At 46.0% G+C, this 132,559-nt stretch overlaps 2 protein-coding genes and 1 pseudogene across 3 annotated transcripts; 1 reads left to right on the forward strand and 2 right to left on the reverse strand.

Moving 5' to 3' along the window:
* Positions 1 to 8,979: 8,979 nt before the first annotated feature.
* On the reverse strand, positions 8,980 to 12,555 carry LOC311234019 (ATP-dependent RNA helicase DHX8-like; annotated as a pseudogene). The gene has a single exon. The product of its transcript is annotated as an ATP-dependent RNA helicase DHX8-like (transcript).
* Positions 12,556 to 61,018: 48,463 nt separating this feature from the next.
* Positions 61,019 to 71,985, reverse strand: mrps6 (mitochondrial ribosomal protein S6). Its single transcript, XM_084321577.1, has 3 exons — positions 71,814 to 71,985; positions 71,113 to 71,425; positions 61,019 to 61,142 (listed from the first exon to the last, which is right to left on the reverse strand). Coding segments are annotated over exons 1-3 (348 nt in total). The 5' UTR covers positions 71,847 to 71,985; the 3' UTR covers positions 61,019 to 61,140.
* Positions 71,986 to 73,957: 1,972 nt separating this feature from the next.
* nolc1 (nucleolar and coiled-body phosphoprotein 1) lies at positions 73,958 to 104,876 on the forward strand. Its single transcript, XM_084321597.1, has 13 exons — positions 73,958 to 74,078; positions 74,506 to 74,561; positions 75,242 to 75,396; positions 76,811 to 76,915; positions 78,923 to 79,038; positions 79,245 to 79,383; positions 81,342 to 81,494; positions 83,784 to 83,837; positions 87,241 to 87,591; positions 88,598 to 90,448; positions 98,553 to 98,668; positions 101,771 to 101,854; positions 103,731 to 104,876. The coding sequence occupies exons 1-13, from the start codon at positions 73,968 to 73,970 to the stop codon at positions 103,890 to 103,892; spliced, it is 3,453 nt and encodes a 1,150-aa protein (XP_084177723.1). The 5' UTR covers positions 73,958 to 73,967; the 3' UTR covers positions 103,893 to 104,876.
* Positions 104,877 to 132,559: the final 27,683 nt, after the last annotated feature.

A 132,559-nucleotide genomic window follows, 5' to 3' on the forward strand; every position in this document is an offset into this window, starting at 1 on the left:
CGCGCACTCTAGCAATTACAAACGGATTTCCCTTCTCAACCATACATCGTTAGTATAATAATAGCCCTGTTTATGTTTGTTTTCGCTTGTGTTCTTGTATATAGTGTAATATAGTTATATCGCCACATCAACCCAGTCCATCCCCATTGTTTCCCCAATCTCCTTCCACGGATTCATCGTCATAATGCTATCCTTGTAGTCTTTAGACCCGCTATTATATAAATGTTTGTACTTTCGGACCTCCTCTGCAATACGTTCCTGCATTTGATTCATTTTAAACAAACAATTAAACAAGTGTAATGAAACAATACACTAGCTATCGAGCTCCTGTCAGAAAGTTTTCTTTTGGTCTCGAGCTCCTGTCAGAAAGTTTTCTTTTGGTCTCGAGCCAGGAAAACACTAGAAGTGACAGACAGCCCCGCCCCCATTCACTACCAACCAATCACTGCTACGCAATACCAACGCAACGGGTCTTTAGATTAGATTATGGAGACAGGTACGCAACGTCCTCGCAACACAGTCTACAAGACTGTCTGCAACAAGCGCGCTGAAATCGCGCCGATGTTGTGTTGAAGTTGCTTTGAATTTGCTGTAGCATGTAGAGGCCTTAAGTCATACATAGCACAAGTCCCCTCCGGTACTTGAGGTAACAGCAGTCTCATCTTTTCACCTGCGCAGCTCGATCTCTCAGTGGCGAGGAGTAACGAGTGGGAGGCTCACGCTGCCCCCGACACTTCCTGATTCTACTGCGCAGGCGCACCAACCGACCTGTAGGAGTCGCTGTCCACAACGCCCGATCCCCACCCTTCAGTTTCCCTCCCCGTAATACGGCCAATGTGTATTACTGCGGACGACCAGCTAAACTGAAAACAATGTGGAGAGCTGGATTCGAACACGCGAACCCAGCGTCTCCACATTGGTGGCGAGTGCCTTGCCCACTACACACACACACACATAAACACACAGCCATGTCGCACCCCGCAGTGAGGGTTTGTAAACAGCAGGGGGGCTGTCATTGTTGAGCTCTGACATCTCAATGACTACAAACAGACACCAGGGGTGAGCGCAGATATTTCCAGGGCAGGGGTAAAAAAAATACCTAAGGGCACCTATTATTACTATAGGAGAGGGGAGTTCTAGACCTCATCTTGTGCAGCCTATAGGAGAGGGGAGTTCTAGACCTCATCTTGTGCAGCCTATAGGAGAGGGGGGTTCTAGACCTCATCTTGTGCAGCCAATAGGAGAGGGGAGTTCTAGACCTCATAGTTGTGCAGCCTATAGGAGAGGGGAGTTCTAGACCTCATCTTGTGCAGCCAATAGGAGAGGGGAGTTCTAGACCTCATAGTTGTGCAGCCTATAGGAGAGGGGAGTTCTAGACCTCATCTTGTGCAGCCTATAGGAGAGGGGAGTTCTAGACCTCATCTTGTGCAGCCTATAGGAGAGGGGGGTTCTAGACCTCATCTTGTGCAGCCAATAGGAGAGGGGAGTTCTAGACCTCATAGTTGTGCAGCCTATAGGAGAGGGGAGTTCTAGACCTCATCTTGTGCAGCCAATAGGAGAGGGGAGTTCTAGACCTCATTTTGTGCAGCCTATAGGAGAGGGGAGTTCTAGACCTCATCTTGTGCAGCCTATAGGAGAGGGGAGTTCTAGACCTCATCTTGTGCAGCCAATAGGAGAGGGGAGTTCTAGACCTCATAGTTGTGCAGCCTATAGGAGAGGGGAGTTCTAGACCTCATAGTTGTGCAGCCTATAGGAGAGGGGAGTTCTAGACCTCATAGTTGTGCAGCCTATAGGAGAGGGGAGTTCTAGACCTCATAGTTGTGCAGCCTATAGGAGAGGGGAGTTCTAGACCTCATAGCTGTGCAGCCTATAGGAGAGGGGAGTTCTAGACCTCATAGTTGTGCAGCCTATAGGAGAGGGGAGTTCTAGACCTCATCTTGTGCAGCCTATAGGAGAGGGGAGTTCTAGACCTCATCTTGTGCAGCCTATAGGAGAGGGGGGTTCTAGACCTCATCTTGTGCAGCCAATAGGAGAGGGGAGTTCTAGACCTCATAGTTGTGCAGCCTATAGGAGAGGGGAGTTCTAGACCTCATCTTGTGCAGCCAATAGGAGAGGGGAGTTCTAGACCTCATAGTTGTGCAGCCTATAGGAGAGGGGAGTTCTAGACCTCATCTTGTGCAGCCTATAGGAGAGGGGAGTTCTAGACCTCATCTTGTGCAGCCTATAGGAGAGGGGGGTTCTAGACCTCATCTTGTGCAGCCAATAGGAGAGGGGAGTTCTAGACCTCATAGTTGTGCAGCCTATAGGAGAGGGGAGTTCTAGACCTCATCTTGTGCAGCCAATAGGAGAGGGGAGTTCTAGACCTCATAGTTGTGCAGCCTATAGGAGAGGGGAGTTCTAGACCTCATCTTGTGCAGCCAATAGGAGAGGGGAGTTCTAGACCTCATTTTGTGCAGCCTATAGGAGAGGGGAGTTCTAGACCTCATCTTGTGCAGCCTATAGGAGAGGGGAGTTCTAGACCTCATCTTGTGCAGCCAATAGGAGAGGGGAGTTCTAGACCTCATAGTTGTGCAGCCTATAGGAGAGGGGAGTTCTAGACCTCATAGTTGTGCAGCCTATAGGAGAGGGGAGTTCTAGACCTCATAGTTGTGCAGCCTATAGGAGAGGGGAGTTCTAGACCTCATAGTTGTGCAGCCTATAGGAGAGGGGAGTTCTAGACCTCATACAGGCCTTTCAGAACCGTGCCGGAGCTGGTTCCCGAACCTAATCTCGAACCGGCCGGCGCGTTCACACCTGGATTAATTGGTTCGGAACGTGAAAAATTGGTGCTCAGCTGGAACAGAATTTGTTTGTTTTGTCCTTGCCCCTGACATCCCGTGACATCATCAGTGGGCGTGTCATATTCTAGGCTGTGAAGATGAGCGTAAACGGGGAAAAGTAGAGGTTCAGCATTGCACTCAATCGATCCATTCAACGGGAAGCAATTCGCGACTGATCTCAAAATGAGATTAGATTCACATGTATTGTTATGATACAGCACAAGTACAATACACCATCCAACCGGAGTGGATAAAGAATTGCTCCAGAAATTAATATGCGTGGAGGAAGGCTTTGTGAGGATTGGTCCATTGCCGAACGCACACTTCTAGGTTAAGTACCAATTACCATCACGCACCTGATGTGTGTTCTAATCAGCGCTCCAGAGGCTTCATATACTGGGACCTCCTTTCAATCGATGTCGGGTCGTTTTGAGTACTACTGTTTTGAATACTTCTGCTTCTGCCTGTTTCCCCCCGTTGCTGTGCCTCGTCTACTTTCCCTCCAGGACATCTGTGGATTACCGCTGGTGAATACCTTGTTCCCCCGTTTGGAGCTGCGCCTCGTTTACCCGCTTTACGCGTTTGCGCTTTGGTGAGTTGGAACCAAACCCTTTTTGGATTATTCTGTTTTGTGTGTTGTAAGAACACTGAAGAGTATAATTTTTGCTTTACTGCGAGCGACCCTACACCAGGGGGCACTGCGGGCGACCCTACACCAGGGGGCACTACACTGCGGGCGACCCTACACCAGGGGGCACTGCACTGCGAGCGACCCTACACCAGGGGGCACTGCACTGCGGGCGACCCTACGTGTGAGGGGACTGTGTGTATGTGTAACTAGGAGGGATATGAGGACTGTGTGTACAGTATGTGTAACTAGGAGGGATATGAGGACTGTGTGTACAGTATGTGTAACTAGATGGGATATGAGGACTGTGTGTACAGTATGTGTAACTAGGAGGGATATGAGGACTGTGTGTACAGTATGTGTAACTAGGAGGGATATGAGGACTGTGTATGTGTAACTAGGAGGGATATGAGGACTGTGTGTACAGTATGTGTAACTAGATGGGATATGAGGACTGTGTATGTGTAACTAGGAGGGATATGAGGACTGTGTGTACAGTATGTGTAACTAGGAGGGATATGAGGACTGTGTGTACAGTATGTGTAACTAGGAGGGATATGAGGACTGTGTGTACAGTATGTGTAACTAGATGGGATATGAGGACTGTGTGTACAGTATGTGTAACTAGATGGGATATGAGGACTGTGTGTACAGTATGTGTAACTAGATGGGATATGAGGACTGTGTGTACAGTATGTGTAACTAGGAGGGATATGAGGACTGTGTGTATGTGTAACTAGATGGGATATGAGGACTGTGTGTACAGTATGTGTAACTAGATGGGATATGAGGACTGTGTGTACAGTATGTGTAACTAGGAGGGATATGAGGACTGTGTGTATGTGTAACTAGGAGGGATATGAGGACTGTGTGTACATGTAGCACTTGTGTCACTAACAGTAACAGCTGTTTGCCACGGGCACAGTTCTAGGTTCGAATGAGGAGAGGAGTAATATGCACAATTAAAAGAATAGTAGACCAGAGACAGAGTTATAACAATAACCGGTGTTTTAATTAAAAGCGTGCTAGCTAAACAGTAATAATACATACAGACGTAAAGTACAAGTAATGCTTTGAAGTATCCCTTTTAGGTTCTTTCAGTAACCTCTCCTTTCGGGAGGGTTAGGTCGATATCAAGTCCTAGGTTGATTGGATCAACACATTGGGGTTGGTTCAGATGTCTCTGAGGTTATCATCAGTAACTCTATATCAGTTTATCATTTCAATAGGTAAACGTTTAAACATATTAATTTAAACCTTTAAGTGTTCAGGGAATGCAAATACCTTATTAGTGAATTTACCCTTTAAACCATCTTTCTTTACAGGAGAACCATCAGTGATTCAGCTATAATCAATATGTCATCCATGAAAGTACTATTATGACACCACAAACATTCCAGAATGTTCTATGATCCATGAAAGGTCTATTATGAGATCACCACAAACGGTCTAGAAGGTTCTATGTTCTAGAATGTTCTATTATGACATCATACTGTGATTAAGTATCTTACTGGGTGATTTTACCTTTTAATTCTCCCTTCTTATAGGAGAATATCCGTACCCATATAATATTGTAAAATATTGAAGAATTGGACTTTTCATAAATCTCTGGAGGACATTTCCCCTGTTATGGATACAACTTCACAGAAAACATTACAATGCAATGAAGCCTCACAATCAGTGAGCCCTGAACTGTAGGTTGGTTGGTTTGTTTGTTAATTGAGCGTTTGCTCAATTACTTCAACTTGGTCAAGCTGAAATGAATTAGTCATCCACCACACACTCTACAACTGACCACTCTTCCGAGCAACTGAAGCTCTTTTCCCATCCGTATTAAAATGACAAATCTAATATATAATTTGTTCATGAGATTTTATCTCACAGACAAGGACAATGAGTGCAGATTTAATTTGTGAGATTAATAGCGAGTTTCGGAAGGGCTGCTCTTTGACAAAAATTAAATAAATACAATAATGAAACCAAACAACATTTGGAGCACAAAGGGGAAAGTGTCTTTGTTTTTCAGCCAGCGGGCCCAAACTACTCAAGTTCAAGTTCAAGTTTCAAGTTTCTTTAATAGTTGTCATACAGAAGTACAGAATACTTTTATACAAAATGCTTCTTACTGTTACGCTCCAGAGACTGTGCAAGACAAGATAAGTATGAAATAAAATAACATGGTATAGCATGTAAATTAGAAGTAAAAAGAATTAGGTCACAGTGTTCAGTATAGACATATGTACAATGTTCGATGCAGAATAGACGTAACTGAGTTACCATATAATATACAATATACTATGCAGTGTACTAATATACAATACTATATAGTGCAAAGCAGAAATGGGATGAGGTACAATTTAGGTACAATTTACAGTAGGTGTACGAGTTGTAGTGCAAATCCTTTATCAATAAATATAAAGTGTGTTTGTGTGATCTAAAGTGTGGAGAGTGGGTGCTGCAGTGTGTTGTTTGTTTAAGTGAGTGTGTGCGTGTGGGTGTGTGTGCTGTGTGCATTTGATGGTTGTTGCACAGTGTTTATTGTTCGTTGAGCAGCCTGATGGCCTGGGGATAGAAGCTTCTTCTGAGTCTTTCTGTGCTCGCCTTAAGACTCCGGTATCGCTTGCCTCACCGCAGCAGTTCAAAGAGGCAGTTGTTCGGGTGGCTGGAGTCCTTGATGATTCTCTTAGCCTTCCCCCTGCACCGCTTGTTGTAAATGTTCTGGAGGGTGGGAAGCCCCCCTCCAATTGTGCGTTCGGCTGAACGTGTCACTCTTTGTAGTCTGCTACGGTCTTGTGCAGTGCTGTTCCCAAACCAGGAGGTGATGTTGCCAGTCAGGATGCTCTCTATTGTACATGAGTAGAAGTTCCTAAGGATCTTCTGACTGACTTGGAACTTCCTTAGGCTCCTGAGGAAGTAGAGGCGTTGTCGTGCCTTCTTCACAACACTGTCAATGTGTGTGGTCCATGTCAAGTCCTCGGATATGTGGGCTCCGAGGTACTTGAAACTGTTCACTCTCTCAACCGGTGCCCCGTCGATGCTGAGGGGGCTGTAGTCCTTGACCCCCGACCTCCTGAAGTCCACAATCATCTCTTTTGTTTTGCTGACGTTCAGGGAGAGGCAGTTCTCCTGACACCACTGTGACAGATTCTCTACCTCTTCCAGGTAGGCCCTCTCGTCGTTGGCAGAGATCAGGCCCACCACTACTGTGTCATCAGCAAATTTGATGATTGTGTTGTTGTTCCGCTGTGCCACGCAGTCATGTGTGTACAGGGAGTAGAGGAGGGGGCTCAGAACACAGCCCTGGGGGGCCCCTATGTTGAGCGTGATGGATGAGGAGGTGCAGTTGCCTGCCCTTACCACCTGGGGTCTGCCCGTCAGGAAGTCCAAGACCCACTGGCAGAGGTCCCTGAGCTTGGCTATGAGTTTGGAGGGGACTATGGTATTGAATGCTGAGCTGTAGTCGATGAACAGCATTCTCATATAGTTCCCCTGCCTCTTGTCCAGGTGTGATGCTGCTGTGTGCAGCACATGGGCTATGGCGTCCTCCGTGGACCTGTTGGGGCGATATGCAAATTGCAGGGGGTCCAGGTTGATGGGGAGGGAGGAACAGATGTAGCCCTTCACTAGCTTCTCAAAGCACTTCATGGCTATGGAGGTGAGGGCTACAGGGCGGTAGTCGTTGAGGCAAGCGGGCGTAGATTTTTTGGGTACAGGGATGATGGTGGACTTCTTCAGACAGGTGGGGATGACAGCCTGTTCTAAGGACAGGTTAAAGATGTCAGTGAATACCGGGGCCAGTTGGTCGGCACAGACTTTTAGGACGCGGCCGGGGATGCCGTCCGGTCCTGCTGCCTTCCTGATATTCACTTTTTTAAAGGTCCGCCTCACCTCATGCTCTGTTACCCTGAACACTGAGTCTCCATCAGCAGACCCCCCCCCCCCCCCATTGCCGTGGTTTGTAGGCTGGTGTTGTTATTCACAGCCTCAAACCTCGCATAGAAGGTATTGAGATCATTTGCTAAGGAGATGTCACTGTTCAGTTTGAGGGAGGTGCCTTTGTAATCTGTCATTGTTCTGAGGCCCTGCCACATACCTCTAGAGTCAGCCTCTTCAAACTGAAGTTCAACTTTATCCCTGTAACGCCGTTTTGCCTCTATTACTGCTCTCCTGACGTTGTATCTTGCCGTCTTGTGTTCTTCCATGTTGCCTGTCACCAGCCCGGTGTTGTAGGCTGAGGTGTGCACTTTCAGAGCCTCACGGACGGATTTATCTACCCAGGGCTTTTGATTTGGGTAGATTCTAATTGTGGTAGAGGGGATTGTTTCTTCTACCAGAGTACAGACAAAGTCAAGCACCGTTTCAGTGTATTCGTTAATATTGGCTGTGTTATCACGGAATACACTCCAGTCTGTGCATTCAAGCGCAGCTTGGAGTGTCTCCTCTGACGTCACAGTCCAACGCTTAACCTCTCGCGATACTACCGGCGTTCGCTTGAGACTTTGTTTATACTTTGGCAAAAGAAAGATGGCAGCGTGATCGGACTTACCGAATGGACTAAGAGCCTGTGACTTGTACCCATTCTTAAATTGCGAGTGTACATGGTCTAATATGTTCTCGCCTCTGGTGGGACAGGTCACATGCTGATAGAAATTCGGCAACACCTTTTTAAGACGCGCGCTGTTGAAATCGCCCAGAACCAAAATGGCAGCGTCAACGTTAGCTATCTGTAGTTTGTTTACCTCGTCGTGTAACTTTGAAAGTGCGGCCCCAGTGCTCGCGTGTGGTGGGCTGTACACTCCGATCATGATGATGGACGTTAACTCCCTCGGGAGAAAGAAAGGTCGGCATTTGATGGTGATATACTCCAGGTCTGGGGAGCAGTGGTTAGACAATTCCTTTGCGTTGCCTGTATCGCACCACTCCTTGTTTACCATGAAAGCAATGCCGCCTCCTTTCGTCTTTTGTGACTCTTCTGCCGTCCGGTCCTTGCGGAGAACGAAGAAGTGGTCTGCCGGTTCTATTGCATGATTCGGGACGTCTGGAGACAGCCAAGTTTCTGTGAAACAGAGGACGTTGCAGTCCCGAATGTCCCTCTGGAATTGGATCCGTGCTCTGATGTCGTCCAGTTTATTTCCTATCGATTGCACATTGGCCAACAATATGCTGGGCAATGTGGTTCTGTGTCGTTTGGACCTCAATCTATTTCGGACCCCAGCTCGTCTTCCTCGCCGTCGCGCCTTCTCCTTGCCTCGGCCACAACAAAGGATTTCGGCGGGCCACTGCTGTTGTTCAGCAATCCGATCCAGAGAGCAATCCAATCTGTAAGTTTTCCTTAATCCAATGTCGATGATTGACTGACGGTCATACACATATAATGCACCAACAGTTGGTGCAAATAAAACTCTTAAAACTATAAAAATTAACAAAAGTAAGCACAGTCTCGACGGAGCGATCAGAAAGGCAGCCGGTCGGAGCAGCGCCATCCTCTTACTGTACAGCATGTCCATATAAAGGTAACTTCAAGAGCTCTCTTCAACGCCTTCTGAAAGCGCGAGAGATCCTCCATGCATTGGGCTCCTCGTAGCGGTTGTAGAGAGGTTCCAGTTTCTGTTGTTTCTTCTGCCGACTGAGGTGCGTGGGGTCCGCCACTCTGTAGAAGGCCGGTGCGAGCTCCACCAGCCAGCGGGGGTCAATGGTGGTCACCCCTCGCATGTACTCCTTAGTGGTCAGGACCAGTTCCTGGTACACAAGCCATTCTGGCTGGCGGTTGAAGAGGGTGCTGGAGGGGTGGAGGTACACTACCTGCTGGTCGATCAGGGTGCGGTAGCCTTCCTGGGGATGTTTCCTGGCGGCATTCCTAAAGTAGCCGCTACAGACGGCTTTCTGTACCCTCACCGTAGATTTCCCACACGACACCACGTCCAACTTGTGTCTGTCCATGATGCTCATCATCTGTTTTCGGATGTCCTGAGCTCCCTTGAGGGAGCGAGTCTGGATGAAGTTCTCAAAACACCAGGGGTTGGCAAACTTGTTGTTCTTCCAGGAATTATAGACGGCCAGCAGGGTCAGGTGGTCTCCCTCCAGCTGGAAGAACTTGGCTTTCTTCTGGTCGGCCTGCGCCTGTTTGTCCTTGGGTCTATAGAAGATGTTCTGCACAGACAGCATGGAGACGATGGTGAGCATCTCTTCACTACATCTCAGGTGGACGGACATGATCAACATCTTACACAACATGGGCTCCAGAGGGAACTCAGCCATCCTTCGCCCCAGGCGTGTGAGCAGGCCTTCATTGTCCAGAGCTCCCAGAGTGTACAACTGCTCCATGGCTATAATCAGGGTCTCCATGGGGGGTGAATCCATGAAGTCAAATGCTAGAAGGTCATTAATCCCCATGGCCTTGAGAGACAGCACAGTGCTGGCCAAGTTAGTCCTCTGGATCTCAGGAACGTTGGTGGTCAGCATCTCATCTCTGTAGGCCCTCTCAGTGTAGAGCCTGTAACACTTCCCAGGACCTGTTCTACCAGCTCTGCCTGACCTCTGTTTGGCTTGGGCCTGTGATATCGGGGTCACCACCAGCTGGTCGATGCCGGTCTTGGAGTTGTATACTATCTGCTTGACAAAGCCAGGGTCCACCACATAATAGATCCCATCAATAGTCAGTGAGGTTTCAGCGATATTGGTGGCGATGATAACCTTTCTGCTGCCTGGGGGGGCAGGGTCAAAGATCCTCGTCTGCATCTCACTGGGCAGGGCAGCGTAGACGGGCAGGATGATCAGTTCAGGCACGTCGGGCCCCAGAGACTTCATCCGCTCATACAGGATCTCGCAGGCTGTGTCGATCTCCTCCTGACCGGTCAGAAACACCAGGACGTCACCTGGAGGCTCAGTCAGGTGGATCTGCATGACGGTGGTGAGACTGGCATCCAGGTAATCCGTCTCGGGTTCCTTGCAGTAGAGAACCTCCACTGGGAAGGTTCTCCCTGGGATTGTGAAGATGGGGGCCTCAAAGAAATACTGAGAGAACTTGACGGCATCCAGCGTGGCAGAAGACACGATCAGCTTCAACTCCTTGCGTTTCAGTATTGTCTTTTTGAGCAGGCCAAACAGCACGTCGGTGTGGATGGTTCTCTCGTGGGCCTCGTCCAGCATGATGATGGTGTACTGGCTCATGTCCGGATCCAGGAGACATTCCCTCTGCAGCATGCCATGCGTCATGTACTTGATGACTGTCTCGATGCTCGTGCAGTCCTCAAAGCGGATGGTGTAGCCCACCTCTTGGCCCAGACAGCAACCATACTCCTCAGAGACCCTCGTGGCTACAGACTTGGCAGCCATACGACGGGGCTGAGTGCAGCCGATCTTCCCCCGGGCGGTGTAGCCTGCCTCAGCCAGGTACTGGGTGATCTGGGTGGTCTTCCCGGAGCCGGTCTCTCCCACTACAATCAGAATCTGGTTGTTATGGACAGCCTGAATGAGCTGCTCCTTGAGCTTGTAGATGGGCAGGCTCTCTCTCTGCTCCAGGATAGAGAGCACGGTCTTCTTGCCGTAAGAGACCGTGTTTCCCCCAAAGGCATATCGTTTCCACTCTGGGAGATTTTCAGGCATCGCTCCGATGCCTCTCATGTTGGCAGCAATCTGCCTCCCTTCATAGTCAGGCATGGGGTCGATCCAATGCTTGTTGAGACCCGTAGGGATGGAGTCCATCTCTTCTGCGCGCAGCGCCTGCTTCAGCTCTCGTCTCTCCTTGGACAGAGCACTCTGCATCATGGCTGCCTGGGAGAGGGAGCCATCTGGATTCTTGACAATTTTGACCGGGCTCATGTTCATGGTATATTTGGTCTGTCCTCTCAGGACCGGTGGCTCTTCCTCGACCAGATCAACCTCCAGGTCTTGATCCTCTTCGTCGTCTATGTTTGGCATGATGCCCGTCTCCTCGTCGAATTCAGGGAACTCTTCTTTTGGTAGGACATTGGCTGCAACCATCTGTTTGATCTCCCACTTCTCCAGGTCCATTATCTTGGCGAGCCTCTTGCGCTCCGTGGGGTTCTCCTCCAGCTCCAGCAGGGCAGGGTCGACGGGACGGTCCGGGTTCCTCATGGCATCGTCCCCGATCCCGAGGTCCAGGTTCCTCCTCTGGTTAGGGTTCAGGTCCTCCCCGGTCTCCTGCTCCACATCCTTCATGCTGAGGCTGGCTTTGGTTCCGGTAAACGACAGCACTTTGACCTTTACTTTCTGGCCTTTGCTGACGACGTCCGCTACGTTAGCGATTCGCCCCTCTTTGCGCAGCTCTGAGATGTGCACCAGTCCTTCCCAGCGTTTCCTCAGTCCCTCCAGCTGCACGAAGCAGCCAAACTGCCTCATGCTGCTGATCTTGCCGTCGGTCCACGAGTCTGTCTCTGTGTTTGTCCGCCACCTCCGAGTCTTTGTCTTCGTCTCTGCGGGGGCTGGGCGAGCGGTCGCTCCAGCGGGATGCGTGCTTCCTTCTGCGCTTGTGGTTCCTGTCGCCGTCGCCGATTGCGAGCGGGACTGAGATCGCCGGCGTCCGCCATCCCTGTCTCGGTCTCGACTTCTATTGTCTTGTCGATCCTGGTCTGGCCTGCTGGGATCAGAGCTCGTTCCACTGACACTGGGCATGAGCATCTCCAGCTCCTTCATAGCAGCTGCTGCCACCATCTCATCGTCTTTATCGTCTTTATCCAGACGGGGAGGTGAGATCCTCCATACAGAAGCTCCATCAGTCTGACATAAAGCTGTATATATCTCTTGTATCTTCTCTTTCAGCTTCTCCTTTTCACTCTTTGGCTTCACTGGCACATCTTTACTCGTTGATGGTGATGGGCGCATTGTTTGAATAAATCTGAGCAGATTACCGGTAAGAGTATCTGTGAAATCTGCTCAATTTTTAAGCAGAATGGCTTTGAATCTCTCAAATGTTGGATGTTGTTCAGCTAGGTTGATGATAAATTCAGCCAGATCTTTCTCGCTTATTCCCAAATGATTTTCCAGTTCAGTGCACACCTTTGACACTAAAGACAGATATTCGAGGCGTTTGATTTCTTCTAAATCTGCCATTCTTCTTGTTTATTATTTCTGACCTGACCAGCAAGTTTTTTTCTTCTCTTCCTCCCTTCTTATAGGAGAATATCCGTACACAGGGTGATGGGTGGTCTGGACTGCTCTGGGATGCTGGTTGAGAATTGCCGGTTTCAGTCTGTTGTTTGGTCCATTCAGTCAGGTCAGTGCTGGTTGTTCGGATGCCGAGGAGAAGAGCGAGATGGCTTTGGAATCGCCTGTTCCGGAACGTTCTATTATGACATCATACGATGACATCACAAAGGTTCCAGAACCTTCTATCATGACATCATAAGGTTGTTCTAGAATGTTTTACGTTCTAGAAAGTTCTATTATGACATCACCACAAACATTACAGAATGTTCTATGTTCCAGAAAGATGTCCTATTATCACATCAAACTGTGACATCACAAATGTTCTTACATAATAGCATTACCTATTTATGTCCCTATGACTAAATAGTTATGAATCTGAACCCTGGGTTACATCCTCCCCTTCTATCCTAATGCACGTCCCCCTGCATATTATCCCAGGACTACATTATCACAATCCTATGGGGTTCTGGGGAGTCGGAGTCATCTAAAGAGTCTGCGATTACTGAAGTGACTGGATTATCGTTACTAGTGGGTTTCCTAGTCGGTGATAAGTCAGGATTTTTGGAGGTTCTCTATGTCTTGTCGACCTTCTTGGCTGTTCATCTATGACCTCTCTTTCGTTTTCTTTTTCCACCTCGTCATGGACATTCTCCTGTCCATCTGGTTCGGTTTCCAGTTTACATTTACATTTACATTTAGTCATTTAGCTGACGCTTTTATCCAAAGCGACTTACAAGTTCTGTGCGACAAGACAGCAAGAAGGGTATAACTCTATCAGCTGAGTAACAATGTTCATCAAAGTGTTGCGTGTTACAGTGTAGGTTAGTTTATTATGACAAGTGCATGACATTAAGGTTAGTTTTTTTTTTTTTTTTTTTTTTTTTTTTTATCATTTCAGATAATGGTTGAAGAAGTGAGTCTTTAGTCGACGGCGAAAGATTGGACAGGATTCGGCTGTCCTAACTGGGATGGGTAGTTCATTCCACCATTGTGGGGCAAGGACTGAGAATAGGCGGCTTCTCTTTGATGACCCTCCGGGAGCTTGGATAGGAGTAGATCTGAGGCGGCCAGAAGATGCAGAGCGTAGGGGTCTTGAGGGTGTGTAGTTAGAGACCATTGACCGGAGGTAGGCGGGAGCGGTTCCCTTTGCCGCACGGTATGCTAGGTCGAGGGCCTTGAAGCGGATACGTGCAGCAATGGGGAGCCAGTGCAGGTCCCTAAGAAGTGGGGTGACATGGGCCGACTTCGGTAGGTTTGAGATCAGGCGGGCCGCTGCATTTTGAATGAGTTGAAGAGGCTTGGTGGCAGTGGCCGGGAGGCCAGCTAGCAGTGCGTTGCAGTAGTCGAGGCGGGAGATGACTGTTGATTGGACGAGGAGTTGGGTGGCTTCTTTTGTCAGGAAGGGGCGTATCCTTCTGACGTTGCTCAGGAGGAATCTGCAGGTTCTGGTTGTCGCTGCGATGTGAGCAGAGAAGTTCAACTGGTCGTCGAGGACAACACCAAGGTTCTTGGCGGTCGGCGACGCGGTCACAGCTGCATTCTCGACTGTGATGGAGAGGTCGTCAGGGGGGAGGATTTGGCCGGCAGGTGGAGCAATTCTGTTTTGCTTAGGTTCAGTTTGAGGTGGTTGGTCGTCATCCAGGCGGAGATGTCGGACAGACAGGCCGAGATCCGCTCAGAGACGTGGATATCTGAGGGAGGGAAGGAGAGGAAGAGTTGAGTATCATCGGCATAACAATGATATGAGAAGCCATGAGACGTGATAATGTTACCCAGTGATTTAGTGTAGAGGGAGAAGAGAAGGGGTCCTAGGACCGAGCCCTGGGGGACACCCGTCCGGAGGGGGCGGGTGGCCGACAGAGTCCCTCTCCATGACACTTGGTAGGAGCGGTCATTGAGGTATGATGTCAGCCATGTCAGCGCAGATCCAGCCACTCCCATTCCTGCGAGGGCCGCGAGGAGGATCTGATGGTTGACTGTGTCGAAGGCTGCAGATAGATCTAGGAGAATCAGGACAGAGGAGAGGCCTTTCGCTTTTGCTAAGTGAAGTGCCTCTGTGACCGCAATGAGGGCCGTTTCTGTGGAGTGGCCAGTCCGGAAGCCAGACTGATTGGGGTCTAGGAGGTCATTCTGTAAGAGATAAGCAGTAAGTTGGTTGGATACAGCACGTTCAAGTGTTTTAGAAAGGAAGGAGAGAAGAGAGACAGGGCGATAGTTGGCTATGACGGTGGGGTTCTGGGTTGGTTTTTTTATGAGGGGCGTGACTCTGGCTTGTTTTAGGGAGGTGGGGACCACCCCCGAGTTGAGTGAGGAGTTGATGGTTGCAGTTAGGAATGGGAGGATGTCCGGTGCTATGGTCTGGAGGAGTGGGGAGGGTAGCTGGTCCAGCTGGCATGTAGTCGGTTCATTCATGTTAGTATTGTTCTCCTCTGAACTCATAACTGGTAAGGTCTTGTCAGGTAGGTTGTCCTCTTCCTTTTTTTTTTTTTGGTCTTTTCCCCCCTTTTTTTTCCTCTGATTTTCTCCCATCCCAATGTTAGTCGTTATACCAATTCCCAATCCCCTTCCTGGTCGCTGCGCACTTACCCCCCACAGTCAGTCTGGGAGAGTGGAGGCTATCACGAGCTTCCTCCGACACACGTCCAGCCAATCAACCGCTTCTTTTCACCTGGCAGCGCGGATTCTCACTGAGAGGGCGTAGCGTGTGGAAGGATCACACTATCCCACTCAGGTCCTATCCGCGCTTAGCAGGCGCCCCGACCGAACTGTAGGAGTCGCTGTTTACAACGACCCGGACCCACCCCGCCAGCTTCTCCCACCCTCTAATACTGCCAATTGTATTAGTGTGAACGGCCAGCCAAGCTGGTGACAACCCCGGAGCTGTGAGACAGGCGAATCCAGCCGCTCCGGGGTTGGTGACGAACGCAATCTCCATTACGCCACCTGACCGCAGGTTGTCCTCTTCCTGATCCATGTCAGGTAAGTAATTTTCCCGATCCGTTGTATCTGGGTCAGGTAAACTTCCTTCAGTAGGTCTCACTGCGGATGGGATAGTCTTGTTCAGTGTCGTCGGGTCATCAGTTGTCCCTGGAGCTCCCTCAGGAAGAATGACTGCGTCTGAGGGGTCTTGCTCGACAGTGGACACTGGAAAGGGTTGTGTTTCCACCACTAGACCTCCATGGTCATAGTGATAAGGGAGATCAAGATAGTCATCATCTGGGTCTTCTCCCTCTGATTCATTCGAGCTTTCTTCTCTTGGGCTCTGTCGAGTTCTTGGTCGCTTAGGTTTGTCTTTTACAGTAGGTCCATCTTCCACAGGGGTAGTAGGAAGGAAGCCGCAAGGTAGCAGTAGGTCGCGTTCGTAGTGGACCATCTCTGGTTTCAGGTCTCACTACATAGACTGGGACATTTCAAGTGTGTTTTACTACAATATAGATATCTGCTTCCCACCGGTCTGCTACCTTGTGCTTTCCTCTGATGCGGACGTTCCTGACGAGAACCCTGTCACCTTCCTGCAGGGTAGACTCAACAACTCGTTTGTCGAATCTTGCTTTGTTGCGGTCCGCCGTCTTCTGTGCATTTTCTGTAGCTACTCTGTAACTTGCTTCAAGGTGGGATCTCAGACTGCGGACGTACTGCGAGTGTGAGCCTGGCTGGTAGTTGACAGGTAAGTTGAAGGCTATGTCCACAGGCAATCTTGGCTGTCGCCCGAACATCAGTTCATACGGGGTGAATCCAGTAGTGTCGTTCTTAGTACAGTTGTAGGCGTGTACTAGAGGTTTGACGTAGTCTCGCCAATGGCTCTTCTTCTGATTCTCCAGGGTGCCCAGCATATTAAGCAGGGTCCTGTTGAAGCGTTCTACTAGGTTTCCCCTTGGATGGTACGGGGTAGTTCGTATCTTTTTGATGCCGGCTAGCTCACACAGCTCTCTAATTGTGCGGGATTGGAAATCCGCACCTTGGTCGCTGTGGAGCTTCTCCGGGATACCATAGTGGACAATGAAGTTGTCCCACAGGCATTTAGCGACTGTCCGCGCTTTTTGATTTGCGGTAGGGATCGCTACTGCGTATTTCGTAAAGTGGTCCGTAATGACCAAGATGTCTTTTGTGTTACTGGAGTCTGGTTCCAGACTGAGAAAGTCCATACACAGCAACTCAAGTGGTCGTGTGGCTGTGATGTTCACCAACGGGGCAGCTCTCTCTTGTGGAACCTTACGCCGTACACATCGGTTGCAGGTCCTGATCTTTGTCTCTACTTCAGCTGACATTTTGGGCCAATAGAATCGCTTTCGGACGAGGTCTAGGGTTCGGTCCACGCCCATGTGGCCCATGTCATCGTGAAGGCTCTTTAAGACCATAGGTCTCAGGTCTTCAGGCAGCACAAGTTGATGGTGGGTCTGTGCGCCTTCTTGTCTCTTCCTGTACAGGACTCCGTCCAATACTTCTAACCGATTCCACTCTCTTAGTAGAAGGTAAAGTTCAGGGATTTCCTTTCTGAGTGTCGGTGGCGATTTATCCCCTGACTCCACAAGCTGTAGTATGTGACGGATACAGGTGTCGGCTCTTTGCTTTTCTCTCATTTTGGCTGGAGTTATCAGCGGAACGACGGGTAGGCCACCCAGCTGGTCTTCTCCTTGGAAGCTGTCTGGGATTGCACTTGGGTGGAGGGCAAGTGATACCACCGATGCAAGGCTTGATGGTGTCTCCTTAGAGCCGGTGTCGATCACTTCGCGAACTAAGTGTCTGTCGCAGATGGCTCTAATGATGTCTTCACTCATGTTTGTGTGCTCTGGTTCAGGGAGGTGTCTTTTCGCAAACTGTTGTATTCTTTCCATCTCTTTTCTCGATATTGGGTCATCAGCTGGTCTGCTGTGTGGCCGTCTGGACAGCCCATCAGCATCTTGATTCTGTTTTCCAGCTCTGTATTGCAGCTGGAAATCGAAGGTTGATAGATCGGATAACCATCTGTAGCTTGCAGCATCAAGCTTAGCAGTGGTAAGGACATATGTCAGTGGGTTGCTATCAGTGACAGCGAGACATGGTCTTCCGTAGAGGTAATCCTGGAACTTCTCAGTTACCGACCATTTTAAGGCGAGGAACTGTATGAACCCTGGGTTACATACAGTATGTGTAACTAGATGGGATATGAGGACTGTGTATATGTGTAACTAGGAGGGATATGAGGACTGTGTGTACGTGTAACTAGGAGGGATATGAGGACTGTGTGTATGTGTAACTAGGAGGGATATGAGGACTGTGTGTGTGTGTGTGTAACTAGGAGGGATATGAGGACTGTGTGTGTGTGTAACTAGATGGGATATGAGGACTGTGTGTGTGTGTGTGTAACTAGGAGGGATATGAGGACTGTGTGTATGTGTAACTAGGAGGGATATGAGGACTGTGTGTGTGTGTGTAACTAGAAGGGATATGAGGACTGTGTGTACAGTATGTGTAACTAGGAGGGATATGAGGACTGTGTGTGTGTGTAACTAGGAGGGATATGAGGACTGTGTGTACAGTATGTGTAACTAGATGGGATATGAGGACTGTGTGTACAGTATGTGTAACTAGATGGGATATGAGGACTGTGTGTACAGTATGTGTAACTAGATGGGATATGAGGACTGTGTGTACAGTATGTGTAACTAGGAGGGATATGAGGACTGTGTGTACAGTATGTGTAACTAGGAGGGATATGAGGACTGTGTGTGTGTGTAACTAGGAGGGATATGATGACTGTGTGTATGTGTAACTAGGAGGGATATGAGGACTGTGTGTATAATGTGTAATTACAGTAGGCGAGATATGCGAAAAGGCACATTTTAATCCACAATATAAATGTTCTTCTTCTTCTTCTTCTTCTTCTTCTTCTTCTTCTTCTTCTTCTTCTTCTTCTTCTTCTTCTTCTTCTTCTTCTTCTTCTTCTTCTTCTTCTTCTTCTTCTTCTTCTTCTTCTTCTTCTTCTTCTTCTTCTTCTTCTTCTTCTTCTTCTTCTTCTTCTGCTGTGATGAGTCACCACAGTAAGGGCCACACCCATCACACCAACAATGATATTAAAACGATTATATTTCAGTCAAACAATGGCCAGATGATCTGTCCTGTGCTGAATAGAGTGTGTGTGTGTGTGTGTGTGTGTGTGTGTGTGTGTGTGTGTGTGTGTGTGTGTGTGTGTGTGTGTGTGTGTGTGTGTGTGTGTGTGTGTGCGGGCGTGCATGCGTGCGTGCGCGTGTGTGTGTGTGTGTGTATGTGTGTCCTCAGCCTCACCTTAGATTCCCACAGACCCCCCCTAAAAAATGTGGGACTGTGCTTCTAACCACCAACAAAGAACAAATAATAAATAAATAAATGTATTGGGGGGGGGGGGGGGGGGCACTGTAGTACAGATACGCTATATCGCTGATATCAGGAGACAACCTCATATCTCATATTATTTTTTTTTTTTATTGATCTTTTTCCCCCTCCATTTTCCTCCGATTTTCTCCCATCCCAATGTTAGTCGTATGCCAATTCCCAGTCCCTTCCTGGTCGCTGCGCACTTACCCCCCACAGTCAGATCATCTGGGAGAGTGGAGGCTACCACGTGCTTCCTCCGACACACGTCCAGCCAATCACCGCTTCTTTTCACCTGGCAGCGCGGATTCTCATCGAGAGGGCGTAGCATGTGGGAGGACCACACTATCCCCCTCAAGTCCTATCCGCGCTTAGCAGGCGCCCCGACCGAACTGTAGGAGTCGCTGTTTACAACGACCCGGACCCACCCCGCCAGCTTCTCCCACCCTCTAATACAGCCAATTGTATTAGTGCAGACGGCCAGCCAAGCTGGTGACAACCCCGGAGCTGTGAGCTGGATTCGAACAGGCGAATCCAGCTCACAGCTCCGGGGTTGGTGACGAACGCAATCTCCGCTCGGCCACCTAACCGCCCCTCATATCTCATATTCTGGTAATTTCCATGTTTTTTTTTACCTGAAAGTCAAGATAGACCGCGCTCTCAATATTTGACACTGGGTGCTGCAATCCCGAAGATTTAAGTAGAAGAAAGCAGGAAGCCGGACCAGCACTCTCGGGTTCAACAAGTTTTAATGGCAGCCGAGTACATATGTAGCTGGTTTAAGGCCACTCTCTTTAATGTCGGTCATGTATGTGAAGTCAAGACAGGCCGTGATCCATTCAGTATTTATTTCACCTGTTGGGACATCCAAACAGGCACATATTAACATTGGCCAGCAGATGGCGTCAACAGCTCACATATGCTGCAATGGGGAAATATCAAGTCACATTTCAGACCAAGCGGCCTACACACCCAGCCATTACTACTAACTCAGCCACATGTGTCCTTACAACAGTTCGCCACTACAGCTAAATTACATTACACCAAGTGCAGAATTGCTCATTATTACATAGATACCATTATATATACCCCGGTTCATTGCCCGGCAACTTATTTACAATATGTAAACCATCAGTACGTTCTTTTAAACCAGAAATATATTTACAGGTGATGAACGACCATCTTACCCCTTCAAGCACCCAGACAATCTGGCGTGAAGGGGGAAGTGCAAGGGGAGATACGTCACTTCGGCAGGAAGTGACGATTTCAAAATAAAAGACTTTGAGAACAAAAGATAATAAAACAAATTAAAATAAAACGTGAGGGAGGGATTCTTTGTGGAATACATAACAGTATATTTTATATATACCTGCTACACATACATGTTTCGGAACAGGTGTTCCTTCGTCAGTGTAGCCATTAACCACTAACCATTAACACTGACGAAGGAACACCTGTTCCGAAGCATGCATGTACTCGGCTGTCATTAAAACTTGTTGAACCTCAGAGTGCTGGTCCGGCTTCCTGCTTTCTTCTACATGTTTTTTTTTACCTGAATTAAAAGTTTCACATGGTTCTCTTGGAACCTCCGACTCAAGAAACCCATTGGAAACTCAACGTGGAACTTTCGACAATACATGAATGTCAGGAGCTTGTGGAGAAACGAGCAGCGATATTATTATGTATAACTGCATAAATGTTTACCATACATTCACAGTGGGATCCAAATATGTGAGAGATTGTAACACAAAAGACCAGAGCGCACACCACACCACACCACACCACGCCACACCACACCACGCCACACCACACCACACCACGCCACACCACGCCACGCCACACCACGCCACACCACGCCACACCAAACGAGACAAGTCAGTCACCCTTTGGGTCAATCGTTGACAATAATCTTACCCCATGCTTGTATAGTATATAGAATATAGGTATCCGTATCATTTGTCCGTTTGTCTGTATGTTTCTCATGCGTAATATCTCAAGACACCACTGAGAAATGTGCACGGATCTTATCATTATAAAATATTATTATAATTAAGCGGTCATGGAGTTATGGAATTTGTTTCTGCCAATGCAGATGGTTAAATGAAAAATGTTGAGACAACTTGTGTAATTTTTTTTCTCCACTTTTTTTCTCCTATTTTTCTGTATTTTCCTCCCATCCCAATTGAGTCGTTATGCCTATTCCCCCCTCCCCTGAAGTCTATCACATGCGTCCTCCGATACATAGGAGACAGCCAGCAGCCTCTTTTCACCTGACAGCGAGGACTCTCATTGGGTGAGGTGTAACGTGTGGGAGGTCACACTACCTTCACCATTTCCCTCCCTCGCTGTGCAGGCGCCCTGACTGACCTGTAGGAGTCGCTGTTTACATTGACCAGATTACAACCCACCGGCTTCCCTCCCGCTGACACCGCCACTTGTGTCAGTATGACGGCCGGCCAAGCCGGAGGCACCGCTGACAGCCGGATTCGATACCAGTGTCTCTGCGGTGGTAGACAGACGCTTAGTCCGCTGTGCTACCCGGCCGCACCACTTGTGTAATTTTTTACAGTGTGGGCCACGCCCTACTTTCAAGTTCATTAGTTAATGGTGGCCATATTGTTTTTCTGATCATGTCCATTCATTAAACTGGTGCTGATAAGTAAAAAAAAAAATAACTAACATTTTGCCGGAACCCAGTGTCAAAACGCATCATCCCTCCAAGTTTCACCAGCGGGGTCTGAGATATGGTGTAGTAACAGTATAAACATCACATACTGATCTGGGACCACCTCCCCAACCCCAACCCGCTGGGGCAGCGGAGTAACATTCTGACCCCAAGTCAGCCTAATGCACCCCAGGTCACACGCATGCACCTCTGTACCATATTCCTTGGAGCTCGAGGGGGGCGGGCTGCTGCAGCCCAGCAGCCAATCAGCCGTGTTTAGAATTGTCATGTTCTCTCCTATAGGGGGTGGAGGGGAGGGGGGGGGGGGAAGGGGCGTGGTTATGACTTAATGACAACCAATCCAAATTTCAAGCAGAGACAGCCAGGAGGCGTGTTGCTTTTTAACAGCGGAGCAGTGCAAGAATGTGACAATTTGACCATGTGACCGCGGCAACGCGGGAGAGCGGCAGTGCGGAAATAGGCTGTCTATTGCCATTCTCTAAGACAAACGCTAACCTTAACCAGCTCCTTAACAGCGCCTAAACTTAACCGTTCTAACCTTAACCAACTCCGAAACAATGCCTAACCTTAACCTTAACCTTAACCATGCCTAACCTTAACCTTAACCATAGAAAGAATATTGCCATTCTCTAAGACAAACTCTAACCTTAACCAGCTCCTTAACAGCGCCTAAACTTAACCGTTCTAACCTTAACCAACTCCGAAACAATGCCTAACCTTAACCTTAACCTTAACCTTAACCATGCCTAACCTTAACCGGCGAAAGAATACACGTTAAAAAAAAAATCACGTTAAAAAAAAAAATTTGATGGGATTCAAACTTGTCAACAACGGACCGCAGGACCGCAGGACCGCTGCGCTGCCAGGTGAGCTGAGCGCCGAATGAAAATCATGGCGGATTAGGGCGGTTACATAATGCCGCAAGCTCTGCCGCTCCGCTCCGTAGTTTGTTTTGGCTGCATGTGTAGTCCCAACCCCACCTGCTAAAACCATTAACTATGAGCTCATCAAAAATGATTTAAAATGCTTTAATATGGCTCAAGTCCACTCTGACCACTGGTATTTTGTGTGTGTGTGTGTGTGTGTGTGTGTGTGTGTGTGTGTGTGTGTGTGTGTGTGTGTGTGTGTGTGTGTGTGTGTGTGTGTGTGTGTGTCGAGAATCGGCTATTAGGTAACACTGTCGTCGTGCCTGTTAGCTTAGGTTGTCACGCGCACCAAGCTAACCGTGAAAGGAGGACGCTTCAACCCAAGGCTTCTACTGGACGCTTCCAGCAGACCAGCAGACCACCTACTGACTACCCGCATCATCCCTGCCGGGGTGAACCAGGTGACGGTCTACAGAGAGAGACCCCTTTTATCGCCGGAGAAGCACCGACTTCATGATACATGCGTGCTAAAGCCAGCCACGGCTAGACTGTTTAACGTGAACTTGACATTGTTAGTAAGCGCTGTGGCGACGAACTTTGCTAGGCACGCGCGTGTTCATTAAAGGGACAACCCGTGCTTTCTCCTGGTCTCTGGAATACAGCCTTTTATTTGCTCAGGCTCTCAAGGGAGTGAAAGGGCCATTGTGTTTGCGGCCACAACGTCCCCAAGCTACGACCGGGCGCTCCAACTGGGTTTTCTTTATTCTTTTCTTTCTTCTTTTCTTTTGGTAGTAACTTTAATGTGCCGGCTTAGTACAGGTGTGGGCGCACGCAGGTTGTATGTACAACCCCAAGTGTACATGTGGTATATGTTCCAGGTTACCCGCGGGGTTGAACCGTGGTTTGTACTAGCTGTTTGTGGTATATGTTCCAGGGTACCCGCGGGGTTGAACCGTGGTTTGTACTAGCTGTTTGTGGTATATGTTCCAGGGTACCCGCGGGGTTGAACCGTGGTTTGTACTAGCTGTTTGTGGTATATGTTCCAGGGTACCCACGGGGTTGAACCAGGGTTGGTATTAGTATTCTCCATTGTGCTAACGCAGCACCTCCTTAAAGGGGACGTGCCCCATTTAATTAACATTGAGTAGAATTGTAATAACGTGTTTCTGTGACTGCTCAATTCCCATTTTTCAGTAAAACAAGAGTGATAATTGGATTCGCTGTATGCGTGTGGTTTCATGGTGTTGTACTGTCTAACTTCTTTTAATACCCTGTATTTCACCCAGCAGGGTAGGTGTTAAGTTCAGAGAAAGGTGTGGTACTGCTTTGGGGAGAATTACACCAACCACTACTTCCAGCGGGTGTGAGGGGGTGTGGAGTGTGCTAGGGGAGCGTGGGTGATTAGGGGTTACTGAGTATTGCCCTTAAGAGGCGGGAAGGACCAGTACACCAGTCCTAGGTCAGTAAATCCTAAGGCCCTATAGGTCACCTTTTCTAACCTTAAGCCTAGTACCTCAACACTGCAGTCGGGGGCCCGGCTGGACTTAGCTCTGCCGGGTGCCTACTATCCGGGGCCAGTAGCATAGCACCCTCACCAAGTAGGGATAATCCACCCTTCTACACGTTCTACATGTTTCAATATAAAAAAATAAATTAAAAAAAGATCCCGTCCTCAGAGACATTCTGGAGACAGAGAAGAACTTTAGTATTATCCCCGAATGATGTTTTAACCACCGAGTGTCTCTGATCAGATAGAAGTCTCGTTTATACTGAAACTCAAACAAAACAAAAACACACATCAATATGGCCACAAGGTGGCGCCAAAAGACTGAACAAGCTCCAGTTTGGTGTCACCAGTGAACCTCTGCACTGCATCAGAGACACGCCTGCCGCTCTGTAGAAACTACACCTACTGAGAAACACAAGAGTTCTCATATACTACATAGAAAATGATAAAAAAAAATAAGAATAGGGCCAGGGGGGGGGGGGGGGGGGGGGGTTCTAACTGGAGGGTCTTGATGTATCTAACCGCAGTACCCCCCCCCCCCCAACACGTGGGGTCAAACGGTGCGTCTCAACTCTGACCTCTGACCTCGATGGCGTCGATATCGCTCAGCCGTGGGGGAAAAAGGGCACATTTATGAACTCTTTCCGTAAAATCACAAGACAATCGCCTCCTCTGTCCTAAAACAAATAAGATACATCCTTGTTCATAATGAGATAGTTACTGCTTAAAGGGACATTTCACTTTAGTAGAACCTCAAGTCGTCTTCTGTGAACAGCACCGTTCCTGGAGGTGTGGAGGTAAGACCGAGGAAACTAGTGAAACTAAAGTGAAATATCTCTTTAAGGTAAGTAATACCTTACTTAATCTCTTTAAGGTAAGTAATACCTTACTTAATCTCTTAAGGTAATACCTGCCAGGCGGTAGAGCCAGAGGAAGGGAAGTGAAGTGGGATCGGTCCCGAACACACATATATACACACACACACACACACACATATAGACACACAGACACACACACACACACACACACACACACACACACACACACACCTCACTGTCATGACTATATCACAGAGAGAGACACCTCTGAGGGGCAGATGTTTATATCAGGGTGTTTGGCTTCACCAGCCCGTCCTATACCGAAGTATGGGTAGAGTTTCTCAGTGAAGGTGTGTTTATGAGTGCAGATGTGAGTCATGTCTTCAGGGTCGTAGAAGGACAGCTTCCCCCCGTTATAGTCCAGCTGTAGTCTGACCCTCTGGGGGCTCCTCTTCACTTTGAGGATCTGACCCAGACCATTAGTGTACTTACCACTCTGATAACGTAGAGCCCAGATACCATGTTGTGGTGTTGTATGGAGCTCATCACTCTTGTTGTCAAATGACTCTTTAGCTACACCTATAGCCCAGTTAGGATGGTCTCCCACCTCCACCTCCCAGCTGTGTTTCCCTGAGCTGAAGCTCTCAGAACCCAGAACAATGAGATACTTAATGCTCCTCTCTGGGTTGTCAGGGAGCTGCTGCCATGTGGCTGGGTGTCTCACACTGGGTCAGATCATCAGATATAGAGAACCAGGGATGTGCAGTGTTTGGGTCCAGAGTGACCGGAGTGAACTTGACCCTCTCCTTCATCTTCTCCCAGACAGAGAAGGTCAGGTTGCCCAGGTGTTTGGCCTCGTCTATCAGCGCTCCTGAGACCAGCTGTGGACGAGGCAGGTTGCACTGAGCTCTGGAAGAACATTCAAGAGTCAGTCCTGCTGTGGGCTTAGCTTCAGAGAAGAGAGAGAGAGAGAGAGAGAGAGAGAGAGAGAGAGAGAGAGAGAGAGAGAGAGAGAGAGAGAGAGAGAGAGCAAAAGAGAGAGAGAGCAAAAGAGAGAGAGAGACAGACAGAGAGAGAGTGAGAGAGAGAGAGAGAGAGTGAGAGAGAGAGAGAGAGAGAGAGAGAGAGAGAGATCAAACGAGAGAATGAGAGAGAGAGAGGGGGAGAGAGACAGACAGAGAGAGCAAAAGAGAGAGAGAGACAGACAGAGCGAGAGTGAGAGAAAGAGAGAGAGAGCAAACGAGAGAATGAGAGAGAGAGAGACAGAGAGAGAGCAAAAGAGAGAGAGAGACAGACAGGAGACAGTGAGAGAGAGAGAGAGAGAGAGAGAGAGAGAGAGAGAGAGAGAGAGAGAGAGAGAGAGAGAGAGAGAGAGAGAGAGAGAGAGAGAGAGAGAGAGAGAGAGAGAGAGAGAGAGAGAGAGAGAGAGAGAGAGAGAGAGAGAGAGAGGTGCAGCTCCGACTTCAGAGCGGAAGCGCACGGATTTACATTGGAACAGCTGTAAATGCCTACTATTATTTATTATTTATATACATATAGAACTGCTCCACATGGATTTTAATATATCATGTGTGGTATATTTTTAATCAATATCTAAGGTTATTTACAGTACAATGAGGTTGTTATCTGGAAGGAGGAAAGAAGGTCATCAATGATTCAAATGGTCTTTCTCCACTGAGTGGAGAAAATAACTGTTTAGGCCAGGCCAAGAGGAACTATGGTTCAAACTCATTATTTATTTGCCTCTGGGCTCAGAGTGAATTAGAAGGTTGCTTTTCACATACAAGGATTATTCAGAGTACATTAACACATGTTTGTACAAAGGATTAATAAGGTTTGCACATCAAACCCCAACATGTACATACAACAGTCATGTTAACATCAATGAAAATAGAGAATCTACTGAGCATTTTACACATGAGTAAACCTGGTTTTTAAGATAGGCATCTTTACATGTTACTCTAACCAACCATGGGTCCATGATTTACTCACATGAAAAGCAGCAAACAGCATTCTCTGGTGGGAGCGGTTGGAGGCGCAGTACCCCCCTGTCGGGTTTCTGGCCTCCTGAATTAACACTGTGTTCGCTCTTAAATACTATAATTTCCACCAATCCTAGCACATTCTAATAATACGTTTGGTCCAATTAGGTTTATCTTCTGGGTGGCGGTCCGCCCCCCCCTGTCTTCCTGTGTGGGGGCTGGCCCCCGCCTCGATCTCCTTGTCGGTGTCTTCCTTCAGTAAACAGAGGAGGGTGCTTTTGGCCCCCTCCTTTGCTGTGGTCTTTTCTTCACAGAGACATGTCCCAATAAACATTTACAAGATGTATCTCCTGTGTATATGAATTTATACACTTCTAATATTATCACAGTTTTACTCTTGGCTTACATTTTGATATCAAACAGTGAGAAAGAATAACTTGATACGTGTATTTTACCAGACTAAACCTTTGTAATTGAGACTTATTTTCTATATATGGTTGGCAACAAGAGTGGAAGTAGCATTATTACTTAAATAACCAGTTTGACGTTTCTAAATGATATTCAAATATTCTTTGCTCTAATACCTCAGATAGATTACTATGATCTTGTTTTATCATTCTGTAAGCACATTCTTCCTGTTCGCCAGTCTAGGCTGGTCTCTGCTGAAATCTGCTAACATTAAGGTGTGACCTTTAGTCTTTGTTCTCCACTGATTACATCTGTTAGAGTGGGGGGTTTGACTGTTCCTTCTGTGGCTGTGACTTTCCAGTTCCTTTTGTTTCTAGTGGTTGACCACATTTGCTTGAGTGGGGGTTGAGAATGGCTGTCTAAATATAGTTTTCAACACCAGCGGGGGTTTCATGTGGACTCAAACAGTTTCTGTCACGCTAGTATTGCATATGGTTTCTCTAATTATAGATATATGGATTATGAAATACAGTCAATGTTACCACACATGCTTTAAGTACTGTAGTTTTAATGTAGTTGGTGTTTTTTTTATATAGTGGTCTTTTTACTGTAGTGTTAACTATGTTTATAGTGGTGAGTGTCTATGTATTGTGACTGTATGTTTGTCTTTCAACCACTGCACAAATGAAGTTCCGAAAGGAAAATAAAGTAATTTGAAGTTGAAGTTGAAGTCAGTCCCTGTTTGAAGATAAAAATAAATAAAAATAAGAGTGTGATCAGTGTGATGTGTACTCCTGAAAAAGTATAGTATGGTTTATTTGTATTTGGTCTGAAAGGGTTGACATCTCTCTGTCCAGCCCCTCAATCTTCTCCTTCATCGTCTGGCTCTTCTGCTCCTCTTCCTCCTTCAGTGCAGCTACACTGGCCTCCTTTTCCTTGTGGAGAAACTGGAGAAGCTTCTTAAACTCCTCCTCAATCTGCTTCTCTGTGTGCCGGGCCTGGACCTGGAGATTATAAGATAAGATGAGATAAGATATTCCTTTATTGATCCCCTTGGGGAAATTCAGGCATCATAGCAGCATGGGGGATGGGAGGGGGCAAGGGCATAATTTTGTTTTCAATGGTGGAGGGGACGCCTGAATACTTTCCACAACAAATTCGTGTTTCCACGTCTCTGATTGGCCATGCGCGTTTCTGGTCATGTGACATGTGCGGCAATCGTGGGACCGCATGTTTTTGGATGGTTAAGCTTAGGCGCTCTTTCGAAGTTGGTTAAGGTTAGAGTTTGTCTTAGAGCATGGCGATAGAACGCCTGCCCTGATTCCAAACTCTAACCTTTTTTTTTATCCACTTTTTCTCCCATTTTCTATATTTTCTCCCATCCCAATTTCGTATCATCCAATTCAACCCTCCCCTGTCACGAACGCTGTTTCTTGCCTCCCACAAGCCGGCTGCAATGTGGACTAAGTCATACATAGCACAAGTCCCCTCCGGTACTTGAGGTAACAGCAGTCGCATCTTTTCACCTGCGCAGCTCGATCTCTCAGTGGCGAGGAGGCTCACGCTGCCCCCGACACTTCCTGATTCTACTGCGCAGGCGCACCAACCGACCTGTAGGAGTCACTGTCCACAACGCCCGATCCCCACCCATCAGTTTCCCTCCCCGTAATACGGCCAATGTGTATTAGTACGGACGACCAGCTAAACTGAAAGCAAATGTGGAGCGCTGGGCTCGAACAGGCAAGCCCAGCATCTCCAGATTTCGTGGCGAGCGCCTTGCCCACTACGCCACGTAGCCGCCCACCCAAACTCTAACCTTAACCAACTTCGAAAGAGTCGCCTAAGCTTAACCAGTGATAAACTAGGCGTTAGGTAGTTTGCAGGCTGTTAGACCCGGAAATAGGCGCAGAACTTGCCGTCCCACGATTGGCGCACATGTCACATGACCAGAAACGCGCGTGGCCAATCAGAGTGCAAAACTCGAACGCGGAAACACAAATTTGTTGTGGAAAGCATAGACACGGAGGGGACACATTTGTGGGGCATGGTCAGTGGCTGTAAGGTCGCAGGGGGTGGGGGAGGGGGGTGGGGTGAAGGCCCCGCCCCCCCCCCCCCCTTTGTAGATAAAAAAAAAATCAGTTGTGCAAGTCAATTTTGGTGAGTTGTTTCTATAAACAATTCACTTATGACAAGTCATAACGCTGCGCGAGTCTCGGAACGTGAGAGAGAGAGAGAGAGAGAGATAGAGAGAGAGAGAGAGAGAGAGAGAGAGAGAGAGAGAGAGAGAGAGAGAGAGAGAGAGAGAGAGAGAGAGAGAGAGAGAGAGAGAGAGAGAGAGAGAGAGAGAAGAGAGAGAGATCGTGCTATTTATTATCTACAATGTATAAAACAACAGCCTAGAAGCTTTTAAATACAACGAGGTCATAGACAGATATTTCACAGAGACCAAGCAATGCTGTTGCATTTCATGGCAATCACACAGACCATCGTTCAGTTTCACACCAAACTTTCAGGGGAGGGGTGCTATGTATTTGAGCACACCTGACGACATGGCTGTTGTTGTTATGCAAAGACAGCTGTGCTCGGTACTTAGCGTGTGCACACAGACATGCGACTTGTCCCTCGCCGGGTGCTCACCTTGTCTTTGCAAGGTGAGAGAGATGGAACAAGCAGCCGTTTTCCGTGTGGTCCAAGTGCCGCGTCGCGTCTCCGTTTATTATCGTGTAACACAATAAAAAAGTGCAGGGGCCAATAACTGCCTTCTGAAAACATGCAGGGGACATGTCCCCTGTGTCACCCCCCCCCCCCATAACTACGCCCCTGGGGGGGTACAGGTAGTAAAAACAACACAAGCAGTGTAAACAAATAAGTTTAAGGAAATAAGTCAATATAATTTACTATCTAACTAACTATACAGTATTCACAGTGTCATATAAGGTGCAGTATGCATAAGGTAGTGTTATAATTTACTATCTAACTAAATGAAATATACAGTAGGGGGGTTAAAAATCATGTCTCTCCCACAAATGTACAATAGGTCACTTATTTTTACTGTGTGCAGGTTGAGTGCAGCTACAACCTTACAGTAAATCATTTATCATTAATACAGCATATTTGTACCTTTACGTGTTCTGCTGTGTGGACGCATGTTTGTTTGATTTCTTTAAAGGCCTGTAGCTTGTTGCGTAAGGTCTTCAGTGGAGCCTGGAGTTGCTTCTGCAATGGAATTCATTCATTCATTAATTCATTCATTCATGATGTATTTCACTTGAAAGATGCAAGTCTCCCCCTGAGGACTCTGTGCTGCAGCACCGGTTTAAACACACGGACTGGAGTACGTTTTCCACCCAGGCCACCCTGGACTCCCACCATGGGCGGAGTTTATGGGGGTTCAGGGGGTGCATTGCACCCCCTGGTGGCCGGGGGTGAAATTGCCTTTTTTTTTTTTTTTTTTTTTTAATCAAGATTATTTTTATTTTAATAAAATTATAATAATTGTGAGAAACAAATCTGAATTCTATTATGTTTTGTTTTACAATACATTCATTTTATAGTAGTAATCATGTCACATTATAAGGCGAACCTTCTGTAGTGTGGCAGTGAAAGGGTTAACGGCAACGCGAGGCCAGCAGCAGCAGCAGCAGCGCGATACAAAGCCACTTATTCTGAGATGATAATTAATGTATCTGGATAACCAATGCACGAATTTTGTCGAGGCAGGTAGCGTTATTTCGGGAAAATTGATATCTATAGCCTGGTATATTTTTCGTCCACGAAAAATGGAGGCTGTAATAATTATTATTGCTCGAGAGTCTCTATGAATAATAATAATTAGAGCCTAAGTCAGTTAAAAATGATCCCCCGTAGTGCTGTGTGTGTGAGTGTGTGTGTGTGCTGCTGTACTACCTAAATAAAATAAAAAATTAGGGGTTAGGGCATTGTAAAAACGCTAAAATAATAAAATAAAGGTCAAAAAAAAACACGCCGCGCCCGCTGCGCGTGCGCGCGGGTATAGTTCGCCAAGCAGTCGCACCCCCTGGCGTCAAGTTCAAACTCCGCCTATGACTCCCACGCTGACATTGACTCCCACGCTGACATTGACTCCCACACTGACATGGACTCCCACACTGACATGGACTCCCACGCTGACATTGACTCCCACACTGACATGGACTCCCACACTGACATGGACTCCCACACTGACATGGACTCCCACACTGACATGGACTCCCACACTGACATGGACTCCCACACTGACATGGACTCCCACACTGACATTGACTTCCACACTGACATGGACTCCCACGCTGACATTGAATCCCACACTGACATTGACTCCCACACTGACATTGACTCCCACACCTCCTACGTTGTGGACAAAAATAAATCAACTCCAACATCAGTGTCTGAATCTAATCCCATCTAATTGTTCTGATTGTCTAATATTTCTGTATTCATTAACAATATGACAACCATGTTTACTCTGTGTATTTATTGAGTATAATTAAAGATTGAATAAATTAATATAATAATGATTTTGCCATACCTTGTGATCCTCCGAAGCTTCCTCTATGGGGCAGCAGTTGTGCATCTTGTGTTTTCTGGAGGACTGACACACCACACAGATGGGCTGGAGGTCATCCAGACAGAAGAGCTTGAGTTTCTCACCGTGCAGACTGCAGAGCACCTCAGGACCTGCTGGAGCTCCCTGGCTTCTCTCCCTGAAGGCCTCACACAGGTTCTTCAAAGCCAAGTTACGAGGAGGATCTAACATTGAAGAGACTTTCCTACAAAGTGGACAGTTCTTGTCTTCTCTGTCTCTCCAGTATTGTTGCAGACAGGCTTTACAGAAGCTGTGGCTACACAACAAGACGACAGGATCTGTGTAGATCTCATGGCACACAGGACAAGACAGATCCTCTTCACAATGAGACGAAGCCATTTTGTCTCTCAGTAACACTCCCTCCTCTGGAAAGCTCCCTGAAGTTTACTTTAACTTTTGTTATAAACTTACTTAGATTCAGGCAGCAGCTGGTTGAAGTCACTGTTTGATCACTAGTCGTTCCTGTGTTTGTCTAAAGCTAGTCTTACTCCTTCAGTACGAGCTGTGGGTTTTATCTGGAGCAGGCGGGTGTCGGTCGATGAGGAGTGTAGAAACACTGATGTTTATCACCTGTATATCAAAGGTTATAATCCTAGTTATGTCATTACTGGCAAAGCGTCTTGCTTCGCCTATTGGACTATGATCGCGCCTGTGGGCGTTCGTTGAAAGAACTTTTCATGCACCTACCATTCACCTAGCCACGCCCACCTCTCTAGTATATAACCAGGTGAAGTGACCTCACTTCTCTAGTATATAACCAGGTGAAGTTACCTCACCTCTCTAGCATATAACCAGGTGAAGTGACCTCACTTCTCTAGTATATAACCAGGTGAAGTTACCTCACCTCTCTAGTATATAACCAGGTGAAGTGACCTCACCTCTCTAGCAGGGGAGGAAACTAACTTTTTGGCTTACCAGCCAACTGGCGAGTATCTGATTTTTTTTACCAGCCAAACAGATTTTTTACCAGACAAAAAAAATCGCTAATTGTGATAATTACTTCTTTGTATGTCAAGCCGTGTCAATGTTGTGTATGCATCTGGGTAGGCACACTGTGCCTTTAAGACAGCACGGTGGTCTTACGACAGTGCTGTGAAGTACCGTCAAGTGTTGTGGTAACGTCAGTTGGGTTGGTGTGCTGTTGTGCACAGTGCACTGGTTGAGCTAGCCCCTTTCGTGACTGCGATGTGCAAGCCAGGGGCTTTTGAGCATGAAATAAAATGTCTAACCTTACGTCGTAGTCCGGTGCTTTTTTGGAAACATTATAGTCATAACAGATACACCTAGCTGGCTGCTTTGAGCACACGGGGCTAACGTTAGCTACAGTAGCAAGCAGCTATAGCTAAAACGCTAACTAGAAGCTAACCACTGTATACAGTTCCAGTAGACTAACATTACACCTCTGTGATTTAAATGTGTCCTTAGTAACTTATACTCAAGGGTTGTACTAGGGTTGGATGCAGTTCCCCGTTGATCAGTCTGTCTGTTTTCCATCTTCTGCTGTGTTTAACGTTATCTGTTTGCGAGTGCTCCTGATGGCTAGCCTAGTACCGCGGGACTTTTATTATTATATGTCCGCGGGTTGGCCAGTACTGCGCAAACGTTTATTAAACATTATATGTCCGCGGGTGGTCTTGTGCAGTGCTCTCGTGGCACTGTCAACTAAAGCGAACACTCAGAAGACGCGCACCGTTTGCCAGTGCAGTGATTGCAGAATGTTTTATTTTTTTGTATACTCGCCAGCAGGGGAGGAAACTAACTTTTTGGCTTACCAGCCAACTGGCGGGTATCTGATTTTTTTTACCAGCCAAACGTAAAAAATACCAGCATTTGGCCAGTAAAGTGGCCTAATTTCCTCCCCTGCTCTCTAGTATATAACCAGGTGTAGTGACCTCACCTCTCTAGTATATAACCAGGTGTAGTGGCCACGCCCACCTCTCTGAGCAGGGCAGGAGAAGCCCCTCTGAGCAGGAGAAGAGAAGACCCTCTGAGCAGGGCAGGAGAAGCCCCTCTGAGCAGGGCAGAAGAAGACCCTCTGAGCAGGGCAGGAGAAGCCCCTCTGAGCAGGGCAGGAGAAGCCCCTCTGAGCAGGGCAGAAGAAGCCCCTCTGAGCAGGGCAGGAGAAGCCCCTCTGAGCAGGGCAGGAGAAGCCCCTCTGAGCAGGGCAGGAGAAGCCCCTCTGAGCAGGGCAGAAGAAGACCCTCTGAGCAGGGCAGGAGAAGACCCTCTGAGCAGGGCAGGATAAGACCCTCTGAGCAGGGCAGGAGAAGCCCCTCTGAGCAGGGCAGAAGAAGCCCCTCTGAGCAGGGCAGGAGAAGACCCTCTGAGCAGGGCAGAAGAAGCCCCTCTGAGCAGGGCAGAAGAAGCCCCTCTGAGCAGGGCAGAAGAAGCCCCTCTGAGCAGGGCAGAAGAAGACCCTCTGAGCAGGGCAGGAGAAGCCCCTCTGAGCAGGGCAGAAGAAGACCCTCTGAGCAGGGCAGAAGAAGCCACCACTCCACGAGTAGAGTGCGCTCTGATCCCTGTGGGGGGGGGGGACCTGTCCAGCCAAGGTATAACAAAGAAAGGGCGATGCCCTCACACAACAAATGTGACAGCCGTTGTTTTGACAGCGCTTTACCCTCGTTAGGGCCACCGTGACAAACCAACAATTGACTGGTAGCCATGAGGTCCTGTGAGCGCCTAAGAAAAATCTAAAGGCGCACAACAAGGACACAACAGGTGAAGGCTCTTGTGCACCTCAACAGCGTGAGGGGGAGGGTGGAAAGCCCTGCGCACTAGTGGTCTGCAAGGGCCTTGAAATAAAGCCAGAGCCCTGCCCGAGCCCTTGAACTTCAGGCCCTGCCCGAAAATAAGCCCGACTGTAAATAATATTTTAAGCCCTAGCCCGCGTGAAAACCCGAAAAAAATTATTATTATTATTATTATTATTATTATTATTATTATTATTATTATTATTATTATTATTATTATTATTATTAAAATATAATTTTTTTTGTATTTGTTTTAAATATTCGAAACACGGTTTTATATAAACGTAATAAATAAACAAAACTAAGAAGCATTTACATAGCCTGTTTCGCAATGCCGTCTCTCCCAGTGCTCGCTTATATAGACTGACTCACACTGTCACACATCAGCCTCGTAAAACGTATTGAAGGCTATAGAATCTTCTTTGACACACGCACACACACACACACACACACGACACACAATAGCCTACTCAGTCAAACAAACAAACAGAAAACAGAAATCAGATTTCGAGCAGAGCAACGTAATGAAAATCACAACAAAACAAGTAGCAGTCGCGACCCAGCAAATAATAACATCACTCACCAGACGTCAGCAACGCGTTGAACACCGTTAACAAAACCGGCTACATACATCCCAAGAACAAATTAAAACGTTCGCCAACTGGCTATATTCCAACACAACCAATCGAGTTGAACTTGTCCCCTGAGTTCTCTCTGCACGCTGCAGTAATTACATCCAAATGTTTCTCTGGCGCAAAAGAGAAAGCGAATCTTAAAACGAAGGTTATCATATAATCCTAGTTATATGAAAAAAAAAAAAAAAAAAAAACGCAATAAAAAAATTTAAAAAATTTAAAACGGCGGTGCCCGGGCCCGGCCGAGCCCGAATTATTTATTAAAAAAAAAGCCCTACCCAGCCCGGGCCCCGTCGGGCCTGGGCAAGGTTGCAGTGCACTACTGCGCACCATATCCCTGGAGCGATAAGAGCGCTTTACAACGGCTGCATTGGGTCTCAGAGTAGCACTGCTATTATTCCCTGAATAGACAGGCACTCTGGTTGAACCCAAAGAGCGCTTTAACCTCTTAACCTGCGCCCCCAAATTTGGCCATTTTAGTTTTTGTTTTTGAGGACTGCATACTTTTTTTGCAAACCAAAATACTATAATAATACTATACTTTATACTTATAATAAAATACTATAATCATCATTTGCTGCATCGTTTGGTAAACAGGAAATGTCTCTCTTTCCACATTTACCTGAACCCCTCAGTTTGAGAAGTCCTAGGTTAGCTGTGTGTGTGTGTGTGTGTGTGTGTGTGTGTGTGTGTGTGTGTGTGTGTGTGTGTGTGTGTGTGTGTGTGTGTGTGTGTGTGTGTGTGTGCGTGTGTGTGTGCATGTGTGTGTTTGAGAGGGAGATGATTTCCTGAGAGCAGTTAAACATTTACGGTCACAGAGAGTATTTGCCCAAGAGATATGTTTCAGTCCATGTCCAAGGCCCACTTCACATTCATCCTTCTTTTGCTGTATTTAGAAGTATGATCTCCGACCACTGTGTGTCGACATGATTAAAATGTTAAAGGTGCTATGCACTGCTATTCCTAGCACTATTTGGGCAACTGTACACAATTCCTGTTAGTCTATTGAAGACATTTGTAATTTTTTTTTCAAAAAAATTCATTGTTTTATATTTCTAATCAAGTACTCGAAACCATCATTTTTCAGCCTCAGGAAATCAGGCTGTTATGGCCTGGCTCCGCACATAAGCACTTTGAGTGACAGTCAGACCACAGTCTGCACTGGTAGAGGGAGGGAGGGAGGGGGGGAAGAGAGAGAGAGTTCAGTTCAGTTCAGAGTTTTTATTTGCCACATGGAATAATACAATCATAGTTTCTTCATTAAAAAATCATAAATAGTCATTCCATGGACAAAAGGAGCAGGAAGAAGAATAAATCTTATAGTTATATAGTTACCTGCCCCTTATTCCTAAACTAACATGTATTTTCTTAATGGTCGGCGTATAACCTTATTTACACAAATAATCATTTATACCATGAGAGAGAGAGAGAGAGAGAGAGAGAGAGAGAGAGAGAGAGAGAGAGAGAGAGAGAGAGAGAGAGAGAGAGAGAGAAGCCCCTCCCTCTCTCTTCCTTTTTTTCTTTCTATCACTCTCCCGTTCGGAGGTGTGTTGTGTCGCGCGGACCTCCGTGCGGCAGGTCCCCCCCCCCCCCCAAGTGCCCCCTCTCTCTCCCTCCTTCCCTCTCTCTTCCTTTTTTTCTTTCTATCACTCTCCCGTTTGGAGGTGTGTTGTGTCGCGCGGACCTCCGTGCGGCAGGTCCCCCCCCCCCCCAAGTGCCCCCTCTCTCTCCCTCCCTCCCTCTCTCTTCCTTTTTTTCTTTCTATCACTCTCCCGTTCGGAGGTGTGTTGTGTCGCGCGGACCTCCGTGCGGCAGGTCCCCCCCCCCCCCCAAGTGCCCCCTCTCTCTCCCTCCCTCCCTCTCTCTTCCTTTTTTTCTTTCTATCACTCTCCCGTTCGGAGGTGTGTTGTGTCGCGCGGACCTCCGTGCGGCAGGTCCCCCCCCCCCCCCCCCCCAAGTGCCCCCTCTCTCTCCCTCCCTCCTTCTCTCCTTTCTCTCCCACTCGGCTCTCGCTGATGAGACGAGGCACCGCAGCACTCGCTGTCTAGTCTAGGTAGAATGGGGGCGGGCATTAGCTCCAACCACAGAGCCAATCGCATCACTGTCTCTATCCACAGCGCCCAGTGACGTGCTCAGGGACTTCAAATCAAAATGACCCGATTTAATAGAGGCACAGAGGGGCTGGGCTGAAACGGAGAAATTCGCCAATATGGTATTTAGACCCTAAAACACATTGATACGAACTCCTATTACTATAATACAATGCTAGAGACTGAAAAATGACATTTATAATGCATGGGACCTTTAAATCATGATTTTTTATTGTTTATTCTTATTCATTGTGCCTATATGTATGAAATTGCTGATAAACTGTTTTGCTTTGTAAACTCATTGTCACTGTTGTCACAAACGGGTCAATTGTGACAAAAAGGGAGTCCACACGTGAAAGCAACAATATAATTGATTTAAACCTATATATAACAAACAATAATTTGCATAAACAATGAATATGTATGTATAAGAATCAGTGATGAATGCAGTGTGTGGATGAGTGAAAAGTGAAGTGTGGTGTGGTGTAAGTAGGATTATAGTTCCATGGGTGATGGAGAACCTGTTCAGAGGAGATGGAGAAGCAGACAGAGAAGGTTAACCAGGGACACATCTATACAGGCAGCTCTCACGGCCCAGGTGAGTCTAATTGGGCCGACGAGCCGCCACTCTACCTTGCTCCTAGAGAGGCAGCAGACTGACCAATAAGCAGGCAGAGTGGGGGCCGTCACCAGGGGCGTTTTTAGGGTTAGAAAACATTGGGGGCTTCAGCCGGGTTTTTTTTTTTATTTATTTTTTTTTTCACACAGAAATACGCAATTTTAGAGTAATTAGAGACGAATACTAAAGAACTAGATTCGAGTTTTTTAAAGTGAGGTCCAGGTCCATGAGAGGGATATGGGCAGTCCCCATAGAAAATTCAAAGTTAACAGGACCAAATCATCAGGTTCTAATTTATTTATTTAACCTTTATTTAGCCAGATAAAACATTGATATGGTCCAAGAGGCCCCAACGAGGGTACAAATATACATACACACATACACACATACATACATACATACATACATACATATACACCAATAACAAAATAAAAACACAGTTAAGAATCATACACATAAGCAAATAAACAAACAAACATTATGCACAGCCTATGTACAAAAGAAATAAACAGTTAATCTCTAGTCTTTACAGTTTTCTTCGATTGCATATGTTACAGGTACCAGGATATGGCACCTGATAGCAGATATATGTTTAACCTATGAAACAGGTTGTAGTTAATCATTTGACAAAGGAAGGTGCAGACACGATGTTACTGACTCTGGGTCCTCCCGGTTGTCTTTCAACAACGTTTATTTATTCCACAGAATAATCAATCAATCATTGTATCATCATTGTATCATCATTGTATCATCATTGTATAATCATCCAGTTCAATTAGTTACATTACTTTAATACATTCAATTATAATCCCATACTTGTTATTAATTCAAAAGCATATTCATCATTGCAACACACATTCTACCCTTTTAGGATACCCTGGTTCACTTCAATAGCATTTTCCTTTTAAATGTAGTTATCCAGTATTATATACTGTACATTGTGATTACTTATGTCTTTATACATATTTGGCGTCTTAAATATAAGCACGTGAGAAGAGAAACATTATCCTGTTAACCTCTGTCTAGACATGTCTAGGCATGTTGGAAGGGACCATCGTATGTCTTTTAACCAACACTGTCATTCTCATTGTCTGTCAAACAATTCCTTAAATCACCAATAAGTGTTACCTTTATCATCAGTCACTTATCATCAGTCATATCCACTATTCTCTAGTATACAGAAATACCTCCACACCTCAGTGTTACCCCTAGTTGTGTTCCGGTCTCAAGTTCTATTGAAACTCAAATGTGCAATGCAAGTGCATTTATATATATATATGTATCGGGCCGTTCTCAACCCTACTAGGAATTTGCTAAACCGTGACCATGGTATAACTCAAGGGAATAGATTTATATTTACATTTAACGGAGGGCGCAATAGAGAGAGAGAGAGAGAGAGAGAGAGAGAGAGAGAGAGAGAGAGAGAGAGAGAGAGAGAGAGAAGAGAGAGAGAGAGAGAGAGAGACACGCTCCGGTGTTTAGCCATCTCCCAGGTAGTGTAAGCTAAAGTAATTTCCCTCTAACCATCTTGTACACAATATACACATTTACTACACAGCAATTCAACCCAAAACAGTATGTATTTCAAAACATAAACCTTTATAATCCCCTTGGAGATACTTAACTTCGACACGTTAGTGCTTAAATGGACAATTGTGTTCCAACACTATTTAAATGTACCAACGAAACGTGGCGCCATCAATAGACGGTCTGCTTCTCAACCACGTTACTTGTCGTCTTAAACTTCTTAAACTTGACTCAAACATCGACAATAGTTACTTAATTTGAACCCTCGACATTGCATGTATCCTTGTTAACCTTTATGTGTGTTTTGTAGTATATTACCCACCTATGAAACAGGTTGTAGTTAATCATTTGACAAAGGAAGGTGCAGACACGATGTTACTGACTCTGGGTCCTCCCGGTTGTGAGGCTGAGATCGCCTCGTGCGTCCCTAAGCACACAGTACGGGTCCCTGGAAGGCGAAGCCACTAAACACCAGTCCTATACCGCCACCTATTGACCAGATTATGTTAATGTCTCCCATTACATATAAATGACTGTTCTACCTTGTTTCTGATGGAGGTAATCCTGTACCAATATGTTCACACTGTTTTGACACATAATCTAAAGATATTAACATGATACCACTTCTAGTGGGCATCACACACTCCCTGACCTTAAAAAAATGGCTCCTGACATTTCCGAAAATCACTAAATACACCCATCCAATATCACCCTCAGGCGTGAACCCCTAACAAACTCCCCATGGGTGGACCGTGGGTGACGGCTGGACGGTAAGCATACTGGCCATGTCGTGGAAGGCTGTAAAAAATTGGATGCAACCATGGCATTACGAAGGGTATCAATTGATGTGGTAGTGGACTGTGGTGTGGTGCGGGCACCATCGGTGGCCACTGTACTACTGAATTCACGGTCACCTTGTTCTGCACTGACGGTTCACCTAGCATATCATACGTGAGACATTGTTTAGGCCTTCTGTCACGGGCAGACCTCCTAACCTCTGACTGGACTTGTTCTACCGGCGAGAGTGGAGGGGTTCGGAGATTGAGCTGGGCTACGGGGGAGTGAGCTTGGGGTTGGGGTCGGGCTATTGGAGAGTGAGCTTGGGAGTGGGGTTGGGGTATTGGAGAGTTAGCTTGGGAGTGGGGTTGGGGTATTGGAGAGTGAGCTTGGGGATGGGATTGGGGTATTGGAGAGTGAGCTCGGGGGGTCTCCCTTTCTTCTTCTTCCCCTGATTCACTAACATCTCCCTCCGGTCTGGCCAAGACAGGCAAATTTCCATCCGTGTTTCCTCCCCTGTCGTCTTCACTCTCAGGGCACAGGCCTGGCATGACTTCAGGTCGTCGTTCACGGTGTCCAAGTGATCTTTCCTCTGTCCTTTCAACAGGTATCCTTAGCCAGTATCCTCTGTCACTGTCATCATCCGAATCACTGTCATTGCTGTCCCTTGTCTCTACTTGTCTTTGTGTGTCTGACATTCTTCCTTGTTTTGGTCTGTCATTCGTTTTCTTCGCAGGGACAGTTCTGGCTGGTGGTGGAGTCATTTCCACGGGCAAATCATTTACCAGCAGTAAGAGATTTCGGTGTAGTGTTCTGGTCTTTTTCTGGTCTCCATGTTCAGGGCAGACAATGTATACTGGACTCTCAGCGAGCTGGCTTTTGACCACGTAGATCGCCTTCTCCCAGTACGATCTCAACTTGCCTGGTCCTCCACGCTGACTGAGGTTTCTCACCAGAACTCTGTCTCCTGACTGCAGTACTACTCCTTTTGTTTTCTTGTCATAAGTTACTTTTCCTCTTGCACTGGACTTTTTGCTATGTTCACAAGCAATCCGATAGGCTTCAGACATCTTCTCAGCCCATTGCTCCGCGTATCCTCTGGGTGAGTACGGTTCCTCTTTCTTCGTTAACCCAAACAACAGGTCAACGGGGAGGTGTGGATGACGACCGTAGAGGAGGAAAAAGGGTGAGTAACCCGTTGATTCATGTTTGGTACAGTTGTACGCGTGTAACACATGCGGGAGGTGGTCCTTCCACCGCAATTTCTCATTTTCAGTCAATGTCCTCAACATCTGTAGTATGGTCCGATTGAGCCGCTCCGCTGGGTTGCTCTGTGGATGGTAGGGTGATGTTCTAAAGTGGCCGACCCCAGACAGCCGTTGCAGTGCTTGGAACAGTTTATTCTCAAATTCTCGACCCTGGTCGTGATGTAATTTCGAGGGATAACCGAATTTGGGTATAAAGTCATTAAAGATACGCTCTGCAGCTGTTTTCCCACTCTTGTTCTTGGTGGGGTATGCCTGGGCGAACCTAGTGAAATGGTTGATCACCACTAGGATATATTCATACCCTCCACGACTGGTTTCCAGATGTAGATAGTCGATACACACAAGTTCTAATGGGAAGTTGGAGGTAATGCTGCCCATGGGAGCTCGGACATGGGTGACCGGCTTCTTAGACTTGATACAAGGACATCTTCGGGTCACATATTCTTCAATCTCTCTGGACATGAAAGGCCAGTAGAATCTTTCTCTTGCGAGGTGGATCACTCTTTCTGTTCCAACATGACCCATCTCATTATGTAGATGTTTCAGGGCAAGTGTTCTATACTTTACAGGGAGGACCAACTGTTGGTATTGATTGGTCTTTCTGTAAAGGAGATCATTTTCAATATGTAATCTGCTCCATTCATGAAGTAGCTTTCGGGTTGCTGCGCTTACGGTTCTTCGTACGTCGTCTGACAATTTCGTGTTCGACTCTTTCAACTCCCTGATCGTGTTGATGGCTTGGTCCTCTTTTTGGGCCTTCACCAGTTCATCGTGACTGATTGTTTGTAGGTGTGGGTGAGACTGCTGGTTTGAGTCTGGGGACGCGATGTTGAGCGCCGCAACCCATGCCACGTCTTTCCTTTCAGCTGCTTGGCTTCCTTCCCACGTTGCTCGTACTGCTTCATTAGAGAGCTCTTCTGTGCAGGTCCTTTCATATCTCTCCATATCCAGGGGAAGGCGGGAAAGAGTGTCTGCATCTATGTTGGACTTTCCGGGTCTGTATTTGATGTCAAACCGGAAGTCTGCCAGTTCTCCAACCCACCGATGACCGACTGCATTGAGCTTGGCAGTACTCATTACATAGGTCAACGGGTTGTTGTCGGTGTAGATAGTAAAGTGTGGGGCATAATACAGGTAGTCACGGAATTTCACACACACAGCCCATTTCAATGCAAGGAACTCCAGTTTCCCACTGTGCATATGGTAATTTCGTTCGGCTGGTGACAATGTTCTTGACCCGTACCCGATGACTCTCAGTTTTCCATCTTGATGTTGATACAGAACAGCTCCCAGGCCTTGGTCGGAGGCATCCGTGTGCAACCTGAAGGGTAGGTTGAAATCAGGATATGCCAAGACAGGGGGGTTTGTGAGAAGGTCAATCAGTTGTTCAAGTGCCCTCTGCTGTTCCGTGGTCCACTCTATGGGCTCTCTGGAGGGCAACTGGGGGCGTTTGATGTTCTTACTCCGCGCTGGGGCTGGGGTCTTTCCTGGCTTGATTTGGAGTAGCTCGTAGATGGGTCTGGCAATTCGGGAAAAATCCTGAATGTATGAACGGAAATATCCCAGGAATCCTGTTATTTTCCTCACTTCGCCGACAGTTCTGGGTGTCTTACTTGACAGGGCTTTCACGGCTTCAATGTCTCGTGGGTCTATCTTGACCCCTTCTGCTGACACAAGGCGACCCGCGTATCTGACTTCTTGCTTGAAGAGGTCACACTTCTCAGGTCTCAATTTCACTCCGTGACGTTGAAGGGCTTGGAGAACCTTGCGGAGGGTCTCTACATGTTCTTCAAATGTCTTTGCGTAACAGAGTACATCGTCAAGATACGGGATACAGCATTCATCCCTGAGGGGACCTAGCATCTCCTTCATGCTCCGTTGGAACGTTGCAGGGGCATTCGAGAGTCCAAATGGGATGCGCACCCACTCGTAAAGACCCCATGGAGTGATGGAGGCGGTGAAGGGTCGTGAACCCTCGGCGACGAAGCCCTGGTGGTAGGCTTTCCCTTGGTCTAGGATACTAAACCAGGTATAGCCTCCAAGCGTGTCAGTCAGGTCTTGTATTCTAGGTAGTGGATGACGATCGGGCACAGTCTTTTTGTTCAGGAGGCGGTAGTCGATGCATAGCCGTAGGCTGCCGTCCTTCTTTCTGACGCAGACTACTGGGGCAGAATATGGAGACTTTGACTTGACTATCCAACCTTTCATTAACAGTTCCTGTATGTACTCTTTTACTTCTTTAAACAGTGGCTTTGGTACTGATGAGTACGTCTTCTGGACCGAGACAGTATCATGGAGAGCGATTGTCATCTGCAGGCTCGGGATGCACCCAATGTCACCACTGTCTTGTGCAAAGGACCCAGCCTCTTCACAAAGCATCCGGTTGACTATTGTCTGTTGTTCGTCGTCGAGGTGACTGAGATCGACGGGGGGTTTGAACAGGATGGAGCTGGGCACAGCTGACGTTGTAGCAGCACGGTTGGGGGGTACCGTGGGCTGGGAGATTTCAGGTGAGTAGGTTGGGATGGGGGTTTGCCGTGGGGAGTCTGTCGTGATGACTTTCCCAACACAATGGATGCTGCCCAGAGCTGTCTTCCTGGAGAGAGTGACGTTATGCCTTGTGTTGTTTCCCACAGGCACGGTGACATACGGCTTCCTGGGGTTTTGCGCTTGCAGCAGGCCTTCTCCAACATCCAGTTCTGCCAGCGCTAAACTGCTGTCATCTGGTTCGAACAGGAAGGTGGGGTCAGACAGGTCCACGTGGGGGGGGATTTGGCACTTGACCCAGGCCACTTGACCGGCGGGGATGACAGTGGCTTGTTTACCTGTTCGTAGGCGACCAACCTGGACAGGGGGTCTGTCAGTCTGGATATAACTCACCAGGAGTTCTGCCTTCTCGGCTGGTATCACCATGGCGTTACAGAGCAGGCTGGTGATTGGGAGTTGGGATCAGTCTTCCAGGTTGTTCCTGTATCATCACTTCCAGCACATTAAAACCCAGTAGGGGTCTCTCAAGGACAAGGCTGCTTACAAGGAAAGGCACAGTGATTGACAGGTTAGGATCTTCATTCCCCTTTAAGTTCACTGTAAGGGCCACCCAACCATCAAATGGGAGGACCTCACCGTTTACCGCGTAGACTTTCAACTCCTCTTCTTCTTCGATGATTTCGCTAAGGGGTCTGACTGGCATGTCAGGTAAGTATCTATTCTTCCAAGTTCTGTCAATCATGCTTACTTGGGCCCCTGTATCAAGCAGGGCTTGGACTGCTAAACCGTTTAGGTTACAATGGGTGAGAGCTCTTCTCCCTACGAGCTTGGCGAGGCATTCACTCTTGGTGTTTGGTAAATCAGGGGGGTCTGTGTGCTTCTGTATCTGGTTTACCGTCTTGGTTCCTGTTCTAGGTGCAGTCTTCTCCTCTCTTACTCTTTCCTTCTCAGGCTCACTAGTACAACGGTTGTCAGTTTGGGACAGTAAAGGGGAACCGGTCAATGGTTGTCCTCTTGCAGTGACCGGCCTCAGTTTCCCTGACGTGGTGGTCTCTTTTGGCAGCCTAACGCTCTATGGCCTTCTTCGCCACAATGGAAACAGTGAGGGCAATTAGGTAAATTCTGTGCTACACATTTGCTACAGCCATATGGCCTGTCCCTCTGCCTATTTATCCTCCCTGTTCTGACCTGGGGCTGTTGTTGCAGGAGATCCACTAGATTGGTAAGTTTCTCTACTTTCTCTGTTAACTGCTGGATCGGGTCTAGTTTAAGTTTCTTTCCTGTATTTTCTTCCCTAGTGGGGGGGGGACACTGTGCTCCCTTCACCTCAGCACCTGCACTATGTACATGGGGGGGTCTATTGCGATTGGTAGGCCCTAACCGTCGCTGTCTTTCACTCTCATCGCTCATGACCTTTTTCATCTGTCTGAGAATGGCCTCATCAGGTACTCTGTCTTCAAGTAAGGGTTTGAGTTCCCTACGAATGTCATCATGTTTGTGTCCTAAACCTTGATATACAGTGTGGAGAAAGACATCCTGAACGATTCGTTCGTTGTACTTAACGTCAGTAGCAGCATATTTTGATGCTAGTAAAATCTTCTGCTTGAGTCCTATGACTCTATACAAAAACTGCTGTGGTGTTTCACTATCCTTTTGCTTTGTACACATGAGTTCTTGAAACAACTCGGTATTACTTTGTTCACCGAGGTGAGAATGGAGAAAACCCTTCAGCTCATCGATAGTCAAATCGTCTTTTACCCAGGGCCGCCTCAGGGGGTGTGCGAGCAGTGCGGTCGCACAGGGCCTCGCGGGAAGGGGGGCCTCGCAAAAAAAAATAAAAAATAAAAATATATACATTTTTTTTTATTATTTTTTTTTATTTTTTATTTTTTATTTTTTTGCGAGGCCCCCCTTCCCGCGAGGCCCTTTTTCATCACAGACCTAAAATCTAGTTTTGCTTATATGCTTATATATTTCACATTAGACACGTTTGTAGAATGTGTCTGACTTGTTCCTGGGTCTGCAGTCCTGCAGACATACTCACTATTGGAGCTCAGCTTCTGGGGTTCTGCAGCAGCAGGCAGGTTTCAACGAAGGGAGTGGTTTTACTTACATCATGTGTAGTAGTACGCCGGCGCCGCGTGAGTCAGCTGCGTTTGACTATTTCGCGCGTGCAGCTTTTGACTATGCTTAGTTATGCCAGCCAAGACGAAGAAAGAGGTCGGTCATTATCATCATTATCAGTCGGTCGGTCACCAAGGAACGTTGACGAAAGGCCTCTCGCTAGCGGGACAAATGGCCGGAGCCTTGTCATGATGTTGGCTAGTAGCTAGCTTAGCTAAAGGCTAACTAGCGTTAGCTAACCTATTCAGAGGAGCGAGGCGAGGCGAGTGGATGTCTTTTCAAAAGAAGGAGAAGAGAACTTGTGAGCAGATAAATCTGTTAGGCAGCAATACGCCGAAAGGTGTCCAGTCTGCCGGAAAGTACTCGAAGAAGAAGAAGAAGAAGAAATTACACCGTGGCGTGGGCCAAGAAAGTCTCCTTCCAACTTTACCATTGGCGCCGGCGTTGATACTGCGTTATGGTGAGTCAACCTATGATTATATACCCGCCGTGGACCTGTCTCTCTTTCTCTCTCTCTGGAGCCAAACTGGTCGATAATACTACTAGTAGCTAACGGTGTGTGCCTGATTGAGCTAACTGTTAGCCAGTTAGCTGTTTAGCGTCAGCTGGGAACGTTCGTTTGATGCTATCAGTTAGCCTTGAGAATAGCAGGCCCTTTGACAGAAGATGTAGTCGGGCCTGCACCATGACAAGGCTCTGGCCATAGCTTCTTCTTGTCCCTCCAGCGAGAGGCCTTTCGTCAACGTGGAGACCTGTGTTGCGGCCTTTCGCCCTGCGTTCCTCGTGCAGGTAAGTAATGAAAATGTCATGACATTACCCCACTCTTCCTTCCTTCCCCTCCTGAATGTTTTGTTAATAACGATGTTTTTTTCCAGGCAAAACATATGCTACTTCACAACATTTGGAGATACGACATGTGCTGTGTGTGAATGTCTTGGTCGTTTGTGTAGCTTGGGTAGCGTTGGGCCGTTGGCCAAAGCTGTGTGTGTCACAGTACCTGGCTAGCCTATTTAGCTGATGTCGGCCATTGGCTCCTTGCTGCTTTGGTTTCTCTATAGACCCTCTTCTCTTTGGATTTAAGTGTTGATCTTTGTCCTTTTTGATCTCTCATACATGCTCTCTCTCTAACACACACACATGCTCTCTCTCTCTCTCTCTCTCTCTCTCTCTCTCTCTCTCTCTCTCTCTCATACATGCTCTCTCTCTAACACACATGCTCTCTCTCTCTCTCTCTCTCTTTCTAACACACACAGTCTGCCTATGGCGGCCTTTCTCGATGGCTAGGCTGTGCTCGCTGAGTCTGTATAGTCAAGGATCTTCAGTCACAGTGCTCAGGTATTCTGCCACTGTGTACTCTCTGTTTAGGGCCAAATAGCATTTCAATTTCTTTCTAATGTGTCTCTCTCTCTCTCTCTCTCTCTGTACACTGTATATTGACTGTAGAACGGGAGCTCTCTCTCGCTCTCTCTTTTGCTATATGTTGACTGTATCATGCCCCGCCTCGGGCAGCGCTATTATTTAAGAATATGTTGACTGTATGAAAAAAACAAAAAAAAACAAAAAACAAAATATATATATATATAATAATTTTTTTTTTTTAACCTTTGGGGGGGGGGGGGGGGGGGGGGGCTCGTGTTAAATCTCGCACAGGGCCTCGCATTTCTCCCAGGCGGCCCTGCTTTTACCATTAACATATCCTTAAAGCTGCCAGCTTTGATCACTCTCAAGACTGCTCTAACAACCTCTGCATCGCTGAATTGCTCCTTCAGACCTTCGTCGATCTGTTTGCAGACACTGTTGTAACTAATGTCTGATCCCTGGTCTCCTATCTGACCTCCCTGGAGCTTAAACTCCCTGCGGTGAAGGTACGACAGTTCTCTTAAAGATATTAGTTTATCTGGCGACACACCAGGGGTTTCCTGTTTACTTTCGGTGTCTGGTACACTCTTATTCAATGGCACAGCCTGAGCTGTGGGTGGTAGTACACTGGGCAGGCACTGTAAAACCTGGTTGCTTACTTTTGGAGTGGGCACACCCTCAATGGTTTCACTTACATCATAAAAGACGCTAACGGGGTCGACTGGTACTGCATCACTTTGACTGGTGGACCGTAGGCCCTCGGTTTTACCCTCTTCTAGACCCACCACCTCACTCTGCATAAGTCCATCAGTCACATCTTTTATCTGTAATAAATAAGACAACCCTGTATCCTCTAACTCCAGTAAAACCTTACTGTACAGGTAGTCGTTGATAAAGTTGAAGCACCCCTCCACGTCGTCTACGGTAAGGTGGGTTCGGTCAGACGTCTCCAGTCCTGGTATCAGTTCCAATGCCTCGGCAATGCGAAACAGTTCATCCGCAGGTAGAGTGAGCAGGCTCTTCTTGATGTCCCACACCAAGCTTTTCCTCTCGCTGTCTCCCATGGCTGCTTCCCGATTCCTCGCACTTGGCTCTCAGTTCAGGATCACTGTGACGACTTTCCGTGGTGGGTGGATCTCCTCTACACGACACCGGTCTTCCTTCTCGTCAGGTAGAGTAGTGGACGCAGCTCTCGTTGTCGTCTGGCATCAGATGAGGCACTTCACTGCTGTCGATACTGCGCAGATCAATCCCTCATTCGACAACCTTTACACCGGGCGTTGGTTCCTGGTTCATCGGGTCGCGGTTGGTCCAGGTGTCAAGATCTCTGGATCAGCTCCCATCCAGCAGGTGGCGCTGATCCCAGACGAGCCCCCAATAAACTGTTACAGGTACCAGGATATGGCACCTGATAGCAGATATATGTTTAACCTATGAAACAGGTTGTAGTTAATCATTTGACAAAGGAAGGTGCAGACACGATGTTACTGACTCTGGGTCCTCCCGGTTGTCTTTCAACAACGTTTATTTATTCCACAGAATAATCAATCAATCATTGTATCATCATTGTATCATCATTGTATCATCATTGTATCATCATTGTATAATCATCCAGTTCAATTAGTTACATTACTTTAATACATTCAATTATAATCCCATACTTCATAATTCAAAAGCATATTCATCATTGCAACACACATTCTACCCTTTTGGGATACCCTGGTTCACTTCAATAGCATTTTCCTTTTAAATGTAGTTATCCAGTATTATATACTGTACATTGTGATTACTTATGTCTTTATACATATTTGGCGTCTTAAATATAAGCACGTGAGAAGAGAAACATTATCCTGTTAACCTCTGTCTAGACATGTCTAGGCATGTTGGAAGGGACCATCGTATGTATTTTAACCAACACTGTCATTCTCATTGTCTGTCAAACAATTCCTTAAATCACCAATAAGTGTTACCTTTATCATCAGTCACTTATCATCAGTCATATCCACTATTCTCTAGTATACAGAAATACCTCCACACCTCAGTGTTACCCATAGTTGTGTTCCGGTCTCAAGTTCTATTGAAACTCAAATGTGCAATGCAAGTACATTTATATATATATGTATCGGGCCGTTCTCAACCCTACTAGGAATTTGCTAAACCGTGACCATGGTATAACTCAAGGGAATAGATTTATATTTACATTTAACGGAGGGCGCAATAGAGAGAGAGAGAGAGAGAGAGAGAGAGAGAGAGAGAGAGAGAGAGAGAGAGAGAGAGAGAGACACGCTCCGGTGTTTAGCCATCTCCCAGGTAGTGTAAGCTAAAGTAATTTCCCTCTAACCATCTTGTACACAATATACACATTTACTACACAGCAATTCAACCCAAAACAGTATGTATTTCAAAACATAAACCTTTATAATCCCCTTGGAGATACTTAACTTCGACACGTTAGTGCTTAAATGGACAATTGTGTTCCAACACCATTTAAATGTACCAACGAAACGTGGCGCCATCAATAGACGGTCTGCTTCTCAACCACGTTACTTGTCGTCTTAAACTTCTTAAACTTGACTCAAACATCGACAATAGTTACTTAATTTGAACCCTCGACATTGCATGTATCCTTGTTAACCTTTATGTGTGTTTTGTAGTATATTACCCACCTATGAAACAGGTTGTAGTTAATCATTTGACAAAGGAAGGTGCAGACACGATGTTACTGACTCTGGGTCCTCCCGGTTGTGAGGCTGAGATCGCCTCGTGCGTCCCTAAGCACACAGTACGGTTCCCTGGAAGGCGAAGCCACTAAACACCAGTCCTATACCGCCACCTATTGACCAGATTATGTTAATGTCTCCCATTACATATAAATGACTGTTCTACCTTGTTTCTGATGGAGGTAATCCTGTACCAATATGTTCACACTGTTTTGACACATAATCTAAAGATATTAACATGATACCACTTCTAGTGGGCATCACACACGCCGTATTTGGGAATCAAACCCCTAACCCTGGTAATGTTTGCCATGCTCGGGAGTGTCAATCCCTCTACCCATTTGGTAACACGGGCAGGTACCGGTTGTGAATGCATAGAACTGTATGAGTGCATAGTAGGGCTTTGCTGAAACCGATCCCAGATCAGACTCTCTGCTAACTCTCCCATCATGAATACATTTATCTATTTATCTCCTAGGTGTGCCAAAAATGGATACACATCTCGCTGGTACCATCTCTCTTGTGGGGAACACTTCTGCAACGAGTGTTTTGACCACTACTACAGAAGGTAAAGATATCTTGTGAAATACGTGTGAATCTAAATATTTAGTTTCTCCCATACGAACACATCCATTAGGGTCTGTAATGCTAGTGATGCACCGATGTGAAGATTGTGGCCGATACCGATAACCGATATTAATATTGCTGTTCTGGCCGATACCGATATTTACCGACGTCGATATCTCTGTATAGAAAACCCTTTTTTCTGATACCGGTAATCAAATAAAGAGCTATTTTCCAAAACGCATTTTCTTTTTACTTTTGTAACCTATTTTCAAAAATGACTGATATTTTGAAACTATTTAAGGCTATACTGAAACTATATAATATCGGCGGCCGATATAATATCGGCATCACTAACGCTAACCATTTGATTCCTGTTCTCCTCGCAGTCACAAAGACGGGTATGAGACCTACGCCTCCTGGAAGAAGGTGTGGACTAGTAATGGGAAGAGTGAGCCTAGTCTGAAGGCCTTCATGGCAGACCAGCAGCTACCATACTTGGGTAAGCCCAACAGTCGACACTTTTTAAGTCACATTTATTTTAAATTTTTTTGGTTCAAAATAAGGCTTTCCCAACCTTGGGGTCAGCCTTGATATGACAATGGGGTCCTTAGAAAATAATCGACTACAACTATTACTACTACAATAACTGAATCTGATTGTTTGAAATGAATAATTACCTTCTTGCCTACATACAGCTGACCATCTCACAAGAACTGCTGGATTTGATTAATAATAATAATGGCTTGGATTTATATAGCGCTCTTCATGACACCCAGAGCGCTTCACAGAGTCCATTATTCGTTCATACACAGTCATACCGGTGGTGGTAAGCTACAATTGCAGCCAGAGCTGCCCTGAGGCAGACTCACGGAAGCGTGGCGAATAATCATCGCCTACGGCCCCTCCGACCACCACCAACATTCATTCACATGCATACACATTCATACGATTCTCATTACACAATAATTACCTGCAATGTCCCTGTATTGTTGTGTATTTGACAATAAAGAACTTGAACTTGAACAATATCTGTCTCCAGAGGAGGTGTTGTTTGTAACCTCTGTGCTCTACAGGTCCAGTGTGTTGTTTTTAACCTCTGTGCTCTACAGGTTCAGTGTGTTGTTTGTAACCTCTGTGCTCTAGTTCAAGTTCTTTAATAGTTGTCATACAGAAGTACAGAATACTTTCATACAAAATGCTTCTTACTGTTACGCTCCAGAGACTGTGCTAGACAAGATAGTATCAAATAACATAATAACATAATATAGCATGAATTTAGAAGAAGAAAATGAGGTCACAGTGTTCGGTATAGACATATGTACAATGTTCTGAGTTACCATATAATATACAATACACAATACTATGCAGTGTACTAATGTACAGTACTATCTAGTGCAAAGCAGAAATGGGATGAGGTACAATTTTAGGTACAATTTACAGTAAGGTGTACGAGTTGTAGTGCAATCCTTCATCCATAAATATAAAGTGTGGGGAGTGGGTGCTACAGTGTGTTTGTTTAAAGTGGGTGTGTGCTATAAAGTGTGTGGAGTGGGTGCTACAGTGTGTTTGTTTAAAGTGGGTGTGTGCGTGTGGATGTGTGTGCTATGTGCGTTTGGTGGTTGTTGTTGTGTAGTGTTCATTCATTGTTCGTTTAGCAGCCTGATGGCCTGGGGATAGAAGCTACTTCTGAGTCTTTCTGTGCTCGCCTTGAGACTCCTGTATCGCTTGCCTGACCGCAGCAGTTCGAAGAGGCAGTTGTTCGGGTGACTGGAGTCTTTAATGATTCTCTTAGCCTTGCCCTTGCAACGCTTGTAGTAAATGTTCTGGAGGGTGGGGAGCCCCCCTCCAATTGTGCGTTCGGCTGAACGTGTCACTCTTTGTAGTCTGCTTTGGTCTTTTGCAGTGCTATTCCCAAACCAGGAGGTGATGTTGCCGGTCAAGATGCTCTCTATTGTACATGAGTAGAAGTTCTTAAGGATCTTCTGGCTGACTTGGAACTTCCTTAGGCGCCTGAGGAAGTAGAGGCGTTGTCGTGCCTTCTTCACCACACTGTTAATGTGTGTGGTCCATGTCAAGTCCTCGGATATGTAGGCTCCGAGGTACTTGAAGCTGTTGACTCTCTCAACCGGTGCCCCGTCGATGCTGAGGGGGCTGTAGTCCTTGACCCCCGACCTCCTGAAGTCCACAATCATCTCCTTTGTTTTGCTGACGTTCAGGGAGAGGCTGTTTTCCTGGCACCATCCCGCCAGGACCTTGACCTCTTCCAGGTAGGCCCTCTCGTCGTTGGCAGAGATCAGGCCCACCACCACTGTGTCGTCAGCAAATTTGACGATTGTATTGCTACTCCGCTGAGCCACACAGTCGTGTGTGTACAGGGAGTAGAGGAGGGGACTCAGAACACAGCCCTGGGGGGCCCCTATGTTGAGGGTGATGGATGAGGAGGTGCAGTTGCCTGCTCTCACCACCTGGGGTCTGCCAGTCAGGAAGTCCAAGACCCACTGGCAGAGGTCATAGCCCAAGCCCAGGTCCCTGAGCTTGGCTATGAGTATGGAGGGGACTATGGTATTGAATGCCGAGCTGTAGTCGATGAATAGCATTCTCACATAGTTCCCCTGCCTCTTGTCCAGGTGTGATGCTGCTGTGTGCAGCACATGGGATATGGCGTCCTCCGTGGACCTGTTGGGGCGGTATGCAAATTGCAGGGGGTCCATGTTGATGGGGAGGGAGGAGCAGATGTAGCCCTTTACTAGCTTCTCAAAGCACTTCATGGCTATGGAGGTGAGAGCTACAGGGCGGTAGTCGTTGAGGCAAGCAGGCTTGGATTTTTTGGGTACAGGGATAATAGTGGACTTCTTCAGGCAGGTGGGGATGACAGCCTGTTCTAAGGACAGGTTAAATATGTCAGTGAATACTGGGGCCAGTTGGTCGGCACAGACTTTTAGGACGCGGCCGGGGATGCCGTCCGGACCTGCTGCCTTCCTGATATTCACTTTTTTAAAGGTCCGCCTCACCTCATGCTCTGTTACCCTGAACACTGCGCCTCCATCAGCAGCCGACCCCCCCCCCCCCCATTGCCGAGGCTTGTGAGCTGGTGTTGTTATTACCAGCATCAAACCTCGCATAGAAGGTATTGAGGTCGTTTGCTAAGGAGATGTCACTGTTCAGTTTGAGGGAGGCGCCTTTGTAGTCTGTCATCGTTTTGAGCCCCTGCCACATAGCTCTAGAGTCAGCTTGTTCAAACTGGAGTTCAATTTTATCCCTGTAGCGCCGTTTGGCCTCTGACACTGTCCTCCTTACGTTGTGTCGCGCCACCTTGTGGTCATTCATGTTGCCTGCCACTAGGCCGTCATTGTATGCTTTGGTGCGCTCTCTCAGAGCTTCACGGACGGATTTGTCTACCCAGGGTTTTTGATTTGGGTAAACTTTCATTTTGGTAGTGGGGATTGTTTCTTTCACCCTAGTACAGACATAGTCCAGCACTGTCTCCGTGTAGGCATTAATGTTATCTGTGTCGCGGAACACAATCCAGTCTGTGTGGTGAAACACTCTATATGTACATACTTATACACCTGCATATAACCCATATAACTCTATGATAGCATGTATAATAATGCTGTATGTTCAGAGAGTTATCCACGCTTTCATTTCATCTAGATTAGACTACTGCAACTCCCTCTATATAGGCATCAACCAGTCTTCCCTGTCCCGCTTACAACTGGTACAAAACGCCGCTGCCAGACTGTTGACCGGAACCCGCAAGAGAGACCACATCACCCCTGTCCTTGCCTCCCTTCATTGGCTTCCAGTACGCTACAGGATAGATTTTAAGGTTCTCATATTTGTTTTTAAAGCCCTTATATTATTAATGGTCAGCCCCCCTCCTACATCTCAGACCTCCTATCCCCCTATTCCAACACCAGGTCCCTCAGGTCAGCCCATCAGAGGCTCCTGACAGTCCGGAGGTCTAACCTCAAGCTCAGGGGGGGCCGTGCCTTTGCTGTCGCAGCCCCTGCACTGTGGAACAGCATCCCCACCTCCATTAGGCTCCTCGCCCCCTCGATAGATGCCTTCAAATCTAGAGACTCAAAACCCACTTCTACCTACTAGCCTTTCCCGTTCACTGACTCATGCCCTGTTTTCCTGTGTTTGCCTGTGTGCCCTCCCATAAAACCCCGTTGATGTGGATGGGGGCGTGTCCCTCTCCTCTGCGACCCCGTTGATGTGGATGGGGGCGTGTCCCTCTCCTCCCCACCTGTAGTCGATGATCAGCTCCTTGGTCTTGTCGACGTTGAGAGTGAGGTTGTTTTCCTGGCACCACTTTTCCAGGTTCACAACCTCACTCCTGTAGGCTGTCTCACCTCACTCCTGTAGACTGTCTCACCTCACTCCTGTAGGCCGTCTCACCTCACTCCTGTAGACTCTCACCTCACTCCTGTAGGCCGTCTCACCTCACTCCTGTAGGCTGTCTCACCTCACTCCTGTAGGCTGTCTCACCTCACTCCTGTAGGCTGTCTCACCTCACTCCTGTAGGCTGTCTCACCTCACTCCTGTAGGCTGTCTCACCTCACTCATGTAGGCTGTCTCACTCCTGTAGGCTGTCTCACCTCACTCCTGTAGGCTGTCTCACCTCACTCATGTAGGCTGTCTCACCTCACTCCTGTAGGCCGTCTCACCTCACTCCTGTAGGCTGTCTCACCTCACTCCTGTAGGCTGTCTCACCTCGCCTCACTCCTGTAGGCTGTCTCACCTCACTCCTGTAGGCTGTCTCACCTCACTCCTGTAGGCTGTCTCACCTCACTCCTGTAGGCTGTCTCACTCCTGTAGGCTGTCTCACCTCACTCCTGTAGGCTGTCTCACCTCACTCCTGTAGGCTGTCTCACCTCACTCCTGTAGGCTGTCTCACCTCACTCCTGTAGGCCGTCTCACCTCACTCCTGTAGGCCGTCTCACCTCACTCCTGTAGGCTGTCTCACCTCACTCCTGTAGGCTGTCTCACCTCACTCCTGTAGGCTGTCTCACCTCACTCCTGTAGGCTGTCTCACCTCACTCCTGTAGGCCGTCTCACCTCACTCCTGTAGGCTGTCTCACCTCACTCCTGTAGGCTGTCTCACCTCACTCCTGTAGGCTGTCTCACCTCACTCATGTAGGCTGTCTCACTCCTGTAGGCTGTCTCACCTCACTCCTGTAGGCCATCTCACCTCACTCCTGTAGGCTGTCTCACCTCACTCCTGTAGGCCGTCTCACCTCACTCCTGTAGGCTGTCTCACCTCACTCCTGTAGGCTGTCTCACCTCACAGGCCGTCTCACCTCACTCCTGTAGGCTGTCTCACCTCACTCCTGTAGGCTGTCTCACCTCACTCCTGTAGGCTGTCTCACCTCACTCCTGTAGGCTGTCTCACCTCACTCCTGTAGGCCGTCTCACCTCACTCCTGTAGGCCGTCTCACCTCACTCCTGTAGGCCGTCTCACCTCACTCCTGTAGGCTGTCTCACCTCACTCCTGTAGGCCGTCTCACCTCACTCCTGTAGGCTGTCTCACCTCACTCCTGTAGGCCGTCTCACCTCACTCCTGTAGGCTGTCTCACCTCACTACTGTAGGCTGTCTCACCTCACTCCTGTAGGCCGTCTCACCTCACTCCTGTAGGCTGTCTCACCTCACTCCTGTAGGCCGTCTCACCTCACTCCTGTAGGCTGTCTCACCTCACTCCTGTAGGCTGTCTCACCTCACTCCTGTAGGCTGTCTCACTCCTGTAGGCTGTCTCACCTCACTCCTGTAGGCTGTCTCACCTCACTCCTGTAGGCTGTCTCACCTCACTCCTGTAGGCTGTCTCACCTCACTCCTGTAGGCCGTCTCACCTCACTCCTGTAGGCCGTCTCACCTCACTCCTGTAGGCCGTCTCACCTCACTCCTGTAGGCTGTCTCACCTCACTCCTGTAGGCTGTCTCACCTCACTCCTGTAGGCTGTCTCATCATCGCCGTTGGTGATCAAGCCAACGAGCGTCGTGTCGTCTGCAAACTTGATCACCAGGTTGGAGCTGTGTGTGGCTACACAGTCGTGGGTGTACAGGGAGTAGAGGAGGGGGCTCAGGACGCAGCCCTGAGGGGCTCCTGTGTTGAGGGTCAGGGGGGGGTCAGAGATGTTGGAGCCCATCCTCACCACCCGGTGCCGATCCGACAGGAAGTCCAGGATCCAGCTGCACAGGTTGGGGTTGAGGCCCAGGTCTCTGAGCTTGGTGTCCAGTATGGAGGGGACTATGGTGTTAAAAGCTGAACTGAAGTCTATGAACAGCTTTCTCACATAGGTGTTGGGTTTGTCCAGGTGCATGAGGGCGTGGTGGAGGGCAGTGTCTATTGCGTCGTCTGTGGAACGGTTTAGGGTCTAGGGCGGGTGGGATCTCTTTGAGGATGGACTTCTTCACAATCCTCTCCAGGCTTTTGCTCACTATGGGAGTGAGAGCAACGGGGCGCCAGTCGTTCAAACAAGTGACCTTGCTTTTCTTGGGCACTGGGATGATGGTGGCGGATTTGAAGCAGGCTGGAACTTTGCATGTGCTGAGGGAGAGGTTGAATATCCTGGTGAACACCCCCGCTAGCTCTGTCGCGCATGCCCGGAGCACTCGGCCTGGGATTCCATCCGGGCCGGCTGCTTTCCTGATGTTAATGCGCTGGAACTCCTTGCCCACTTCCACCTCAGTGATGACTGTGGTGGGGTGACTGTGGTGGGGACAGGCATGATGGGGGCGAGGCGGGGCGGGGGAGGGGTTGTTGACCTCGAACCGGGTGTAGAACATGTTAAGTTCATCCGGTAGGGAGGCAGCGATGGTGGCTGTGTGGTTGTTCCTCCCCTTTAAGTCTGTGATGTTCTGTAGGCCTCTCCAGACACTCCTTGTGTCGTTGCTGTTCAGCTGCTCTTCTATCTTCTCCTTGTATTCCTTTTTTGCCGTTTTTATTTCTCTCCTGAGATTGTATGTTATTTTTTATTTTGTCCATGTCACTATAAATGTAAAACGTAATTGTTAATCATAAAAATATTGTCGTATTTATTATTATTATAATTATTTAAATCCGAGGATGTCTATAGAATCGAATATAGTCTGTCCTATCTACGACTGCTTTTCCACGTTCATAAATCCAGTTCTTAGCTACGAACGAATCCCCGAAAAGAAACCGTTCGAGAATGCCAAAATCGGCGCGAGAAGTTCGTAAGTGGAGTTACGAGGAAATTTGTTCGTAACTTTCTCGTAAGTCCGTTGGAGCATGAGGACCATTGTTGTTCATCAAACAGTGTCGAACTTGAGTGCTACAGACTTGAGTGCATAGTAGTACAGTAGGTAGTAATATGGGCAATGTAGACTCCTAAGTAGCATAGTGCATACTAGTAAAAGACAAGGTTACAAGGTTATTATTCTTTTTTTCACTTCAGATATTGGTTAAAGAAGTGTGTTTTTAGTCGACAACAGAAGATTGGGCGGCGTTGTCCTGACTGGTGGGAAGTTCGTTCCACCATTGTGGAGCAAGGACCGACAATCAGTCAAAATCAAAGTCAAAGTCCACTTTATTGTCATTTCCCATAATGTGCAAAACACGCCGAAAAATGAAATTACGTTTCCCCCTTCCCACGGTGTATATAAAAATATGTCGACAATATAAACATAAAAGTAACATATAGAACACAATATACACACAATATATACAGGACTATACACAATATAAACACATTTTATGAATGAGGTGATAAGTGAATGATAAATAAAAGAGGTAAAAGAACGTAGTGCAAATATTCTAGCAGAAGTGGTCCATAGTAAAATAAATAAAGTGGCAGTGAGTTAGTAAATAGCCGGCTTCTCTTTGATGACCTCCCGGTGTGTTTAGATGTGATTTAGTCCAGAATCCCAGTCTATACTGTATGTAGGTAGAGAATAACAGTGGAGAGAGAAACCTATGATCAGAAGTCATTATTATTCTAAACTAAACTTCTAGTGAATAAAATACTAGTGAAATTAAACTGTTACACATTTTTCTGAGGACCCCCTGGAACCCTCTCAACTTCTCAAGGACCCCTGGGGATCATCCCCGGACCCTATTTTGAGAACTTAGTGAACTGCAGACACCATTTCCTCAAGTATTTTCAACTGTAGCAGAAGCTCAACTCCAGGGCAGTTGAATAAATGGTTGAGGAAATAGTGTCAACAAGGTTTCACCTCAAACAGCATGCAGGCTTCTTCAGACCTTCTTCAGGGCCTGAAAAGGCCTCCTCTGTCAGAAGAAACATTATTTTTTTAGGTGGGAAATTAAAGCATGCATTATATAGTGTGAGGGAAGGTACCTAAAATAAACATCCATCTCAGTCAATGTAATTTGAAGATGTCATGCATTGTCCTCAGGCTGAGTGTTCCAAACTCAAGTCATACAACAAGACAAAAAGATCTTGGCACATTTTAATGTGTAATTTCATTAATTGTAAATTCAGTGGAATACCTCTTTAAGGGTTCTCCAGCAATGATCCATCTGATCATCAGAAAGGCAAGTATACTAAATAAATATATGTTATATACAATAATGCTGCATATACCTTATACTATATATATATATTCATTCTCACCGCATACATACATATCCACACCCGTCTGTACTTACCTGCTTAGTCGCGCTGCTAGTCAGTATTACTACCATACTGTCTTTACACCTGTATCACTATTATATTATACTACAACTCTGTACACTCTGTAGTAGTAATTTGTATATTTTGTACCCAGTTCAATCACCTGTACATTTTATATTACTATTGCACATTACTGCTACATTTGCACTCTGGTTGGATGCCAAACTTATTTCCATGTACTGTACTTGTGCTGTATGATGACAATACATTTGAATCTAATCTAATCTAATACTGCAAATGGTTTACTACAGTTCATTATACATCGATTCGTGTCGGTTAACTCTTAAGAAACCCATTTTACATTCCTACCTGTACATGCACTAAATCAGACCCTGTATGATTGTTATGCAAATAATACCATACAGCCATCTTCACATTTCTACATATTTGAAATGTAATCATATCTTGTTCAGTTACATTATTCATCTCAAGAACATTTTCTTACATTTTATCCTAGTAATTTATTATAACAACCCTATCATTCACAGTAGCAGTAGCCACATCTGACCACTAGAGGGGCCCCTTTCACAGCGCACTGTCAACGTATTTACAAGAAGCAGGACAAATTAAATTCTTCATTCTCGTGTTCCCAGTTCCCACCACATACAGAATTCACAAACTGCCTCAATATCCATACATTTAAGAGACAATACATCATCATGTCATATTAGACAAAAAGGTTTCTGATTAAATGTCTGTGTTAATAAATTAAATATCTTTGAAATGGAAGTTCAGTCAGATCCTATGATATCTATATTTGGCATAAGAGGAGAAAACAATGATAATCTTTCTGGAACTAAAGTCCAAATAACAAAATGTGTTAGACTGCTAGCACAGCAACTGATCCTTCTGCACTGGAAGTCTCCACATCCACAAGCTGGACTCTGTGGTTAAGGGAGGTGATGCAGCATCTTAAACTAGCTGGACTCAGTGGTTAAGAGCTGATGCAGCATCTTAAACTAGCTGGACTCTGTGGTTAAGAGGTGATGATGCAGCATCTTAAACTAGCTGGACTCAGTGGTTAAGAGGTGATGATTCATCTTAAACTAGCTGGACTCAGTGGTTAAGAGCTGATGCAGCATCTTAAACTAGCTGGACTCTGTGGTTAAGAGGTGATGATGCAGCATCTTAAACTAGCTGGACTCAGTGGTTAAGAGGTGATGATGCAGCATCTTAAACTAGCTGGACTCAGTGGTTAAGAGCTGATGCAGCATCTTAAACTAGCTGGACTCTGTGGTTAAGAGCTGATGCAGCATCTTAAACTAGAGAAGTTGAGACTCACTATATCTGAAAAATAAACGAGACGCCCCACAAGATTGAAGCAGCTTGGACTGGGCCATACGGATACAGACCAATACCCTAGCTGTTGGCTAAAAACACTCTACCGGAGTTTTAAGATAGGCTAGCGGCGCGCTCCGTATTCCATTAATTTGTGCTAAGCTAGGCTAGCTTGCAGCCGGATAGCTTTCTACCGAACGCACGCTTTCTTCCTCTCTGCACTGAGAGGAAATTGGTATCCATCTTCTTCAGACTCTGGAGAAGACGGTAAGGGCATTTCCCATAATGTTGGTGTGTTCCTTTAAATATCTGAAGAAAAGGCAACACTCAAATTAAGATAAGTAAGATACAAAAAATGTAGTTTATTATAATATAACATCAAATATGCACGTCGCCAATAACAGTGAAAAGGTACAGGGGAGGGAAACATCACGCCGTTTGTCTTGCAGGCTGGAAGAGCAGATTCCTGTAAAACAAAAAAGCAGTTATTAAAAAGAATCACACCCAAGGGGAGCTCCAGTAGCTCACCGCGTATCTCGGCGCTATTTCGGCGTCGGGGACAACCGTGCGCGTCACGGATCTGGGCTACACGAGTTCGACTCCCGGACTCGCCGTATTTTCTCAGAGTGTCTTTCCCCTGATCTATATCCTATTCAACCTGTTTCTGTCGGTCATGCTTGACCAGAAAAAGCGATAAACGCTAAAAAGAACCAGCTGACTGGTCAAAGTTAAAAAAAAAAAAATCACACCCTCCTGATTGAAATTGATTGATTGAAAAAACTATTAACAGATTGCAGAATGGGTACAATACAGTACAGCTCAATACATACAATAGACCTATCTCAAACCCTGCCCTCTTTTCTTGATCCTCCAATCACAACTGTCGCTTACCTCGGACAAACTTTAAGCGACAGTTGTGATTGGAGGATCAAGAAAAGGGGCAGGGTTCGAGATAGGTCTATTGTTAAGGGGACCAGAGAAAGACTTTCGTCTTGTTTACATCAGGGTCCCCCAGGGTCCTGCCACTACTAAACTACTTTGTGTGAAAATAAACAAATAAATAATGCTAGTATTAGATGTGTCTCTGCCCCCCGGTTCAGAAGCTCCTATACTTCACTATGAAACATTAATCAGCTTGCAAACATTCTTGACGTTGGATCATTCTGCTTAAAACTATGAATATAAAAAAAAGAAAGGAGTAATTGTGTGTATTTCCCCCGGAGACACATGGCTGCTATCCAGTTTGCTTGATGTAGCCGACTGGCTTGCCTTAACCCTTTCACTACCACACAACAGAAGGTTAACCTTTCACTACCACACAACAGAAGGTTAACCTTTCACTACCACACTACAGAAGGTTAACCTTTCACTACCACACTACAGAAGGTTAACCTTTCACTACTTTGATGGATTAAAAACACACAACAAGGATCCAAAGGATAACATGAGAAAGAGTAAAACCCTTATTTCCGTCATGGTCCCAGGGCTGTTAGGCCACAACAAAAAAACACGACAATAACACAACACTCATACATTTAAAACATTATAAGACTAACCTAACGCTAAAATTGTATACCCCACAATAACTAAAAACTGACAATAACACAAAACTCATACATTTAAAACATTAAAAGACTAACCTATTGCTAAAATTGTATACCCCACAATAACTAAAAACTGATTGGAAACCCATTCAAACTATAGGGGGCTATTCTTCTATTCTGTCCATGAGCCACTTCCTGACGCTTCTCTTGAAGCTGTGGAGGCTCAAGCTCTGCTTGATGGGGAGAGGCAGCTTGTTCCCATCCTGGGCTCCAGAGAAAGTAAGGGAGCATTGGCCCAGTTTCGATCGGAAAGAAGCAGGCTTCAGGTTTGCTATGCTTGCTCTAGTTCTGTGGTTGTGGGATTCGTTGACCGGGGTGAAGTAGTTTTGGAGGTATCTAGGGGACCTTTGGTTTATAATATTGTGCACTATGTTCAGTCTGAGCTGGGTAACTCTGGCCTCTATAGGAAGCCAGTTTAGCTCCTGGAAGTGACTCCTCCCTATGTGGGTGCGAGGGCCAAGACCCATTACCACCCTTACTAGCTTATTTTGGGAAACCTGAAGCTTCTTTTTTATGTTCACTGACAGGCCCTCGAACCACGATACGCTACCATAGTCAAAGTGGCAGAGTACTAGGCTATTTGCTAATAGCCTGAGGCTATCTCTGCCAAGGAGGTTGGCTTTCCTAGCTAGGTACCTGGTGCGGGCGTTGACTTTGCCCAGTACTTGGGAGGCCATAGCCTCCCCATCTAGGCTCCCGTCTATCATACAGCCTAGATACTTCGCTTTTTTTTGCTGTTTTAGGGTTACAGCTCCTAGCTGGATATTAAACTCCCGTGCTTTCCTGAGCTTGGGCTTGGAGGCTAATAGTACTGCCTCTGTTTTACCTAGGTGAAGAGAAAGCCTGTTGTCCGAAAGCCACCTGCTGACCCCTGCAAGTTCTTCACCTAGCATCTGTTCTAGTGTGTTCTGATCCTTGTGTGAGACTAGCAGGGCTGAGTCGTCTGCAAATAAAAACAAGTTACATGAGCATGCTGCTGACATGTCATTTATGTACAGTAAAAAAAGGAGAGGTCCTAGCACGCTTCCTTGTGGGACCCCACATACAATGGGCTTGGCCTCTGACATAGTGCCACTGACCTCGACCCGCTGCACCCTATCAGCAAGGTAGGAAGAGAACCATCTGACCACTGTCTCAGACATACCCAAGGCCTTAAGCTTGGAGAGCAGTATGTCATGGTTCACTGTGTCGAAAGCCTTCTGTAGGTCTAGAAGAACTAGCCCACACAGCTTACCTGAATCTATCTCCCTCCTGGTACTGTCTGTAAGGCTATGGTTAGACTAGTGTATTCCTGGCGTTTTTTTATACGTTTTTGACGACGTTTCATGTCCTATCTACACAGAAACGCGTTTTTTGGCGTTTTTTTGTGGATACGGCTGAAACGCAAAATTGTGTTTGCGTTTGGAGATACGCAAAAAAACGAGTCGACAAACAGCGTGTAGTCAGCACGCTAGCCGTTGTTGCGAAAACGCCCATGCGCAGTAGATACCATCTGCGTGCCCTTCCGGTGACAACAGAGTGTGTGTGTGTGTGTGTTTGGGACAGAGCTCCGTGTCCCAAATAGCTTCAGCTACCATGTGTTGTCAAGTTATTGTTATAAGGACCCCAGTCCAAGCTACAACAGTCTGCATTCCCTTAACAATTGTTTGTATTGAGCCGTATTGTATTGTACCCATATGCAATATGTTAAATAAAGTTTACATCCATTCATTCTGCTAGCATTACCGATGGCATGAGCAGCTGGCTAACGTGAGCTATCAGGATTCAGACCCTGTTAGCTCAGAGTTCCTCTTTCAACTTAAGAAGCATTAAACAAAATGGCCCAGTCATCTATTCACCTTTGTTTAATACACACAGCGTTGTCTCTAATGTTATCTAACTACTGATAGCTCGCGATATCATCAGTTTTGTTGCTGGCTAAGTAGCGTGCAGCTAACAATGCTACCGAGCGTTTTTTAGACTAAAACTATCCGCTCTTGGTGGTCACTTGTGTTGATGTTAGTTTTGTTTCATCAACAAATGACAAGCAGAACACACAGTGAATGTATCCGTTTTGTTTATTGCACTTTTATTAGGCTTTGCTGAAAAATTATTGCTGCATTGAGTAAACAAGATGGTGGCGCGGCATAGGCTGCCTTGTTGACATTTTCTTTTGGTGGAGCTTCCACCAGGAAGTGTATTGGCACATTCGTTCTGATTGGTTGAAATTGCCTTCATGTTTGCCACCTACTGCCACCTACTGCTTTGGCAGTGTACTACATCAGTGTGCTTGGCTGACAAAAGATAAAGAAGACATGTTTCAGTAGAGTAAGACTTCCTAAAGCCGGATTGGAGGTCGTACAGGAGGTCATGGCTGCTTGCATATTCCTGGACTTGTTCATGGACTATCTTCTCTAGGACTTTGGATAACACACTTAAAATTGAGACTGGTCTATAATTGCTGGGGTCAGATTTGCTCCCTTTTTTATATATAGGGATGACTTTGGCATTCTTGAAGTCGGTGGGTACCTTGCCTAGGTCCAGGGAGAGGTTAATAATATGGGTTACTGGTGGAGCTATAACTCCGGCTGCATCCCTCAGAAACCTGGCACTGATGCCATCTACACCTGTGGCCTTCTTGATTTTGAGCTCACCCAGCATCGCAGCCACTTTGACTACTGACACCTTGCTTAAGGAGAACGAGTTTGCCTTAACCCCTCGTTGGCTATAGTAGTTGGAAACAAACTACCACACTACAGAAGGTTAACCTTTCACTACCACACTACAGAAGGTTAACCTTTCACTACCACACTACAGACGGTTAACCTTTCACTACCACACTACAGAAGGTTAACCTTTCACTACCACACTACAGAAGGTTAACCTTTCACTACCACACTACAGAAGGTTAACCTTTCACTACCACACTACAGAAGGTTAACCTTTCACTACCACACTACAGAAGGTTAACCTTTCACTACCACACTACAGAAGGTTAACCTTTCACTACCACACTACAGACGGTTAACCTTTCACTACCACACTACAGACGGTTAACCTTTCACTACCACACTACAGACGTCTGTAGTGTGGTAGTGAACGGGTTAACCTTCTGTGGTGGGGTAGTGAAGGGGTTAACCCTTTGTCGTGTGGCATTGAAAGGGTTAACCTTCTGTATTGTCACAGTGAAAGGGTTAACCATTTGGTAGTGTGATAGTGAAAGGGTTAAAAGGTCTGTAATGGTGTCAATCAGCGGCGTCTAGGCAAAAGCTATGCAACTACTAACTAGTCAGGGTTTAGACAAAGAAATACTTTTGTAAATTTGTACTGTTACAAACAACGGCATGTAGGGGCGACAGTGTGTCAGGAGGTATAGCAGTCGCCTGGTAATCCGGAGGTTCCCGGTTCGATTCCCACTCCTCCCAGGCAGCGTGTGAAAGTGTCATTGAGCAAGACACTTAACCCCCAACTGCTCCCGTTGAGGAGGTTGGCTCCTTGCATGGTTGCCTCCACCGTCGGTGTGTGAATGTGTGAGTGAATGGGTCAAATGTGAGGAACAAAATTGTAAAGCGCCTTGGATAAAAGCGCTATATAAATGCAGCCATTTACCATTTATAGGCTATGTTGCTAGCTAAGTTAGCCACTTACAAAGCTGTGTGTGGTAAAATGAGCATTTCTGTATTTATTTTCTAGTATAAATATTGGTGAAGATCCATACAGTGCAGCGCCCGCAGTTTGTCTGCCGTCAGAATAAACTAACTCAAACTGGAAAATGTCCAGTTTGTGGTGCCTGTCCAACACAATGTAAGATCAAGAGTAAAGACCTAGAACCCACCTCACCCCTGCCCACTTTGACTACCTAGGATGGCTTAGAGTAGACGACAGAGTACAGCAACTTGCAATGGGCCTGGTCTACAAGATACACTATACGACTAAGGTACCCATGTACATGTCAAAATACTTCCCAAAGGTCAGTGAATACCACGACCACAACACCAGAGGGAGCTCCACAAATCATGTTAAACCCAGATTCGGCTCAAACAAGGGACTAAACACGTTTCGCAATTATGCCACATCAATGTGGAACACCCTACCCACAGCTGTAAAGGAATGTGAATCACTACCCACATTCAAAACCGCTCTCAAAGAGCACCTACAGGAGGCTGCAATTCGAAACTGGTCCCTGTAAATGTCCTAACCCCCCACCCCCTCCTAATGTACAGTCTCCTCCCCACCGTATGTATATATTCTCTCCCCACCGTATGTATATATTTTCTCCCACCCACCCCCTCCTAATGTACAGTCTCCTCCCCACCGTATGTATATATTTACTGTTAGGATCTAGGGGTAACAGTACTGTATATTTGCATATCTATATGTGACAAATGTAACAGTACTATATACCTGTATGTATGTCATGTATGTCCCTATGTCATAAATCTCATGATGTCATGTATGTTGAGTATGTCATAAATGTCACTATGAATTGAAAATGGGGGACCCTGATGTAAACAAGACAAACGTCTTTCTCTGGTCTGCATCCCCTTAACAATTGTGTTTATTGAGCCGTACTGTATTGTACCCATTCTGCAATCTGTTAAATAAAGTTTTCATTCATTCATTCATTCATCACACCTGAACAGGCACTCTTACATTCTCTCATAGTACTGTAGGTCTAACTTCTAGTCAGAAATAAGTGACATTAATAACTATTCCAAATGTTCGGGCGGTCAAGTGGCGTAGCGGAGATTGCGTTCGTCACCAACGCTGGAGACTCTGGATTCGCCTGTTCGAATCCAGCTCCCGGCGTGTCACCAGCTTGGCTGGCCGTTCACACTAATACAATTGGCAGTATTAGGGGGTGGGGAAAGCTGGCAGGTGGGTCCTGGGCGTTGTGGACAGCGACCCCTACAGTTCGGTCGGGGCGCCTGCACAGCGAGGGTAGGATCTGGAGAGAGGTAGTGCAGCCTCCCACATGTTACACTCTCCCGGTGAGAACCTGCGCGGCCAGGCTGGCTGCCGGCTGGCTGCACATGCGTCGGAGGAAAGCATGCGACAGTCTCCGGCCTCTCGGACCAACAGTAGGGGAAAGTGCGCAACAATAACGACTAACAGTGGGATGGGAGAAAAATCGGAAAAAGGAGGGGGAAAAAGATAATAAAAGAATATAAAAAAATTACAAAAAAAAAACGATTCCAAATGTTTCTGGGGAGAGCCCGATCAAGGAGCCACTTTGAGAATCGCTGTGTTAACCCTTTCACTGTCGCACTACCAAAAAACGGTTAACCCTTTCACTGCCACACGACAGCCGGTTAACTGTTTCACTGCCGCACGCCAGCCGGTTAACTCTTTCACTGCCTCACGACAGAAGGTTAACCCTTTCACTGCCACACAACAGAAGGTTAACCCTTTACTTACCACTCTCAAAAAACACCTACGGGAGACTGCAATTCGAAACAGGCCCCTATAAATGTCCTAACCCAACCCCCTCCAATGTACAGTAAATGACCAAGTATGGTTTTGTATATATTCCAATGTACAGTGTCCCCAACCCACCCCTACTACCCAACCCCCCCACCCCACCCACCTCCAATGTACAGTCCTGGTGCTCACTTTCAGAGCTCTGCACGGCCAGGCACCAGAATATTTAACTGACCTGCTGGAACCATATGTGCCCAGCAGGACCCTGAGGACAGCTGACCAGGATCTGTTGGTCATTCCGCGCACCAGGTTAATCACCAAAGGTGACAGAGCCTTTCAGTCTGTAGCGCCTAGACTCTGGAAGGCCCTTCCTCGTGGCCTAAGAGCTGTAGCGTCTGTTGACATTTTTTTAAATCAGCTAAAAACATTACTGTTTAAACAGGCCTTTGGGTAATGTTTGAGCTTCTCCTTCAGGTATAGAATATGTCTTTTGTTTTGTTTTGTTTCTCTGTGATGCATTGTGTTTTGTTCGGTCTTATCTCTTGAATGGTTCTTGCTTTTTATTTTATTTAATTTCTGCTGTATGTAAAGCACTTTGTGAGTTGTCTCTGTGAAAAGTGCTATATAAATAAACTTTACTTACTTACCGTACTTACTTACTTACTTACCGTACTTACTTACTTACTTACTTACTTACTTACTTACTTACTTACTTACTTACTTACTTACTTACTTACTTACCCACCCCACCTACCATTAGGGGTGGGAATCACCAGTTTCATCATGATACGATACGATATCGATTCTTTGGACAACGATACGATATTTGCCGATATCACAAAGTCTCTCACGATACAATACGATTAGATTAGATTCAGGTGCCTGCAATCGATATGAGATGATATCATATGCCCATTTAACACAATCAGTAACATTTAGATCAACTAAAAAAAGGTAACGAAAATATCATTTGACATTTGTATTTTTGAGCTCTTCCAGACATTTAAAGGAAAATCAATCTATTGTTTTTAATACAAATAGACCTCCTGTTCACTGTAAAGTGCCACGTTTTGATATATTGAGCTTTAAACTTTAAGCTCCATTTTTTGGAACTCAAAACTCAACCTAAAACCCCTCCCTACCTCCCTCTCCCAAACCGTTCCTACAACAATTTGTTGATGTTGCATGATCATGTATAGGCCTACATTTATTATGTATTATATTGTTTATGTTTAAATAACATTTAAACATCAAACTCCTCTGACCTCATCTGGTCTTTCCAAAGACGCGCGCACACACACAGAAAGGGAGAATGCTATGCTGTAACGTCTACACACACGGAGCTACTGCTGTTGTTCTTGGGCGGATATGAGACTCGCCACAGGATTTTCAAAATAAGAGTATCGATATGAATCGATCTTATTACATTGCATCGATCTGATTCGATTGTTGATAATTACATCGATGTATCGATCTGGATCGATGTATCGTCCCACCCCTACCTACCATACTCCTCCAATGTACAGTTTCTACGTCAAATGTATATACCCTCTTTTCTAGAAAATTTTTGTATCACAAACAGTACTCATGGATTAAAGCAAAAAGAAAAATCTCCTGACTTTCAGGCCAAGTCATATTCTTATTTTAACGGACCTCCACTGTTTTTTTTCTTTTTTTAATAGCGTTAGTGTTTTAAGGGAGCCTACCTACTTGTAGAGCCTACTGTCCTGACTGTGACTATAGACCCTACTGTTGTGGTTGTTGTGCCAGGCAGGGAGGCTGTGTGCTGGAGAGCGTGAATGCAAGTCTTGTGGCTAGCTTCTGATTGATGGCGAGCTAGCACCCTTTTCCCATTACTTTGAACCATGAACTAAAAGGCTTGTCATACAAACAAGGGACTAAACACGTTTAGCAATTATGCCACAACAATGTGCAACACCCTACCCACAGCCGTAGAAAAATGTGAATCCTCAGTGTTTCCCACAGGATTTAGTGAGACTGTGGTCGTGGGTGAACTTCGGGCCCTCTAGGGGGGTCCGGGGGCATGATTTTTCTTTTTTAAGTTTTAAAGTTAAATGCATCAATCTGGTGCACTTTGAGAGCAAAATTAAGAGGCTAGATCTATGATGAACGTTGTGCTCAAAACACAAAATCGACTAGACACTAGAGCATACATTTGAGCCATCAAAGAAATTAAGCAAAAGTGGTTACGGTACCTGTGTTGAACTAGTTTATTTTTTAGAAAATAAAAAAAATAGACTGGATTACTATTACGACTACTACCACTGCCAATACTACTGATACAACCCTTGGCAAACTTTATATATAAAAAAATTAATTTTTTTTGATATAAATCAAAATATTATATAAATATAAACAAATTGACGGAAATCCGTCTCAAGACGGAACGCTTTAATGCCCGAGTACTGTATTTGCAAATCTGGTATGTCATAAATGTATAGATGTAGCAGTACTGTCTATCTGTATGTCATGTATGACAGTATGTCATATGTTATGATGAATTGAAAATGGGGGACCCTGATGTAAACAAGACGAAAGTCTTTCTCTGGTCTGCATCCCCTTAACAATTGTATGTATCGAGCTGTACTGTATTGTACCCATTCTGCAATCTGTTACTAAAGTTTTTTCAATCAATCAATTTCAATCAGGAGGGTGTGATTCTTTTTAATAACTGCTTTTTTGTTTTACAGGAATCTGCTCTTCAAGTCTGCAAGACAAACGGCGTGATGTTTCCCATCCCCTGTACCTTTTCACCGTTATTGGCGACGTGCATATTTGATGTTATCATATTATAATAAACTACATTTTTGTATCTTACTTATCTTAATTTGAGTGTTGTCTTTTCTTCAGATATTTAAAGGAACACACCAACATTATGGGCGACCGTCGGCTGTGTGATAGTAAAGGGTTAACCTTCTGTAGTGCGGCAGTGAAAGGGTTAACCTGCTGTCGTGTGGCAGTGAAAGGGTTAACCTTCTGTCGTGTGGCAGTGAAAGGGTTAACCTGCCATCGTGTGGCAGTGAAAGGGTTAACCTGCTGTCGTGTGGCAGTGAAAGGGTTAACCTTCTGTCGTGTGGCCTGCTGTCGTGTGGCAGTGAAAGGGTTAACCTGCTGTCGTGTGGCAGTGAAAGGGTTAACCTTCTGTCGTGTGGCAGTGAAAGGGTTAACCTGCTGTCGTGTGGCAGTGAAAGGGTTAACCTGCTGTCGTGTGGCAGTGAAAGGGTTAACCTTCTGTCGTGTGGCAGTGAAAGGGTTAACCTTCTGTCGTGTGGCAGTGAAAGGGTTAACCTTCTGTCGTGTGGCAGTGAAAGGGTTAACCTTCTGTCGTGTGGCAGTGAAAGGGTTAACCTGCTGTCGTGTGGCAGTGAAAGGGTTTTAAGTAGCAGACTGCATCAAATCGCCAGTCCTTACATGAGTTCATCATGGACTCTGGGCCACCGCTGCACCAGCCGCTGTCCTCCTCGCCGTCCTTCTTCAGCAGGGTGGGCCTCACCACGTCCACGTCGCGCCCCAGGTCAGCCAGCAGGGGCGTGAAGATGTTGGGCGCTGCGTGGAAGTCGATCAGGAAGTAGGCGCCCCGCTCGTGTCGCTCGTTGTGTCTTGACATCTTGTAGGGCAGCAGCCTCTCGCCCAGGTTCTCCAGCCCGCGCACCACCGCGCCGCGTCCCAGCAGGTTCTCCACCGTGCGCCGCAGGGCAGCCGCCATCTCCGGCCTCGGCATCGCCTTGAATGAATGAATGAATGAATGAAAACTTTATTTAACATATTGCAGAATGGGTACAATACAGTACGGCTCAATATACACAGTTGTTAAGGTGATGCAGACCTGAGAAAGACTTTCGTCTTGTTTACATCAGGGTCCCCCATTTTCAATTCATATTGACATTTATGACACACAACATACAGAACATACATGACATTTATGGCATAGGGACATACAGGTATTTAGTACTGATACATTTGTGACATATACGATATTCAAATATACAGTACTGTTACCCATAGATCCTGACAGAGTATATACATATGATGGGGAGGGGACTGTACATTAGGAGGGGGTGGGTGGGTGGGAGAGAAATATACATACGGTGGGGAGGAGACTGTACATTTACCTTCAAGATGAGGGCCAGTTCATAGCGAGGCATGGCTTCCGATATGATAGATTAACTACAAGTAATGATGGGGGAAAAAACAACACTATTGCAAACTGTTCATCCGGTATGAACCGCTGCTAATGTAGTTGGTGCTAGTAGCGACAAGGTTGAAAGACAACCATGTTGTTATGACACGAGGGGGTGGGAGGAGATCAGTGGTGACGTGTGATATACGCGCCTGTCACAACTGAAAAAAAACCAATAGGGTCCAGCTGCAGCGCCGGAGAATCCTCTCACTGGGCAAGCCTGTGGCAGCCAGCGCGAGCTGATGTAAGTCTGGCGTAAAGTACGAACCTACTTTCTATAGAAGCAGCTCGGAGGTGCGCTGTTTTAAGTGAGCGTGTGTTATTGGATTGATTGATTGATTGATTGACATTTTTATTAATGTCCGCCTTGTTTCGAACTGGTTATGCTTAGCCTAACTCAGGGGTGCAGTCGTAATATGGGTGAAGGCCAAACGCCTGCGCACGCGCGCATACATGTTCCCTCGGTTGCGCACAGAACAGATGATACACCTTGTCTCATCCTTCCAGTCGAGAGATCAAGCAACCCCCCACCTACAGGGCTTGTATTTGGTTGTCGGTATCCTATTATTATGCAAAGTCTAGGTGATAAGTGCCGGCGACAAGTCATTTTTGTGTCGTGGCGCTGGCACTTAGTGGCCTCAGTGACGAAGCCCAAACATCCCAAACGTCGTTTGACCGCGTATGCCCAGCACTGCACCCCTGGCCTAACTGGGGCGTAATTATGGGGGGGAACACTGGGGACTGCATGTTTTCAGAAGGCAGTTATTGTCCCCTGCACTTTTTTACCGTCCAAAACAATGTTACACGATAATAAACGGAGACGCGACGCGGCACTAGGACCACACGGAAAACGGCTGCTTGCTCCATCTCTGAGCTCAGGTCTCTGACGACCTTAGGGTGACCAAACGTCCCGATTTGTGCCGGACAGTCCCGCATTTCAGCCCTCTGTCCCGCATGCCGCAAGAGAAGAATATTGTCCCGCATTTCAATAAGTGTCCCGCAAAAAAAAAAATATATATATTATTATTATTATTAATAATTCTTGTTTTTGTCCTCTCATTAATCCCCAAAACATGCACTAATGCACGCACCGCAAGTACTACATACGTAACGTTATGTAATATAGCCTAAGTATAGTCTAACCAGCACAAGCGCATAATATATACCTGGCGCAAGCTGTTTATTTCCGGTCACTCAAGTTGCGCTGCAATAAACAGCTCGCGCCAGGTACTGTCTACCGGTATATATGCAAGCTGTTATTGGCTATTGGTTATTGGTTATTGGGGGATGACGTGACTGTATGCGAGGTCTACCCCATACCCTGCATCTGGCACTGACAAGTCCAAAAGCTTGTTGTTTGTTATTGGCACAACCCATTTGAAATTAGAAACGGTAAAGGATCATGAAATATCAAACGGCCACATACAACTCTAGCTACCAAGCGGGTCGAAGACTGGTCTGTTAGAGGAGAGTGTTGGTCAGTGTCAGATCCCTGGTCTCAATGAAATCAGCTCAGATGGACAAGTTGTCTCGTCCTCCTACCCAGTGGTGCGTTCCTGAAATCAACTGGGATTGCACTCGCTATTTGCATATCAATAGCGCCGGTCGTCAGGTGTGTTAAATACGACCGGCGCTATTGATATGCAAATAGCGAGTACTTATCTGGGCTTGCACTTAGTGCACCCCCGTCCCATGAAGAACGCATGCCTGTATGTCATATATGTCCTGATGAATTGAAAATGGGGGACCCTGATGTAAACAAGACGAAAGTCATTCTCTGGTCTGCATCCCCTTAACAATTGTGTGTATTGAGCTGTACTGTATTGTACCCATTCTGCAATCTTTATTCTGCTAATAAAGTTTTCAATCAATCAATCAATCACTTCGCCAATCAGCGCGCTCTCTGTGGCTGCCACAGGCGTGCCCCTTGAGAGGATTCTCCGGCGCTGCAGCTGGACCCTACTCGAAAAAACGGTATACGTTGTGTGTGTTGTGACGTCGTCAATCCGCGCCGCCTGCTCTGCCCCACACGTGACTCGACGGGCTCCACTCTCTCTCTCTCACGTGGTGGTGCGAAGATCCGAAGATGGCGGAGCAGAACGCTGTACCGAGCGATCTCTTTAAACACGTGTATTCGTTCCTACTGGAGAACAAGTTCACCAAAGCGGCCCAGCAGTTTCTAAAGCAGGCGAAAGTGGTAAGAGACTCGTTGTTGTTGTTGTGTTGTTGGCAGCACCTTCTCTCTCTGCAGGAACGTGCACGAATTGACGATGATGAAGCTCGAGTTGCTTGGCTATTTAGGCCAGCAGCAGCAGCACCTGGTCACACGAGGAGGAGGCGTACTGTATATATATCTGTTGTGTGTGCTGCTAACACGTGTTGATATAACGTGCATATCTGGTGTATCGTCGCAACTATTGGCAGTCTATTCCGAGTCAAACACGGTTCAAACACGGATCAATCCATTCAATCAATCAAACCGTCTTTAACGACGTCACTCATGTTCCTGTGGTCCTGTTTGGGCCGAGAGCCACACCGACGTTAGAGTTTGCCCGAATATTGTCTATTTATTTAGTGTCATGTCAGTTTAGCATGTAACTACATTTATTTGTGTTTCTCCTCAGAACCCACAAGACCAAAATGAGGAGAGGCTAATCGACATCTACAACTATTGGGCGAAGTAAGTACCCAACTTGCTCCCAAGTTCTGCCTTTTGTCTCATATTTTTTAGACTAACATTTATGATGAATTGAAAATGATGTAAACGAGACGAAAGTCTTTCTCTGGTCTGCATCCCCTTAACTATTGTATGTATTGAGCTGTACTGTATTGTACCCATTCTGCAATCTGTAATACAGTTTTCAATCAACCATTACTGGGTTTTGAAAATATCCATCCACCAGCTTTGAGGGGATAAACTGCCTCACAGGTTACCTTTCCACTAGACTGGACAATATATGCCTCCTAAAGTGTCTAAACGGAAGTACCGGCTACAGGCGTTCCGGTTTCCACAAAACAATTATAGAAACGTGTGAAGTGCACAATATTTCCTCGTTTAGGCCACTGCAACGGCTTTGCCTGAAGAATTTACTACATGACCGGGACGTTCTATAGCTTGTTTGCCGACAGGATTCGGGAAACGTTTGGTCCGTTTGGAGGCAGCTTCCAGGGGAAGTACATACACTGGATTCATTCATTCATATGCTCCCCCCGCTATCTCCTCCCCGATTTCAGAATCCCGGAAGTGTTGCGGTGGTCTATCTAACGGAGATAAAACAGGGACCGAGGTTACCTTTCCACAAACGCATGCACAGTTAGCCACGTGATGTGTTTTTTTAAACTGTTCTGTTGTCCCTATAGTCACCCAGAAGGCAAGAAACGGAAGGCTGTGCCTGGCGAGGCAGACGCCACCAATGCGCCAACTGCCAAGAAGACAAAGTGTGCAGAGAGCTCCAGTGAGGAGTCGAGCAGCGACGAGGAGGCTGCTGCACCTCTGGCTAAGGCTGCCCCTGCAGGTAAACGTTCTCTCCCATCAGATGCCAACTGCTACTTAACCCCAACGATACCCCCCCCCCTCTCCAGGGTCGATGGTAGGTATGGGGGAAGGAACCTAAGGCCCCGTCCACACGAACGCTGGGTTTAATGTAACCGTGATTGTATGTGCGCAGTTGCACTGTTCGGCCACACACAACCGGGGATTTGCTACACTGCAACCGCGGTCTTTTGAAACCGGTGGCCAGGGTGGAGTTGTGCGGTTTTGCAGTTGCGTGTGGGCATAGCAACCGAGGTTATTCCCCATGTTCACGGCAGACCGCGGGGTAGAGAGATTAGAGCAGAGCCAACTACACCAGTGTTTACAGCAGAGCTGTCCCAAGTAGCGTTATATGAAAATGATTGTAACAAACTTTTGTTCAAAACGTATCGTCTGTGTTGAGTGTTGTGATCGACTGATGTCTGTTGACGCTCAGAGTAAACATGTAGCTGCAGCTAAACTAAACTCATGTGTTGTCAAGTTATTGTTATAACTTATAAGGAACCCAGTCCAGACTGCATCCCCTTAACAATTGTTTGTATTGAGCCGTATTGTATTGTACCCATTCTGCAATCTGTTAAATAACGTTTACATCCATTTCATATCGGTAACGTTACTTCTTCTTCTTCAGTTAATTAATGGCAGATCGCGACCCAACAGGAAGTTTAGTGAGCGTTCAGTCTTTTCTGATTGGTTGAAATGGCCTTCATGTCTGAACAACATCGCCGCCTACTGCTTTGGCATTGTATTACATTGTACTAAATGTATCGGTTGCTGGGTTCCAGCTCTGCCCGTGAGTACGCAGTTATACACGGTTGTCCACCTGTGTTCACCGTGTGGACGGAGTTTTATTTTTTCAAACTTCGGTCATATTAAATCCAAACTCTCGTGTGGACAGGGCCTAAGTTGTCTGGTGAAAAGTGCATGTAATCTACAAGTCTGTTCATTTGAACAATATCTCATTGGGTTGGGAAATCTTTTGCATTGGGCTTTTCCTATTATAGTAGAATAAGTCTGCATGTCTTCTTATTAACACATGTTAGTATTGTAACCGAGTGGATTTGAACCATAGGATCCACAGGCGACCGCACTATAAACCAGCTGAGCTAAAGAAGATGTTCTTTCGTCCATGCGCACACTTTTTCTCCGGGTTAAGGAACTGAGATCCCACCCCCATTGCTACGTAAACCTGGATACAGATTCACAGGGCAGTGAGATCCCATCGCTCCCACCAATATAACCGAGTGGATTTGAACCTGGGACTATAGGATCCTCTGGCGGCCGCACTAACCAGCTGAGCTAAAGGGTCTGACCCCTAGGGCCTTAGCAGGTGCTGGTTGACTCGTTAGCAGTTTACTGTATCTGTAACATTCTGCATTTTTCTTCATCCCCAACAGCTAAGGTAGTACCTGCTAAAGCAGGAGCTAGAAAAAAAGACAGCAGCTCCAGCAGCGAGGAGTCTGACTCTGAGGATGAGAAAAAAGCCAAGGCCCCTGCTCCCAGTAAGTTCATGGGCACATGTATTGTATTAACCTCTTAAGCCGGGCTGAGATTTATTTCATGTCACAAATGGATCAATACAGTCTGTATTAAGTGATGTTGTGTTTCTTTTTTCAAATGTAGCCAAGAGTAAAGACCCTAACCCTATCAAAACGGCAGTCAAAGTGTATTTTCAGCACTGTTTGTTTAGCAATGGTTTTAAGTGATAATTAGCTAAATATGAACTTGTAAAAAATCTGTGCATTGCATTGGAAACCGGTTGATTTAGATGCGAGAATTTCTTTACCTTTCCGTGAACGTCTCGGGGGGGGGGGAAAAAACGCATCTCAATACGGTAAAAATGGCAGAGCTATGGACATTATACAGAAGTAACTGTACTTACAGTAGATTTCATTCACTGTCTTTGCTGCCCTGTACCGGGCGCCTGGTGGTACTAAATCCGATCCATAGTGACTTGGACATATAAGGTAATTTATAGGCCTGATATTCTATATTCATATTGCATGTGTCCGGATGGGTATCTACAAAAACCCCTTTAAATCATCTGCCCTTTCTTAATTTATTATTGTACACTTGATCTCAAGAAGTTGCTGACCAAAGCTTTCACTTTTGGTCAATGTTAGCATGGTGTTATTCACCGTCAAAGATACTATTTAATAATTAATATTCTCCTTTTGGTTCATTACAATTTATTCAAGCTTAGTAAAACACACTTCTGACACTGGGAATACATTCCCTGAGGTCCATAGATGTCCCTAGATACCAGGAACATGCAAATGGACCTTGTAGAAGTGGTGCAATCTTCCATTTACTTGGGTATGTACTTTTAGGCACATTTTCTGAAAACATGGCTAGGGCTTAAGAGTTTAAAGGGATACTTCGGAATTGTTGGACATTAAAGTGGTATGATATGAACTACTTGCCGGTAGTCTAATCAAGGCATTAGGTGACTTGTGGCAGCTTCAGACTACTGGGTTCTAGCTCGGAACACAACCAGAATGTGGACCTCGGGACTCGATAAGTCAGCTAATTCATTGATTAGACTATTGGCATACCACTTCATGTATTTATTTATATATATAAAATTATATATCCCTTTAACATATTCTTTATAGAAATACCATTTAAGGAATGCTTTGGCATTCGAATTTTTGTGTTTTTCTTCACCAGGTCGTTCATAACCTTGTAGCAGCACACGCTGGCTTCAATGCAACAATTCTAACATGATGTCTTGGGTGCCAACACAGAAATGTTCCCCACATTAGTCGTGTTTGCACCACAGGAACTTTCCCCCAGAACTAGGGACTTTTTCAACTCTGGTGCGTTTGCACCGCAAGGAATGCGGTCCGAGCAGAAGTTCAAGGAGATTATTTCACCCCCAAAAATACCCTGCTCTGGGGGTAGGGCTTTTTAGATTTCCCCCCAGCGAATCTTTTAGTTACGTCAATATTGTGCTGTCGTAACAGTCCTAAGTTTGTAGATTAAGTATTTAAGGAGATGTTTACTGTCCATTTCACCTTGTCATCTGCTTTCAATCAGGAAATGTAAATGTATATTTAGTGTTTCCCCTAGGATTATTTTCAGGGGGGGTGGTAGGCCCCCCGAAACTACTAGTGTTGTCGCAGGGCGGATTGTATGAACTAAGCAGGTGAAATGTTTGCAGATCAAGTAATTAATCTGTATGGACAGAATATTGAAAGTGATCTACGCACATAAGCGAAGAGACTGTCACTTTTCACACGTCACTGGTCTAATTAGCCTAATCTTGTCACCACGGCGTAAACGCAGAACAATCGGTCGAAGGAACTTAAAGTTCCGTGCAATGCAGTTTCTGGCAATTCGAATTCCTGGTAGTTTCGGGGCAAATGCGCCTGTTGTGTGACCAGTGTCTGAAGAAAATGGAACGATAAAATTCCAAACGTCAAGATGGCGCTTTAACGATGCAATAAGAATTGAGCAGATGATGTTGACCTTATGCTTGTGTACCTTTTTTTATCTCTGGTTTCTAGAAGCTAAGGCTGCAGCAGCCACAACACCCAAGGCTGCGGTCGCTGCTAAGGCTGCTGCCCCGAAGAAGCAGGAGAGCAGTGAGGACAGTTCTTCTGAAGAAGAGGAGCCAGCGAAGGTATCTGAGGATTTATCACGTCTGAAAACACAATACCCAATTGACTTGGACTGTTAGTTTGGAGCAATAGAAACCAAGGCGCTTTCATCCTGATCTTTTACATGGCTCTTGGTATTGGGAACACAAATGTTGTATCTGCCCAACATCTGATGCGTCCCCTCTACAAAACGTTTGGCCCTCAGTACTCATCTATTGTCTCATGCTAGGCTCCAGTGAAGCCTGCGGCCCCAGCGAAGGCCCCTGCTGCTCCCGCTAAGGCCCCTGCAGCAGCAGCCGCCGAGTCCAGCAGCGAGGAAGACTCCTCTGATGAAGAGGAGGCCCCTCCTGCCAAGAAATCCAAACCAGGTGTGTGCAAGCCCCGAACGTTGGGTCGTCTTGTGTACTTTAGTGAAAGGTGGATATATAGAAACACCCGAGATTATCGGCCCGCTTTTGCCTCGTCTCTCACACGGTACGTTGTTGCCCGGTCAATTTCATACCTGCAGACGTGTTGTGTGTGGATGGACTCCTATACGCTGAAAGGAGAAGACATGATTCTGTGTTTAGCAGTGTGCACTGCAGAAAACAAGTGTTTGTCTTGATGCATTTAACCAACTGGAGAATATTCTGCTCTCGACTTTGATCGTGTCTCCGCATCGTTGGGATGTAAATGAGTGGACGTGCTGCTTGTTTCCCCCTCTTGCTTGTTTTACAGACGTATGTCGGAGCATTTAAAGTCCGTTTTGAGGGGACGTGTGCTGTGCACCCTCGAACAGCCACAGGTTTCACCATAGGAGGCTGAAATTGAGGTTGTGTTCATTAGGGTTGGGTGCCGAACTCAGTACTTTTAAGGGTTCCGACCTAATTACATCAGTACTGCCCAGTACCGACAAACTCCTCGCGGGTTACAAAACTGCACAGTGCCATACCACCAACAGCCACACGAGCAATGGGTCCAATGCGTCTTAACATGCTTTGCATTCTCGCCATCCCTGTGAGCCCAAGTCGTCGGGGTAAAAACCTAAACCAACAACGGCTGTTAATATGAACTAAGTTGGTCCCAAAAGGAATGAGAGGGGCTGAGCCCAAACCCCCTTCACTTTCTCTCTCTGTACTTCAATGATTTTATGTGGCCACATTTTAAACCTATATAAAGAAGATAATGCTGATATTTAAACATTTAGATGATGCATAATAAATAGCGCATTTTAGAATTTATAAATTAAAAAGAAGAGTAAAAAAAGGTAGCAATGGTTTGGGAGGGGGGGGGGGTGTATGGAGGGGTTTTATTTAACAAATAATAAAATGCTCTGAATGAAGTTTGGACTTATTTTTTTACAACTGAAATAAAAAATGTGTTATTACAGAGTAAAGTACTCTTTGGTACCAGTATCAATTCCCAGGTACCGGTATTCAAATGTGAACGGTACCCAACTCGACTAGTATCGAGGCCAATTGTCTAAAAGGGGGGCGTGGCAACAGGAGTGACCTAACCTCAAAAAGGTACATAACTTCCAACTGGATTCAGACTTGCACAAGCCTTTGTGGAAAGGACAGCTGGTTAACTGTTCATGCCAATTGCCAAAAAGGGGAGTGGGAGTGGCCTAAAAAAAATAAAGGTGCACAACTTCTAAACTGATTCACGTAACATGGCCTGAATGCGCTGCATGATGGACCGTAGACGTGCAACGTCATTTAACGGAGCTGAAGAACGTGCCGATACCAACAACCGCATTGTGGCATGATGGCAGAGGGTTTGGAACCCAACCTGGTTGCAAAGACAGTGATTTGAATCTAAAAAGCCCCATTTGGAAATACTTCTGATTTTGATGTGGAACCTCGAGACGAAGTTGCATGCAAGCTATTTAAACTACATCTGGCCTACCTTCTTTTTTATGCTAACTCTATTTTGGGAGTTCTAGCGTCAACAATGTAAGTAGCCTACTTTTTTTTTTATAGCGCTTTGGATGGTTCAAATCTTGTTTAGTTTTTTGGAAGGAATAGTCTAATGTAATTTCGATGCAGTTGCAGCTATTGCGAATTTGCACTTGTTATATTGGGTGAACCTAGATGGCATCCAAAGCCTGCTTTACAATCAAATTCAGCGATATGACGAAATCTTCAAAGGCATCTGAAAGCCTACTTTGTGCCAAGATCTCATCTGCACCTTTGATTACACCGTTTACTTGCTTATATTCAGAGTTAATTATATATTGTTTACACTGCTTATTTTGATCATTACTATAATTATATTGCCTATATTTATTTCTTCTACTATTACCATGCCCTACCTATCTTAGTTCCACCTAACTCTGTCTGTGCAGGAGCGTACAGTGCAGTCCCTCCCCCCCCAGCCCAGAAGACCCCTGCCACCCCCCCAGCCCCTGCTGCCACCCCCCCAGCCCCTGCTGCCAGCAAGGCTCAGGAGTCCTCGGACTCCTCCGATGACAGCAGTGATGAAGAGGAGAAGGCGGCAGGTGATTTAACCCCACAAAAAATAATGCTTATCAGAAGGAAGAGAACGGTGTCCACTCTCTTCCGGTCAACTTGTCCGTCGGTGTGAAGTTAGGGCTGTTGGGGACTAGCATACACCACTGCATGGATGCTACCCCCTGTCCAGTGTGAAGTTAGCTCTAGCTGTTGTGGACTAGCATGAACCACTGCATGGATGCTACCCCCTGTCCAGTGTGAAGTTAGGGCTGTTGGGGACTAGCATGAACCACTGCATGGATGCTACCCCTGTCCAGTGTGAAGTTAGCCCTAGCTGTTGTGGACTAGCATGAACCACTGCATGGATGCTACCCCCTGTCCAGTGTGAAGTTAGGGCTGTTGGGGACTAGCATGAACCACTGCATGGATGCTACCCCCTGTCCAGTGTGAAGTTAGGGCTGTTGGGGACTAGCATGAACCACTGCATGGATGCTACCCCCTGTCCAGTGTGAAGTTAGCCTTAGCTGTTGTGGACTAGCATGAACCACTGCATGGATGCTACCCCCTGTCCAGTGTGAAGTTAGCCCTAGCTGTTGTGGACTAGCATGAACCACTGCATGGATGCTACCCCCTGTCCAGTGTGAAGTTAGCCCTAGCTGTTGTGGACTAGCATGAACCACTGCATGGATGCTAGTTTTGCATAACACACCTGACTATTGCATACCCAAAGTAATTGGCCATTTATTATACTTTATACTTATCGCATGCATGAGTCTGGTCTCTTTTGAAAGGAAACATTCTGAACCTTCTTCCACAACAAAGAAGAATCACTGAGTGCTAATGAAATAGTTAGAGGTTTGAACACACTGAAGTATGCTTACTCACATTTCAGTTTACTTTTTGTTCCAGCTGAGAGGTAGGAGCTGTAAAACATAACTTCCATAGGCTGAAGTCTTATCTAGTACAGGTTAGGGGTGGGAATCACCAGTTTCATCATGATACGATACGATATCGATTCTTTGGACAACGATACGATATTTGCCGATATCACAAAGTCTCTCACGATACAATACGATACGATTAGATTCAGGTGCCTGCAATCGATATGAGATGATATCATATGCCCATTTAACACAATCAGTAACATTTAGATCAACAAAAAAAAGGTAATGAAAATATCATTTGACATTTGTATTTTTGAGCTCTTCCAGACATTTAAAGGAAAATCAATCTATTGTTTTTAATACAAATAGACCTCCTGTTCACTGTAAAGTGCCACGTTTTTATATATTGAGCTTTAAACTTTAAGCTACATTTTTTGGAACTCAAAACTCACAACCTCCCTCTCCCAAACCGTTCCTACAACAATTTGTTGATGTTGCATGATCATGTATAGGCCTACATTTATTATGTATTATATTGTTTATGTTTAAATAACATTTAAACATCAAACTCCTCTGACCTCATCTGGTCTTTCCAAAGACGCGTGCACACACACACACAGAAAGGGAGAATGCTATGCTGTAACGTCTACACACACGGAGCTACTGCTGTTGTTCTTGGGCGGATATGAGACTCGCCACAGGATTTTCAAAATAAGAGTATCGATATGAATCGATCTTATTACATCGCATCGATCCGATTCGATTGTTGATAATTACATCGATGTATCGATCTGGATCGATGTATCGTCCCACCCCTAGTACAGGTCCAAAGTTGATAACAATCCCAATGAAAAATGAGTTTTACAAAGGTTTTTTTGTAATGTGTACCAGCGATAATTCTGCATGATTATCCAAAATGGCCGTCCGCTGCCATTGATTTCGAGGCGCTAGACGACAAAGAACTTAGCCGGCTTCTTTGTCTTTCTCGTTGCAATCAGCCCTCGCGTGGGACGGCCCTGGCTCCAGAATTTCATTGGCTACAAAGGTGGTACATATTCACCATCAGTGGTGACTGGTTCGTTCAGGACCCGGCCAAACCGGACGTGGTCACTTTCCAACAATGTATTGGTTGCCCAGAGCCGGCAGACGAGGGTAAAGTGCTGACACTCCGTCCGATGTTTAAGAGGTTAACATGTAATATGTTTCCCTCGGAAAAGGGGTTCAAGGATTTCAGAAAACTGGTCGGATTCACATATTTCAGTTGGGGAAACCGTGTCCACATGAAGTTTGATTGCCACAAAGGTAGCTGCATTACTCAACAGTGGGATGTGGGACTAGCACCCACACAGTGGTTTATGCCAGTCCTGAATGGGGCTAGCCAAATTAAATGCCTGTTTTTCTTAACTTCCGTGTGTTTTGTAAGGATCGTCTTAACGGTGTTGTTTTCTGTAGCTAAACCTGCAGCTACCCCTGTGAAGACGCCCCCCGCCAAGCCTGAGAGCTCAGGTAAGGACTTCTGTTCTACTCATACCCTGACAGAAGTTATAGATATTATGTATTAGAGATGCATTACATATCATCAGTGGTGCACGATATATCGGCCGCCGATATAATATCGGCAGATATGGTAATTATTTTTTACACATCGGCATCGGACCGATATCAAAATAGGGCAGATTTGTATTTAAAAAAAATGTTACTGTTTATTTTCTAACATCTAACATGTTTAAATGCGTTTTGGAAAATAGCTCTTTATTTGATTATCATAAAGTGTTTTCTATACAGGGATATCGACATCGGTAAATATCTGTATCGGCCAGAACAGCAATATTCATATCGGTTATCCTTATCGGCCACAATTTTCACATCGGTGCTTCACTACATATTAGGGGTGTAACGGTACACAGAAGCCACGGTTCGGTACGTACCTCGGTATTGGGGTCACGGTTCGGTACGAGTTTGGTACAACAGGAGAAAAATATTTAATATAACATTATTTTTTTTATTTTTTTATTTATATATTATATTTATGATTATTATTAAATATAAGAATGTTCTATAGGAAAAGTGTTTTTTTTTTTTTTTTATTTGATCTGCTGTGCCTGTGAGTCCGGCAATGTATGCGGCTGCGGCACTGCAGATTTACCGGCGGGGGAGAATGTTGGTGTGTTTGTTGGTGCGTTTCTTTCCATTGGTTTCATTTGGTTAACATTATTGGGCGAACAAGAAAACGAAATAAAACTGTAAAATTGTAATGACCCTGCAGCTGTTCCAATGTAAATGTGCCGCGCTGAAGTCTGACTCGGTGTGCCCGGCCACGCCCGCTGTTCTCGCACGGACCTTGCGAGTGCCTGCATGTGCGACTGGTGTGTTTGCGCTGTGAGGCGTATTCTTTGTATGGCTGCACGTACCGCACCGTGACGGCCGTACCGTAAATTCGTGGGACGAATACACGTACCGTTGCACCCCTACTACATATCATACCACCTTTTCACTGCTGATGTGTGAAAGGGCCAGGAAAACTAAGCCATGTTGCTTTAATAATAATAATAATGATAATGACTTGGATTTATATAGCGCTCTTCATGACACCCAGAGCGCTTCAGAGTCCATTATTCGTTCATACACAGTCATACCGGTGGTGGTAAGCTACAATTGCAGCCAGAGCTGCCCTGAGGCAGACTCACGGAAGCGTGGCGAATAATCATCACCAACATTCATTCACATGCATACGAGGCAAGTAGGTTAAGTGTCTTGCCCAAGGACACAACGGCGATGGGATGGACATTAGGGATGAGTACCGAATTCGGTACTTTTGAGGTACCGAACCGAAACACTACAGAGTATCGAATCAAGTGAGAAACCGAAAAAATAATTAAAAAAAATATTTTTTATAATTTTTTTTTCTTTTTTTTACTTTCTTCTTTTCATGTCAACGTTCACACGCACAATATATGCTTACCTAGGATTTGACTTGATTCAACAACAAAGCAGTCGGAGCAATGACAAGCCGAAAACTGTCGAAATTGTAGTTATTTGAAGTTTGGATTTTTTTTTTACGACTGAGGTAGGTAAATTAAATTTCTTGAGACTAAAGTACCGAAAAAAGGTACCGTTGGGTACCGGTATCGATTCACAGGTACCGGTATCGGTTCAAATGTGAAAGGTACCCATGCCTAATGGACATGGGCTTGAGCGGGATTCGAACCACCAACCCTTCGATCATTGGACGACCCGCTCTACCCCTGAGCCACGCCGCCCCACATTAAGAATTTTTTTAATGTCTTGACATGTTAAACAGCTCTTGGTTGAACAGCTCTTGTGTTGGACCAGTTATTTTAATATTGAGACCCTATTCTAGCCTGGTATCAGTTAGGGATGTGCCTGATTTTAAATGACTTGCCTGCCCCAAGCATGACTCTAACTAGGGGTGCACCGAAAATCCGGCCACCGAAAGTTTTCGGCCGAAAATGGCCAAAGAGTTTTTTCACAGAAAATATATCACCGAAACAGAAGCAACCTAACGCGTGTTGTTGTGATGATGTCATAAAAACGCGGATTCATTACATGCGCGCTGTGAGCTCTTCAGTCCTGCGTGATACTCCTCTTGGGACTCGGGAGCAATGCATCTCCTCGGGAGTCGCGCTGTTTCTACAGTATGTAAACTCCGCGCGCAACGAGTCCAATAAATGCGTCTTTAACATACTTTATCCTTATTTACTATATATATCACTGAGTGATCTAATATGCATATTATTCAGAGCGAGAGGGGGAGGGATTGTTTCTCTCACATTGACGCTGTCTACTGTGCCAAAGTCATCTGGGGACTAGAAAGGTGTGCTCAGTAGAGCACAGATGTCCGCCTCTCTCTTTCTCTCTTTCTCTTTCTCTCTCTCTCTGATTGATTGATTGAAAACTTTATTAACAGATTGCAGAATGGGTACAATACAGTACGGCTCAATACACACAATTGTTAAGGGGATGCAGACCAGAGAAAGACTTTCGTCTTGTTTACATCAGGGTCCCCCATTTTCAATTCATCAGGACATATATGACATACATGACATACAGATAGACAGTACTGCTACATCTATACATTTATGACATACCAGATTTGCAAATACAGTACTGTTTGTGATACAAAAAGACCCATAATAGTGATTATTTATTATTTAAGTTAAGTTTAGCCATAATCATATATTTTTCCATAATCGGGTAGCTGAACAACATTGGTAAAAAAAAATTCTATTCTATGAATCATTTTCGGCCTTTCGGTTTTCGGCCAACTGTTTCCTATTTTCGGTATCTGTTTCGGCCAAGAATTTCCCATTCGGTGCATCCCTAACTCTAACCCAGGACCTTCTTGCTGTGTGGCGAAACAGTGTTAACCACTGCACCACCATGCTGCCTATAATTCTTGGGAATCCGCTGTTTAACTTGCACTGCAAGATTCAGCAGAGGTACTGTCATTTGTAAATTTAGCAAAGCCGGTATCGGTCCACTACACTGGTCCACGTTCAGCCTACCCAGCTGTAATGTTGAAGTTTAACCAAGATGGGATCATCTGCAGCTAAACAGCCATGCTTTGTTCACATGGGACAACAATGTCTGCACTGTGACTTTGTGGAAATAACTTGTCAACTTCTTTGGCAGCAGCTGTACTGTATTATTACTGATGCTTCACTATGTAGCCTAAGCATTTCAAATTGATTTTCTTACGGTCATTAGGCATAACGTTACTACTGTCGATGGTTCTTACGGCAAACGATCTTTCATTAGCATGTTAGGCCTGTCATCTTTATTTTCCGTGTAGTCGAGTAAACATCAATAAAATTTAACTTTCATCCCAACTGTTGCCCAGTATTAATCTCATTGTGCTTCACTAACATGAATCCTAATCTCTCTTCAGACTCTAGCTCTGAGGAGAAGAAGAAGAAGAAGAAAAAGAAGACGAAGCCAGCAACTAAAGCAGCACCAGTCAAAGCTGCCCCTGCAAAGACCACGCCTGCTGCTGAGGAGGAAGACTCCTCCAGCTCGGACGAGGAGGCGGCGGCAGAGAAGCCCTCGGTGAAGGTGACCTTTGCTAAGGCTCCTCCCGCTGCTCCTGCCGCGGCTAAAACCACCCCAGCTAAGCGGGACTCTTCCTCAGAAGACTCGAGTTCTGAAGAAGAGGAGGCAGAGAAGAAGAAGCCTGCAGCCAAGGCCACTCCTGTTAAAGCTACACCCCCACCACCCAAAAAAGATGACTCCTCAAGCTCTGGTGAGAAATTCAGTTTGAGGGAGGAAATGTGTCTATTGCAAATCTTCTCACCCATTTGGTGGTGTGATCACGGCTGTTCTTTTGGCTTAATGAACTACCAACAAGAACATGTTGAACTCCAGTATCGGTGGTGTTCTCACCCCTGTTCTGTTGCATTGTAACGCCTGATGATGCAACCTGCAAGGGCCCACCGGCACTTTGGCGACCTCTAGTGGCTTGTATGCATATTTTTTATTTGTTGCCTGTCGATAGCCCCTTCAGGTGACAAAATCCGTTCAGCGGTTCTCGAGTTACATGCCTATTTGAGGCTTGCACAAAGTACACGGTATTGCGCAAATACTACTCCCGACTCTTGGGGCTCTAGTTCCGTCAATCATTTGGCGATCTCGAAAATGATTGGACAGGGTTGTAGCCAATGAGTGTGGCTTTCCAATGATACCCCAACTGGGGATGTACGAATCGGGGATCTAGGTGAAGAACTACGAGCTAAAACGGGAAGAGAAACTGCCGAATTAATTGAAGTCTATGAGAAAACTGAGCTTTTCTTTTGTACACAGTTTACCAAAACCACTCCTAATCACTCATTTCTGAACGGATCTTTATGAAATTTGGACATCTACTACATAAGGCTTCAGGCTATGGATCTCGGGAGTTTAAGCCATACGAATTTCTGGGGAAATATACTACTTCTGGACTACTAACTACTACAGAAAAACTTGAGTAACAGTGTTTTTCTACAACTCAAGTTCAGACCTATGTTACTCTATTTCATTAGCACTAAAAGTGATCTTTCTTTATTGTATCATAAACTACAGAATGTCATCTTTCAAAAGAGACCAGGCTCATGCATGTGGTATAAGGATAAAGTATAGTAATTTGGTTTGCAAAAAAGTATGCAGTCCTCAAAAACTAAAACGGACAGTTTTGAAGGCGCCTGTTAAGAGGTTAAAATGTATTAATCATTTGAGAGTTTGCATTCTTAACCTAGTTGGTAACTGTGTTTCAGATTCAGACAGTTCTGAAGATGAGGCCCCAGCAAAACCGGCAGCTAAACCTCCTGCCTCAGTAGCAGTCACCACACCTAAACCCCCCGCCAAGGCAGCAGAGAGCAGCTCTGACACTTCCTCTGAGGATGAGGAACCAGCCAAGGCTAAACCAGCTGCAGCCACGCCTGCCGCACCAGTCTCCAAGCCCACCACCCCTGTAGCCAAGCCTGCAGAGAGCAGTTCGGACACTTCCTCTGAGGATGAAGAACCAGCGAAGGCTAAACCAGCTGCAGCCAAGCCTGCCGCACCAGTCTCCAAGCCCACCACCCCTGTAGCCAAGCCTGCAGAGAGCAGTTCTGACACGTCCTCTGAGGATGAGGAACCAGCCAAGGCTAAACCAGCTGCAGCCAAACCTGCCGCACCAGTCTCCAAACCCACCACCCCTGTAGCCAAGGCAGCCGAGAGCAGTTCGGACTCTTCCTCTGAGGATGAGGAACCAGCCAAGGCTAAACCAGCTGCAGTAGCTAAACCAGTCTCCAAACCCACCACCCCTGTAGCCAAGCCTGCAGAGAGCAGTTCTGACACTTCCTCAGAGGATGAGGAACCAGCCAAGGCTAAACCAGCTGCAGTAGCTAAACCAGTCTCCAAGCCCACCACCCCTGTAGCCAAGCCTGCCGAGAGCAGTTCTGACACTTCCTCTGAGGATGAGGAACCAGCCAAGGCTAAACCAGCAGCAGTAGCTAAACCAGTCTCCAAGCCCACCACCCCTGTAGCCAAGCCTGCCGAGAGCAGTTCTGACACTTCCTCTGAGGATGAGGAACCAGCCAAGGCTAAACCAGCAGCAGCAGTTAAACCAGTCTCTAAACCCACCACCCCTGTAGCCAAGCCTGCAGAGAGCAGTTCTGACTCGTCCTCTGAGGATGAGGAACCAGCCAAGGCTAAACCAGCAGCAGCAGTTAAACCAGTCTCTAAACCCACCACCCCTGTAGCCAAGCCTGCAGAGAGCAGTTCTGACTCGTCCTCTGAGGATGAGGAACCAGCCAAGGCTAAACCAGCAGCAGCAGCTAAACCAGTCTCCAAGCCCACCACCCCTGTAGCCAAGCCTGCAGAGAGCAGTTCTGACACTTCCTCAGAGGATGAGGAACCAGCCAAGGCTAAACCAGCAGCAGTAGCTAAACCAGTCTCCAAGCCCACCACCCCTGTAGCCAAGCCTGCTGCAGCAGAGAGCAGTTCTGACACTTCCTCAGAGGATGAGGAACCAGCCAAGGCTAAACCAGCAGCAGCAGCAGTTAAACCAGTCTCTAAACCCACCACCCCTGTAGCCAAGCCTGCAGAGAGCAGTTCTGACTCGTCCTCTGAGGATGAGGAACCAGCCAAGGCTAAACCAGCAGCAGCAGCTAAACCAGTCTCTAAACCCACCACCCCTGTAGCCAAGCCTGCTGCAGCAGAGAGCAGCTCTGACTCGGAGGAAGAGCCCCCTGCGCCCAAGACTCCTGCACCAGCACCCACGCCCGCAGCAGCCCCAGCCCCGGCCAAGAAGGCAGAGGAGAGCAGCTCTTCGGACAGCTCAGATTCTGAGACCGAGGCCAAGGCCACCCCCGCTAAGCCGGCACTCACCAACGGCAAGCCTGCTACGCCCAAGGCCCCCACACCCGCAGCCAAGGCCCCAGCTAAGCCAGCGGAGTCCTCTAGTGACAGTAGCTCTGAAGAGGAGGAGACGGCGAGTAAAAAAACTGTGAAACCTGTAACCCCAGCCGCGACACCCAAGATCACCCCAGCTAAAGCCCAGGAGAGCTCCTCGGACAGCTCTTCAGAGGAAGAGGAGGCGCCCAAGATACCAGCCACAGCACCCACCACCCCAACTACAAATGGTAATGTTTTAATAATTTAACCAGGCAGGTCAATTATGAAGAATGATGGCTCGGCAAAAGGTCTGATTCAGTTCATTGACTAATTTGTGAAACTCTGTGGGTGAAGGGGGTGAGTCTGCATCCAGGGTGGGGGGGGGGGCGGCAACATTGTTGCAGACCACAGAAGGGGAAGAGCCGACCTGGCTAAACGGACTGTTCACCAAGAATAATCTGTCCTGTGCCAATGGATAGTGTAATGGTGACTGTGGATCAGGCGGTAGAGCAGTCGTCTGGTAATCGGTAGGGATGGGTACCGAATTCGGTACTTTTGAGGTACCGAACCGAAACACGTCGGTACTACAGAGTATCGAATCAAGTGAGATACAGAGATTTTTCTTTATTTTATTTTTTATTTTATTTTTCATGTCAACGTTCACACGCACAATATATGCTTACCTAGGATTTGACTTGATTCAACAACAAAGCAGTCGGAGCAATGGCAAGCCGAAAACTGTCGATTGTAGTTATTTGAAGTTTGGATTTTTTTTCTTTTTTCTTTTTTTTTCTGAGGTAGGTAAATTAAATTTCTTGAGACTAAAGTACCGAAAAAAGGTACCGTTGGGTACCGTTATCTATTCACAGGTACCGGTATCGGTTCAAATGTGAAAGGTACCCATCCCTAGTAATCGGAAGGTTCCCTGTTTGATTCCTGCTCCTCTTGGCAGCATGTCAAGCGGCAAGACACTTAGCCCCTGACTGCTACTGGCGAGCAGATGGTGCACCTTGCATGGTTGCCTCAACCGTTGGTGTGCGAGTGAATGTGAGGCATAAGTTGTAAAGCGCTTTGGGCCTACTGGACAACATCCAGACAGTCCTCTCCTGTTCACCTCCTGTCTCCCTGCTCAACAGTGAACTCGGTGAAGTAAACACAATAAGGGAAGAAGCCGTCTTCTACGGGGACACACTGAAACAAGCACATCATTTGTGTTGGTAGTTTGGATATCAATCGCTCTCAAAAGCCCTATTCGCACGGGACTAGTTTTATTCTTTTTACCTTTCAGTCATTTGTAATAACTGCGGACTAAGGATGTCTGTGATCTCAATCCTGTGATCTGCCATGTCTGTGATTTTGTAAAGTAAAGATCCCAGGGCAAATGACCTACCATATTTCGTCAAACATCTGGTAATATTGGTCTTGTGCGAATTGGTAACGTGGGGTAATTTATTTTAGTTTGTAGTAAAATGTATACAGGAAGGTTTTTAACCACATATGCATCGGGCAAAAATGGGGCTAGTTTTGCATAACATGCCTGACGATTGATTGTTGCCGGATGCCTGTTTTTGAGTTCCAGCTGAGGGGTAGGAGCTGGAAAACATAACTGTTCCACAGCCTGAAGTCTTATGTAGTACAGGTAACAATCTCACGGAAAATGAGTTTTACAAAGGTTTTTGTAATGTGTGTACCGGCGTTAATTCGGTATGATTATCCAAAATGGCCGTCCGCTTTCATTGAGTCTCATTCTCCAACGGACTTACGACAAAAAGGACTTTCTCTTAGGGCCATTTGAGGCCTTTTCGGTCAAGACATGAATATAGACAATATATTATAATATTAATTATATATGTTTTATTGGGACTGTTGGTGAATCCCAAAATCGGCCCGAAAAGGTCTTAAATGGCCCTAAGGCATAACAAAAAATATTGTTTGTTTCCGGTTGCCGACCGACTCTGCCGATTTAGGTGCGACCCAATATATTTTATGAGTTAAAAAAAAAAATTAAATAAAGAATAAAGTTTCATAGAAATCTTAGTCAAACCTTTAGTATTATGGATATTAAACATGCTGGCAGAGTACATGCATCCATGTTGTTGTGATAATTAAATAAAGAAATTCCCTATCCATAGTCGCCGTGGGAAAGAATAAAATAAAATAAATTCCCTACCTACCCATGGCCTTAACTGACAACCAACAGGAAACTAACAATATTTTTTTTTATGCCTAAGAGAAAGCCCTTTTTGTCGTAAGTCCTTGGAGAATGAGACCCATTGATTCCGAGGCTCTAGTCAAAACAAAGGACTTCCCTGGCTTCTTCTACCCCTTTCTCGTTGCAATCAGCCCTCGCATGGGACAGCGCTGGCTCCAGAATTTCATTGGCTACAAAGGTGGTCAATCATTTTCACCATCAGCAGGCCAAACCGGACGTGGTCACTACTTGTCCGAAACGCTCGTCTTGATGTTTCATCTTGTAACTCCAGACTGGAAGCACGTAATGGGTAGAGTAGGGTGATGATCGAAAGGCGGCAAATTCAACTTTCCAACAATTTTATTGATTGATCGGCAAAAGCGCAGCCCGGAGCCGGCAGACTAGGGCAAAGTTCCGGGATGTGCGCATGCATGATGGCCCGCCGCCGGGCTGTCCGATGCTTAAATGTATTTTCAGTCTGCTTCGCCTCAGCGTGGAGATGGATGGACCTACAGTTCCTTCTCGAAAAATATATTTCCATGCTGCTATTTAAAACGACGTCTTATCACACTTCAACAGTCAAAAACTGGGCTTGTCAAGTTCATCTTCAATCTTGGGATACCTCGGTAAAACTTATTCCGTGCAAATGCGCATCTGGAAATCGGAGGTCGGGGTAATTTTTGCTATTACCATGGGTCCACTCTGCTCGTAATACTAGTCCTGTGCGAATAGGGCTAATGGAGCATTGAGTTTAATAGAATTGTAAGACTTTTTACAGCTGAGTCCATTCCAATGATGCCCACCACAAGTCTAGGACAAACGGTTAACAAGTTATGAAACGGGGCATGGCTAAATGGTGTTTGTATCTGCATCTGTGCGTGTGTAGAAGCAGTTGTCTGTCTATACCACTTTTAAAACCAATTTGAGTGTATTGAATTTGTCTGTACATGCATTGCTATTCCTAGCACTATTTGGGCAACTTTACACAATTCCTGAGAGTCTATGGAAGACATCTGTAAGGTTTATTTAAAAAAAAAAAAAGAAAAAAATCATTTTTATATTTCTAATGGAGTACTCAACAGCATCATTTTCCAGCCTCAGGGTTTCAGCCTGTTATTGGCTGGGCTCCGCTAGGGCTGGGCGATATGGAAAAAAATCATATCGCGATAACGATATGATAATTTTATTTTATTTCTCAATATCGATAATTATCGAATTGTATGAATTTTTTTTTTATTTTTTTTTTTTAACAGATGTATGTTTATTTTGCAGCAATTCTTTGTCATTGCCGCCATCTTTAGTGTTACATCCCCTCACACTCCAGTTCTCAGGCTGCAGCTGGTTTAAAAGCTAAAGTAAGTTTGTTTGCTTCTCTGCTGGCTGTGGCTCCAGAGGAGTTGAACAGTTCTGGCTCTGCTAGTTTATTTTCGATCTTTTGGCGCTTTTTTGGTGGACAAACCACCGCACATGTGCACTGTGACTCGTGACTGGAGTCTAGTTCTGCTAGCACACATAGCCTACTGTGTACAGACGGTTTCAAAATGTATTTTAAATTAGAAAGCAAACAAAATAAATGGACAAGAGAAAAAGAAATCTGAATTTGGTCAGTATTGTCATTTGGACAAGCAAAGCCATTACTTTAAGTTGCAGGCAAGAAAGACAAGTCTGTCCACTGTCTCTGGTTTTAAAACTGCCCTGTTGCAGGCAAAAAAAAACGATTTTTCGATTTTTTTTTTTATTTCGATATTCGATATTGATTATTATAATATATTGCGATATTTATCGTTATATCGCCCAGCCCTAGGCTCCGCCCATAAGCACTTTCAGTGACAGTCACCCACACAGTCTGCGAGTGGCAGACAGAGAGAGAGAGAGAGACACGGGGCACATGCAGGTCCCCTTCTCTTTCTCTCTCTCCCTCTCCCGTTTGAGGCTCCCGAATCGAGAGAGATAGAGGGGGAGAGAGACAGACCGACAGACGACAGCGCGACGCGCGTATGTAGGGCTGGGCGATATAACGATAACGATAAATATCGCGATATATTTTAATAATCGATATCGAATATCAAAATAAATCGTTTTTTTTATTTTTTTATTTTATTTATTTTTTTGACCTGCAACAGGGCAGTTTTAAAACCAGAGACAGTGGACAGACTTGTCTTTCTTGCCTGCAACTTAAAGTAATGACTGCTTGTCCAAATGACAATACTGACCAAATTGAGATTTATTTTTCTCTTGTCCATTTATTTTGTTTGCTTTCTAATTTAAAATACAGTTTGAAACCGTCTGTACACAGTAGGCTATGTGTGCTAGCAGAACTAGACTCCAGTCACGAGTCACGGTGCACATGTGCGGTGGTTTGTCCACCAAAAAAGCGCCAAAAGATCGAAAATAAACTAGCAGAGCTAGAACTGTTCAACTCCTCTGGAGCCACAGCCAGCAGAGAAGCCGGTTTACTTTAGCTTTCAAACCAGCTGCAGCCTGAGAACTGGAGTGAGGGGATGTAACACAAAAGATGGCGGCAACGACAAAGAATTGCTGCAAAATAAACATACATCTGATCTGTTGTTAAACATTTTTTTTTAACTTATAACAATTTCGATAATCGATATCGAGAAATATGATAACATTATCATATCGTTATCGCGATATGATTTTTTTCCATATCGCCCAGCCCTACGCGTATGTGTGCTCTGTCGCGAGGGTATAATCTGTTTCTCCCTCTCTCGCTCGCTCTCTGTCAAACCCTGTTTGGTGCGCTACAACCACAGAGCCAATCGGATCACTATCCGCTCCATCCTCGCAACGTGACGTCACCACGCGAGTCAAATCAGAACAACCTGATTAGATGGAGCAGGAAATGAATCACGTGAATGACGGCAATCCGCCAATATGGTATTTAGAGACACGGACACATTGATACTAACTCCTATTACTATAATACAATGATAGACACTGAAAAAAGACATTTATAATGCATGTCCCCTTTAAGAGTTTATTTTTTATGTGTATGTGACCTCCTTGTTGATTAGCTGCACCTGTCAAACACAGATTTCCCCAGGACTTTCAAACAAGAGGGTGCTGCTGAGTCACAACTGAAGGGTTTTTGAAGAAAAACACATGGTGGCACTGGCACGTTCAGGGCTCTACAGTGCGACCATATTGCTCGCATATGCCCCTAAAAATATGTGTGTGCGAACCTGAAAAATCAATTACTCGCATGTTGTGCGAATGCATATTACAGCCTCAGTCGTTCTTTTTATTTCTCCGCTGAGAATCGTTAAAAAACTACAAGTCCCACATTGCACTCAAGCCAACGGTCCAATCACAGTAGAGTGACGTGACTGGAACGTTAATGCAACAAAACGAATGCCTTGCTTTGTTAATCATAACGTTGATGCAATAGCGTATGTCGTTGTGTCGCACACAACAGCAGAGGTGGGCAATAGGTCTAGCTGCAGCGCCGGACGGCCGGAGTGCAAGCAGTGTTACGTAATTGGCAGAATCGACCGTCAATCAATGGTCTACCTGACACGCAAACTCATAAACAATGTTTCTGTACTGGAGGTGTACAGTATTTCAATAGGCAAGGATTATTTTTCTAGAAGAGCAACACAGTCAAAACATAGGCATTGTATGCATAAAAGGGGAAAAAGCTAAAGTTAAGTCACTGTTACTTTTGTAGCAGTAGTTTGATTTGATAGTTTATTTGATAGGGACAGCACATGTTAATGAACATCAAGTACAAAATACAAAATGTAAACATGCAGGGTTGTAGCAAGAGCTAAGTTACACCAGGAGACAGCAAAACTCTTTCAATAAATAAATAGCCTGCTTAGGGTAAAAGCATGGTGACAATCAACGATAAAAACAAGAAACAAGTTACATAAACTAAATTAGATTAAAAATGATCACAGTTCTGGTTTGCCTTAACACTTTGGCTGCCGGAAAACGCCTAAACACGTCATTCCCGGCCATGCTCAAGTTGCCGAAGACGCTTTACAGCGTCTTTAATATCAATATTTCAAAAATCTGGGATCGGATTCATATTTCCCCTCCGCTGGCCTGAGATCCACCAGGAGGACCCACTGAGCTCTCTGGCGGTTCAGGAGCGCCATCTGGTGGCCGATCGGCGCAATCGCTTAACAGGAAGTGCCGTAGAGGTTGTGCTGGTCGGCCGTATTACTTCCGGGCACTCGCTATAGGTCCCGAGGCTCGATCTCGACACACTACATAGCGATCGATTGCCAATAACTCGATAAACAACATGATTTGGACGTATATACCATTATACAAGCTGGAGATGGACCGGGTAAATCGACATCCCATAATGGTAAAATTTCTACTCTACGATGATCGCCCAACAGCGCGCGGAGACTGGGGTGAGTTTTGGCGTGTAAAATTACCGTCTTCGATACTACCGGTAACTGCTATTATCAACATTTGACCCACATTAGATGATTGGTATAACGCTGCCCACGGAATTATAAACGCCCCCTAGCCCATCCGGTCAACATCAGATGACGTGTAGTAACTTCTAGAAGTACGTCTAGTTGGAATTTTTTATATCGCGCTGATTGCCATAAAACTGTATTGCATCATCAATATAATGTATTTGGGGCTATAGATCACGTTCTGGAGAAAGCTGCAGAAAGGGATGAAAACATACTTATACATTAGACCATACTTTACTATGAATATGTGAATGAAAAAGTTTAACGTTGCTACACAATGAACAATACATATAGGACTTTGAATGGGCCCTAATAATGGCAATGTAGCAATAGAATTTAAAAAGTTATAGCCCTGCAAAGAAGGGGACTTTCTCTATAGACAAATAGAGCCGGCAACCTACGGTTGATAATGAATTTAACCCATGGCAGCCAAAGTGTTAAGATGCAGTTTAAGATTAGTCTTGAACATGGAGTATGTGGGGCACTCTCTAATCACAACTGGTAGGCTATTCCAGTAGTTACCACCTTTAACAGAGAACACAGTTTTTGCAAAGGTAGTATACCGAAAGGGCACCTTACAGTCCCCTCTACTGATGGCCCTGGTGGTAATGCCAGTGTCTCCTTTTTGTTCAATGTCACTGCCTTTCTTATTAGGTCTCTAGTTGTTGGCTACAACTTTGCCACAGTAGGCATTAATCACTTAATAGTTCAAATGTCTGTGTCCCATTCCCGTTTGCACACGCAGATACACACACACAGTGGGCCAGTGACTTTGGTGGTATGTGCTATTGCACAGATGTGTGTCCCGTTCCCGTTTGCACATGCACGCACAGTACAAATATACATTTATTTTTGAAAAAAAAATTAACTGTTACTTGAAATATTTTCACTGTGCTCCTAAATATTTTTGTGTGCTCCTAAATTTTTTCATTTAGGAGCACATGTGCTCCTTGGGAAAAAGGTTAGCGTAGAGCCCTGACGTTGTCATGGTGGCACTGGCACGTTGTCATGGTGGCACTGGCACGTTGTCATGGTGGCACTGGCACGTTGTCATGGTGGCACTGCGCTCCTATTCCATTGTTTAGGGAAAGCCCTGAAACAAACATGAATGACGCAAAAACTAAACATGGTGTTGCTTAAAAAATTAAATAAGACCGATTAGACCGACGGGTGAGTCAGTGGTTTAAGGTCAAACAAACTGTAGGAACAACGAGCTGCTACACTCCAGGTTTTAAACATTCTGCCATTCATTTCTCTGGGGGAAAATGGCCCTTGGAAAAAGTTAAATAATTCCCATACCGTGCACCGAAACTCCACAAAGTTTTAGCACACGGTTCCTGATTAAGTTGCTCATTATTCCCGAATGAGCTGCTTGATTTGAGGTCCCACAGGTCGCAGCCAAAACGTTGTTCAGAAAGAGCCGTTGGTTTGCGGGCCGTCACTGGAGAACAGATGGCATAGGAAGAGTAGCAGCAGTACATAAACCACCCATGCAACATTAAACTACCCGACTATGAAACAAATGCCAGATATGTTGCCATTTTGCAAGTGGAAATGGGATGGAATAATGGGCAGACATGGAGTCCCTCAAACAAAACAGCTGTTAATTAAAAGGTTGATGCGTTTTGGGTTCATTGAGCACACGGGGCTCTCTGGTTAGAAACGTCTTCAGCCTCGACTAAACTTGTTGTTTTGATTTGCACACAGGAAATAAAATGGACGAAGACTCGTCTGAAAGCGAAGCGGAGGCTGAACTGAAGACCCCTGAAGCCAAAACTAAAAAAGCAACGACACCGCAGACCTTCCCCAAAGTGAAACAGAAGGTAAGAGGAAGTGCCTTTCGACCGGGACGCGGTCTGTAGCGTGGCTTCAGCGAACGCTGATGAACCAGACGTTGACATGGCAGTTGTGTCTAAAGCTGCAATATTTCCGCTCCCAGACCGAGAGCTTTGTCTCGTCTCTCAAAGTGATCATTGTAAATCCCTCGCGTATAAACATGACGCTGCCTTACTGGCACAGATTATAAACATGACGCTGCCTTACTGGCACAGATTCGCTGGAGTGCAGAATCATTTTCATGCATGAGTTACTTGATTTCAACTACAATACATTAGGGCTGACCTCGACTAGTGGACTAATCAATGGAAAGGAGCCGTAGTCGACTGGCAATACAAATAAAAATTATCATTCTTTCCAAAAGCAAATGGGCCCAGAAGCGTGGCTAACGCTAATGGCGCACATACCAGATAGGCTAAGAAAAGGGTCACAGAGGCACTGAAAGAGGATTTCACCCATCTAATGAACACACTAGACAAATATCAAGATGTATCCATCAGTGGACCAATTGCATGCTTTCACAGAGGGAAGGAGCCTTCAGTTGACTCCTTCAGACATTACGCACCCCCCACAGCCCAAATGGAATGATTCCAAACAAATATATAAAAAGATCGGCACATTTCGGCCAATCAAAGTCGACTATACAAATCCTTAGTCGAGGACAGGCCTACAATACATACAACGTTCTCCTGGGCATTTCCTAGTTGTTAAACAAGGTAGGTAAATACTTTAGACAATATTCATCTAAGATTCAATAAAGAAAGGTATCCGTACCGAACCGTTTCAGTGTCCACTGTACCGTACAGAACGGCTGTGTACCGAACGAATACAACGGTATGTTAACCACTAACAACCGCCCACTGGGGACTGTTTTTTCCACAATCTAATATAATAATAAAAAAAAAAAAAAAAATTACAAGAATATTCGTTGACAGCCCTACAAGTACAATTAGTTACTGCACATTACATCACCCCTGAGTGGAACAATGAAAGCCAAACTTCCCCCACTGTACCGAAAACCAGTACCGAACCTTGACTTCAAAACCGAGGTACGTACCGTACTGTGTGTAATAGGTTTATAAAATAGGCGGAGATAAAGCACGGCCGGGTTTAAATGATGGAAGAACAGACTGGCTGCTGGCGCTGAGTTGTTTTTAGTAGGACACCATGGCTCAATGAGACCCTCTGATCACAGGCTGTCTTGACTAGGACACCATGGCTCAATGAGACCCTCTGATCACAGGCTTGTCTTGACTAGGACACCATGGCTCAATGAGACCCTCTGATCACAGGGTTGTCTTGACTAGGACACCATGGCTCAATGAGACCCTCTGATCACAGGCTTGTCTTGACTAGGACACCATGGCTCAATGAGACCCTCTGATCACAGGGTTGTCTTGACTAGGACACCATGGCTCAATGAGACCCTCTGATCACAGGGTTGTCTTGACTAGGACACCATGGCTCAATGAGACCCTCTGATCACAGGGTTGTCTTGACTAGGACACCATGGCTCAATGAGACCCTCTGATCACAGGGTTGTCTTGACTAGGACACCATGGCTCAATGAGACCCTCTGATCACAGGCTTGTCTTGACTAGGACACCATGGCTCAATGAGACCCTCTGATCACAGGGTTGTCTTGACTAGGACACCATGGCTCAATGAGACCCTCTGATCACAGGCTTGTCTTGACTAGGACACGGTACCGGTCCCAAAATGACATCCCGTCATAAATCAAACCCTCTACACTGTGACATAATTACAAAATTATTATTCGTTTTTTTTTTTTTTTTTTTATAAACGTATTCAAGAATAAACATCATAACCATGTCACATCACAACAGCAGTTATATGTATATTTTCATGAATACGTTTGTTTACCAATAGGTTCGAGTGTTATTAGTTAGATTTTATTCATTATTATTTTTTAAATGTGTTGTTATCGCGGAAATCGGCCATTTTGAATTACCGGCCGTTGGTGAATGTATTCATTTTGAGAAGAGGACATCCATAGCTTTCAATGAGCGTTGGAATTTTTCAAAACTACACTCCCCAAAGGCTTCTAGTTTTCTGCAAGCAAATTACTTCCTGATTATTATTTAAAATTGTTCTTATTACTCTGGATTATATACCACAAAACTGAACGGTTATTGGCATATATTAGAGTGCAGTTAGTTTGTCCCCTATTTTGAGCATTTAGCAACCATCTGTTTGAAATCGGTTTCAAAATGGCGGAGCTCTTGCAAGATTAAAAAACCTATTGTACATGCAGTAGATTTCATTATCTGTTCTTCATGCACACCTGGTGATACTAAATCCCAATTGAACTGTCATTTGAAAGGGAAGATTTGGCCCAATCCATAAATGTGTGCATTTGCTATAATAGTAATTTATAGGCCTGCTATTCTATAATAATATTTCAAATTGTATTGGTCTGGAAGGGAGAATTCAGTACTGTAACTATCTACAAAACCTTTTGTTTAATCATCTTCCCTTTATTCATTTCCTTAGATTTTTTGTACACGTGATCCCAAGAAAAGGTATCAGTGGCAGTTTTCCATGTCTGGTCATTTTTGGCATGGTGTTATTCACTGTCAAAGATGCAAAGAAAAATCATTCATATTCTCGTTTCATCACAATTTAAGCAAGCCTAGTAATAGACACAATATTTCTGACAGTGGGAATACATTCACTGAGGTCCATAGATGTCCCTAGATACTAAGAACATGCAAATGGACCTTGTAGAAGTGGAGCAATATTCCATTTAATTGGGTATGTATTTTAGGAGGATTTTCAGAAAATGGGGCTCCGGGCTTAAGAGGTTAAGGGATGGTAATTTCAATGTATTTCATCAATGATTCATCTGATTTGAATGTCAATGCAAAACTTCACAAGTCTGACATTTGAAAAACACCTAGAACAGATGTATCTGAATGCATTTTCTTTTTTCTTTGCATGCAAATATTCCTGTACAAGCCAGGCAACAAATGGACAACCATATTCTTTAACACGATAGGTTTTCTTGTAGAATATTGGTGCAATGTGTCATGAATACTGACTGCTGTTGTCTGTCCTCTGCCCTCCAGACTAAAAACCAACCTTTCCGTCGCGTGAGGGAGGAGGAAGTCAATGTGGCACAGAACCTGGCAGACAACTCTTTTGATGCTAAGGTGAGTTCTCCTGCTGGCCACTCTTCGCGAGGGAGGTATGGGGTTTTAGATTGTGTGTTGTGAAGTTTAGACTTCAGAGTGGGAGAGTAAAGTACAGAAAAAACGGTACCGGTATCGATTCCCAGGTAAAAAGAAAAATGTTCAGGCTCGGTGTCCCGAACAGACCCACCCAGTGCGTAGGCCAGATGCAAGCCGCATTTTACAATAAACCTCTGTGGGGCTGCTTAAAAAAAATATAATCGCAATATGTCAGAAAAATCGCAATTAGATAATTTCCCAAAATCGTGCAGCCCTACTATATACATGAGAAAGAACAGGGCTATATATACAGTATAATATGAGAACAGGGCTATATGAATAGGACTGACATGAGAACATGAGTTTTGTACCAAAGGGTTGACGTTGTCATCCTGTTGAGAGGAGGATGTGATCACCGACGTAAAAACCTACCAACTCGTTCTGTCCCTTGAGAGCTCTGATGTCATGCTGTCACCCGGTGGCGAGCAGACTTCTAGTGAACTGAACACACTTTTCTTCTCCACTATTCTCAGCAGTAGTAGTAAACGGTAGCCAAGCTCGAGGGAGGTTGAAGAACTAGTTGAGGAAAGAGTGTTTGCTAGGGGTGTAAAGGTACACATATCCGTACCGAACCGTTTCAGTGTCTACTGTACCATACCGAACGGCTGTGTACCAAAAGAATACAACGGTATGTTAACCACTAACGATGTTTTTCCCACAATCTAATATAATTATTTATTATTATAAAATAATTTTTTTTACAAGTCGATTATTAATTTCAATATAGAATATTCGTTGACAGCCCTACAAGTACAGTTAGTTACTGCACACTACATCACCCCTGAGTGGAACATGGAAAGCCAAACTTTCCCCCACTGTACCGAAAACCCGTACCGAACCTTGACCTCAAAACCGAGGTACATACCGTACTGTGGTTTTTGTGTACCGTTACACCCCCTAGTGTTTGCAGTTCATTAGAGGTCTGCCCTCCTCCGGGTGACATCATTAGAGGTCTGCTCTCCTCCGGGTGACATCATTAGAGGTCTGCTCTCCTCCGGGTGACCTCATTAGAGGTCTGCTCTCCTCCGGGTGACATCATTAGAGGTCTGCTCTCCTCTGGGTGACATCATTAGAGGTCTGCTCTCCTCTGGGTGACATCATTAGAGGTCTGCTCTCCTCCGGGTGACATCATTAGAGGTCTGCTCTCCTCCGGGTGACATCATTAGAGGTCTGCTCTCCTCTGGGTGACATCATTAGAGGTCTGCTCTCCTCTGGGTGACATCATTAGAGGTCTGCTCTCCTCCGGGTGACATCATTAGAGGTCTGCTCTCCTCCGGGTGACATCATTAGAGGTCTGCTCTCCTCCGGGTGGCCTCATTAGAGGTCTGCTCTCCTCTGGGTGACATCATTAGAGGTCTGCTCTCCTCCGGGTGACATCATTAGAGGTCTGCTCTCCTCTGAGTGACATCATTAGAGGTCTGCTCTCCGGGTGACATCATTAGAGGTCTGCTCTCCTCCGGGTGACATCATTAGAGGTCTGCTCTCCTCTGGGTGACATCATTAGAGGTCTGCTCTCCTCCGGGTGGCCTCATTAGAGGTCTGCTCTCCTCCGGGTGACATCATTAGAGGTCTGCTCTCCTCCGGGTGACATCATTAGAGGTCTGCTCTCCTCCGGGTGGCCTCATTAGAGGTCTGCTCTCCTCTGGGTGACATCATTAGAGGTCTGCTCTCCTCTGGGTCACATCATTAGAGGTCTGCTCTCCTCCGGGTGACATCATCCAGCGGTTTCTTTTTATTCTGAAGCGATGTCCGATGTCACCCTTGCATTCCTTAACCTTTTGCGTTCCTTCTCTTCCAGCGGGGCTCCACCGGCGACTGGGGCGAGCGGGCCAACGACTCGCTGCGGCACACCAAGGGCAAGTCGTTCCGTCACGAGAAGACCAAGAAGAAGCGTGGCAGCTACAGAGGAGGCCCCATCAACTCCACCTCCGTCAACTCCGTCAAGTTCGACAGCGACTGAGAAACCCCCCCCCCCAACCTTAACACACACAACCTGCTCCCCCGGGACCCTGCAGGGCCGTCCCCTCCCCCCACTGTCTCCTAGCAGACACCATCGTCCCGACTGGGGGAATACGAGCCGTTAGCCACGTGAGAGCCGGCTGCTCGTAAACCATGACCGTTCGAGTTGTGCTTTGAGACCGTGGAGGGGGAGGACGGCGGCACAGCGGAGAGTGCCTTCCAACTCTCAACACAAAGGGGTTTAATGTCCACGCAGTTGCCGCTCTTAGCCACTAGGTGGCCTACGTTTAATGTTCCAACAGCCTTCATCAGTGTGGGCCCCCTTTCTTCAGTTTGTTTTTTGACGTTGTTATCCTCTGCTTTTTCTTACGTTCATTCTTACGTTCATTACCTTTTGTAATATGACTTAGTTTCATTTTATTTGTATATCAATTTGTCATTATTTCAGCCACCCATCCTGAAAGTGATTTAGTCTGGGTTTAAAAAACAAAACAAAAAAAAAAACCAATTGTAAGGATTATTGGTGTACAAGGGGTTGATTATGAATGTTGTTAGTTTCCTTTTTAATGTGACGGGGTATTTGACCTGGAGGCTTCATCTCACATGGTTTAGAAACCGGTTTCTTTGAGAAAGGTATTTATTGAACAATTTTATTCCAGCTCAAACCATTCAGAATAGACTGTTAGACTTGTTACTTTCATTCAGAACAGGTTTTGTTAGACCAGTCTTTCATTCAGAACGGGTTTTGTTAGACCAGTCTTTCATTCAGAACAGGTTTTGTTAGACCAGTCATTCATTCAGAACAGGTTTTGTTAGACCAGTCTTTCATTCAGAACAGGTTTTGTTAGACCAGTCATTCATTCAGAACAGGTTTTGTTACTTTCATTCATGCCTGCTGATGAGATACTGCACCCATATCAACCCCCCCCTCTTTTTTCACCCTCATTTATCTGGTTACTGTAATTAAAATATTTGACAGATAAAAATCCTGTTCCGATTGTAATCCATTGAGTTTTGTGTATAGTTGATGTATGTATACGGATGGACTGCATTTATATAGCGCTTTTATCCAAAGTGCTTTGCAATTTATTCCTCACATTCACTCGACAGTCACACACCGACGGCAGCGGCGACCCACGCAAGGTGCCAACCTGCTCTTCGGGAGCCGTTGGGGATAAAGTGTCTTGCTCAAGGACACTTCGACACACTGCCAGGAGGAGTGGGAATCAACCGGGAACCTTCAGATTACCAGATGACTGCTCTACCTCCTGAGCCACTATATATATATATATATATATATAGGGCATTAACCCAGTCTGTTGCAAACAAATATGATTGACTAGTCATTAACTCTGCCCTCGTTATTGAAATGGGGGAACAAAGGAGTCGGTGCTGTGACAAGTTTTTACAGAGTTTACCAGGTTAAAGGAACACATGGACATTATGGGAAATGTGCTTATGTCTTCAGTCGGACAAGAAGATGCCTATCTCCTCTGCGTTCAGTAGAAAGCTATCCGGCTGTAAGCTAGCCTAGCTTAGCAAACATGTTATGGTAACTGATACGGACCAGCTAGGCTAGCTGTTGGCCAAAAACACCCCTCCCGGAGGTTTCAGCTAGGCTAGCTGGTCCATTAATTTGTGCTGATCTAGGCTAGCTTGCAGCGGGGATAGCGTTCTACTGAACGCACAGAGATTCAGATTTCTTTATTCACCATTTTGTACAGGTACAAAATGGAACGTGATTTGACATTACAGTGCATGATTGATATTTTCACTAATAGGAACAACATAATAATGATAAATAAGTAAGTGCAAAACAGAACAGTGAGACAACAATAAGACAGTAAAGTGCAGTGGTAGTGGTAGGGGACATGGATACAGTGCAGCACAGTTCAAGTCCAGAGGTCCAGCCCTAGCAGCTCGCCATAGAGGGGGGGGGGGGGGGGGGGGGGGAGCAGGGGGACACCTGACTCGTTTACCAGGCAAGAAGCTGAGTCTATGGCGGGACTTTAATGCCTGCCATGGGGGGAGCATGGAGTATCTATCTACCTTTATTGTCTGAATGTGGAGAAGACTAGACACATTTCCCACAATGTTGGCGTGTTCCTTTCAAGCAGTCGAGGCCATCAATTGCAGCAGGTTTGGTTTTAGACTGGAAAACAATCCCAACAAGCTTCACCTAAATGTTTAATATTTTAACAAAGTGGGGAGCAGCCCAGTTACTCTTAGTATATTCTCTTTCTGGAGGAAGTAGGTCAGCAGGCAGGGGGGTAAATGATGGGTTGACACAATTAACAAGGACACTCATACACAGATAACTGGTCTTACACAAATGGCATTGCCCTTGAGCCGCCACTAGGGGCAAACTGATTTTAGTGACATTGCCAGACAGGTGTTTTGCATCAAATACTATGAACTCCAGACACTTGATAATTCAGGTTTTTCGTAGGGGGTTTAACCATACATTGATTTGAAAGATACAAATCAGTCGATAATATACACTGCATCTGATTCAGATTGATATTGTAAATGGACTGCATTTAAATAGTGAAGTAGGGAGGGGATATATATGCACACAAGCACTTTTCTTTAATTATAAATTCATTAACCATTTTGGGGGGGGGGGGGCAGTACTTTTATTCCACACCTTTCTAAAAGCTCTGGGTGTGGATTTGTTTAATTATTACATAACATTTTTGTCTATAGCACCTTTTAAGGATTCAGATTAGAAATGATAATTTCCCATGAAAAAGTATCAAAATAATATAGTGTGTTTAAGCCTTAGATTTACACCGCTAGTCATATGTGGCTGCATCGCTGTACATTTGAGACGGTTCTGATGGAATTGAACCACCATCTCTCTGTGTCTGAAGTCCTCTTCTCAGCCACTAGATGGCAGTCAAGATACGGTAGCTGTGTGTTACTGCACTGGCCCATGCTAATAATAGCCTACATTACTTAGCTTTACCTCAATCCCAGTAGTCACTTGCCGTTCCCAGGATGCAGTGGGACAGACCACAAGGATGCATAGCATAGGTCTCTTTCCCCCCCCCTATGCATCCTGTATAGACCGCAGTCAGTATAGGGGGGGGGGGGGGGGGGGCACTGTACCAACAGCACATGACAGGTGGCACTAATCTATGGCCTCTTGGGACACATGTAACCACGACCGTATACGCACACTCACTATGCATTCATGAAGAGACACTAGTTCTCAAGCACACCTGAAGTACTGTACCTTATTTATACATGTATATATATACACACACACTTTGTGTATATTTCTGTGACATGACCATAAATATAAACCGTTGACCTGAGAAGGAGGTGTGTAGTGGCACTCCAGAAATAGCCTCTCTCTCTCTCTAAAGTATAGAAACGCTAACCTCAGTGCGCACCAGGCAAGCAGGACGAATTTGACACTTGTCAAAAGCAGAGCTTTGCTCGCTCGCTTTGGGGCTGAGTGTTGGTGGCGCTACGGGTGTCGAGAACAAACACCAACTGTTGCCGGGCAGGGTTCCAGTGCAGATGGAACTGTTGTTCTGATGATGAGGGCGGGTCCAGTGCAGATGGAACCGTTGTTCTGATGATGAGGGCGGGTCCAGTGCAGGTGGAACTGTTGTTCTGATGATGAGGGCGGTTCCAGTGCAGATGGAACCGTTGTTCTGATGATGAGGGCGGGTCCAGTGCAGATGGAACCGTTGTTCTGATGATGAGGGCGGGTCCAGTGCAGGTGGAACTGTTGTTCTGATGATGAGGGCGGGTCCAGTGCAGATGGAACTGTTGTTCTGATGATGAGGGCGGGTCCAGTGCAGATGGAACTGTTGTTCTGATGAGGGTGGGTCCAGTGCAGATGGAACTGTTGTTCTGATGAGGGTGGGTCCAGTGCAGATGGAACTGTTGTTCTGATGATGAGGGCGGGTCCAGTGCAGATGGAACTGTTGTTCTGATGAGGGTGGGTCCAGTGCAGATGGAACTGTTGTTCTGATGAGGGCGGGTCCAGTGCAGATGGAACTGTTTCGGCTACGTTTAGACTGCAGGCAAAAGTGACCCAAATCTGATTATTCTTTTACTCAGATCTGTCTTCTTTTGCTCATATGTGACTCAGATCTGTTTTCTCTCCATGACAGTGTGAACGGCACAAATCACATGGAATTTGATATTTTTATTTGTATTTTTTTATCTTTTTTCCCCTCCTTTTTCCCGATTTTTCTCCCATCCCACCCTTCCTGGTTGTTGCGTACTTTCCCCTACTGTTGGTCCGGGAGACCGGAGACTGTCGCATGCTCTTCTCCGACGCATGTGCAGCCTGGGGCAGGCCAACCTGGCCGCGCAGGTTCTCAACGGGGAGAGTGTAGCGTGTGGGAGGCCACACTATCTCTCCTCAGTTCCAACCCTCGCTGAGCAGGCGCCCCGACCGAACTGTAGGGGTCGCTGTCCACAACGCCCAGGACCCACCCTTCAGCTTTCCAATTCTCCACTTGCACAACCTGAAAGTAGGCACTTCCGGCTGACTTCCGGTTGCCAATGGTACTTCCTGTCCCATCCAAATACATTGGTTTTAGCTACTTTTCTCCCCTTATTTAAACAACTTTGTCGTCACAGAGAGGCAATGAAACGTTTGTATTATTATAGTATAGAATGTATTTAATAAGCAAACGTTTGTCAGCAAGGTTTTTGGGCTGTATTTCATGTAAAAACGTTCACTGTTAGTTTACTTGCTCACGCTAATTAAGGCTAATGCTGGCTAACAGAAGCTAGCGCAAGAAACAACGCCGCAAAGTATTGTTTATAGTGCATTTCTTGCCACCTTATAGCATTTGTACATTTGTATGACAGTCTATAATGCTCCCGTGAGGTTTTTCCGGACGTTTTGGTAATGATTTTCACTATAAAATCATATTTCTAAATGACAGGAAGTTGATGAAAACTGTCCGGAATAGCTTTGAGCTAACGATCTTTGCCGATGCATTGCAAGAAACGACGCCGCAAAGTATTGTTTATAGTGCATTTCTTGCCACCTTATAGCATTTGTACATTTGTATGACAGTCTATAATGCTCCCGTGAGGTTTTTCCGGACGTTTTGGTAATGATTTTCACTATAAAATCATATTTCTAAATGACAGGAAGTTGATAAACTGTCCGGAATAGCTTTGAGCTAACGATCTTTGCCGATGAATTCCATTCTAAACGTAACGTTAGTTGTTCAAAACATTACCCGTCTATATAATTTGTTCCTCAACGTTATATAGACGGGTAATGTTTTGTAAACTAACTGCAGCCTGCTACATTTAGAAGCTAACGTTAGCCAGCAAGCTGCAGCTTGCTACAGTTAGAAGCTAACGTTAGCCAGCAAGCTGCAGACTGCTACAGTTAGAAGCTAACGTTAGCCAGCAAGCTGCAGCTTGCTACAGTTAGAAGCTAACGTTAGCCAGCAAGCTGCAACCTGCTACAGTTAGAAGCTAATGTTGAGGAACAAATTATATAGACGGGTAATCTATATTAAGACAGTTTTCATCAACTTCCTGTCATTTAGAAATATGATTTTATAGTGAAAATCATTACCAAAACGTCCGGAAAAACCTCACGGGAGCATTATAGACTGTCATACAAATGTACAAATGCTATAAGGTGGCAAGAAATGCACTATAAACAATACTTTGCGGCGTCGTTTCTTGCGCTAGCTTCTGTTAGCCAGCATTAGCCTTAATTAGCGTGAGCAAGTAAACTAACAGTGAACGTTTTTACATGAAATACAGCCCAAAAACCCTGCTGACAAACGTTTGCTTATTAAATACATTCTATACTATAATAATACAAACGTTTCATTGCCTCTCTGTGACAACAAAGTTGTTTAAATAAGGGGAGAAAAGTAGCTAAAACCAATGTATTTGGATGGGACAGGAAGTACCATTGGCAACCGGAAGTCAGCCGGAAGTGCCTACTTTCAGCTTGTGCAAGTGGAGTATCAGTGTGAGAGGCCAGCCAAGCTGATAGCAACGCCGGGAGCTGGATTCGATGTCTCCCGGTGTTGGTGACGAACGTAATCTCCGTGCGCCACCTGCCCCCCCCCCCCCCCCCCCCCCCCCCCCCCCGGAATTTGATCTTTTCAATTCTGATTTGGGGCCACTTTCATATGTGGGTCCAAAATCAGATACAGGTCTGAATTTTTGCAATGTGACCTCAGTCTGAACAGTCGTGTCAGAATTCATGTGACTTTTACGTCACTAGATTGTCATTCATCATAATTCTGTGCTAGCGGGAGTCACTGTGAATACAGACATGGAAAACAGCTGCGATGGAGGTGGTCAGTGAGTATTTGGGGTGACTCTTCTATACAAGCTAAATATATCATAACCGGTCTGTTAGGAAGCATATTGAAAGAAGACATGGCTGTCTTTCACCGCCTCCTCGCCCCCGTTATCATCTGCTCATGAACGATCTGGCCTCCACTGCACATCAACGTAAATATTAAACCATAAACTGTGACTTCAGTGTCCTCCTCGTTTATCTTTGTCTTCATTATTGTTCATTTGTGCACGCAGGTCAGTTCAGGAGCAGTGGATCTGATATTGGCCACATTTAAGAAATAAATAATGTGAACAGCCAAACAAAAAGGAAATCTGATCCGAGCATTAATCATCTGATCTCGTCATGGCCACCTGGACGGGGAGACGCCACATAGAACACGATTTTTCCTGTTAAAGGAACACGCCAACATTATGGAAAATATGCTTACTGTCTCCGGAGTCAGACAAGAAGATAGATACCAATCTAAACTCTGCGTTTAGTAGAGAGCTAGCCTAGCACAGCACAAATTAATGGGGACAGATACGGACCAGTAGCCTATAGCTTAAAACTCTGGGAGAGGTGTTTTTGGCCAACAGCTAGGCTAGTGGTCCGTATCCACCCCCATTCATGTGTGCTAAGCTAGGCTAGTGGTCTGTATCCACCCCCATTCATGTGTGCTAAACTAGGCTAGTGGTCTGTATCCACCCCCATTCATGTGTGCTAAACTAGGCTAGTGGTCTGTATCCACCCCCATTCATGTGTGCTAAACTAGGCTAGTGGTCTGTATCCACCCCCATTCATGTGTGCTAAACTAGGCTAGTGGTCTGTATCCACCCCCATTCATGTGTGCTAAACTAGGCTAGTGGTCTGTATCCACCCCCATTCATGTGTGCTAAACTAGGCTAGTGGTCTGTATCCACCCCCATTCATGTGTGCTAAACTAGGCTAGCTGGTCTGTATCCACCCCCATTCATGTGTGCTAAACTAGGCTAGCTGGTCTGTATCCACCCCCATTCATGTGTGCTAAACTAGGCTAGTGGTCTGTATCCACCCCCATTCATGTGTGCTAAACTAGGCTAGTGGTCTGTATCCACCCCCATTCATGTGTGCTAAGCTAGGCTAGTGGTCTGTATCCACCCCCATTCATGTGTGCTAAACTAGGCTAGTGGTCTGTATCCACCCCCATTCATGTGTGCTAAACTAGGCTAGTGGTCTGTATCCACCCCCATTCATGTGTGCTAAACTAGGCTAGTGGTCTGTATCCACCCCCATTCATGTGTGCTAAACTAGGCTAGTGGTCTGTATCCACCCCCATTCATGTGTGCTAAACTAGGCTAGTGGTCTGTATCCACCCCCATTCATGTGTGCTAAACTAGGCTAGTGGTCTGTATCCACCCCCATTCATGTGTGCTAAACTAGGCTAGTGGTCTGTATCCACCCCCATTCATGTGTGCTAAACTAGGCTAGTGGTCTGTATCCACCCCCATTCATGTGTGCTAAGCTAGGCTAGCTTGCAGCCGAATAGCTCTCTACTGAAGGTACAGCGAGGAAATGAGTATATATCTTCCTGTCTGACTCTGAAGAAGACTGAGCATATATCCCATAATGTTGACGTGTTCCTTTAAGACAGGATGATGTCCTGAAGATATCCCATCACTCAGGCCCTGTCCACACGAGCGTTTGGATTTAATATAACCGAAGTTTGAAAAAAATAAAACTCCGTCCACACAGGTGAACACAGGTGAACAACCGTGTATAACTGCGTACCCACGGCACCAGCAACCGTTACATGTAGTACAATGCCAAAACAGTAGGCGGCGATGTTGTTCAGACATGAAGGCCATTTCAACCAATCAGAAAAGGCTGAACGCTCACTAAACTTCCTGTTTAGAAACACAGCTGGACCCTATAGACCACCGTAACACTTCCGGGATTCTGAAATCAGGGAGGAGATTGCGGGGGGGTCAAATGAATGAATGTGGACGAGAGCCGTGATGTAAGTGGTTGCCGATACGGCTGTGGGGGTGCTAGAGACATGATCCAATAGACGTTTATGCGCCTCGCTCTCCTGAACACGGCGTGACCCATAACTAATCGATCAGAACTAAATCGGCAGAGAAAAAGCCCATTTTAAAGCACCTATTCCGCATGGACATGCGCAGAGTGCCCATGGAGTCTGGACGACGCGAGATGACGCTCGAATGAATGTGGACTGTTCCATCAGAGGGGGGAGCTTCGATGGTCATGTAAGTGGCTACAGACCGCTGCACTTAAATATAAACATTAGTCTACCTGTAGACTCAATGAGGTAATTGTAGATGTCGCCATAAGACGCGTCTGGCCATTTAGTGGGATAATTTTTTCATTATCCTGTTCGGCTGGCCACCGAAGCTCCCCCCTCTGATAGAACGGTCCACATTCATTTGAGCGTCATCTCGCGTCGTCCAGACTCCATGGGCACTCTGCGCATGTCCATGCGGAATAGGTGCTTTAAAATGGGCTTTTTCTCTGCCGATTTAGTTCTGATCGATTAGTTATGGGTCACGCCGTGTTCAGGAGAGCGAGGCGCATAAACGTCTATTCGATCATGTCTCTAGCACCCCCACAGCCGTATCGGCAACCACTTCCATCACGGCTCTCGTCCACATCCATTCATTTGACCCCCCCGCAATCTCCTCCCTGATTTCAATGTAACGCGGAAGTGTAGTGGTCTATTGATCATTTTGCCAACGGAACATTATATTTTCAGCAAAGAAAGAAACTGCAATAAACAAACGGATACATTCACTGTGTGTTCTGCCTCTCATTTTGTTGATGAAACAAAACCATCAGCAACACAATTTACCACGCAACTGCAAAACCGCAAAACTTCACCCTGGGCACCGGTTTCAAAGACCGCGGTTGCAGTGTAGCAAATCCCCGGTTGTGTGTGGCCGAACAGTGCAACTGCGCACATACAATCACGGTTACATTAAACCCAGCGCTCGTGTGGACGGGGCCTCAGGTCAACCTGGCTGTGACCGGTGACACATAATATATACATCAATGGCCAAAGAGCAAAACCTCCTATCTGAAACATTTACTTTCTTACAAAATGCCATTTTTAAGGATACCCAAATACAATACAGTTTTTGGACTATATTACTATATTATGTGTTAACAAGACCGACCAAGTTCGCAAAGTGCAGATAGGAGGGTTTTCCCACACTTTTCTCTTATGCAGTTAGGATGTTTTGCTCTTCGGCCATTTTCTGTATTGTTCAGCCATAGTTCAGTGTCCTGGTGTTGAGGCTCGTCTATAGAGATATGTCTAGATTATATAGTGTTTCATTCACAGGGACTGGTGTTGAGGCTCGGTCTATAGAGATGTCTAGATTATATAGTGTTTCATTCACAGGGACTGGTGTTGAGGCTCGGTCTATAGAGATATGTCTAGATTATATAGTGTTTCATTCACAGGGACTGGTGTTGAGGCTCGGTCTATAGAGATGTGTCTAGATTATATAGTGTTTCATTCACAGGGACTGGTGTTGAGGCTCGGTCTATAGAGATATGTCTAGATTATATAGTGTTTCATTCACAGGGACTGGTGTTGAGGCTCGGTCTATAGAGATGTCTAGATTATATAGTGTTTCATTCACAGGGACTGGTGTTGAGGCTCGGTCTATAGAGATATGTCTAGATTATATAGTGTTTCATTCACAGGGACTGGTGTTGAGGCTCGGTCTATAGAGATGTGTCTAGATTATATAGTGTTTCATTCACAGGGACTGGTGTTGAGGCTCGGTCTATAGAGATGTGTCTAGATTATATAGTGTTTCATTCACAGGGACTGGTGTTGAGGCTCGGTCTATAGAGATATGTCTAGATTATATAGTGTTTCATTCACAGGGACTGGTGTTGAGGCTAGGTCTGGAGTTATAGAACAAACCAGTATCCCAAATTTATTTTCCGAACATCCTCTGGTGTCCACAAGCCAAAACCCCATATTTCTCCTAAACCACCGCGGCATACACAGTCTCATAGCGGCAAGCCCAGTCATATATTTAATAATAAAATTGAGACCCACTAGCCGGGTATAGTATCCCACTTTCACACTTATCCAAAACTCTGCAGCTCGATTACTAACTCATACAAAGAGAAGAGAACATATCACTCCAGTCCTAGCCACTCTGCACTGGCTTCCAATAAATCATAGAATTGATTTTAAGGTCCTTTTCCTGACATATAAAGCTCTTAATGAGCAAGGCCCAAAATACATAGCAAATTCCCTAGTTAGTTATCTGCCCTCAAGAACGCTACGGTCATCCACTACAGGTTTACTAGACACACCCAGAAACCAAAAGAGGATAGGAAGTATGGCATTTGCCAACTATGCCCCAAAACTATGGAACACACTACCAACACACATCAGAAACGCCAGCTCCATACACATTTTTAAAGGGGCTATGTACTGCTATTCCTAGCACTATTTGGGCAACTTTACACAATTCCTGTTAGTCTATTGAAGACATCTGTAAGTTTTTTTTCAAAATAAATGCATTGTTTTATATTTCTAATCAAGTACTCAAAACCATCATTTTTCAGCTTCAAGATTTCAGGCTGTTATGGCCTGGCTCCGCCCCTAAAGCACTTTGAGTGACAGTCAGCCCACACAGTCTGCTACTGGTAGACTGAGAGAGATAGAGAGAGAGAGAGCGATAGGGGGGGTGGGAGAGAGAGCGAGAGAGAGAGAGAGAGAGCTTCTTCCAGAGCGAAATCCGACACCTCTGCACACACTCGGAGAGTCGGAGGGAGAGAGAGAGAGAGAGAGGGGGGGGGGGGGTGGGAGAGAGAGAGAGCTTCTTCCAGAGCGAAACCCGACACCTCTGCACACACTCGGAGAGTCGGAGGGAGAGAGAGAGAGAGAGGGGGGGGGGTGGGAGAGAGAGAGAGAGAGAGCTTCCAGAGCGAAACCCGACACCTCTGCAGTGCACACACTCCAGAGGGAGTGCCGCGTGTGCCGCGCAGCAGGTCCCCCCCCCCCCCCAAGTTCCCCCTCTCTCTCCATCTCTCTCTCCCTCTCTCCCTCCAGAGCGCACGCAGAGGCGTCGGGCCCCACTCCGCCTCGCAGCATGAGGAAGTGGCTTCCACTCGCTGTCTAGTCTAGGTAGAATGGGGGCGGGCATTAGCTCCAACCACAGAGCCAATCGCATCACTGTGCGCTACCCAGCGGCCGTATGACGTGACTCAGCCGTTCAAATCAAAATGGCCTGCTTTACTGGAGGAGGAAAGGGGCTGAGCTGAATCAGAGCAATCCGCCAATATGGTATTTAGACACTAAAACACATTGATACGAACTCCTATTACTATAATACAATGCTAGAGACTGAAAAATGACATTTATAGTACATGTCACCTTTAAAGGACAATTTAAAACGTACCTATACAGTCTAGCTTACAAATAGTGTACCATGCCTTAGGGAAAGCGAGTATCTTATTGAAATGTTTTTATTATTGTTTTTATTTTTTATGTACTGATCTTTTACTGAAACGTTATTTTACTGTACTTTGCCTATTGCCGTACTTTTATTACTGTTGTCTTACTAATGTGATGCTTTTATTTTACTTTTATCTTTATTTTTTATTTATTTATTTCTATTTTTATATTTTATTTTAAACATTGATCTTAACTGATCACTGTGACTTTATTACTTTTATCGTTATATATGCCTATGTTTGTGTACAGCACTTTGAGCTACATAACATGTATGAAAGGTGCTTTATAAATACTTACTTACTTATCATACTTTTTACCTAACCCTAATCTTCTCTTCTCAAGATTTTTGACTACACTGCATTTACCACCACTGTTCATAGCATATCACAGTCCCAATCTGCCTGCCTTTTTGTGACTATCAAAGCTTCCAGACCCTGACAACATTCTCCAAGCTAATCATCTCGCCGTCCTAGTTCCTCTCGGTCCGAAATTCCCGCCTATCTAGCACTAGAACTAAACAAATAAAAATAGCCCAATTCCTATTTCCCCAGAGTCCCCTCTTATCTACGTTCTACCGCTCCACGCCTCACTCCTATCTCAAGTAATTATCTGTCCCTAAATTATGTGCTTGGATCACCTCAGCTATTAGATTCACCAGTCAATCATACAAATTCGCCGTACTGTCCCTTATCTTAGGTTTGCAGAACCCGGCACAACCTCCTAACCGTGAAACTCTGTCACTCCATTCCATAATTAGCGCCCCTAACATCAGCCCTAGCCTGTCCCTAAATATGACTAATAACTAATCGTCGGGCCGCCACTTTTAAACAACAACAACAAAATAAAAAAGTTCCATCCCCCCGCTAACATAGGCTTGGCATTAAACACGCTGCCCATATTCACTGCCCTAAACCCCAAGCAAGCGGGCCGAAAGCGGCCTCCTGCCTCTGAATAATCACACAGCAATTACAGCTCATGGCTGCATATTTACTGGACAACAAGCGCGCCCCCTTTATCTTTGGACAGTCTAACTAATCACCGCTCCACCATCTCTGTACGCAAAAAACAACACCCACCCCGGGCCCCAACTAGTGGCCACACAACCAAATTCTCCCGTTCTCCCCTTCCAGACAGCAAAACCCTGCAACCGCAATACCTTATAATGACTATACCCAACCCCGGCTTTATTTCTCCATGCCCCAAACGTGTAGGGGCCGTGGCGCTGAGCAGCTAGCCACCCCAAACCCACTAACTACACATCTTCTACGTGGGACATCATAGAACGGGACACGACGCCACCATTCTGTGGTATATTCTAAGCACATACCTAAGGTTATTTACAGTACAATGAGGTTGTTATCTGGAAGGAGGGAAAGATCATAAGTGATAGAATGGTCTCTTCATCTGACTTCAAATATAGCCAGCAAGGAATAAACGTGCAGTCAAGACCACAGAGTTCTAATTCAAACTCATATATTTATTGCCGAGAGGCCCAAAGGTGAAAATGCATCAGTTACATACAGGGATTATTCATCATTTTTACATCATGATGTACAAAAGGATTGATGAGGTTTACATAATTATAGCCCATTCACGGTGGCTCTCACATCAAAACAAGTCTGCACATAAAATTTGTCATGTTTATCAATGGAATAGACTACTCCTTTTGCCACCACCTAGTTAAACCTGGTCTAAGATAGGCATCGTACTCTGGCTGGGAGATATAACGATAACGATAAATATCGCGATATATTTTAATAATCGATATCGAATATCGAAATTAAATTTTTTTGTGTGACCTGCAACAGGGCAGTTTTAAAACCAGAGACAGTGGACAGACTTGTCTTTCTTGCCTGCAACTTAAAGTAATGGCTTTGCTTGTCCAAATGACAATACTGACCAAATTGAGATTTATTTTTCTCTTGTCCATTTATTTTGTTTGCTTTCTAATTTAAAATACAGTTTGAAACAGTCTGTACACAGTAGGCTATGTGTGCTAGCAGAGCTAGACTCCAGTCACGAGTCACGGTGCACATGTGCGGTGGTTTGTCCACCAAAAAAGCGCCAAAAGATCGAAAATAAACTAGCCGAGCCAGAACTGTTCAACTCCCCTGGAGCCACAGCCAGCAGAGAAGCCGGTTTACTTTCGCTTTTAAACCAGCTGCAGCCTGAGAACTGGAGTGTGAGGGGATGTAACACTAAAGATGGCGGCAATGACAAAGAATTGCTGCAAAATAAACATACATCTGTTGTTAAAAATAAAAATGTTTTAATACTTATAACAATTCGATAATTATCGATATCGAGAAATATGATAACATTATCATATCGTTATCGCGATATGATTTTTTTCCATATCGCCCAGCCCTACCCTGCTCTATATCACCATAAACAGTGATTATTCCATACAGTTTACTTACGTCGTGGCAAGAGTACAGTCTGTGGAGCTGGTGGAGGCCAGAAAACCCCCTGGGGTGGGAATATCTGTCTGGCCTGTCTCTGTAACCATGCGTGTCCTATTATATACCCTGATTATCCACAAATAATAGCACATTAATACATTTGGTCCATTAATACGTTTGGTCCAATTAGATTTCTTGATTCTATATATGGAGTCTCCTCTGTTGCAATTGGTTCTGGATTCTAAAAACAGGCGTTCTTCTGTTTCTTGGGTCCCAATCAGATGATCTTCTGGGGGAGGCGGCCCGCCCCCCACCAATCTCCTCGTTGTGTGGGCTGTGGTTTCTTGATGAGCACAGAGTCTTAACCCTAAAACCTTTTCTATATTTGTAGCTTTAATGTAATGTTACATATATATTCAGCATTAAACCAATGTGGCGTTGTCTATATTTTAATACCAGATTCCCTATATAAAGTATACTGAATTAATAGTTCTAAGGTTTTAGATTCTAGCAAGCTTTACAACCAGAGTGAAATAGCATTATTACTTAAATAACCAGTTTGACATTCTAAATGATATTCAAATACCTTTTATCTACTAAGTCAGTTTCCTTTTAAAATGATATGGTTTAGTTTCCTACAGATCTCCACTCTTGAGCGTGGGAAGCTCTACTCATCTTAGTCATATTTGTACTTTAGGCAACCTGAACCAAAACCTGGAAAATAAGAAAAAGAAAACAGCATCACTTTTGAAGTTAACAACATATAGAGACAATTAAAACATTTCCCCAAACAAGTTTGACCCAAGGAATTCAGTACAATTGTTATTTTTTAAGATTCAAACACATCTTGGTTACATTTCAGGACAGAAAAAGCAAAAAACGCTGAAAAAAACATATCACATCTCTATTTTCCCTTTTTACTAAAATGTAGTGCATTGGACGAGATCGATTTAGGTTAATATTGGAAATAATATTGTAATAAAGATTGTCTCCATGCTGTTATGCCCTAAATATTATAGTTTTGCATAAACAATTCTATAGAGACAAATTAACACATTTTCCCATGCGATTTTGATCAGTGATTTATTTATTGTTAAGGTTCAAACTATATGTTTTCATATGCACTGGATATCATGGACTGGATATCTTCTTTGTTGACACAACATTCAAGTCTTTTTTTCTATTTGTATTTTGTGCCCTAGACTACTAATCATCATCATCACTAAAACAATAGTCTATCTCTTCGATCGCCATCTTTCCTCCACCTCATCACACTCGTACTCTCCATCCTGCAACCTCTGTATGAAAAGTGCTATACAAATAAAGTTATTATTATTATTATTATTATCCTCCTCATCCATGTTATTTTTTTGCGTAATCTGCCTCCTTATCAAGCGCTTCTTGCTCTTCTGACTCCACTTTCTGGGCCAGTACCTCAACAAGAGAAGGACGGAGGATGGGTCCAGCCGTCCAGACAGGTTCTAACACCTCCTCATCCATTGTTTTTCCCAGTCCATACTTTGATCATAGGCTTTGGGCCTCTTGAATATTGGCTGTTCTGCTCTTTTGTAGCAGGCGACTCTGAAGTTGGCTTGCTGTACATGTGGGATGAGACAGACCTTGGGGGGAGGCAGGTGTTCAAGGTCTACTTTGGAGTTTGCATCAGGACTTTATCAGCACCCATCATTTTCTGCAGCATCTTGGCTCACACAGCATCAACTGATTTCATCCGACCATGGCCACCCATAATGCATGTGAAGGACTCCATCTCCTGTTGGAGCTCATCTGTTACCAGCAACAATGCGCCAAGCTGACTTCTGGAATCTAGGGTTCTTCTGCAGATTATTCAACGGATTCACCCGTCTCTTTCCTTTTAAAGCGCTGGCACAGTCATCCCCAGAAAAGTCATAGTATCCCAGCAGAGTGCTGCAGTACTCTGAGCCCAGAGACTCAGCCAGTTCAGACACATGTATTAGCTTGCAGTGCCAAGGTGCCAGTGCCGTGGTCCAGGTATATGGAGAGGTTGGTCATGCTGACATGGTAGATGAGGATCATCAGTATATAGAGGTAGGTCATGCTGACATGGTAGAGGAGGATCATCAGTATATAGAGAGGTTGGTCATGCTGACATGGTAGAGGAGGATCATCAGTATAGAGGTTGGTCATGCTGACATGGTAGAGGAGGATCATCAGTATATAGAGGTTGGTCATGCTGACATGGTAGAGGAGGATCATCAGTATATAGAGGTAGGTCATGCTGACATGGTAGATGAGGATCATCAGTATATAGAGGTTGGTCATGCTGGTAGAGGAGGATCATCAGTATAGAGGTTGGTAATGCTGACATGGTAGAGGAGGATCATCAGTATATAGAGGTTGGTCATGCTGGTAGAGGAGGATCATCAGTATAGAGGTTGGTAATGCTGACATGGTAGAGGAGGATCATCAGTATATAGAGGTTGGTCATGCTGGTAGAGGAGGATCATCAGTATAGAGGTTGGTAATGCTGACATGGTAGAGGAGGATCATCAGTATATAGAGGTTGGTCATGCTGGTAGAGGAGGATCATCAGTATAGAGAGGTTGGTCATGCTGACATGGTAGAGGAGGATCATCAGTATATGAGAGGTTGGTCATGCTGATTGATTGATAACTTTATTAACAGATTGCAGAATGGGTACAGTACAGGTCAATACATGTTAAGGGGATGCAGACCAGAGAAAGACTTCCGTCTTGTTTACATCAGGGTCCCCCATTTTCAATTCATCATAACATATATGACACACACGACATACAGATAGACAGTACTGCTACATCTAGACATTTATGACATACCAGATTTGCAAATACAGTACTGTTTGTGATACAAGAAGGGTCCAGAAAAGAGAGTATATACATTTGACGTAGAAACTGTACATTGGAGGAGGTTGGGTAGGTGGGGTGGGGGACTGTACATTGGAGGTGGTTGGGTGGGTGGGGGGGCTGTACAACTGTACAAGCAAAACTGTACATTGGAATATTGACAAAACCATACTTGGTCATTTACTGTACATTGGAGGGGGTTGGGTTAGGACATTTACAGGGGCCAGTTTCGAATTGCAGTCTCCCGTAGGTGTTCTTTGAGAGTGGTTTTGAAAGTGCTGACATGGTAGAGGAGGATCATCAGTATATAGAGAGGTTGGTCATGCTGGTAGAGGAGGATCATCATTGTTTGTCTTGGCAAAAAAGCCATCGGGAGAGCCAAGTGCATGAGGCGAGAGAGGGTAATGCATGAGTTCTTGGAGATTGATGGGCATATCCAGATCCAACGTAGACCTTGAACGCCTGCCTCCTCCCAAGGTCTGTCTCATCCCACATGTACAGCGAGTCAACTTCAGAGTTGCCTGCTACAAAAGAGCAGACCAGCCAATATTTGAGAGGCCCAAACCCTATGATCAGGATATGGGCTGGGAGAAGAAGATGGATGAGGGGGTGTTAGAGCCTGTCTGGACAGTTTGACCCATCCTCCCACACAGAGGCACTGTACAAGAAGGGCCAGAGCCGACTCTACTTCCTCAGAAGGCTGAGATCCTTCAATGTCTGTACAAGGATGTTGAGGATGTTCTATGAGTCGGTGGTGGCGGGCGCCTTCTTGTACGCTGTGACCTGCTGGGGCAGAGCAGGTCAGGGGAGCAGGGGACACAAACAGGCTGGATAAGCTGGTCAGGAAGGCCAGTAGCGTGGTTGGGGTGGAGCTGGACTCCCTAGCGAGGGTGGCGGAGAGGAGGAGCTCCAGGCCATCAGGGAAAACCCCTCCCACCCACTATACACAGACTTGGCTGACAGGAGCATGTTCAGTGCTAGGCTCACACTACCTAAATGCAGCACTGAACGGCACAGGAAGTCCTTCATTCCAACAGCCATCAGACTATACAATGCATCACTGAGCACAGAGTGGCAGTTACCATCTTCCTGGACTCTTACTTTTGAAACAGCACTGTGCAATATTACACCTACTGTAGACCTCAGTATATTTTTACTGTATATTTTATTCCATTTTTATTCTACTCTTATCTTAGGCAATTTGATTTGTTTTGTTATTCTTATTCGTGACCTGTTCTGTCTAAATGTTGAGCGATTTGCAGTGTCAAATTTCCCTCAGGATAATAAAAGTATTTCTATTCTATTCTCTTGTTGTGGTACTGGCCCAGAAAGCGGAGTCAGAAGAGCAAGAAGCTCTTAACACATTGAGTGCCTCGCCCCTTTGACCATATATGGGCTAGAGTGCCAATAAGGAAGTCAATGGGAGGTCGGGGAAATTTGCGAAGGCTTAAACTATATCTTAAATTATGGCTATGGGTCTAAAACACCTCTCGCTTATCAATGACTTGCTTGCAGTTAACATGTACGAAACAGATTGTTTTTTCATTGGTACATTACCGTTTTATACCGTTTTGAATAAGAGTATAGTTTTGGAGAGTTCTAGTAATTCCAGAGAAATTCCGCGATAATAGCTCTTTAGTGGAATACACAAAATACGATGTCATTTTTCGGTTGATTTATAAATCGCTTTCAAATAAACGCTAGATTATCGATAGTATATGTGTACGTATGCACGCTAGAGAAGCGGGCTGAAAAATCTATTATTCATGACCTGGTCAGCACTAACTTCATACACACACACGCAGACACGCTGCGATGGCTGAGAAAAAAAACATCTGATTAACCCAATACTGGTAAAATAGAGTCCTTACCTCACATCAGATGTTATAGTCCAAAAAACATAATCGAAAGCTGCTCCCAGCCTCCCCAGTGAATGTGGTAACAGATACTGCTTGCCAGAGAAGGGAAAACCCCGGACCGGACTTGCCCACCCAATCCAATCCAATGATGTGCAATACCATCCGGGAGACGATAGGCGGCGGTATTTGCCATTTTCGAGCTCAGACCCATTCCCAATGATAACGTCAGCCTGGATGGATGAAAAATTCATGGATATTGCTAATTAAAAAATTTGTTTTCTCGTTCCTTGGCACTCAACGCATGGCGAGTTATGCCGACTAATCTCGTCATTGGCACTCAATGTGTTAATAAGGAGGCAGATTATGCAAAAAGTAACGTGGATGAGGAGGCTGGAGAATATGAGTGTGATGAGGAGGAAGAGATGGACATAGACTTTGACATTGCTTCGGCGATGATGATGATTAGTAGTTTAGGTTTGAATGTTGTGCCAACAGAGAAGATGTACTGTAATAGCACTTTGTTTAAACCTTAACAAAACATATTTCACTGGATTTCAAATTGTATAGGAAAATGTGATAATTTTTGTCTATGTAGGACTTAGTCTTTTCACATTCGTCTTCCACTTTTGGCCATGTTTACACAAATTTTTTTTTTTTTTTAATCCACTTTTTCTCCCATTTTCTATATATTTTCTCCCATCCCAATTTTCGTATCATCCAATTCAACCCTCCCCTGTCACGGACGCTGTTTCTTGCCTCCCACAAGCCGGCTGCAATGTGGACTAAGTCATACATAGCACAAGTCCCCTCCGGTACCTGAGGTAACAGCAGTCGCATCTTTTCACCTGCGCAGCTCGATCTCTCAGTGGCGAGGAGTAACGCGTGGGAGGCTCACGCTGCCCCCGACACTTCCTGATTCTACTGCGCAGGCGCACCAACCGACCTGTAGGAGTCGCTGTCCACAACGCCCGATCCCCACCCATCAGTTTCCCACCCCCTAATACGGCCAATGTGTATTAGTACGGACGACCAGCTAAACTGAAAGCAAATGTGGAGCGCTGGGCTCGAACTGACGAGCCCAGCGTTTCCAGCATTTTGTGGCGAGCGCCTTGCCCACTACGCCACGTAGCCGCCCACAAAATCTACAATATTTAGGGCATAACGGCATGGAGACAATCTTTATTACAATATTAACCTCAATCGATCTCGTCCAATGCACTACATTTGAGTAAAAAGGGAAAATATAGATGTGATATACGTTTTTTCAGCGTTTTTTTTTCTGTCCTGAAATGTAACCAAGATGTGTTTGTATCTTAAAAATAACAATTGTACTGAATTCCTTAGGTCAAACTTGGTTGGGAAAATGTTTTAATTTGTCTCTATATGTTAACTTCAAAAGTTATTTTTCTTATTTTTCAGGTTTTGGTTCAGGATGGGTGTAATAAAGGGTTAAGAATAAACCCCAGGGGACATTATTTCAACCTGTTACCTGTCAGAATCTTAAAATACACTTCAAGGATTAATAAAAAGAATCCACCCCATGCAGGTGGATCTCTGTTTCCATCTCTAGACTAATAAGGTCGAGGGCTGCCAACCTAATGCAGGCCAGGTTACAGTCATAATACAGGAGAACTCCATGATGGATATTGGACGTGATCTTGACGCAGGGGTTGATGATGACACTCAGCTGGCCGGAGCGCTCCAGGAGCTGTTGCTGACGCGCATTATAATGCAGATGGACACGTAGAGGGTAAAGGTTCGTTCTTAATCCATTATCTTTCCGTCAATCTCCCTCTCTGACATTCCACTGCCTCACCGTCTCCATACGGTCTTTCACTCCCCATCTTCCTGACCTCTAATCATGTTCCTCATTGGCTGCCCTCTGTGTGCATCTCACTCTCCGATTGGACACGTTTCTATTCCTTAGGTTCCTTGCTTTTGTTTTGATTGTGAGCCCCGGCTTGTGTGTCCGTGTCTGTGGGCGACGGCCCGGGAATACTGATGAGCCGCTCCGACCTGATCTCATCACCGCTGAGTAACTACTACTACAGTCCGACGGTCACTGTGGTCAGGAGTGAGTTTGTTTCAGGACACTGCGGTACTGTGTGTGCAGAGGTGCTGCAAGACAACCTTCTAACAGTCACCACCAGAGGAGCCCCAACCTGACCATTTCAATTAGAGAACTGCTGACTCATGCCACACACAGTACCCCCCTTTTAGAGAACTGCTGACTCGTGCCACACACACAGTACCCCCCTTTTAGAGAACTGCTGACTCATGCCACACACACAGTACCCCCCTTTTAGAGAACTGCTGACTCGTGCCACACACACAGTACCCCCCTTTTAGAGAACTGCTGACTCGTGCCACACACACAGTACCCCCCTTTTAGAGAACTGCTGACTCATGCCACACACACAGTACCCCCCTTTTAGAGAGAACTGCTGACTCGTGCCACACACACAGTACCCCCCTTTTAGAGAACTGCTGACTCGTGCCACACACACAGTACCCCCCTTTTAGAGAACTGCTGACTCATGCCACACACACAGTACCCCCCTTTTAGAGAACTGCTGACTCATGCCACACACACAGTACCCCCCTTTTAGAGATAACTGCTGACTCGTGCCACACACACAGTACCCCCCTTTTAGAGAGAACTGCTGACTCGTGCCACACACACAGTACCCCCCTTTTAGAGAGAACTGCTGACTCATGCCACACACACAGTACCCCCCTTTTAGAGAGAACTGCTGACTCGTGCCACACACAGTACCCCCCTTTTAGAGAGAACTGCTGACTCGTGCCACACACACAGTACCCCCCTTTTAGAGAACTGCTGACTCGTGCCACACACACAGTACCCCCCTTTTAGAGAACTGCTGACTCGTGCCACACACACAGTACCCCCCTTTTAGAGAACTGCTGACTCGTGCCACACACACAGTACCCCCCTTTTAGAGAGAACTGCTGACTCGTGCCACACACACAGTACCCCCCTTTTAGAGAGAACTGCTGACTCATGCCACACACACAGTACCCCCCTTTTAGAGAACTGCTGACTCGTGCCACACACAGTACCCCCCTTTTAGAGAACTGCTGACTCGTGCCACACACAGTACCCCCCTTTTAGAGAACTGCTGACTCGTGCCACACACAGTACCCCCTTTTAGAGAGAACTGCTGACTCGTGCCACACACACAGTACCCCCCTTTTAGAGAGAACTGCTGACTCGTGCCACACACACAGTACCCCCCTTTTAGAGAGAACTGCTGACTCGTGCCACACACACAGTACCCCCCTTTTAGAGAACTGCTGACTCGTGCCACACACACAGTACCCCCCTTTTAGAGAACTGCTGACTCGTGCCACACACACAGTACCCCCCTTTTAGAGAGAACTGCTGACTCGTGCCACACACACAGTACCCCCCTTTTAGAGAACTGCTGACTCGTGCCACACACACAGTACCCCCCTTTTAGAGAACTGCTGACTCGTGCCACACACACAGTACCCCCTTTTAGAGAACTGCTGACTCGTGCCACACACACAGTACCCCCCTTTTAGAGAACTGCTGACTCGTGCCACACACACAGTACCCCCCTTTTAGAGAGAACTGCTGACTCGTGCCACACACACAGTACCCCCTTTTAGAGAGAACTGCTGACTCGTGCCACACACACAGTACCCCCCTTTTAGAGAGAACTGCTGACTCGTGCCACACACACAGTACCCCCCTTTTAGAGAACTGCTGACTCATGCCACACACAGTACCCCCCTTTTAGAGAGAACTGCTGACTCGTGCCACACACAGTACCCCCCTTTTAGAGAACTGCTGACTCGTGCCACACACACAGTACCCCCCTTTTAGAGAACTGCTGACTCATGCCACACACAGTACCCCCTTTTAGAGAGAACTGCTGACTCGTGCCACACACACAGTACCCCCCTTTTAGAGAACTGCTGACTCGTGCCACACACACAGTACCCCCCCTTTTAGAGAACTGCTGACTCGTGCCACACACACAGTACCCCCCCTTTTAGAGAACTGCTGACTCGTGCCACACACACAGTACCCGCCTTTTAGAGAGAACTGCTGACTCGTGCCACACACACAGTACCCCCTTTTAGAGAGAACTGCTGACTCGTGCCACACACACAGTACCCCCCCTTTTAGAGAACTGCTGACTCGTGCCACACACACAGTACCCCCTTTTAGAGAGAACTGCTGACTCGTGCCACACACACAGTACCCCCCTTTTAGAGAGAACTGCTGACTCATGCCACACACACAGTACCCCCCTTTTAGAGAGAACTGCTGACTCGTGCCACACACAGTACCCCCCTTTTAGAGAACTGCTGACTCGTGCCACACACACAGTACCCCCCTTTTAGAGAGAACTGCTGACTCATGCCACACACACAGTACCCCCCTTTTAGAGAGAACTGCTGACTCATGCCACACACACAGTACCCCCCTTTTAGAGAACTGCTGACTCGTGCCACACACACAGTACCCCCCTTTTAGAGAGAACTGCTGACTCGTGCCACACACACAGTACCCCCCTTTTAGAGAACTGCTGACTCGTGCCACACACACAGTACCCCCCTTTTAGAGAGAACTGCTGACTCGTGCCACACACACAGTACCCCCCTTTTAGAGAACTGCTGACTCGTGCCACACACACAGTACCCCCCTTTTAGAGAACTGCTGACTCGTGCCACACACACAGTACCCCCCTTTTAGAGAACTGCTGACTCGTGCCACACACACAGTACCCCCCTTTTAGAGAGAACTGCTGACTCGTGCCACACACACAGTACCCCCCTTTTAGAGAGAACTGCTGACTCGTGCCACACACACAGTACCCCCCCTTTTAGAGAGAACTGCTGACTCATGCCACACACACAGTACCCCCCTTTTAGAGAGAACTGCTGACTCGTGCCACACACACAGTACCCCCCTTTTAGAGAACTGCTGACTCGTGCCACACACACAGTACCCCCCTTTTAGAGAACTGCTGACTCGTGCCACACACAGTACCCCCCTTTTAGAGAACTGCTGACTCGTGCCACACACACAGTACCCCCCTTTTAGAGAACTGCTGACTCGTGCCACACACACAGTACCCCCCTTTTAGAGAGAACTGCTGACTCGTGCCACACACACAGTACCCCCCTTTTAGAGAACTGCTGACTCGTGCCACACACACAGTACCCCCTTTTAGAGAACTGCTGACTCGTGCCACACACACAGTACCCCCTTTTAGAGAGAACTGCTGACTCATGCCACACACACAGTACCCCCTTTTAGAGAGAACTGCTGACTCGTGCCACACACACAGTACCCCCCTTTTAGAGAGAACTGCTGACTCGTGCCACACACACAGTACCCCCCTTTTAGAGAGAACTGCTGACTCGTGCCACACACACAGTACCCCCCTTTTAGAGAGAACTGCTGACTCGTGCCACACACACAGTACCCCCCCTTTTAGAGAGAACTGGTGACTCGTGCCACACACACAGTACCCCCTTTTAGAGAGAACTGCTGACTCGTGCCACACACACAGTACCCCCCTTTTAGAGAACTGCTGACTCGTGCCACACACACAGTACCCCCCTTTTAGAGAGAACTGCTGACTCATGCCACACACACAGTACCCCCCTTTTAGAGAACTGCTGACTCATGCCACACACACAGTACCCCCCTTTTAGAGAACTGCTGACTCGTGCCACACACACAGTACCCCCCTTTTAGAGAACTGCTGACTCGTGCCACACACACAGTACCCCCCTTTTAGAGAGAACTGCTGACTCGTGCCACACACACAGTACCCCCCTTTTAGAGAGAACTGCTGACTCGTGCCACACACACAGTACCCCCCTTTTAGAGAGAACTGCTGACTCATGCCACACACACAGTACCCCCCTTTTAGAGAGAACTGCTGACTCATGCCACACACACAGTACCCCCCTTTTAGAGAACTGCTGACTCGTGCCACACACAGTACCCCCCTTTTAGAGAACTGCTGACTCGTGCCACACACACAGTACCCCCCTTTTAGAGAGAACTGCTGACTCGTGCCACACACACAGTACCCCCTTTTAGAGAGAACTGCTGACTCGTGCCACACACACAGTACCCCCCTTTTAGAGAGAACTGCTGACTCGTGCCACACACACAGTACCCCCTTTTAGAGAACTGCTGACTCGTGCCACACACAGTACCCCCCTTTTAGAGAACTGCTGACTCGTGCCACACACACAGTACCCCCCTTTTAGAGAACTGCTGACTCGTGCCACACACACAGTACCCCCCTTTTAGAGAGAACTGCTGACTCGTGCCACACACACAGTACCCCCCTTTTAGAGAACTGCTGACTCGTGCCACACACACAGTACCCCCTTTTAGAGAACTGCTGACTCGTGCCACACACACAGTACCCCCTTTTAGAGAGAACTGCTGACTCATGCCACACACACAGTACCCCCTTTTAGAGAGAACTGCTGACTCGTGCCACACACACAGTACCCCCCTTTTAGAGAGAACTGCTGACTCGTGCCACACACACAGTACCCCCCTTTTAGAGAGAACTGCTGACTCGTGCCACACACACAGTACCCCCCTTTTAGAGAGAACTGCTGACTCGTGCCACACACACAGTACCCCCTTTTAGAGAGAACTGCTGACTCGTGCCACACACACAGTACCCCCCTTTTAGAGAACTGCTGACTCGTGCCACACACACAGTACCCCCCTTTTAGAGAGAACTGCTGACTCGTGCCACACACACAGTACCCCCCTTTTAGAGAACTGCTGACTCGTGCCACACACACAGTACCCCCCTTTTAGAGAACTGCTGACTCATGCCACACACACAGTACCCCCCCTTTTAGAGAACTGCTGACTCGTGCCACACACACAGTACCCCCCCTTTTAGAGAACTGCTGACTCGTGCCACACACACAGTACCCCCCTTTTAGAGAGAACTGCTGACTCGTGCCACACACACAGTACCCCCCTTTTAGAGAGAACTGCTGACTCATGCCACACACACAGTACCCCCTTTTAGAGAGAACTGCTGACTCGTGCCACACACACAGTACCCCCCTTTTAGAGTTACACTCACACACACACATTTCATAGCGCACAACAGGGACGTGAACACAACTTTTGAGGGGCAGGTGATCAAAGGCTGAAAAGGGCACTATACCTGTGTGTGTTTTAACCGAGCGCACGCAGTGTGCGAGCCCAATTTTTAAGGGCCTTTTTTTTTTTTTTGTCTTTTTCCCCCTCCATTTTCCTCCAATTTTCTCCCATCCCAATGTTAGTCGTATGCCAATTCCCAGTCCCTTCCTGGTCGCTGCGCTTTACCCCCCACAGTCAGATCATCTGGGAGAGTGGAGGCTACCACGTGCTTCCTCCGACACACGTCCAGCCAATCACCGCTTCTTTTCACCTGGCAGCGCGGATTCTCATCGAGAGGGCGTAGCGTGTGGGAGGACCACACTATCCCCCTCACGTCCAATCCGCGCTTAGCAGGCGCCCCGACCGAACTGTAGGAGTCGCTGTTTACAACGACCCGGACCCACCCCGCCAGCTTCTCCCACCCTCTAATACAGCCATTGTATTAGTGCAGACGGCCAGCCAAGCTGGTGACAACCCCGGAGCTGTGAGCTGGATTCGAACAGGCGAACCAAGCTCACAGCTCCGGGGTTGGTGATGAACGCAATCTCCGCTCGACCACCTAACCGCCTGGGGGGCCCCCCTTTTTATGCTTTTTGGTGATCATTGAATATTGAACTATAATAATCAGTGCAGGAGCTCACTTATCCTTGAAAGACACTTTTATCACTGACTTAAAAGGCCCATACATCTCCATAAATGTTCAGGGGGGGGGGAATAAGTGCCCTACAGCCCCAAGAAGTGCTGTATATTCTGTATTGTTTAATATAAATGCATTTTTTATTCCAATCCAGATTTGTATTTGAGATTCCCAAATCCCATCGGACTTGACTTCTTCGTGTCCCTCAATGAGTGTAATACCAGCATTCAACTGTATGCGCCACAGCGGTTTCTATCATCATCATCATCACCATCAACGCTATGCATAAAATATATAGGTCCGCGGAGAGGCACGCTGAGGAGGCCGTGCAAACTGCAATGGAATATGGGGCATCTCTCTCTCTTTACCTAATATTTTTATTCTATCCTGACATTTTTCAGTTGGAAGGGCAGTCTATATGATTAATGTTTTTTTTTCTTTTTAAAGGGCACTTTTTTATGAGGCTCAAAAGGGCAGGTGCTCAAGCACCCCTTGGGCTCTATGTGGGCACGTGCCTGGCGCACAACGTGACTAAATTACTTTTCTTTAGCACCCCGTAGGTTAGACTTAACCCCCTGCAGTTCTTCATTCGGAGGGAAGGCAGAGAACAAGGCGGGAGAACGTGCGTCGTGCAAATAAGACATCAGCCTCGCGTTGTGGAAAAAAACAAAACAACAACATCATCTTTAATAGAGCAATTCTTTTCACAATCGTCTCATGTTGTATATAAAGTTATCGGGGTGAAGTCACATGAGAGCAGCCGGGAGACGACAACACAACACGTCGCTGGGCAGGACGCTGGGAGGAAGGAGGAGGCAGGCCGGGTGGGTGGGTGGGCGGGGGGCTTCCCTCGAGGCCCTGGGTTAACAGGACCAGAGCTGCAGGTGGGTGGGTGGGTGGGGGGCTTCCCTCGAGGCCCTGGGTTAACAGGACCAGAGCTGCAGGTGGGTGGGTGGGTGGGGGGCTTCCCTCGAGGCCCTGGGTTAACAGGACCAGAGCTGCAGGCCGGGTGGGTGGGTGGGGGGCTTCCCTCGAGGCCCTGGTTAACAGGACCAGAGCTGCAGGCCGGGTGGGTGGGTGGGGGGCTTCCCTCGAGGCCCTGGTTAACAGGACCAGAGCTGCAGGCCAGGTGGGTGTGGGGGGGGCTTCCCTCGAGGCCCTGGTTAACAGGACCAGAGCTGCAGGCCAGGTGGGTGGGTGGGGGGCTTCCCTCGAGGCCCTGGTTAACAGGACCAGAGCTGCAGGCCGGGTGGGTGGGTGGGGGGGCTTCCCTCGAGGCCCTGGTTTAACAGGACCAGAGCTGCAGGTGGGTGGGTGGGGGGGCTTCCCTCGAGGCCCTGGGGACCAGAGCTGCAGGTGGGTGGGTGGGTGGGGGGCTTCCCTCGAGGCCCTGGGACCAGAGCTGCAGGTGGAGTGGGTGGGGTGGGGGGCTTCCCTCGAGGCCCTGGTTAACAGGACCAGAGCTGCAGGCCGGGTGGGGTGGGTGGGGGGCTTCCCTCGAGGCCCTGGTTAACAGGACCAGAGCTGCAGGCCGGGTGGGTGGGTGGGGGGCTTCCCTCGAGGCCCTGGTTAACAGGACCAGAGCTGCAGGTGGGTGGGGGGGCTTTCCCTCGAGGCCCTGGTTAACAGCTACAGGCCGGGCACTCATCCAGGGGACGGTGAGGAACAAAGAACGCATCCTCCTTCTCCACCACATCTACCAACCCCCACCGTCTCCTATCCAGCCCAGACCCAATATAGAGGAGATATATACTGTGGCATATATATAATTATACAACTGAAGGTCAAACAAGATCGATTTATATATACACACACACACACACACACACACAGCTGAATGTCAAAAGCGATTGATTTAATTTCCTTGTCTTGCCTTGTGTAGCCAATGAGTAAACCATGTTAACTACAGTTATAAAAGTGTTGTTTTTAGTTTGGGAGGAAAGGGTCCC

This window comes from Notolepis coatsorum (assembly GCF_963971535.1).
Source record: "Notolepis coatsorum genome assembly, chromosome: 9".
Classification (NCBI taxonomy): Eukaryota; Metazoa; Chordata; class Actinopteri; order Aulopiformes; family Paralepididae; genus Notolepis; species Notolepis coatsorum.

Excerpts from the sequence above, each read along its gene's own strand:
- mrps6 (XM_084321577.1), bottom strand. The coding sequence starts at position 71,846 with ATGCCTCGCTATGAACTGGCCCTCATCTTGAAG. Across the intron at positions 71,426-71,813 it reads AACTGGCCCTCATCTTGAAG|GCGATGCCGAGGCCGGAGAT; the intron begins GTAAATGTACAG and ends CATTCATTCAAG.
- nolc1 (XM_084321597.1), top strand. The coding sequence starts at position 73,968 with ATGGCGGAGCAGAACGCTGTACCGAGCGATCTCTTTAAACACGTGTAT. Across the intron at positions 90,449-98,552 it reads CACCACCCCAACTACAAATG|GAAATAAAATGGACGAAGAC; the intron begins GTAATGTTTTAA and ends ATTTGCACACAG. Across the intron at positions 101,855-103,730 it reads ACAACTCTTTTGATGCTAAG|CGGGGCTCCACCGGCGACTG; the intron begins GTGAGTTCTCCT and ends CTTCTCTTCCAG.